The 144,179-nt window shown below is 45.3% G+C and overlaps 2 protein-coding genes across 2 annotated transcripts in view; one reads left to right on the plus strand and one right to left on the minus strand.

Annotated features, from left to right (window-relative positions):
• Window positions 1-7,349: 7,349 nt before the first annotated feature.
• On the plus strand, window positions 7,350-86,622 carry LRRK1 (leucine rich repeat kinase 1; the record flags this gene model as incomplete). Its single annotated transcript, XM_082488681.1, has 33 exons — window positions 7,350-7,416; window positions 25,629-25,792; window positions 26,685-26,856; window positions 30,395-30,574; window positions 31,201-31,349; window positions 40,999-41,225; window positions 41,750-41,877; window positions 42,142-42,305; window positions 43,013-43,150; window positions 47,040-47,152; window positions 48,291-48,367; window positions 51,711-51,840; window positions 52,374-52,486; window positions 53,352-53,566; window positions 55,619-55,783; window positions 57,493-57,665; window positions 59,670-59,790; window positions 60,044-60,203; window positions 60,850-61,126; window positions 64,128-64,299; window positions 65,736-65,899; window positions 67,216-67,355; window positions 69,358-69,607; window positions 71,057-71,223; window positions 72,333-72,530; window positions 73,205-73,482; window positions 73,672-73,866; window positions 74,690-74,841; window positions 76,445-76,562; window positions 77,861-77,977; window positions 83,017-83,852; window positions 84,433-84,534; window positions 86,445-86,622. The coding sequence occupies 33 exons, from the start codon at window positions 7,350-7,352 to the stop codon at window positions 86,620-86,622; spliced, it is 6,000 nt and encodes a 1,999-aa protein (XP_082344807.1).
• Window positions 86,623-98,773: 12,151 nt separating this feature from the next.
• The window catches only part of CHSY1 (chondroitin sulfate synthase 1), a gene marked incomplete at its 5' end in the record, with an annotated part of 76,247 nt that continues 30,841 nt past the window's right edge, over window positions 98,774-144,179 (minus strand). Inside the window, one exon of the mRNA XM_082488556.1 lies at window positions 98,774-100,399. Coding sequence (XP_082344682.1) covers window positions 98,807-100,399 — 1,593 coding nt within the window. The 3' untranslated portion in view covers window positions 98,774-98,806. The remainder of the gene's footprint in view (window positions 100,400-144,179) is intronic.

Below are 144,179 nucleotides of genomic sequence, written 5' to 3' on the forward strand. Positions count from 1 at the left end.
GTAAGTAAGGAAAAAGTTTGCATGGGCCTAAACTTCCTTATTAGTTTGTGAATGTTGAAATTGCACTTCAACACTGCTTAACTTCTTAAATGACATACCTCCAACAGTTGTTAATAAGTAGGTGCCTGTCTTCCCATGGATAGGTGAGACAGGTAAATCTCCCCGTCCAGTGAAGAAAAAGTCCTCCCTTCCCCATGAAAGGCCAAATGGGAACATTGTAAATAAGTTTCTATTTTTGTAAAACACTCAGAGTGCAAACATCTTCTCAGACAAACATTTTACTTTTGCCTACTTGACGGTTTTCTAGGGCTGCAGTCAGACAGTAGGGAGGTAAGGCAAACAGTAAAAGGCTGGTTATTTTGATGTATCTCTGCATTAATTTTTGATAAACTGGTTGAAACTGAAATAATCTGAAATTCTTAAAATCCTAGCATTCTGGCTTTATATGTATGATATATATTTCACCTCTTTTTTTCCCTTATCAAGTTTTTAAAAAGTCAATGTATCTCTTATTGTATAAATCAGGGTTTGACTCTACACACTGAATTTTCTAAGTTATATAACACTAGACACTAACTTTAAAATAACCCCTTAGAGGGTATATATTCTTTCATTGCACAGTAAGGCTTTCATATGAAATACTACTTTTTTTTTTTAAAAAAAAAGAACTATATTTATAAATTAGGATACAGTTAATCTAATGTATTTTTATAGCTAAAGGTACATGAAAATGCTATGTTTAAACCTCATGTATATATTTAGACTATGGGTATCTTTTTGTAATAGTTCTTGTTCCTAATAAATGTTTAACTTTGTGAAATGGTTTCTAAATGCTACATATTGATATTACTCAGAAAGGAAGGTGGGGGAACAGAAAACTTCTACTGACTTTACTCATTTTAACAGAGGGGTAATTTGAATGCTTTTTTATTTACACTGATTAGCGCTCTAAGATAATTCCAACCCCTCTAATGCATATGTTAAGACCCCTTCTATCAGCAACCAACTTCCACTCAACTCAATCCTTCTGTCGCTGTTTTTTATTTCACTCTGAATTTGGCCCATTGTCTCAATAAATGTAAACACTGGAAAGGGTTATGTTTTCATACTTCTAAAACAAAATGGCCCTGTATTGCTGTAGTTACAGGGGGCTCTTCCAAGAACAGCCTTGTGTCTGTTCCCCTTGATTCAGTGACCCAGCGGTAGTCCCCAAGCGGAAACGTGCACTGGGCTCACAAGAGACATCATTTCATGGTACCTTTTCCACATGGCAGAACTGCACACAGGGTGTGTGTTTGCATGTGTGTATCTGGGGATTCAGTATCTCACGGGGGGACTGTGAAGGAATCTGAACTTGGATTCACTTCTGCAATTTGTGAAGAATAGCCTATTTTAAAAAAGTGCTGAAGTGTGGTCAATGCTCTACACGTAAAAGCTGGAGTGTGTGTCTGTTAGCTTACCCCTTAAACAATCGCTTTTATAAGTTGTGCCATTTACAGTAAGCGGAGGGGGAAGCAGACCAGAGCTGCAGCTGGCAGGGGCAAGCACAGCTTCCTACAGTTCAAAGTGGGATGGATCCTTTTTGCCTTCTGAGGTGACCCTCAAAATGGAGAATTTGAAGAGACCGTGGACCAACCTGCCAGATGGGGCTTCCTGCCGTGCTCTGGCTGCTTCCTAAACCCCTTTGAGACACATCCATCGCTGGTATGACTGCTAAATGTGTTCCCGTTCCTGTCTTATTTCCCTCATCTGCAATGTAGACAGAGAACAAGAACAGACTGATACCATTGCCTTTTAACTCTTCCCATCTAATACACAGGTGAGAAATACCTGTCGTCTCCCCACACAGGCCAAGCCAAACTCCTTGAATTTTCCAATTCTGCTCAGAAGCTTTGAGACTTCAGAAGGGGGGAGGCTGGAGATACAAAGGAGTTACTGTGAGTGACATAATCAGTGGAGACGTAAGCCAGGAAGAGTGGGATGAGATTTGAGGGGAAAAAAGAAGGAAAAAAAATTTAGCTTGAATGGGCGGAGAAATTCTTGCTAGGGGAAGTCTCTATCAAAATAAAGGAAAAAAGTAATTTCAGTGGGTTTTCAAACAATTGTGCTAAAAAAGCTGTAAGAAAGGTCTGGGTAAGAGCCAGGTTGTGAGGCATAAGAGACAGGAGGCTGGGTAGGAGGTGGGAAGGGTGCTAAACAGTAACACTACTGAGGCTGCAGCTAAAAGTAGATTAATTAATTTTACCTGAAGACAGGTAAAAGCACTGATGAAGACCCAGCTTCTCCATGTCTCCGTGATCATGTCAAAGAAACACACTCGGCAAATCTGCTGTAGGTGCCCCTGCTCTGGCAGGGGGTTAGACTAGATGATCTCCAGAGGTCCCTTCCAACCCCGACCATTCCGTGATTCTGTGATCTCAGACTGCAGCAGCCGTTGAGTGAATGGATATGGCTTTTTCCATCCTCAAGCAATCATCAGTGACTCATTTCTCAGTACAGGCCAGGCAAGAAAAAAAACCCAACCAAACCAAAACTGCGTTATGTAATTTACAGAATCATCATGAATAACAAAACAAAAGGCATGCAGAAATTATCTTCTAGGACAGGTCTGATGGGTGGGGAAAATAGAGCAGTACCAGGCTTGTGAGGGGTTCCCGGGACCTGGAGATGAAGGGGTTTGTGATGGGGACGAGGTGTGCACCAGCAGCGGGCCAGCTGGAGCCCAGCACGGCCAGCATCTTCGGGGAACAGGGGCAATCTCGCTGGGCTTTCCCGAAGACGAGCAAACTCATTCCACAATCTGGGGAAGGAGCGAGTTTCAGAGAGAGAAATCTCGGAACTGCTCCGTTCTGGGTAAGGCCAAGCCTCCGCGGAGAAGCGACGCAGAGGGGAGATGGGGTCAGCTCCCACCCGGTGCCCGTGCCTGGGCAGCGACATGGCGGCTGGTTGTGAGGGCGAAGCCCTCCAGACAACCCGCTGGAGCTGAGGGGGTCCCGATTCAGCCCCCGCAACTCCCACAGTCCGATTTTCCTATTAAAAAAAAAAAAAACCAAACAAAAAAAAAACACCCCAAAGTCAAAGAGCCGAAGCCCGCGTCGGGTCAGCCCTGGGAGAGGGCGGACACCGCTCGCAGACAGACGAGCGCGGCCCGGCCGGGGAAGGAGCCCCGCAGGGGGGCCGCCCTGCGCCCTTCCCCGCTCCGGCTCCCCCTCAGCCGGGCGGGCTCCGTGCCCAGGTGCCTCGGGGGGACGGCGAGGGGCTGTGCGAGGCCTGCGGCCCACGGCCCGTCACTCTCAGCCGCCGCCGGCGAGGCGCAGCCCCTCACCGTGCCCGGGGCCCGCCAGCAGCCGGGCGGGCCCTCAGCGGGGCCGGTGGCGGAGGAGGCGCCGCGCCGCTGCCCCGCTCCTTTTCCTTCCTCCCTCCCTCCGCCTCCCGCGCCGCAGAGCCAGGCGGGCGGGCGGCCGGCGCCGGAGGAGGAGGAGGAGGAGGCGGCGGAGGCGGCGGCACCGCCGCAGGGACCCCGCCAGCCCCGGGACGCTGGAGGTACCGTGGCTTTACTGCCGCTTCGGCCTTGCCGCCCCGCGGGCACCTGCCCCGCCGTGAGGGGAGGTGGGGGGTGGGGGGGCTGCCGGGGCACGTCGGGGCTTTTCATGTGGAGAGAGGAAGGCGGAGGGCGGGGGGCCAGCGGGGGGCGGTTGGAGAAAGTTTGGATATGTTTTTGTTTTAAATAAAAGTTCGGAGGGAACTTGGCGGGACAGCGGGCGCAGGGGCGGCGGCGGGCGCTGCCCTCCCCGGGCCGGGCAGGCGGGAGAGCGGCTGCTCCGGCCCGGCGGGGAAAGGAAACACTCCAGATTCCCCCCTAAGGAATAACTCGGGTTTATGTAAGCGGGACGACGGGCTGGGCTGAACTGGGCGCGGGGCGAGCGGTCCCGGCCGGAGTCCGCGCCCGACCCCGGCGGGGGCGGCTCCCTCGGGCCCGGCCCTCAGCCCCTGAGCCGAGCTGACAGACCGGCGGCAACCGAAAAGTGACTAAAAAGGCTTATGAGACAGCCCGAGTCGGGGTGTAACGCCTTGTTTCCCCTCAGCCGGCGGCTGCCGTGTGGGGAGAAGGGGGCTGGTTGGCCCCTCTCTGCGCAGAGCTCAGCAAAGGACGAAGGATGCACATCCCTCCGAGCTGGGGTGTCCCCGGGCATCGGGCATCGGGCAGGCCATCTGGGTGCCAGGTCTGGCTTCACCCTGCCTTCCGCAGTGGCAGGCGGATAAACCCGCAGCACATTTCCACCCCGATGGTGTCGTGGGCCTCTCTAGACCCGTGGTGATACCCATCACAGCGCCCGGCCCCAGATGGGCTTCTCAGAAACAGCAGGTGGTTTGAGCAAAGGACTGAAGGGTTGGGTTTTTTTTGCAAGTTTCTTGTGAATCTGGAAGCGACCGCGGGCAAACCGTGGTGTTTCTGGGTGTCTTGCTGCACTTAGACACGATGACGGGATGAGGCTGAATGGGCTGGCGGGGTGGAGAGGAGGTGCTCGGGATGTTACAGGCATGGTTGGATGCGCTGGGACACTGTGTGGAAGCTGGCAGTGGCAGGTCTTGGGAGAGGAACTGGGAATGTGTGAAATGGGATGTAAATCAGCATTAGGTGTACTCTTCATGGTCCTACTCCTTCTGAATGAGATTCCGCATAGCCCATAGGATCTCTCTCCCTAAATCAAATTAAAAGGTGGTGTTTGCACATGTTACAGTTGAGTGCATCTTGCTTAAGGTAAAAGCACTGTAGGGGTGGTTTTATTATATACGCAAAGGTCCTACAGTGTGGAAATACTGCTTACATGGGTGCTGCGTGGCAGTAACACACGTGGCTATAGATTTTAGTGCCCTTCTTGCAGTTAAAGGGAGCTGATTATCTAAACCACACTATTATTTTTTCCTGAAAGATTTTTACATTTACTGTTATGAGGAAAGTTTAAGCCTGGGGACTAAGCTGGGTAGAAACCTAAAAATTGTGAGTGGGATGGTTTTCAAGCCTCCGTGGTTCATACTGACCCCCGTTTAGTGTTTCTTCTACAGTTGCTGTGAGTGCACATGGTGTGCCCCTATCGAACAGCAAGGAAACGCCTCAGAAACCAGCATCTGCTAGAAGGAGCTGTTCTGTTGGTCTTTGCATGGGAAAATGTTTGTTCTTACTGTAGCTGCTCAGTGCATTTATAGCAAGGGTGCAGGGGAGGCAGCTGCTGGGAGCATCACATCCCCTCCATTTGCAGAGTTAACAACCTGGACAGCTTTTGGGAGGCGCGAGAGCCTCCCTGACACCTCTGTCTGGGGTATCACACTCGTGGCACGGCACAGATGTGGGGTCCTGGCGCAGCAGCCATGCCTGCCAGCGTGGTCAAGGCAAGCTCAGCCTAGGAGCCAAGCTGACTCTAGTGGGAACTTGGCATTTTCCAGGGCAGAATCTGGTCCTCCACCAACATGGCCCAGTTCACCTGTTTGTGGACTGGACCTGGGCTTACGGACCACTTCCATCTCGGCCTCCTGCAGCAGCCCATGGCTTCCCCTCCTCCTGTGGGTGAAAGCTGCCAAATTCAGCCTCTTACCTGTGCCCAACTGCTGCTGCATTGGGTGTGAGATCTGCCAGGGCCTGACCTGGGAAACAAACTGCTGCTGCTGTCTGTGATGGGAGGGAGGGATGGATGGATGCTCAGCAGCTCGGGCATCTGCATCCATCTGGAGTTGTAGCCATCCTGCTGCAAAGGAGGTTTTTAGTTATGGGGGGGTTGTGTGTGTGTGAAAGTGCCTATAGCTCGGCCCGGGTCTCTCAGTGCTTATTATTATTTGTTGTATGGCACCCAAATCAATTTTCCCACCTCTGAAAAACACCAAAGAACCAAACTGCAGTCTGTGGCAGCACCTAACACCCTGATTGCCGGACATAGGGGCATGCGCAGCGCTTGGGGTGTGAGTTTTGGTTCCTGCTACCAGACAGCACAAAGTAGGAGTCATCAGAAGCTGAGTTTTGTTGTAAGTGCGCCTAAAACTCAAACATTTGCTTAGAAACAACTGATGTATCATGCAGTGATTTTTAACATTGTTGGCTGGTGGTTAAAACCTTATGTAATGAGGGAGGAACAAAAAGCTTCCTGGAGAGTGGTGATGGGTCATTGTATTTTCATACTTTACTTGGTCTTTGATCCCAACTCAGGAAGCCAACTCTGCTCAGGGAGAGGTATCAATATTCTTGGGTCTTGCTGGCCAAAGTGGGAGATGGGTTACATGCTTTGCCAAATTAGAGCCTCCGGTCAAAACTTCAGCATCACGCACCAGAAAAACTAATAAGAGTCAAAGATGAGGGGCATCACGTTACATCTGAGAGGTGTTTACTGACTGAAACTGAAAGCAGCAAATGAAGGAGTGCTGATGCTGGTTTGGCACACCCTGCTAATTCACCCGTAGTTTTAACCCCTGTGGAAGATACATTAAAAGGGAGAAAATTACAGGTGTGCAGCTCTGAAGAGGTAAGGAGTCGGAAATGCCCTGCGAGACTGAGCTGTGCAGTTTTCTGCTGGCTGTTGTGCAAGACACTTCAGAAGAAGCCAACCTTTAAGAGCTCCTAAGGGCCTGATCTGCCCCCCCGAACACGTTTGAAGAAGCCTGCCTGCTTGCAGGGTGGTAGAGCTCTCTAAAAGGACCGGGCAAAGGGGAAAGGAGCTGGTGTGTTTTTCTTAGCCCTGTTTTCTACAGAGGATTGTCTCAGTAACCACATCAGTATTTTTCAGTTTCTCACAGTGGAGGCTTACAAGAGCCACAGTCGTCTTTGTGGATGGGAAAGGTTTTGAGGTTGCATTTAGGATTTTTCCAGCTGCGTTGCGTGGTTTCATTGCTCTGCCTTTACACTAGCTTGTGGAGAATCTGAAACTGCAGCTGTGACCCCTGCTCCCCCCCCCCCCGCCCAAAGACTGAGCAGCTTTGGTGGAGAAAAATTGGGAACATTATCTTTTCTATAGTGGAGACGTTGTTAGTCTCCTCTGTCAATTCATGTTATGCTCTTAACAAAGCTATTATGAAAATAATTGTATTTATAGCATGGTGAGTGCGTTTTTGCAAAGTAATACTTAAACAACTGTGTTAGAGTGCAGAGGAATAAGCATCTTGCAATTTCTGTACTAGAACAATCAATTTGGTTTACTATTTATTTTTAAACAGGGTAAATGATGGTTCTTCGAGATGGTGCTTACTAACAGTCGCTCTGCTCCTGCATTTACTTGACGAAGATCATTCAGCTTTGACAACACTATTCAATTTTAAGTGCTGCAGAAAGTTTGCTTGTGGGATCTTCACAACTGCAACCCAGAATGTACTGGTGTGTGGGAACTGAGGAATCCGCTATTTGCAGAGAGAGCAACATGGATCCACAAAATGGTAAATAGGACGATTTCTTTTCTTTCCTGTTCAGATTGGGAGTGACAGGTTTTAAGAGAACTCAGTTGACAGCTGCCACTGAGTTTCGATGAAATTTAAATATATGAAAGATCTTCCAGTGATTTGAGCCCTAATCTTTGCAAATCTACAGTAGAGAACAAGGAATTTTACTTGCAAGGAGAACGATGTTGAACTACTCAGGTGATAAGAATAGCATTCCTCTGAAGACCAATTTTCTCCAAAGGCCTACGGAATTAGTCAATATATGTATCACGTCTCACCAGTTCCTAAATATGTTTTACAAGATCTGTGCTTTTTCAGCGTGTGAATGCAAATATGTTCCCAGCCACTGATGCAGTGTATATTCCGGGTATGAAAGCTGCTAAAATCAGAGCATCGTTTCTCAGGCTGAACAGATATTAACCTGCTCCAGTTTTACTGTCAGTTTTGATTCAGTGGCTTGCAGTGATTTATTGTTGGGCTAGATTAGAAGGTCTGCATTTATATAATGTAATAAATCCATAGGTGAAAATTTCTCTTTCAGAAGAGACATATGCTTCAGGTTGCTTCCTGCTATTTTTTTTTCTGAACAGCCACGTTATTTTTGGATGATTTTTATCGCTGAGACCCTCAGCTCCTAGGCATTGCTGCATTTCTCCGAGTCAAAACCCAGTTATGTTTCTGCATCAAGAAATAGCCTTCTGCTTATTGTGTAACGGTATTCCCCCCCCTTGCAACAAGCAGTTCATTAGGAGGCAGCATCTGCGTTTTAAGTGTGGGATGAAGGTGTGTTTGACGCTTTGTAGTGAGTAAGCAGGCTTCAGTGGAAGCTAATGTTTTTGCAGCCTTATTTTGGATTTTATCAGCAACTATGAAGCAAAACCTGATACTTTATTCAGAGACCGCCTTATCTTATTTGAAGACGTTTCTCACCAGCGTCACAGGGAGCTCTGGGAACTCTTTCCTTTCTCCGTATGTATTTTGCTTATTCTGTGTTACCGATTTTTCTGTTTGTTTTTTGCTTTTATTAATTAGCATTGCATCTTTCTATAATAATCAGGAGTATTTGGTTATTGAATATTCTTAAAATTCTTAAATTCTATGTTCTGAGTTTCTGTCTGGAAGAAATTATCTCCACTTGAATACTAAGCTATAAACCATGAGAAGAATTTTAAACTGCGTTAATTGTTCTCAAGTGTTAAGAATTGCTAAATTTTTCTTCTGCAATAGTGATTTGACAAGTTTTTCTCACTGTTTAGAGATACAGTAAGTAAACAAATTCATTTATGAGTGAATAATGAAGTGAAAAGTTAAAAAGGTATTTTCTACATTGTGAGTTCAGTTTTTCTTCTGAGAACTTTATTACGTGTTTCTGTTATGTAAGTATATTTAATTAAACTGGTTAACTGGAAGCATACAAATCTTACTGGTATAAGTCTTCTATACTTACTTGTCTGAGTTATTTTATTAGATAAACAGTGTTGGAAGACTGACAAGAGGAAAGCTTAAAATCCAGTACTGCCTTGGTGGATTTGCTCTTTATAAGCATACTGTACATGTTTAAACTAATTTTTATTTCAGGATTGTTTGAGTCCTGCCAAGAATAATTGTCATTAGCTAGCTGGTCCACTCCCTAAGTTAGCTGGTCCTTGTTCTGCATTTGGATCCTGTTACACAGCTTGAATGCAGGAACGCGGTGACTCATTCAGCCTCCACATTTAAACCTATTGTTTACGCGCATTTATGAACAATCTAGATGCAGCCTCCTGCTTCCATTCAGTGGGACCCACTGGGAAGTGGAGTGAGATCACAGATAATGTCTTTAATGCCGATGACCTCATTAGTGCTCAAAAAGCTTGTAGCCTTTTGGGGGGGGGTAGGAAGGACAGGCATGTGGATGTGAGGGGTTTAACAAACAGCACTGTGGTGCCTGTGGCTCTGTGGTGGGTCAGTTGGAACAGCGTGGTGTTACGGCTGGCACAGTGCTAGAGGCACCTTCCAGCAGGTACCATGTGCACCCAGTGCCTTGGTCATCTGAGAGCCTTAAAATTTTTAGGGCTTACTTTTCCTGACAGCTCTATATTTGGCCAGGTCTTTATGTGGAGAATATGTTCACAACATCATTGACTCTACTTAGCAAATGTAACGAATGATGCAAGGGCTCACCTTACTGCTCGTCTCTCCTCTGCTATTCCTCTTGGCTGCGGCAGTGATCTTGCCTGCATCCCAGCAGGATGCCCACGTACCCTGAGAGCAGGCAAGCTGTGTTTCAGAACTGGACCTTGTATACCCTCCAGGGACAGTGCTGGGCTTGACTCGATGATGCTGGTTGAGCACTCGCTGGTCCACAGAGAGGATTTGTCACTGGAGTACAGAATAATGCTCCATTTCGGGTTCAGTCAGCATCTCCCTTGCCACCTCAAATGCTGCTTCCCCTCTCCTAGACTTGTTCATCTTGTCCTAATTAAAAGAAAAAAAATGAGCAGAGATATGGGGGCGGCTGCAGTCTCTTAGGAAGCACGGGTTTTGTTTTTTTTTTTTAAACTTGGTTAAAGAGCTCTGTATAGTATAATGGAGGTGATAGAATATGAAACTTGTACAAATGCAATGGAAGCCCAAAGATATCGCTGCATGAATGCCTAGAACGGAATAGAGGTTCATCTCCTTTCTACGGGCTGATTAGTTTCTCTGAATCCTATGAAATTTTACAGCTACGATTTGATTCTCATACAAGTTTCTAGGAGGCAGTTCAGCAAAGATGTAGAAAAGTAATCATTGTCTTCTGAAATGTAAGGGTACTTTTGTTAAAGAGCTTATTGCTGTCTTATTGAGAGTTTTATTCAGTCGTAGAGCATTCATATGCCACTTGTGTGTGTCTCAGAGGTGGAATTGGATTATCTTTCAAACACACCAGAGAGTGTCTCTTCTCCCCTGCTAAATCTAGAAATGAGCATTGAGAAGGGGTGTTATGTTGTAATGTATATAATATGACATAATTAGGGACGATGCCAATGATAATTGTTTGAAATTTTATAGTATTATAGATATTAACTAAATTAACCTTCACAACTTCTTTTGAGGCAAATCTAGTGTAAGCTGGTGACTTTCAACTGCCCAGGGAAGCACAGATAAATGTGTGCAGTATGCCTGGAAAAGAGACCTAAATATTAAAACGAGGGAGCAAACAAGTAACCAGAATATAATGACCAGAGCTGGCATTTGAAGTGGACCAGAGGCTTTTAAAGCTGTGCTTTTGAAGTGTCGTGGTGACCCTGCAGCCCCACAGGGCCTTTACATTCTATCAGAAAGAAGCTACCCACGATGGTGGTGACCTTTGCAACCCCGTCTTGGCCATGGCTCAGCTCAGTACTGACTCAGAGGGAAAACTGCTGCCTGCTCCGCCGCTTCCTGAATCGTAGAAAAGTCTCCAGTGCAAGTAAGAAGAGTTTAACTGGAAGAGTAAAAGGGTCATTTTAAGAAGAGGGACTGATCAGGAGCTAGTGCAATTTTATATGGAAAGTTTCACAATGGATTGAATAGTGACACCTTGGGGTTTGCTAATAGCAAATGAAACGGCTTATTCTCCTGGGACGTCGCTTTGTGCATCCAGCACCGCTCCCCTGTTTGCATGAGGGCAGGACATTTGCAAATGTGGCTGAGGTCCTCATTGTAGGGTGTCAGTTTGAGGAGGTGATGGGACTGTAGGTGGAGGGATGGAAACTTTCACAGACTTTGCCCTTGCTCTACGTTTTGTACTTAATTGGGTAACTGGAACCTTCCAGGCTGTCAGTCTAGCAGTGTGAAATCCACTTAACAAATAAGTCTGTAGGAAGAACCTAACTTCTTTACAGCAATAAAAGCAGGCAGAGCTCACCCGCTCCTGTGTGTGTGCGTGTACATGGCCTCCAGATGAGATCTTTGCTGTTGTTTCCTCATAGTTCTGCACAGTTGATTTGGTTGCCTTAAATGCGAAGGGCAGGAACTTGCATTTGGTAGTGTGAATGTCTTTGCTTATAAATCTTTCCTGCTGAGTAGAGAAGGAAGGGAAAATCGGTGTTGACAGCAGCAGAGATATCACTTTGTTCCTCATGAAATCACCATGTAAACCTTAAAATCTTTACATCAGCTGTGACCTAGGGCCAGCAGCTAGGTCTTGGGGCACGTTGACTTAGCCATGGCTGTGGCACGGTGTGCTGTATAACAGGGAAAAAGTACTCGCGCCCTCTGTCCTGCTTTTTCTGTTCCATGCAGAGCACTAGAGACCTGCAAAGTGTGTTGGTTGCTTGAAGTTCTGTATAATCAGACTAAATGAGCCTTGAAAGTTTTCTGGTTTTCTTCCTGCTTATTAAGCTGTGAGTTGAGTCCAAACAGCAAACGGAAAGTATTCCTACCAGAAAAAAAAAAAAAAAAAAAAAAAAGGCCAAAAATAAAACACACATCTTAAGTGAGTTAGTCTGCATAATACCTTGCAGAAGGAGAAGTAGGAAATGCTAGGCAGGAATAGGAAGTACACTAGTGAAGCAATAATAGGCTTGTATTTTTAAACATATTTAAATACACACTTCATACAGAAGTGGTGCAATCTCACATGGGGCCAAAAGCTAATGCGGAAGGTTGGTGTGCAGCAGAAAATGCATGTGGTTAAGCCTGCTCTCCCGTGCAGACTGTAGCAGAGCTGTGTATTGCACCTTCTCGCTAAACTGAGCCTGGATTTCCAAAATGGGCGATGAATGCTGGGGCATTTACAATTAGGTGCCCAATTTAAGACACTCTGAACTGATTTTCAGAGTCTAGATAGTAAGCACTGTTCTTGAGACATACCCGTAGGAGATGTCCCTTGTACTTTGAAATAGAGGCATCCGGAAAAGCCGTTTGCCTTTGAAAACGTGTTCTTGTGCATGTGGAAGGTGGGAGTTTGGCTTGTGGGTGCTGCATCCCTCTGGAATCAAGGAGATATAAAGGAGCACTTAGGTCTTAGTAGTGGCAGGACCAGCTTTTTCCCCTATAAAGACCATCAAAGTCAGCCTGTGCTTGAACTTGAGGGGTGTAGCAAGGAGGGCAGAGCTGCTGGGAGTGCCAGCAGTGCAGCACAGACCTTGGGGAGCTAATTGAGCAGAGTCCAACCTGAGAGCCGGTTTGATATGCAGACAGTAGTAAAACATTCATCTTTATCTGAGCTGTATCTGGTGTTACCTGCTGCTATACAGCTTTATTTTTGCACCTTTCAGTTAAAATGTGTTTGTGGTGTATTACATTAAATTGTAACTTATGGCATCTCTGTCAAGAAGACTAGAAGCAAAGATAAGGTGATAAGGTAGTAATGAAATTCCTTTGCCCTTAGAACCTGTACACAGGGACTCCTTAACGATGTTATTAATGTGTGATTATAAGGTGGCTCTCAGGTGGGGGTTGACACTGTGGTCATAGAACTCTTGTCCTCTGTTTCAGTGGGAAAAAGCAATTGATAGTGTTCACACCAACTTGGTCTTTACCAGGCCTGTAATCAATGTATTGTTTTGGCACTGATGTTGCAGGCAATTTTAAACTTGCATCAAAGAAAGTGCAATGAATTTATTTTTTTTTTATCCTCTCCAAAGCCTATGTGGGCCTTACTAAAACCCATTAAAGTCTTTGCACTGACATAACAGGCTTGGGATCAAATCTTCAGGGATCCTTACAGCATTAAGTCTGCGGTTTGTTTGTTTTTCATTTCTCTGATCAATAAAGGGGCTGCCAGGGCTCTGCTTGGCAGAAAGCAGCGACCCGGGAGGAAGTGTTTGCATTGCAGATGAGGGATGGATTTTATACCATTCAGCTCCCAGTCTGCTGTATAGATGAAGTCTGTCCCTTAATAGGTTCCATTTCAGATTTTACTTCCAGTTAGGCTGATATTTAATTCCTTTCCTTAATCCAAGTCTATGTGCTCATTAGTGGGTCAGCAGTTGCTTATTTGCATGATTATGTATCACCACAGCGGCAGCCCTTTTATGTAACCTGCTGATAGTTTCACAACAAAAGTGAGTCGATGCTTTGAATTTGTGACTTGCTCTTGCTTAGCGGGAGGACTTATAAAAGAAGTCTTTAAGTATTAGGGAAGGCCCTCAACCTTCAAAAAACCCTTCTGCAGTCAGGGGCTCTGGGGATCGGCAGTTTCTGGTTACAATCTGCCCTTAAAACAGGTACAGCTGCATGCAGGCACTCGGTGAGTCTGATCGTGAATCTGAAATGAAGTCAGCAAGGACATATTCAGACCATGTTAAAATATGATGGTTGAAAAAGTTTCCCATTGAACAATAGCAAAGTCGAAGTAGTAAAACCTCAGGGGTTATGCTGCAGTTTTTGCAAGTACTCAGCCCCTCTCAGCAGGATAGTTGGCCACCCTGTGTGTGTTGGAAGAGAGGGTGAAAAACAGCGATGTCTTTGGATTTTTTGCAGGGACATGTGTACCTGCTGGTGAAGGTGCCTAGACAGCCTTCCCTAGCCTGAGCTCTCCTGGCACAGGTGGTGGGACGTGTTGTTCTGTACAGGAGCTCCACACAGCAGTGGGAAATCTGGTGCGGGTCTTCTCTTTTTTGGCTGGCCCTCTCTCATTGGGGAGGGTGGCAGGTCTGTGGTGAGCTTGGGAACTTCTCGGCTGCAAAAACAAGCCCGTTGTTGTGTCACCCAAGGGTGAGGGAAAGGGTCAGTCTGCTACAGGAAGGACGGGAGGAAGGTGAAAGGTGAAAGGAGCAGGGACCTGGGGTTGGGAGCTGGAAGAGCAGCTTAATTTTGTTTCTAAAAGTCAATAAGCAGCTCCCAAATGTAAAGGTTGGAATTTTGGATACTGCTGGGGAAAGCTCAGTCCCGGGGTGTCCACTGCTCCTTTTCTGTGCGTAGTTGAAAAATCATGGAAAAACAACGAACCAAAGCAGTGATTCAAACAAGAAGTCTGGATAAATTTAGCTCAAATATTCTTGGTATGTTTGTGGTCGCTGTGGAAATTACATCACTGCTTGTTTTAATGATCAGATTATCGCTTGGAAAACTGGCGTGGCTACCCAAGAAGAGCTCAAAATGAAATCTGTTAAAAGCATGTATGTCTCTGAAATTGCTTCACCTGCAGTTAGTCAGGTTTGGGGTTATTTGTTTTATTCCCATCTTGGTTAAGGAGTATTTTGACTAGAGGTTATTGCTGCTTAATTGAAAAGCCACAAGGTTTAGAGCTGATACACTGCAATGTGATTATCTACTTCACATAAAAATTATGTCTGGGGAGTAAGATTTGAAAAGAGTGCTGGTAATTGCTGAAGACAAGACCTCCTCCTCCTCCAGAATCTGCCAGCATGTCTGTCTTGCACATCAAAGAGCCTTTGAAAATGCTTTTATTTTTGCATCAAAAAGGAACATTTTTTTTTTTTTTTTAACACTAATGGACAAGATCCCTTTTCAGATCTCAAATGTAGCTTAAAAACAAAAAAAGTCCAGCTCCTTAAGTGGGCTTGTAATCATAGTCACAATTCTCCAATGTTTTGCACCTTGGACCTTTCACATGATGGCAGGGTAGGAATAAAAGCTGTCAAATTTGTCATTTGCATGGATTGGACTAGGTTCTCAGGTGCAATGTATGAGAGTTCATCGTAGGTTGGTGGGAAGGAGATGAAACGTGCCGTGCCTAATTTTGGCATCTCCACCTTGGAGCAACCATCTAAAAGTGCTGTGGGCTGCAGCAGGTTCACAGCATGTGCCTTGGTTTGAACATATCATCCTCCCAGGCGGAGTCCTCGTCCTCCCTTCACTGAAGTGAATGCTGTTATTCCCAGACATCAGGAAGACAAAAGGGAAATATCTCCCCATTCTCCCTGTCTGCAAATGCAGTCACTTCTGCTGCTTGTCACAAGAGAGGGAAGATTTTTTTTTTTTTTTTTTTTTTTTGTCGCCCCCATTAAAGCTTTGGCAGCACATCGCTACGCAGCCTGATTCAGGACCAACCCTGTCTTGGCTAGCAGCAGAGGTCTTTTCATCAGGCTTTCTCTTCTGCTCCAGACACAGCTGTTAAGGTAATCTTCCCTCTGAGATATTCCGTCATGGAAATCAGCATCTCGGAGGGTCTGCTCCTACTCGCATGGAAGCTGGCGGAACTGCTCACATTGAGTTCAACAGAAGCTGGAGTGGAGCCTCACCTTCTCCACTGTTTTGTTTTGTTTTTTTTCTTTTTCAGACTATCACATTCATCTCTTCCCTCTGATGCTCTTCCCAGCTCTGCATTTCTCTTGCCTCTGCTGCTGCGAAACCGCCCCTTCAACTCTCTTGATGCCAACCATATCTGATATCTTCATTGCATTTTCTTTTCTTCTGCATATAGCTGTCAGTGTCCTGGTGTCACACTCCTAAACCTTATACAAGGCCTGTTTTAAGTGAGTTGACTTCTCTGATGCTTCTGCTTTTTCTAGAAGACTGTTTCAAAGCCTCATGTCTCCAATATTTTAGATTTTCTTCTAATTGGCAGCCAAAATCTATTCATACCCTGTACATAAATATCTCTTTTCCTTCCCTGGTGTCTCCCTCTGGATGTATTTATAGACAGTACTCCCCATACAGCCTTCATTTTTCCAGGCTCAACAAGCCAAGCTCTTTTCATCTGTAGTCTTGTAATTAGACTGTCTGTTTTTTCTATTTGTCTTCTCCATCTCTTCCAGATTCTCTTAATCTTCCTTGAACATGATAAACTGGAGTTGTGTGAGGTATTTTACATACCTTTTTAACGTTGCTTTCCCTTTTTAGCTTCTCTCTGGCCAGCCTTTGTAAAATCTTCATATGTCCAGGTTCTGTAAGAGAGCTGCTGTGCTCTTTGGGCAAGGGAGGAGGGACACTGGTGGCAGCGCAGGTGACAGCAGCTACCCAGGACCCCTGCCATGTGATGGAGGGATGGAGAACTGGGCTTGCTGCTGCAGCCCAAGGGGACCTGATGGAGCAGCTATGAGCTTCATCCTACCACTTTCAGCAGCTTTCTCTGCAAGCCCCACAGGGGCTTGTCTTTCCCCATAGCATCCATGGAGTTTCATGGGGCTGGAGAGACAGATGTTGGCTGCTTCTGTGCTATTTTTGACCAGCAGTTGGATTGGAGTGTCATAAATGGGTTTTCCATTTAGGAGGCTGTTTACATGTGTTATTGAAGTGAAACATAAGCTTAGGAGTTGCTTTTCTCAACTCGGACAAGCTGTAGAATCACTCCATGTGTCTTTGGTGGAGCCAGTAGAGGACTCGAACTCAGGAGGGACCTGGGCAGAGACCTTGGGCCCATCCTCCCCTCACACGCACACCAGGGGTCCTTCCCTGAACTCTTCCAGATGTAGCCTCTCACAGCTGGGGCTAAAAGCTTTGCTTCTTTCTAAAGGTACCTTTAAGTATATGTCTAAGGAGGACAGCAGAAGAGGGCTAGCCATGACTTGGTGCTTCCCCAATGTGAATAATTTATTACTTTTTTTTTTTTTTTAGAAGAATGTTGACCAAATTATTTCTTTGAAAGAGATAAAACATTGATGCTTGGAATTTTTTCCCTTCTGATGAAAGTTTGAACGTTAGGGGAAAGGAAAAGTTTCAAAAGAAATAAAAGTTAGCCATGACATTTTATTTTATGAAGTTTCAAATGAAATCCAATCTTGGTTTGGTTTCATGGCTATATTATTTGATTCGGTTGAACAGGAATGGTCTCACTAGAGACACCTTTCATCATTTAATAATCCTCTTTCCAGCCATGCCTGGAAATGAACACAAAGAAAATCCAAAAGCATAGTCATACTTCTGCATGCTTGATGTATATCTTTCAATTTAAAATTTGGAAAGCAAGAGTGGCATAGCTGGCCTTTCATGCAAAAGCATATTTCTGAATGATTCAAGCTGTAGGATTGGAACCAAATCACTGAGGCCAAAAGACAAAAATAGAAACTTTCACTTAGAGCTGAGTCATTTGTATTTTCAATACAGTAATTGGCTCTCTGGCCATTTGGAGCTCTTTTGGTTCCCTCAATCTCTTTCACTTGGGGGTGGAAATTAACACCATCAGTGTTCTCTGTGGTCTTTGCGGATGCTTTGCACCCCGAAGAGGGCATTATGGGAGGGATACGGGGCATTCCTCTTCACTGAGAGAGCCAACCTTTGCCCTGTGTTTGCCGGAGGTCATCCCCGTCCCATTCCTTCCCTGCCCAAAGGCTGATGCTTGTACTCAGGGGAAAGGGCAACACTGTCACTGTCATCGACAGTGGCCCAGTTTGCCGTGCTGGTAAGATGGGGATGGCAGGGTTAGTGAGGAGCCGCCTGCTTGTGTTCAGTACCTGGCCACTTGGTGAAGAGTTGGAAGGAGAAGAGAGAGGAAGAGGCAGCAGCCCTGCGTTTGCTGTTGGCTGCTGCCATTCCTTCACGATGTGGAGGTTGTCTATTGCAGCTAAGAAAGATTTATAAACAGAGAGGGTGAAACTAGATGTGGGGTGTGGAGCAATGGGAGTCTTGTGTGCTGGTACGCATGGCCGGATGGGGATTTGTGTAGGGTTTATCAGTACACGCGAGGCTGGCTGCAGCCCCTGGCGTCCTGGTGGGAGGAGGAGGTGCCCCATCACAGTGCCAGTGAGCCGCCTCCGCTCTGACTCTGCAGTGAGGATGGCAGTCCTGCTGCCTCTCTTCAACCAGGCATAGCCCAGGGCAGTGGAAGTGGCGCGTGTGCTTTTAAAACAACCTGTGGGGAGCATTGTGTCTAAGGTAGAGCTGTCTTCCTGCAGAGCGCAAGAGAAGAGGCACGTCCCAGGCCATCACATGTAGTAGCCCTTTTTCCTTTTCCCTGGATTGCTGCAGGTATTACTAGTGACCCCGAAGCTACCTTGCGCTTTCTGACGTGATTTGCCTGCTGGCATGGTGCGTTTGCTCTGATGGTCATATTCCAGTGTGTATTTCTTTGTGCTCTCTCTAAGCTCATTGCCTTATAATAGCTTTATGTAGCCTCTTTTGTACTTCAGTAAAATAGGAATAACCAGCTCAGATCTGGTAGAGCTTTTCAGCTCCAGCTTCATGCTGGCTCTGACAGACAGACAGACAGATTCACGCAGCCGTTCAGGCATCTACGATACTGCCCACTAAAGACTGCTGAGTCTCAGTGTTACTAGTATTTGAGGCTTTTCTGTCCCCTCTTCCCTGATTATCCTGGATGATGGAGGAACAATTGTGTAAGCTAAAGCTTTCGAAGGCATCTGTTTTTTTGCAAGTCAGTTCTGGAGCCCCTTAAAAAGGCAGGAGTCCAGAGCATTTTTCCATCCAGGACTTAATATTTTCCTTTCAGGTTTGCGTTAGCAAATGTTTTTTCCTTGCAGGTTAGGAGTGTTTCTAAATAGAAAATTTCCAATGGCTCTGGTGATAATCGGTCACTTTTCGTTGCTGGACCTAAAATTGTCAGCATGCCCTTTACAAGATCCTGTATGCTTGTTGAAAAATGTTTAATGCAGATCAGCACTTTGCATGCATGGTACTGGCACGTAAACAATTTAAAAATAATTCCAGATTATGCAATAATAGTGAAAGAGATCCCTTCAGTCCTGGATTTTTGTCTTTGAAGCATTCTTTTGTGTTTCAGGTCTGGTCTTTTGTAGGGTTATAAGTTTCCTTTTGGGGCAGAGAGCATTGATTATAAGCTATGTTGTAGATGCGGGTTTCTTCTGTACTCAATACGTCATCTTTTCCACTGCCTTGGCAGGCAGATCTTAGTGTAAAGCCACTCCTTTAATTAGCTGAAATAATGGACGTTTGGGTGAAATGGAACCACAAAAAACAGGCATAAAAACTGTGTGGAGGGTTCCCTCTCTGTCCTGAGAAGCTGGCATGTCTTGCACGTTGTTAAGAGGTATTAATCAGGGTCAGAAGACATTCTGGCATGGTCTTTCCAGTGGGGATGCTGAATTTCCCAGATAAACCATCCTGTTATCTCTCAGGTGGATTTACCATAACTTTCACTCCTTATCTTCTTACAGGGGGATTTATAAGTGGTTCTGACTATTTTTGAATCCTGCTGGGAATGTTTTATAGCAGAATTGATTGGGCCATATGTATTTCACCTAAATTGGAGACCAAGGTGAAATAGATCATAGGGTTCTTGCTGCAGGACCCTCCGTTGCATGGTTCTGATTCAGGTCCTGGCTATGGGGCCACCTGGACCGAGTATATGTGGGCCAGCGGGGGGAGCAACTTCCCTCTTGGGAACAGGCCTTGGTCCATGACTGTATCTTTTAAGAAATTAATGATTGAAATAAATTAATGAAACCTTTTAACTTTTTTAAACAAGAAATGAAACCCTGTTTTGAAGTGTCAGCTAATTAGAGAAGGAACACAAAAGCTATCTTTATTTCATAAAGTGTTTTTACTGACTTGGGATGATTTAATTTTTTAAATTTTTTTATTAAAGAACCCAGGGGATCGTTTTTTCTTTCTGGTTTGGGGTGGGTGGAATTATTTTTCAGTATCTCAAAGATTTCCAGAGGATTGAAATATTCTTCTTGCCCATCTAAGTGGAAAGCGCAATGTAGGATAGATCCATCATCCTTTGAAATCACTGGAGGCTCCCTGTTGGCTGTTGTTCAGTTTATTAGTCTGAAGCTTTTCAAAGCAACAGAAGATACGTGAGTCTGTTACAGAGACTCAGAAATAATGTGGCTTTCCATTAATTTTGCAAACCAGCCTGCCAAAGCTTCTGTAGAGTAGTATTGAAAAATGTTCAGCGACACTTGTGAGTTTTTAAGAGTTTGGGAGGGTTGGCTTTAAATATTCAGCACATCTTAAACATCAACTCTGTCCCGTTTTTTATTTGCTCAGTGGCAGCGTTCAGAAGTCAAAATGTCAAAAGATTAAGCTGGCAAAGGTTAGCTGTAGCCATCTGGCGCTGTTGAGGAATTAATGTCTGAGCTCAGCCCGGAGAGGTGGCCTCCCTGCCCACCCCCATCACCAGATCCCCTCTGAAACAGAGGCTTGGATTTCACCGTAATGGGACGTGGAGGTGAAAATAAGTGTCAAGGCTAAAATGTAGTAGTTAATTCAGACAAAGAAACAACCAGCAAGCCAAAAGATGTTACATCCAGTGGATGCTGTAAGAGCTGCTTGTGCTGAAGCAGAGGTGGGTGGCTAGCAGTCCAAAGAATTAATAGCTTAATAGAGCATTGCTGAATGGGATGCTGTGTTAAAGTCATCATCTTGATTTGTTCCCGTCTCTGGAAATAACTGCACACATTATGACAAGGTCAGTAGCAGTTTTAAAGTTCTTTTATTATTGTTATTCTGGTTTGGAGTAAGTTAGCTTCCCACCCTATTTTATCCTGTGTTAAGCATCTCGTTTATATCTTTCTCTGATAAACAGAAATATCCTAGTTAGTTGCCAAAGAACTCCTACCTTATCAAAGGGACTAATGTAGCACTTAAAAACTCTGTGAGGTTATGTGTCAGAAACAGGAATGCAGTGATTTGGGATATAAAGATAATAATAATCTATACAGTGTGCCCTTTTGTTATGCAGCCATTTGCTGATTCACAGCATTGACCTGCAAACCCGCAGCTTTTTACTGAAAATGCCGTACTATCAATTTAGAAAGTTTAGATTTTTTTTTTTAACCTGCTCTAATTACAAGGCCTGAGACTGGGTATAACTACGTATATCTCTGAAATTCTCATGGTACCCTTTATTATTAATAAGACCTATTTTTGTTTTGTTTCTCTGAGCTGGAATAGCAGTCAGTTGCACTTTAAAATTGATACTACTGTAACCTTTGAATGGCAATAAAATAACACTGCTTTTTTATTGATAACTGCTGTTTCCATTGGAATATTTTCTTAGAGAAAATTAGTCTTGCCCTTAGCTTTTGTAAAAGGCTGTTACTGCAAAGCCAAGCTTAAAGGCTACTTCTGAAGTATAAAACATTGAAATAAAGAGTGGGAAATATTTCCAAAGTTAGTTGTTTTGATACAAGCTGTTAAGCATTGTGAGGAATAGATGAAGGATGCGTTTTTAACATTGGCAAATGCCTCCCATTTTCCCCTTACAAACAGCATTTGGTTTGCTTACAGTCATTAGAAAGCAAGCAAAGAAGCGAAGCTGTGGGTCTACAGAGAAGTTAAATAAAGACAATGCAGAGATGATCTGAATGATAGGGAGTAAACCCCATGACCTTATTTTCATTGATATTGAACTGTGTTCAAGAAATAAACCCACACCATACCACCTCAGTTCAAATAGGCTTCATTTATCTGCTTTCCTGCTGAAAGCTCAGAAAAGGGGTGCTGATTTGGGGCAATGGTTTTAGAGGAATCTGTGCCAACACAGGGACTCTGTCCCAGATCTCTGTGCAATAAAGCAAAAGGAAATCAAAACAGGTGTGTGTAAGGATGTCTGGAGTTTCTAGTAGCATTTTATTACAGGAATATCCAAGAAGTACTGATAGAATATCATAATTTATTGTGCTGTATTGCATATAGTAATATGCATTGTCAAACAGTAATGCAGACCCTGTTGTGCAAAGTGCAGAAGACAGTTCCTAAATCCATGCAATCTAAGAATTAAAAGGACTGTGTTACATCCAGACTTAAATGCTCAGCACGTTGCATGATCAAGTCCAAAACCAGAGGTTCAATATTATCCAACTTCAGTATTGCTCTTACATCTTGTTGTTCGAGTCTATCTGCAAGTGGGGTGACCCTATTATGAAAGCCGCGAAGAGCTCAGGTAAGGAACGTGAGATTTGTAGGGTTAAAACCATAGGCAGAATTTCTTTGGATTTCGGCCCGGATTTTTGCTAAAAATGGCTGATGCACGTATTGGCAAAACTTTATTCCCAGCCTACATGAATGCCAGTACTGATGATAGTTCAGTCATGCGTCTTGTAGAAATAAAACAGTCTTTAGTCAGTAGAATGTAATTTTCCTATTTTTTTTTCCTACTGGTGAGTAGAAATTAAGCTTATAAAACATGCTGCTTCTTATTTTCCATTTGTATTTCAGAAGTCAGTATATCATTTCTTAAGTCACCAGGAAGTCATCTGTGAATTGGGTAATTTAGTTGGCAAGATGCTTAGCTTTGCAATGGATGGCTTCTGTGTTTTTTGGGAACTTAGGAATGGATGGCCCACCTTCTCTCATTTAACCTTTGAAAGCTCAAGTTAACTTTGACAGAATCATGTGAGTACAGCTGTTGGCTGAGGACAAGTTTTTTTTTTATCAGTCTAGATCTCACCAGTTTTGCTCTTTTCAGGTTTGTAATTAGTTCAATTGCAAGGTCTTTTTTTGCTGAAGACTTTTGGAAGCTTTTTTCCTCAGGTCTTAGGCAGGAGGTCAATTTACTTGGCAGAATGCAATCACAGAAAGAAGTTTTGATGACAGTTACAGAAGAAACTTGAATGATGAGTAGCATTACCTTTCTGCAAAGAATATTTAAATATAAATATATTGGTTTCAAACAGTAGAATTGCCCAGATTTCTTACATTCAATTAAGTGTTTATTGACTTCTACTTGATGGATGTTCAAATGTTCAAAACTGGGCAGTTTTATTTAGATCAATAAAAAATTCTGATTTGCCTAAGGCAAGACTAAGATTGAGTTTAGGGGCTAAAATTAATATCCCAAAGACTCTGATTAAACTGCCAGATAACTCTGGGAGCATGTAAACTCCACGGAGCAAGCCATTTATGACATTCCTGTTCCTGGAGTGCCCAGAAGTCTACACCTAACGTACATGAGCAGACCACAATGGTTGACGGCCAGCCCATGTTCTCCAAACAGCGGTGGTTGTAACTAAGCCATTACACTACAAAGGACTTAAGAAATTTTGAGGGGGGCAAAAATGTAAGAGGAAGCATGACACATTTAGCCAAGCAGTTTCATGAAATAGTCATTTGGTAAAACACAGAAGCGATCTTGGGATTAGGGTCTAGCTTGCGGAGTTCCTCCTTCCCTCAGTTACAACATTGTGGTCCTTCTTGTGCTTCCTGGCCAATGGATTTGGTAGTCCTCCCTGCACAGTGGGGCAGTTCCAATAGGAGAGGTGGGAAACGCTCCTGTAAGAAGAGCTCTCGTGTGCAGGATGCTTGAGAGGTTGGCTGGAGACCTCTCTAATAGATGAGGAAGTGACACTCGGATCTCCCAGATCCCGAATGAATCTCTGACCATGAGATACTCCTACCTCCACCTTCCCTGGACATGATTTAAAAAGAAAGAAAAATGGCCCTGCTCTATTCTTTGGCAGAAAGGATGTGTTTTTACATGTGGAATGGCTGCAGTTGTGGGTCTTGAGTGATAGTCCCCCAAATCAGGATTGAGCCTGGAAGGAAGTAAAATTTGTCCCTCCTTTCAGCATTTTTTTAGGAACCAGATTAAAGTTGCTGTGCTCTGTCAGCCCTGATTTGCAGGGCTTCTTCCTCAGCTTTCCAGCTGTTTTGTATCTCTGATGTGAGGCATTTTTTCCTCCAAGGGGAATTCCAGTGCTTCTCTCCAGGTTCAGGATTTCATCACAGGGCGCCGAGCGTGGGGAGGCCGCATGTTCCAGTAACTGCAGTGTTTGCTTGGATCTGTACTTCTTCATTTTACTTAGACCAGTTCTGAGCTGCTTAGACTGGAGAACTATTTTGCTTTAAAGTTCTGTCTTCTGTTACCCTTTTAACAGTTACTTGCCTAAGAATCATTGCATTTCCTACCTTTGGTGTCCATTACAAAGAGAATTAGATCATATGCAGTATTCTTAAGAGATCCCTTACAGGTGGGTGGTCTGCTTTAAAAGACTGGACCATATGCTGGATGAATTTCTTTTCCCACGTACCCACTAAAACTGCAGAATTACGAAGGCACTGCACCTATTAACATGAACTCTGAGATGCTGTTTATTATGCTGTAATTTAAGACCATGTTCGTCTGCCTTGATTTCTGCTGCTTGTCCTTCACACGTTCTGCATCATCTGAGAGAGGTTATTGATGTGGGCTCATTTTTAATGGCACGAATCTCTGGAGCCGTCTCCGATGTCTGAGTGATTTGAGCTTCATTTAAATAATTGATGAGAAGTGTTAGTCAGAATCTATTGGTGATTCAGACTGCATTATTCAAAGATACTTACTGACAGTTATAGACTGATCCAAATTTACTTCTTTTTCCAGCCTGCATTAAACTAGGCCCTGCATGACATATATGCCAGTTTAAAGAAAAAAAAATCCTTGTTAACGTATGTGAAAATCTGTGGGCTTAAGGGCTTTACTTCACCAGTTGCAAATAAGCAATAATGATGACTAATGTTTTAGCAGGAAGAAGTGAGTATGAAATGGTCTCTTTTCAAGTGAAAAGTGCTTCTTTTCTCTGTCTTACGTGTTGTTCAGGAGTGGACCTGAACATCTTAATTCAGTGACTTTCCTGCAGCTTTCCCTGTCCTGGTAGCTGGGGGGTGGTGGGGGTGAGACTTCATGGCTGCCTCTTCATTAGCCACCCACCGCAAGCATCTTCTCTAATGGTTTGCAGCTTTTAATCTTTGACATGTAAAAACTCTTCTGGCTCCAAACGGTATTTAAAAAAAAAAAAAAAGTCTAGCCTAGGAGACTCTCCAGGATTGATCAGGATGACACTGGGCATCTTGCACAATCTCCTTTTACTCTGTTTTCCCAGAGTAAAAATATTCCCAATTTCTTTTCTTTCACGTTCATTGAGGTGTATGAAGCTGTGGTTCAAAGTACTGGAGAAGTACAGTGGGGTTTTATTTGGCTGTTGTCAGGAGGTGAATGAAGTGTGACTGAAGCAAAGCTAAGAATACCAGAATGGCTTTGTGGGTCTTGCAGACACCTCACTTCTTCAGAAGTACTGCAGGTGCCAGTCTCACGTAAGCCCTTCCCTTCCCTGGTTCCTGCAGCAGGAGGTGGAGTGCGGCAAGCTGTTGCAGAGCATATGTGTCTGTGTATGTGCGAGCTTTCACACCATCCTTTGGAAACCACCTCTGGTAGCAATTGGGGAACTCACTGTCTCTTGTAGTTTCATGTCCCTGTTGGAAAGTACTTTACCATGTTATCACTTTCTTTTATCTGGCAACCGAGCATTGAGGTTTTTTCCTCTTTTTTTTAATTGTGTGCGGTAAATAATTCACCCCCTTTTTTTTGTTGCCGGGATGCATTGACATTGCAGCTGTGCATGATTAATAAACAGGTACTTCTTCCTGACCCCTCTTTTCTGTTTTTGCTGCAGGAACTGTGGACATGGGTGGCAAACAGTCCACAGTCGGCGAAGTCTCCATAATTCAGACACCTGTGACAGAAAGCATTCAAGATGCTTACAAAGCTGGAGACACCAGTAAGGCCCAAGAGTTGATTAAGTTGTCATGTGAGGAGACTGCACTGCAAGTGGAAAAGGTGGGATTAGGTTACTATTCTTCCTCAAATTTTATTGGAAGAGAAACCAAAATGCCAAGCTGCTGCCATCTGTCGTTTTTCGTGCAGAAAATCCATTCAGTTATGTATGTTATGCTGGTGCTGCAGGGTCTCAGACATGGCTGGTTGTGCGGGGCACTCCAGGAACATATGCTCTGGGACAGTGTGAGCCTTTGAAAGCACTGGTCAGAAAGATGAGGCAGACCACAGCAGCGGCGTGTGTAGCAACAGGAGGCTGGGCGAGGAGGGGTGCTCGTGCTGTGGTCACTAAAAGAGGGAAATAGATTTTTCTCCATAAAAAGGAAGCAGTTTATAGACTTAGCAAAAAAAAAAAACATGTATTCCCCCATCAGTACAAAGATGGTTAATGGTCCCCTGGGAAGATTTTGCTGCTTGTGTTTGGACCCCTATCCTCTGCACCAGCTTCTACACTGCTCTGCCTTCAGAGCCCTCATTTTGAGCCTGCTCTTTGCACAGAGCTTATCTTAGTGTTTTGCAAGAGTACCTGCGTGTCAATTCCAGGCATATTGGCCATCTCCGAAACAGGAAATACTACACCTCATAGCAGAGCTGTGCAAATGCTTTTCTGTCAGTCCATGAAAAATGGATTTACACTCGCCATTCTGTGCCTTGGGTACTTTTGTGGTAAAACCATACAAAAAACTATAAATCAAAAAACCAAGGAATTAATATAATTAATATATCAACACCAATTATTATAATGGCTGCTAGTATTTATGACATTTTCAGTTAACCACAGTGACATTGAGCATGCATTTGCATGGGCACAAATAAATACATAGCTCTAGACATGCTCTCTTTCTTTGCCCGCTCCCTTTACAGCGAGTTTATTTTGCTATATTTTCTTTACCAGTGTCAGCTTTTAGGTATTGCAGCAGCATATGGAGATCTGCAGGCGGTGAGGTATTTACTGAAGGAAGCATTAGTGGTGTTACCAACAGAACCTAACGATGACAATGCAGCAGTGGTGGCTGCATATTTTGGACATAAGGACATTGTGAAAGAGCTGCTGGATTCCTTGCATGGTAAGCCTATTGGGTTGCCTCTGCCTTTCCTCAAGCTTTTCAGTAAATGTGTGCTATAGCTTTAAGCAGACGTTTATTTATTTTTTTAATATCCCTTGAAAGGGGAGGGACTTAGTCATGGGAAAGTGCGTGGAGGCATCTAATCTCTGCTGTGTTTGAATAAAACTTCCCCCATGGGGGAAAACACATGCATAAAAATATTCCGTGTTTGCAAATTGGAAGTGGAAGAAGATGCCATTTAGACAATTCATTCCTATCAGCCCTCACAGCTGGGTGACGTCCCAGACGCCACATAGAAATTAGGTGATTTTCAGGAAACAGGATCATCCCACTCTGCTGATCCAGCAGACACAGTGGTGCTGGGGGTGAGAGTGCAGCATGGCTGTCTGGTGGGTAATAGTTTGGGTGCGCAGCTGGCGACATGCTCTATGCTCTCTTGCTGGCATTTTGCTTTGACTTTCAGGAGAATTCCTTCTTTGGAATCATCATTATATTGTAGTTATGTTTTATTTTTAAAATTATTTTATAGAAGAATAGAGACATTTTTAGACCCAGACGCATTTCTTAAGGCAGCTGTGAGGATGGGAGGAAGAGCATTACTCTGAGTTGGGACCAGGACCTGTGTTTGGGTCACCTGTTGCTCTCTTAGTGTGCTGCAGGCATGGCAGCTGCTTCTTACCCGGACCCTCTGCGGAGTAGGGTCCAGCAGTCCTGCACGGCAGCCAGGACGAATCGCTGTCTTAGAATCATAGAGTCATAGAATGGTTTAGGTTGGAAAGGACCTTGAAGATCATCGAGTTCCAACCCCCCTGTCATAGACAGGGACACCTCCCACTAGACCAGGTTGCCCAAGGCCACGTCCAGCCTGGCCTTGAACACCTCCAGGGATGGGGCCTCAACAACCTCTCTGGGCAACCTGTTCCAGTGCCTCACCACCCTCAGAGTGAAAAATTTCTTCCGAATATCTAATCTAAATCTACCCTCTTCCAGTTTAAAGCCATTTCCCCTTGTCCTGTCACTACATGCCCTAGTAAAAAGTCCTTCCCCAGCTCTCCTGTAGGCCCCCTTTAGGTACGGGAAGGCCGCAATAAGATCTCCCCGGAGCCTTCTCTTCTCCAGGCTGAACAGCCCCAACTCTTTCAGCCTGTCCTCATAGGGGAGGTGCTCCAGCCCTCGGATCATCCTCATGGCTCTCCCCTGGACACGCTGCAGCAGGTCCATGTCCTTCTTATGTTGGGGACTCCAGAGCTGGATGCAGTATTCCAGGTGGGGTCTCACGAGAGTGGAGTAGAGGGGCAGAATCACCTCCTTTGACCTGCTGGCCACACTTCTGTTGCAGCCCAGGGTACAGTTGGCCTTCTGGGCTGCGATCGCACATTGCTGGCTCATGTTGAGCTTCTCGTCAATCAGCACCCCCAGGTCCTTCTCCTCAGGGCTGGTCTCCAGCCATTCCCCGACAAGCCTGTATTTGTGCTTGGGATTGCCCCGACCCAGATGTAGGACCTTGCACGTGGCCTTGTTGAACTGCATGAGGCTGGCTTGGGCCCATCTCTCCAGCCTGTCCAGGTCCCTCTGGATGGCATCCCTCTCCTCCAGTGTGTCTACTTCGCCAAAGAGCTTGGTATCATCGGCAAACTTGCTGAGGGTGCACTCGACCCCACTGTCCATGTCGCCAGCAAAGATGTTGAATAGTACAGGTCCTGTACCCACCCCTGAGGAACACCACTCATCACTGCTCTCCACTTGGATATTGAGCCGTTGACCGCAACTCTTTGAGTGCGACCATCCAGCCAGTTCTTTATCCACCGAGTGATCCATTTGTCGAATCCATGTCTCTTCAATTTAGAGACCAGGATATCGTGTGGGACAGTGTCAAATGCTTTGCACAAGTCCAGGTAGATGATGTCTTGACCTCAGACACTGCAGTAACTGCAACAGCTAGGCGAGGTCTCTGCAATATTTCACCTGAACATTGCTCTAGCTCCTCACTGGAGCTATATACTTGCCAGTGACCTCGAGGAGTACAGGAATAACCTGTTGGGAAGCCTGCTTATTTGATGTTCTTAAACTGTAAGAGCACTAATAAGCAAAAGAAACTTGGGGGATGCAATTAAACGTAGTATTTTTTTCGGCCAGAAAGGAGGCTGACAATGCTGGTTTTGCTACATAGTAGCAAAAATTAAATTATAGTAATATAATACTCTTAGTAATGAAAAGTGACTTAAGTAGTTTCTGGAAACTTAGCTCAGTTTAGAACTGAACGAATTTCCTTAAACCCTTGCTTCGGGGGATCAGGGGAGGTGCTCTATACAAACAGCGGCTTTCAGAAGTTTTTATGTGGGACTTTCCATTTGTTTCCCTGAGAAGTTACACAGAAACAAATCACAGGGCGTAGGAATAAATTGCATGAATTTGCAATTTGGCTAATGCACTGCAGTGATTCTCTCTGGCTCAGTGTGAACTTCTCGTGGCTTACAGCTGAAGCAGAGCCTGCATTTTGCAGCATGAGGGTGAGTGATATAGTCAAGTTGTTAAGAATGCAGAGTGCGATGCAATTTCCACATGGAGAAGCTGCAAAAAAAAAATGTTGACCTGTAAACTTGGGCTTGCAGACATTTTTGTAAGCATTTCAAAGGGGATGTGAATTTGTAAAGTAAATGGAGGTAATACTGTGAGTCAGGGAAGATTTGAAGACTGCTTAGTGTTAGCAGAAATAATCCTGTCATGGACATTTACGTACATGGGCAGAATTATGCACACCTAGAGGAAAGCAGTGTTCTACAGGCAAAACGTTATTTCAGAAAAAAAAGCAGTTTGGGGATGACTAAAACATTAGCAAATTCATGCAGATCTCAGAACGTGGTATTTTAGCTTTAGCCTTAAAAGACATTTGTCTAACCGTATTATGAATTGACAGTAAAGAATTCACCCAAAATGAAATATCTCAAGGGGAAATGAAATTTTTTGTGGGAGACTTCAGGTTGTAGTGAAAACAAACTGAAACAATTATTTTTGTGTTGTCTGAAACATTTATTTTCGTTTTATTCATCCAGTAGCATGAAAAGTCGGCTGGTTTTCCCCATTCTTTGTATCCCCTCTCATGAACTTGGACGAAGTGGCCTATCTTGGATGTTTGGATCTAGTGTCTGTTGGATTAGGCCCGTTGTCTCTGGATGCAAGGAAAGTGCTGGTCATCCCTTGCCACCTCTGCTTGGGATTAGATGTTTGATTTTTCTGATGGTACCCTAGCAGGCATCCTCAGAACCTTCCACTGTTGATAGCTTATGCATGCCTAGATCAGGGACAGTCAAAAAAGTTCGCCCATTAGCTGTGTAGGTAATGAAAAACGGTTAAGCAAAGCTTAAAACTTTAGGCCTGAGCAGCTTAGGGCTCTTCTGTAACACCCTTGCAGTGCAGTCTGCTCCTTTGTCCTTGGGAGCTTCACCCGATACCTTTTGCATTGCCATTATTTGTGGATGACTCTTGCACATCACAGCCCGGTGGCATCAGCTAAGTCAAATGCCATATCTTTTTGTAGGTCCTAGTACTTGCCAACAACTCCTGAACTGGATGCTGGCCATAGCCTGCCAGCAGGGACATTTGGACATAGTAAAACTCCTAATTCGTGCATACAGTGCTGACCCAGAGAGCTGTGCAGTCAGGAAGAATGAGTTTCCAGTTCTTATACGGTTACCCCTGTACGCTGCTATAAAGGCGGGTATGTATTTGCATGCTTCGAAACTTTGCCCCTTTTCTGCAATGTCGTTTAAAGAATGGGCTGAGTTGTTCCCATCTAGGAAGGTGTCACTGTTGGACTGGATTGCCTGGAATTGTTCTGGATTTCCAGTGGAATAAATTAAAATAAAATTGGCTCTGAATCTTTTGACTTAGCCAAATTTAAGTCAGGGCCTCCGTAAGTTAGATTACTGTAAATGCTGAGAGACTGAACTTTCCTCTTTAAACTCCTGGGGAAAAGACCCTTCAAAAATGGAAACCTTGCAAATAAAAGCATTATTGTTATGGACACTCTGGCACACATGCTTGATTTAGGCTGAATAATTTACACTTCAAAGCACAGCTGTGTGTATGGTTTAACAAGACAGGGAAAAAAAGAGAAAAAAGAAAGAGCCTGGGCCTGTGCTTTTACATAGTGTCTTTGCTGTCTCAGTTTGACCAACCTAAATACTGTTACTGGAGGAAACCCTCTTTATACAGTTCAGTTCCCTTTTTGCACACCCCCATGTTTTTTTTCAGAAGTGGTTATTTCCCAGGATTTCTGTTCAGCTCCTTGTTGGTTCGTGTACCTGAGAAGAAGAGAACAGACAATCTCTCTTTTCTCTAAAGGGAATGAAGATGTAGCTGTGTTTTTATTACGGAATGGAGCTTTCTTTTGTTCCTACATCCTCATGGACAGTCCTGAATCCAGCAAACACCTTCTGAGGAAGTATTTCATTGAGACGAGCCCACTACCAGGTAGTGCTCCAGCAAAAACAGTAAGTAGCCATTTATCTGTCTGAAGAGATGTTCTTTTAAAGGGGCATCCCGTTAATAATTGATATTTGTCTTTGTGCACTGTGTCGCTGGTGATTCTTCTTCTCAACTAAGAGCCTTGTGGTTTGCTACCTATTTAGAGAACAAGCTGTGAAAGTGGCTTTCGTGCCAGTGCTGAATCGCAAGGTGTAAAAGATTTGGCCTTTAAATGGCATCGTTGTGCAAGACGCCGTGTGTGGCAGCTTCCGCTTGGCAATTTTAACATTAGCGTGTGAACCAGGCATATGCTGTGGAAGGGAAACATTGACTTTGTGCTCAGAGTCTTCCAGAGAAAGAAGCACTAGCACAGGCTGCCTTGGTGACCCCAGGATAATCACTTCGTTTAGGTTCCTATTGTGCGTTCTAGTTGAAGGTAACGGCACAAGCTCTGTGCTGTCTCAGAGTGTTAGCGTGGTACAGACCTAAGCATGTAAACGCTTCTCTTCCCCTGCGTGTGTTCAGATACAGCACATACAAATAGGCTCATGTGCTTCTTGTTAACATGGAGCATGGGTAGAGCAAGCTGACGTCTGCTCAAAATATATTCTTACCTACTTCAGATCCTCGTCTGTAAAATATGGCTGATAGCCTTTACTACTCGCGCAGGACAGATGTGGCTTTCTGGAGCAGCATGGAGAGGGTCGTGTGTGATCAGATCGTATTAGTTGAGCTGCACTTGTCCCACAGAAATCATTTTTTGATGGGACACACACCTGCCAACAAAAAGCAATTGAAGCCTTTTTCAGTTGGCAAGAACTCTGTTCACTACTTAGCCACTGACAGCCTTTTGACAATTTTCATAATTCATTTGTGTCTATTTCTTCCTCTGTAAAATTGAGAGATTTAAACTCCTCATATCTCACAGCTGTTGGAAAGCTTAATACATAGCGATGATGCTTTGAGATCTACAGATGAGAGGCATTATTTTCATGCAGAGTATTATTGCATTTAATGACTATCCCATATCTTTGTATAACTAGTCTATATTCTCCATTCTCTCAATCTCTATTATCTGTCTCCTTTATTTAGAACTGAAAAATGTCTCACAGCGCACACTGTTACTGCTTTATAGGGAAGTGTGTAGTATTTCCTATTATTTCTGCTGTCATCCAGCAATTTAGTTATCAGGCATTTTTCGTTTTTCCCCTCAGTATGTACATTAACCAACATTAAACAGGAGCATCAGAGCCCTGAGCTTTCGATAGCTACAGTTTTCATCAGGTAATAAAAATTTTGCAGTGAAAAATTGTGAAGGAGATTTTTCTATCAAGGCTCTGTCTGTGTTAATCCCGTTGCTGGTTGAATACCTGTTTGCTCAGCTCGTAACATTGCGGGGTGTTGATTCTGCTTTGGTGTTAAGTAAAAATAAGCAGAGGGGGTTTCATAGTGTTACGAACTTCTCCATTCTCTGTTTTCCTGCCAAAACCCTGTCTCGCTGGTTTCCTGATGATACTGCAAACATTACGGACTACAGTCCACATATGTCAGCTTGATTTCATTAGGTTCAAGCAGCAGATTCAGAGTCCTCCTTGTGGGACTCGTAGTTTCATTGACAGGTAAGCAAAAGGAAGCTAAATCCTAGCTGTTTCTGCATAAGAGTTGATAAAACTACATGCCTTTCAGAAGAAACTGGGTAATTCAGCTTGAATAAACTTGGAATGAATGTTTGAATTGCAGGGAAGAGGTCTGTTTTCCATGTGAACTTGCTGGCAATATTTAACTTAGCTGCTGTAAAAATGACTCAGCTTTGCTGTTGTCACACCCTGAACGAAGAAGAGAACAGTCTTAAAACATCAGCTAATTGCCAGAAGGGCCTGGTTTATAAAAAAAAAAAAAGAAAGAAAAATTAAAAAACAAAGAAACAGACCTAGAAACTTGACCTTGATTCTTCTAGTAGCTGTTTATTTTTAATATGTTTGCTTATTTAATGCTTTCTCTTTGAATTCTTTGAATTCATTTTGGCAGACTGTGCCAAATTCAGGAAGATTTGTCCTAATTTGTCTGCAGAGCTCAGGTCTCTGGGAAGTGATAGTCACACATCCTGGTAATTTTTTAAAACACGACTTCATGGCAGCTGCAAACAAGCTGCCTCTGTGCTTTCTTCATATCTCTTAAGGTTCACAAACGTAAGTCTTCTTGTATAAGTGCTGTGATGCATTTTGCACTGGGAGGAAGCAAAAAAAGATTGTGTGGAGACTGCTACATGTATGGCAGCCAGCTGGATGTCAAAAAATCTCCTCTTGGACAGGGCAGTCTGAGCACCAATCTTTCAGAATGAGCCCAGAACTTCAAAAGGGTTTGTCCCATCTGTGCTCTCTCTAAGTGAAAACACTGCACAGTTGACCTCCAATTGATTTCACAGTAGTGAATGCTACCAGCTATGCATAAAATGTGGCTGGAGAGCTCGAAGTAGCTGCCACAACTTCCAGGCAGCCATCACACTGTGCATAGTGCTGCCCTTTCTGACACAAGAGGAGTTACATCTCATTTTTGCTAATATCTGTTTCTCCTTTTTTTTTTTTTTTCTGGCATAAATTTATCCCCACAGCAAACCACTGTCTTGCTAAAGAGAGGAAGTGCTCCATTTTTACAGGAACAGGTAACAAATGCCGAAAAAAAACCGTGCAGTAAAGTGGCTGGGGAGAGATTCCAGACTTTGATAGCTGTAGTTGGCATGAAGATACATGTAACTTTGGAGTGTGCAGTGTGAGATACAGGGTTTTTTTTCTGTTACAGACCAGAAAAAGAGCTTGAACTGCTTCATTTTCCCTAGGAAATGTTTTGCCAAGAATTTTATACACAAGCATACAAATGTATGTGTGTGTATATGCATGTGAACATCCTCTGATTTCTTTACTCACTGCCTGGCTAATCTGTTACTTCACCATTGGTAAAGAAATCTGCAGCAGTTCCACTCAAGATTCACAGCAGCATTACTGATGGAGAAATTAGATCCCCATCCTCAGAATATCCTGTCTACGGCAAGAGTGAGGTTCTGTTGGGGCATGTCACGTCAGTTAGGAGGAATGCACAACAGCCTTTTTTTGTCTATGTAGTTTGTTGTTTGCTGAGGAGCCATGAGGTTTCTTGCTTCTGCACATTTCCCAGTCCCTTGCCTTCCTCAGTGCATCCCTTGCCTTCCTCAGTGCATCCCTTGCCATCGCTGCAGTAGACGATTTCCATTTAGTTTTCAGGACTCATATTAAGAAATTCTTTCCTTGGCAGGAGAGGAGAGTCTACAGAGGTTTTCAGTGCCCTTCTGAAGAGCAGTAAGCTGCCCAAGTCAGGCTGTGCCCAGGATCTAACAGCCTTTGAACACCATCCCTCTCTTGTTTGGGCACAGGACTCACCAGCCAGTGCCAAATGGAGAAGGGTTGAGCTGGTCACCGGGCTCCTTGAGTTCAGCATCGCAGACCTTTGGCATTGAAGAAATGGGCTTTTCTAGGAAGACAGTGGAGATGATTAAGTATGAGTGGGGGAGGAAATCCCCTTTCTTTGTGGCCTTGCTGTCAGGCTTTCTTTCATTTAATTATATTTTCACCTCAGAGTGCTGAGCTGAGTAAATCTCTAATGTAACTCCACTGAGGTTGCTAGCACCAAAGTGAATTTGGTCCACTATCTCTAAGTTAGATGACGGGGCTTGGCTGATCCTCTATTCTGTGGCAGTCAGGAAGAAGAAATACTGTCAGTCCTGGACTCTGGATGGGGAGGAGGACTGAGTGCAAGTAGATTCAAAAAGCTGCCTAGGGGACACCTGTCCCACAGCATTCATAGCAGGTATTGGATTTCACAATCTGACCTGTGGTTTTAGAGGTCACTTTCTGAATTCTGCAGGTATCTTTCTATCACATTAAATACCCTGAGGCCATGGCTCTGCATTTTTGAGGTAAATGATACACAGCAATCATAGGATGCTTAGAGTTGGAACAGACCTTAAAGATCATCTAGTTCCAAACCCCCTGCCGTGGGCAGGGACACCTTCCCCTAGACCGGGTTGCTCAAAGCCCCATCCAACCTGACCTTGAACACTTTCAGGGATGGGGCATCCGCGACTTCTCTGGGCAACCTGTTCCAGTGCCTCACCACCCTCAGAGTAAAGAATTTCTTCCTAATATCTAATCTAAATCTACCTTTTTTTTTTTTTTTTTTTTTCAGTTTAAAACCATTACCCTTCATCCTGTCACTACACTCCCTGATAAAGAGTCCCTCCCCATCTTTCCTGTAGGTCCCCTTGAAGTACTGAAAAGCCGCAATGAGGTCTCCTTGGAGCCTTCTCTTCTCCAGGCTGAACAAGCTGAACTCTCTCTGCCTGTCTTCATAGGACATGTGCTCCAGCCCTCTGATCATCTTAGTGACCCTCCTCGTGACTCGCTCCAACAGGTCCATGACCTTCTTATGTTAGGGGCTCCAGAGCTGGATGCAGTCCTCCAGGTGGGATCTCACAGGAAAGGAATAGAGGAGGAGAACCACCTCCCTCAACCTGCAGGCCATGCTGGTGATGCAGCCCAGGATGCGCTTGCCTTTCTGGGCTGCCAGTGCGCATTGCTGGCTCATGTTGAGCTTCTCATCAACCAACACCCCCAGGTCCTTCTCCTCAGGGCTGCTCTCAATCCATTCCCTGCCCAGCCTGGATTTGTGCTTGGGATTGCCCCGACCCGGATGTAGGACCTTGCACTTGGCCTTGTGGAACTTCATGAGTGTCCTGGTTCCGGCAAGGATGGGGTTAATTTCCCCAAGGAGCCGGCAGGGGAGGCAAGTATTCCATCCCACGTGACCCATGCCCGGCTATAAGAGGCGCTAGCCGGGGAGAGGGAGTCAGTCGCCACTCGGGGTGGGCTGCGGCCGCGCGGGTCTGGTCGGTGCGCTGCGCGGCGGTACTGTAATCGCGTTCTTATATTCCTTTATCGGTGTTATTGTTTTTCTTTCTTCTTCCCTTTGTCTGTTCTGTTAAATTATAATATTTCAACCCACGAGTTTTGCCCTTTTCTGCTGATTTTTTCCCACGGCTGTGGGAGTCGAGCGAGTGGCTGCGTGGTTCTCTGTTGCTGGCTGAGGCCAAACCACGACAATGAGGTTAATCTAAATGCAAAATAGAGATGAGTATCAGTCTGAAATGAGAAGTATCAGAAACGTATGGTCCTGCTTGCACTTGCTAAAAGCAGGCTATAGATCATATTGCTGCATTGGTCGGTGTACAATTACTTTTTTGTACTGAGGTAAGAGCCTGAGCCCACTGTAAAGAGCATCATCTTGAAACAGACCAGCAACTGAGTTGAGGAGAAGCATAATCAGATCTTTTTTCTGAATTTTTTTTTTTTTTTAGTACAGCTTTGTTGGACGCAATTTAATTAGGCAGGAAGAGAAAAGAGGGAGTTGGAGTCTGTAGTGCATTTTTACTACTGGTTCCCCTGGGAGAAGAGGACATGTTGCTGTTCCATTATATGGGCTGGCAAACAGAGCCTGGGTAACCTGAAACAATGACTGGTGTCACACAGGAAATCTGGGTCTCTGGAGTCTGAATTCAGAACCTCAACCACAAGACCCTGCTTTCTCCTGTGAGGAGGAAACCAAATGAGCAAGCCAGCTCTCCAGGCCGTTGTTTCCATTATGGCCAGAATTTCAAAGCCCTGTATGGTTATATGCATTCTCTGTGTGACTGAAGAACCTTTTGCGTGGAATATTTGCTCAGATTTTTGGCTAAATTTTCCTGCTTCTGTCTGTTTAGATAAAATATATGAATAGTTCAAGTGATTGGATACTCTGATCATGGATGCATATCTTAGGAGAGGTGCTATGGAGCATCCCACTTTATATCGAATGCTAAAAGATGTTAAAAAAAAAAAAAAAGCCAGGAAAATTTTCCTTCCCTGTTTTCTTTTTGGACCATGGTGTGGGTCCTATGCATCCACAACCATTGTGGCAATACCATTGGAGAAAGTGCCATGATGCCACCACTTCCATCTCAGTGTACGGTTGAAAGTTGTCCTGAACTTCCAGGGTATGTCTCCTCTGGACAACATCTTTGTTATGTGTCCTGACCGATGCTGTGGTAGTCTTTGGTTATCATAATATACATGGGATAATAATTAACAGCTTCTGTGCTGTGGCCAACTTTGATTGTAATTTCACTGGTTTCCTTGTTGCAGGGTGAAAAGTAACTTTAGTCCCACTGCCAGATCTTCATCCCAGATTGCTCTACCACCTTAGTCCAGCCGCGTGGAGTCAGTAAAAAGGGGCTTCAGCCTTCACTGCCTGGGATCTCCATGAAAGGCATTGCTGTTCCCCTTGTTGGCCAACAGCAAGCTGTAAAGGGAAGTAGAGGAAAGAGCATGGCAGATCTTCATGCCTTCATTTTTGAGGTTTAGTCTTCCTCTGAGCAAGGGCTTTGTGATGGGTACAGGAGCTAACTGATGGGTCTGATAGGCAGGCTGAAATGAATCCACCTTTCTGTAACCCTCAGTGCAGTGTTAGTATTTCCATACCCCATGTCTTGACAACAGTGCAGGTAAGTGGGAAGCCTCTTCCTTACTAGCAGTTAATTTTTAGGCCATAGACATGTTGTCTGGAACTGCTGCCTAAAAGCTTGGATTTTCCCCTATTCGTTCTGGTTTACCCCCTCCACCCCCATTTTAGCTTTTGAAAAAAATTGGCATTACTGGAAAGAAAGTATCAGGACGGAGCATGCATTGCCAGCCAAGGTTAGTTGTTAAAATGGCTAATTCCTTGTTAAAACGTTTCTCACATATCTAGGCAAAGTGTGCTTGTATTATACTTTCAGTAGCTGGATTTTTGTTACACCATTCTCTTCTAGCCTGAAAAGGCCACTCCTATTAAAAGTCTGCATGAATCACATGTAGTTGAGGACCAGGCCTTTTCTTAACTCTTTTCTAAGACAAGGGGTTTGTTTTTGCTAATGCAGAGTATGTGATTTCATCCAGCACTGTTAGGTAGGATACTGATGGGGTTTTTTCTGTATGAGCAAAAGTCACGATGTAGATTTAATTGCCCTGGCATAAAAAGGCTTTTGTTGGCAACACTAAACCGCAATATGGTATAAACGACATCAGTAAGAGAATTTCCTTGCTGATTAAGCAGCAAGGGACAATTTTAGCTGGTCTAGGATGGAGCTACAGTGATGCTGCCCTTCTCCCAGCCCCAACCGGACGCTTCTGCTTCCTCCTGCATCAGTACCCTTGTAAGTTGTTTTTTGGTGACCTCGGCTGAGAGCTAAACCAGCTGGAAATTCTCTCTTTAAAATAAAGAGCATGGTATTATAAGATAGGGTAGAGCCCCGCATGTGCATGATAGTAGCCAAACAGATATCAGTACTACTTGAGGATTTTATTTGTTGTGTAGAACTGGTTTCCGGCATTATCTGGATTTAGGGATCTGGCTCCTGTTAGGACCTCTTGAGGCAATTCAAGGAACCAGGAAAAACTAGTTAAGCGTCTCAGCACGAATGGGGTTGAACTAGATGATCTCCAGAGGTCCTTTCCAACCCTGACCTGACCGTTCTGTGAATGTGCTCATTTCCAGCAAGGTTTCCTCGTGCTGGGAAGGTCTTCCCGTCCTTTAGCATCAGTACCACATCCCTGCATCTCTCGTGAAGTGTGGGTAGCTAGGGATGGAAAAGGGAATCCGACGTGTTTTTATACTCTCTATTACCATAGATCACACGGTCCAGTGTTGTAAACAAGCTCAATCTTGGGCTGTTGCAGGTGAAGAAAAAATTACAGAGAACTACATACAGAATTTTAAACAGGAGTTTGTAAGCAGGCATCTGTTAAATCTACCAACTTGGAAAAGCTAACAGTAAAGCAGAATATGTTTAGTGCCAGTGTGAAAGCTTTGCAGTGTAACTCCCATTAAGTACTGTATATTTTGCAGTAGCGGTGGATACTGTGCTTAATTTGGTTTCTTGTTGCTACTGGCTTCCTGTGTTTTCTGTGGATGCCTTGTGGCATGTTAGCGAATGTAGCTTTAGACAAACAGCTTGGACTCTGCCTTGGTTTCCCCAGTGATACAATGGGCATATTTCCTCTCATGTTAGTAGGGCTGTCCTGAGGCTTCACGAGTGAACATTTGAAAAGCAGTATGCCTACACTAAGTACGACTTCTGTAAATTTTTTAAAAGTGCAACTGTTTGTGCTTACCCTTTACTCCATTCTCCTAGACATTTGAACCATGTGATCTACATTACTTGGAGTTTTGACTCTCAAATAAGCATTTCAGATAGATCTTTGTTTCTTTTTTCTCTCCCTTCCCAAAATATATTCCTTTTAATTTTAAATTTGGAGTTAAAAGTCTTGAGACCTAAATACTGGGAATTGGAAAGCAAATGAGATTTGCTGTTGGGTCCTTGCTGCCTCCTGGTGGAGAATTAATGATCACTTCATTGAGGCTATCTTTGGGATGAGTTAAGTCAAAAACACTGAGCTTATGAAAGCGTTTTGGGACTAACATTTTAAAAACCTGTATTTTGGAACATAGGTCCCATTGGAAATGAAGCCTAAGGGTGTTTGCTTACATTGATGACTGTTATGTGTCCATGTTTTTTTTCTGTCTAAGCTGGACCCTGAAATAAGTAGTTATGCCTTTCACAACAACTTCTATTTTTTTTTCCAAAAGAAGATAAAACAACTTTCTCGTCTTACTGTCAAAAGCAGCAGAACTTTATCTAGAAAGGAGGCAACTGCCAAAATCACATCTCTCAGATGCTAAAATACTTTCCTAAATTACACTGAGCAAACTTCTGGTGTTTAGAAATGCTTTATGAGAAGGTGTTTGCCTTTCCTTGCCTTTCCCAGATGTTCCTTTGCAAAACCTAAAACTTGCCCAGAACAGTTTGGGTGCTTGTTGTTGGAAAGCTTAAGATGGAAGAGCAGTGCCTGGGCATATATTAATTATTCCAGCAACAGGCCTCCTCATAAGAAGTTGTTCCCACTCACAGCAGATCTGTGCCTGTCCTCTCTACAGATGCACAAGCAATGATCCACAAGCTTTTTGGACGCAGACTGCTCCACAGGGGTTCCTCTGGACCTGCCTGGCCTTTGTTGGTGTTCAGAGTCCCTTGGAGATCTGAGCAGCGATGCAGGCCACGTCCAAGAGGCAGAGTGGGGTTTGGGCGGCAAAGTCTGGATTTAAGATGGGTTTCCGTGATCTGTCTGTGCCATGCCGCTAACATAGGGTGTGAATGCATCTTGCGGGGCAGGGAGCCCAGCCCCATGGAAACTCACTGCGCATTTTTGGATGAACAAATGTTGCAGTCAGTCCAGCTCCCACATGAGAGTGCTGGTGTCAGACAAGGGCAGCTCACCCTTTGTGGGGCACACTGGAGCCGGTGTGTGGATTGGCAAAGAAGTCCAGGTCCCCTGCTTGCGCTTTCTCGTGGTCTTCGGAGTGAGATCATGGAGCAGTTATATGGTGGGGGCTGCTGATATCCAGGCATGATTTAATCTCTGAGTCAGTTTAATTCCTAGAAGCAGATTGGAAAGTGCGCAAAACATTTATGGTCTGAGCGCTGATGTGCCAGATTCCCGGTGGTGTAACACAGGCCGAGAGCAACTGGGATTTTACAAATGTGGTTTCCTCTTCTTTCTTTGACATATGCAGGCTTTATGTGTGAACTGGTCAAACCTCAAATTACCCTGGGTGGATCTGGACTGGCTGATTGATATCTCCTGTCAGATAACTGAGCTCGATCTCTCTGCCAACTGCCTGGTCTCCCTTCCATCCGTGATCCCATGGGGCCTGATAAACCTCAGGAAGCTCAGCCTGGCTGACAATCAGCTGACGGAGTTACCCAGCATACAGTCATCTGACGAAATTATATGTACAAGGTGTGTGCGCTGGATGCCTACAGCAAACTGAGCCCATATGGAGAGCAGGTGCAAACGAGTCAGTTATGCTTGTGTGAAACTGCATAAGTGAAGAGCACATGCAGGAGCTCCTTGGTTTATTTTCTGTCTGCTGCAAGGTTTAACTTAAGATGTGCCCTTTTGCATTCTCAGTGTTTCCAAGTTAGTTGTCAGGACAATTGTATTCCTGTATTGTCTCATGTTGCTTCTGCTTTTCTCCAGTTCTGGTGAGCCCCGCTCCTCTAAGTCTAAGCCCTGAGATGACTCAGGTTGACATTTACTGGCTCATATCGATTATCTGATCTGCTGTCAATCCAGAGCACTTCTGCTTGCTCCCTGGAAGGGTTAATTTTCTAAACAGTTTTTTTTTGCTTTGCCTTGTGAGAGCGCATTCCAGCTGCTTTCATTCAGATCTAAAGCTGTCCTGGTGAAATAGATGTCTATGGCAACAAGAGTCTTTGCTAGCATTTTATTGATGCCTGACTGAGTATCTTCTGTACTCACAGGTTACTCGAGGTCGACGTATCCAGCAACAGGCTCTCTACTCTCCCTTCTGGATTCCTACATCTTAAAAACCTTAAAAAACTCATTGCTTCCAAAAACTATATGGAGAAGTTATTTGACGAGGAAAACAGTACGTACTGTCCAGTGTTATGCTTACATTTCAAGGCCTGATTTATAAGGCAGAACCCCAAACTGTTATAATAATGACTTAAAGACAGTATTAACTGGAGATGCTTGACATCTCTCAATCCTTTGTCCAAAGTACATGAAAAGGCCTGGTTGTTTTTTAGCACTCATGAAAGCCTTTGGCTCTTATCTAGCAAGTATGCCGTATCTTGCTGTGTCAGACTGCTGTCATGCTTGTACCAAGTCCGCAATGTTTTGTATTTTCTAGCAACTAACTGGATTGGTTTAAGGAAGCTGCAGGAGTTTGACGTCTCTGACAACAGGTTGGTGGAACTTCCAACGGTTTTTCTATACTGCTTCAAGTCCCTAAACATACTGAATGTTTCCAGAAATCAGCTGAAAGTGTTTCCAGATCCCTGGGCCTGCCCCTTGGTAAGTTGAATTGCTCTGACAGAGTCAGAGGCTGAAAAAGCTGTTGAAACAATGCAAAACATGTACTGTGATGCTTAAAAAGCTGTCACATGTCTTAGGCTAAAAGGCTGTTGTGTTTCTGTAGGAGTTCCCCTGCCTGATTTGGTTGATTGGTCTCAGATCAAGTCTTTCTGAGGTTCTGCCCTGTTCTCACCATGTTGATGGCATTGGTGGAAAACTTGTAGAAATTGTCTTGTGTGGCTGTATTCATTTCCTCTGTAGTTTATATGAGCACAAGTATTGTTAGGATCATTTTACAGAACACTCAGCCTTCATTCAAAGTTAACTTTGCCCAAACCCGTGGCTAACTACGGCATCTATATCCACCCGTCACTGTGACTTTATTCCTCATTATTACAGGGATAGCTGGAGAACAGTATACTTTGGTGAGGTGTTTGTTTATGGTTGAAAAGCAAATAGGGATAATTTTCAAAATAACTTTTGAAATACTTTTCACCCACGAAATATTTTGCCCATCAGTTAAGTGAATACATCTCCTCAGCAAATCCCATGTGTCTGCATGCACAATAATTTATCTGGATCAAAATATATAGAGAGATCACCTAGAATGAATTTCTTAATGCCTTAAGCATGTGACAGCTCATCTACCTCATTATTTAAAGAGATAATTACTACTCTGTGGGTGGTTTTGCTTTTATGTTTTCCAGAAATGTTGTAAAGCATCTAGAAACTCACTGGAATTCTTACCTGACACATTGACTGTTTTCTGGAAAAATCACCTCAGAGAAATGGATTTTTCTGAGAACTCACTAAAAGAAGTTCCACCGGGACTCTTCCAGCTTGAAGTAAGTGTCATTTTTTCCTACTTCACAGTACTCCTCTTAATATTTATTCAGTCCTCAAAGTCATAGCAGTGGCTGCCCGATTAAGGTAGGAAACTACCTGCTGTTTTGAGTTGATGAACACAGCAATTGCACAGTCTCTGAGCAGCCCTTACTCTCCTGAATGACTACATTCAGGCCCTTGTCCAGTGTGATATGGTATCTAGCTTTTGACACAGGTCTTCTGAGAACTCTTTGGGTATCTGTGGTTTTCAGATTTTAGGAGTGCAGTTTGGAAGACAACCACTGCATTGTAGCTGCGAGCTCCAACCATTGAAATATAGATGTACTCAAGTGCACTCACAAATAGTTGTGTTTTTTCTTAATCTGTCACACCAGTCTTGTGTAATTAAGGATTAGTCTTTCTGTGCTGAAAATAGCATCTTTGCATGCCCTAAACAGTGCTAGTTGGCATCTCTCTTGTCTTTAAATTTATGCAGATTAAATAATTCTTGCCAGTGGACATCAGTGATCCATAGTTTTACTTCAAAATTCTTCAGAATTTGTGGCTTCGCATGGTTTCAACATGAAACCAAGCAGAACTTGGGGGTTTCCTCCAAGCTTCCCTTCCAGATTGTGAAACTCGGGGTCATGGAGATAGAAACAGAGGTAAATTGTTGTGCAGAAGTTTCATGATTTTCACCACTGGCCTGTGTGGGAAGGTTGCAGAAGTGGCGGTTCATATGTGTGTCTAATTTGGACCTTGGGAGTCTACTGCAAAGGTGCCTCTTGCTCCTGCCTGGAAGAAGAGTGCTGAGATCATTTGCTCCCTCAGTTGTTTTTAATGATCGCTGCAGATTTTGCTTTGCTTTCTGGTAACCATTTGTTTTCAATTGGCATTTCTCCTGAAACAGAATGAATCCTATGGACTATTGTCTCCGAAACTTGTTTTTTCTGAATACATTAAAAATTATCCCAGTGGGTGGGAGCTACCATAGCAGATATTAAACGCTAGATGGTGCTTCAAGGGCACATTTCTTCGGGTGCCACAGCTCAGAGGCAGCAGAGGGATGTGAAGGCACCATCAGAGAAGACCTCAGTGCAATCTCTCCTGATGGTCTGTCTTCAAAGTTAGCGAGCTTTGGCTGCCTTATATAGTGCCAGTTTTTATCCATATGTCTTCAGCCTTACTTTCGTAAAAGAAATAAATAGCAAGTATTTTCCAGTCCCCCAAGGGCTAGAGTGTGGTGAGCAAATAGAAGGTGAAAGCCTATGCCTAGATCAGCCCTGGCTTGGGCTACTCCTTGCTTGTAGAGTTTGTGTTGGTAGATAGGGCTACACACACACTCCGGCCCTCCTAGCCCTCTCCAGAAGTAGATGTGGAAAGGGGGGTAAATGGGCAGTAACATTTTCCTACGTATATGTTCCTACATTATTATGTAGGAACAGCAGTGAACTGTTTTCTCCCTGGGAAAAGCTGAAAGCAGAGGAGACCTGTGACTTGAAAGCATGTCTCTGACCTAGGCTGGTGGGACATGTAGTTTATCACTGGCCTTTGCTTGGTTTGTGGAGCCCTCTTGCAACTAGGACCCGCTCACAGTTGCTCATGTGATGTATATACTAGAAACATGGTGTTAAGAGAAGCAGAGGCCTTCTCAGCTTTCACAGAATCACAGAATGGTCAGGGTTGGAAGGGACTTCTGGAGATCATCTAGCCCAACCCCTGTGCCAGAGCAGGGTCACCTACAGCAGGTTGCACAGGGTGGCGTCCCGGCTGGTTTTGAACGTCTCCAGTGTGGGAGACTCCACAACAGACTTCCTGTCTGTTGCCTTCTAAAAGAACCAACTGTATACATGCTCCAAGCCGTGCCTTAGTTCTCTAGACTAGTTTGCGTCTCTTGAAGAGACCTGACCCTCTCTGGGTGGAAGTATTCAGTACTCTGGTCAGCTTTTCCACATCACGAGCTGATCGAGGCAGTCTAATCTGGATGCTGCAGTTCCTTCCTTCTGGTATAATCTAACACACCAGCGCTCTTTTTGCATGCGGCAGTAGGTTTGAAGGAAGTTGTCTGCTGCTGGCATTGTCTCACTTCTGGAGGCACCCGTTCTCTTCCTGAAAGGCAGCAAAAATGGAGAAGTTGGAGATGAGAAAGAAGAGGCAATTGCAAAACGAAGGACTAGTGATCTCAAGAATTACAGTCATGAAGAGCCACAACCAGTTGAAAGTCACTAATTTTCCCTCCATGGAGCAGGCACATAAGCATTGCATATAATCTCACCAGGCTCTCAGCTCTCCTGGAGAGTGGCCTTTGTCAGCGTTTGTGGGGGGCATGTAACATGGATACAGTTGACTGAAAATGAAGCACTGCAGCTAGACCACACAGAACAAAGTTTGTGCTAATTCTGGAACGTGTAGCCTCCCTTTCCTCCCATCCCCTGCTCAGGGATATTTCGGGAGAGAAGTTTGAAGCATTGTCATTGAACAGCCCCATGCTGATACTTGGAAAGAGCTGGACACCAGGCACCGAGGGAGGACTGGGCCTTCCTTCCAACGGGAAGTTTAAGCCAGATGATGATAAAAGCATTGGCTGTCAAAACACGAGTGGCGGGGGGGGGGTTATAGTTTGCACAGTTTTCCAGCCCTTTCCTCTAGTGGTTCACTCCGCGTATCTGCACTTCTGTAGTTTCCTGTTACCTTCCCCAAGTCCCACCAAGGCCCAGTGCTGCCGCTCTCTTATCACTAGAGGGAGCGTTTTGCATGGTAATTGCCGTTCCAGCGGCTGCTGGTTGTCCATCGTTTATGTCACATGGATACTTCATATTTTTCCAATCTGAGAAAAGGGGAGGAAGGCCAACAGACTGGCTTCATGAGACATTGTTAATCCTGCTTGATGAAAAGGGGCATAAACCTTTTATATTATGCGGAGCACATAAAACATTTAACATACTTGAAGCTGAAGTCTCTGCTGGTAGAACATGATTTCCATGAGGTATAATTAATACTGCTGTACTTATGGCATGAGATACTTCAGCTGACATTCTGCTTGTCTCGCTTTTCACGGGGGGACTTGAAGAATAAAACTGGTTGGAAACTCTAGATAGAAGACTGTTTTTCAGTGGAAAGTTGGGTTTTCAACCAAATGCAAATGATCACTTGAGCCTCGACATTATTTTTAAAGGCAGATAGAAGAGCAGAAACTTTACAGATCTGAATGTGAACTGCATTTTTTCTTTTATGTTTCTGTTAAGTTTAAAGGAGAGTTGTGTTTAACCTTATTCACAGTATCTGCAGCTGAATCCTGTCTGTATGGTATTAACTGTACAAATCAGCTTCACTTCTTGTTTTTAAAATTTCTGCCTCTGGTGTGAGGAATAAAAAAGTAGATAGGTAACTTGTATAAATCTTAGACAGTTAATATAAACCCTTTCCATTTTAATAGACATGTAATAACAAAGCAACTAAAAATTTTCCGTGTGTGAAATAGTTCACATTTTGCACGTTGATTTTATGCGTACAGAACAGGTGTAAGCCCACTCTGGCACTGGCTTGCACACACGTATAAGACTTCGCATCGCTATGTGGCATACTGTGTAGGTAAATCGTACTGTTCTTTTCCATTTGGAAAGGTTTCCTCACTAAAAGGAAAATGGCCTCTTGAATGGGTTGTTTCCAATTGAATCTGTCAGCAAGTAGACTAATAATCTCCCAGAACTAATAGTGGTGTTGCTTCGTGCAGGAAATATACTTGCTGGAGACAAGAAGGAAATGTTTGCATGCTAGGCAGCACGGACAGGATGTTCTGATGAATAAGATGTACTTTCTTCGTGTTTCTGTTATTTAATAGCCACGCTAAAAAACTTTCTGTGTGTTTGATGGACTCTGTCTTCTAACTATGGGCTATTCCTCTTTTAGGCTCTGGTGTCCCTGAAGCTGCTGGGAAATCAGTTAGTTACATTGCCTTCACAAGATAAGTGGAATTGCAAACAACTTAAATCACTGGATCTTTCAAAAAACCAACTTGGGAAGTAAGTGTTTCTTTCAAATTTTAACTGAGAAAACAAAAGCTGAAGAAATAATAGCAAACCCGATCCCTTGTGTAATACAAAGGGTGTCAGTAGTGAATTAATTACCTGCATAGAAGGCATTGATATCCACATGCCATGTCTCTAAGTATATTGTGTATCTGTGACAGTGATGAATTATCCTTTACTGATTCTTTGGGCATTCAGCACACTATCATTTATTAAGCGGATAGATTACTGATAATGGCAGTTTCATTTCAGAGCATGTAGAAATTTCTTTAACCCAGTGTGTGGTTCATCACTACGAATACTGGTTTGTGGGGAGCATATCTTAACCATAAACCATCTGGATGGGCTGCAGTTTGTAGTTACCGTGGGAGTATTGTTTTGGAAAAAAATGAAAAATCTTTGTTTTTTAAATGGAAGTGTAACCAGCTGCAAGTTCATAGAGAAGACTGACGTTAGTAAGGTAATCCAATGAAAGAGTGATGTTCTTCTATTTAGAAATTACAATAGGGATGTTTAACGTAGAGAGTTAAAGGTCCCTTATCTTCTCCAGAACTGCACTGAATTGTGTCATACTTCTATCTTCTCATTTGGGTGCCCGTCCTGCAAATTTTCTGGTGTCCTTACGGGTTGCTGTGTCGATTGCAAAAGACAAATGATTGTTTTTTGAATCTCTCAGTGCATTTCCAGAGTCATGTTGTTGGGTCATCCTGTCAGAGACTCTCTGGTGAGAGCAGGGAATGGCAGCAGGTTGGTTCTCCAGCGCTTCTCGTGAAGCTTGTTCAATTTGGTGTTTGACAGCCTACTTAACCTTGACACCCATAAAGCTGGGGGTCAAGTGCTCTCGCCCTGGGAGCTGAAAGCGCAGCGTTGCAGAGGTCTGTTAATTTGCCAGAAGAAAACCACTGGGCCTGGACAAGTGTTGGTGGAGTCTAGCTCTGTGATTGCACAGCAGGTTTCAGTCCCATCTCTCGAAACCAGACAGGAACCTGTAAGAGCTGTGCTGTGAATCCCACAGCCTTGAGTGGAGCCAGACCACACCGCATAGTGTCCTGAGCACGCAGCTGCAACACCGGTCTCAACTGCCATGGCCAAGCTCTTTTCTCTACATGTCACCATTTTGTTTTGCCTGCAGGAGTGACGAGGGATTTAAAACAAAGCGGATTCCCTTTTTCACCACGAAGAGCAGGGTGCGCTGTGGCCCAGAGGCAGGTAAGGTACATGGCAGTGCAAATGCAGGGAAGTAAGTGCTGAGAATTCCAGGTGAGCTGGGAAGCAGCAGGAGTCTGTGGAGTTTGGCTGGAGGGAAATCAGTGTAAATTCATCTGCAATTTTAAGTGCAACGGCATTTAAATTAAGAGGAAATATGTTTAGATAAAATATTTCTAAAGAAATGGTGCAGCTGACTGGTACCATCAACATATAGAAAGATGAAAAATGAGTGAAACCTGTTTCTTTCACTGAGCTTTTGTTCTTTTCATGAAGGTTATTCTTTTCAGCCAGAGTACTAACTGGTATGTTGAAGGGAAATTAACCCATGATAAGTCTTATTACTCTTAGGATTGTTTTGGTTGCTGAATTTGTAAATTGCCTGTTTCCCTCGTCTCTGTGATGTGTCCTTGCAGTTTGGGGCAGAGCAGAAGAGAGATTCTGGATTAGTGCACGTGAAATCCCAGAGAGAACAAAGGAATATCTGCAGATATTTGCACTGCTTCCTGCTCTCTGTGGGATTCATCTGCATTTCTCTTTGTTTGTTTTATTTTAAAGCACTTGGAGAGCTTTTTCATTCTCGGCTGCCTGAAGAATGGCTTGCTCTAAAGCATTCTTTGCAAATCGGAGAGTGGAATAGAGCTGGCGTCTTCATGACGCACATCTGAGCAGCCCTCAGCTGCTGGGGGGAGGGAGAGGCACTCCTGCAGCAAATGCTTTCCTCAGTTCCCCTGAAAGTTGTGCATGATCTCAGGTCAACATGAATAGGTAAAACCGGTAAATGCACCAAGTACAGCCATAGCTATAGGACCTTCAGTCCTAACCTCCAGTCTGCTCCTCTGGGAGGCAGAGGCTTTACCTGGATCTCCAGGCAAGGCTAATCCTACCTCATTTTTCTGTCCGTGGAAGTAGAGGCTGCTGTGCAGCAAGTCTTGTATGTGCACCCTGAGGAGAGGAAAGGGTTGGTCTGCATCGTTTTGCAAGTAGGAAATGGAAGTAGAAATGCTGTGACATCAGTGAAATCCTGAACATGGAAGAATTGGAAAAGGAGTCTGAATCTTGCGAGTCCGTGGAGTCTGACATATCCTCAGAGCTTCTCTGTGAAGTGCTGCAGCAGCATGTCCCAATGGGGAGAGAGGGGCAGGAGCAGCGGGCAAAGGCGGCTAAAACCAGCTATAAAAGGGAATTGCTGTCCTAATGGAAATTTCTACATGCTGCAAACCCAGCATAACCCCTCCACATAAAGGGGGAGAGGACGAGCTCTGCGTTAATACCATTTGAAAAGCCTTGGCACATAATAGCCTGGTGCGACTTCGAGCTGCCTGAGGTTGCTTCAGCTTGCAGGAGGGCTCAGAGTAGCCCACCTGGCTGGTGCCACGGTTGAGTAGCCACAGAGACGGAGTAAAGCCAGCTCATCTTTTTCTCTCTGTTCCTCTGCCAAGTATAGCTTGGTGAGACTAGAGGATGTGGCCAAGAATTTAAAGAACATCAAGAGAAAACAGAAGCTGGAGTACATCAGCTGCTCACAGAAGTCTCCTAGCGAGGTGGGGGGTGGGTTTTCATATGATTTTACCAACAAAGCTATTTACTTAAGTCTAGATTATTTAAAGAGAATAATTTATGGATGCTCACTATACTTGATTGATAAATCTCAGAATAACTTCTTGCACACGCATGTGGTGTTGGTGTCGTTTACTCATCCAAAAATACATTTTCAAGATGGGATTTGTTTTAATTTTTCTACAGTTCTTTAAAAGAAAATTTGAGCTCAAGCCAGAGAAATCATAAATAACTCATGAATAAATAATTACAATTCATAAACACCTCGCGCTTGCTTCCAATATAGTACACTCCTTTCCACCTGGGACTCTCTGGTGAATTGAGAGTATTGCTACTATTTTAGGTGTTTGCTCCTACGTGTCCAAGAGGGACTAAATCTGTCTGTGCCTAGGTGTGTACTGAAGAGGAACAATGAAAAGTTTAAGTCCAGCGATGATCCAGAAAGGAAGTGAATTGAATCCATGAATAAGACTGCTGTTCTCCTAAAATAATCCCAAAGATTATTTTTTTATTGGAAAACTCAAAGGCAGACTGTGACACCCTGCCCACAGCAGACAGTCCTGTCACGTATATAAAACACCCCTGCAGACAGTGGGACTCTATCTTACTCCTTTTCTGATCAGCTTGAAATGCTGTTAATATTAGAACTGGGGAATTTTCTCCTGAGAAATCCTCTTCCATTTTCTTTTTTTTTTTTTTTTCTTTTTCGACTAAGTCTAGTTACAGTTCCTCAAGTCTTCTCTGTAAGGGAAGAAGATCTTGGTGGAAGTGCAACTGTCCTGTCCTTGAGGAAGGATGTGTCTTGCATGTCAGGGAATTGCTTGTATTGACCATGGAGGCAGCAGATGGTGCTGGTTGTACTTTCCTAATCAGAGACTATGAATCTGCTTGTCCCTGTGTGGCCTAGTTTTCCTTGACTTCAGGATGCTTCTTGGTAGATACATGTGACACTCTCAAGACAGCAACACAATTCATGGCAGCTTTTCATGCTGCTGTCCCGGGAGTAATTTGTGGAGTGAAATGATGCTCTTTGGAACCAGCTGAATTTCCCTTTGTTTGAACCTCTCCAGCAGCAGCAACTCAGCCATGCAGTTGTTGCTATTATTGCTTGGGTTGCTCCCAAAATACGCTAGTTACTGCTCAGTCATGTAGGAAGTCTGAAGTGCCCTGAGACCTTGCAGTCTAGAACAGAACGGAGGGGCAAATGCAAACAGTGTTTTAGAGGCAACATAGGTTAGTAGCCTGTCAGCTGCAGTTTGGGTTTTTCTCTGTTGTTATTGACTTTGCTTCACCATAAATTGCTCCAGGATGCAACGTGGGGGCCTGAACATAAATTCTGACTGGCTTCTGGCTCTTCCCAGACAACATGGAAAAAACATGTTGAGAACCACTTGTGCCCTCAGTATGCCCTTTGACTGCCAGCTGTTAGGCTGAATAGGGGCAATTCACAAGGTAGTACCAGCTATTCGAGAGCAAGAAATCCAATGCCACTCATCCTCTGATATGTAGTCATCTTGGCAGGTCTGGAGTTCCTCCCTCAGCACCCCAGAAGTGCTGGAGACTGTCACCTTCAAACACATGCATCACCGTGATTTTAAAAAATTGAGATGTGAGCGTTTATCTTTGATTGCCATTGAAGGCTGTTTGCTTGTCTGCTGTTGCTTCATGGTGGTTCCTGCCAAGGAACCTCATGTCCTGCCTACAAAGTTAAGGTGAAGGCTCTTGATCCAGAGCCTTGGGGCTTGTTATGTTTTAGAGGTGCAATTTGTTTCCTTTCTTGTTCCAGGTCCTTTTTTGGAGTTTCCAGCGTTTCTGAGTGACTCTCTGGAAGTCCTTTATCTGAACGACAATCAGCTGGACTCTGTCCCACAGTCCGTTTGTCTTCTGAAAGGTTTAACAGAACTTTATTTGGGAAAGTAAGTCCGTGTCCTGGAAAAGCTATGCAGTATTATTTCCATGTTGTTTTAGTGACCAGTCTTCTGTAGAGCCCCACCCGAGATGTCCAATGCTTTTGAATCAAAAAGCTGGTAATAGTCAGCCCCTTCTTAGAGCTGTGCCCATCGTTTGCTTTAGATAAGGGGGAGGCTGGCCTTTTGAATCAGGGAAGATGATCTAATGCTTTGAACACAGGCCTGGGAATCTAATGTGTTTCTAGTTCATTCTGGCTTTTTGCTCTCAGCTTCTATAGCATTAGAGTCAATAGCTCATCGCTTTTGCCTTTATTTCCTCAACTATCCAGTAAAGATGATTATGCTTGTCTACCCCAGAGGATAAATTGAGGTTATACATCACTTTTAGGATGGAAATTACTATTAAAGTGCTGAGTAGTCTTATTAAAATGTTAATGGAAGATTTCTGCAAGGAGAGAATAGTGTAATCTGAGAGTCCGTGAGAGCAGCTACTTACACACAAAGCCTGGTTGTTGGTAGATTTATTTGTTTTTGTACAGTAACCCTGGTATCCGAGAGCTTCCTCCAGAACTTGGACAGCTGGCTAATCTCTGGCAGCTGGATATCGAGGAACTAAATATCAGTAACATTCCTGCAGAGATCAGAAAAGAGGGTAAGGCTGATCCTGTATGTTCTTTATTAAATTGACTGAACATATAATGAAAATCACTTCCTTTTAATGGTCCTGAACAGGAACAGAAAGTGTGTGCCCAAGCCCTTGTTGCAGTTAACTAGAATTGCATAGGGAAACGTCCTACGCATATTTGCAGGTTTGATACTCAGTGCTAAGCTCTGGCTATATGATGAATTTAAGATAGATCACATGTTAAAATGATGACTTATAAATGCAACATTTCATTTGCAGTATGCATGCCGGATAAATTCCGTGGCTTGCTTCCTGAATGCGTATATTTCAGGGTATTTAGATGGTCTTTCTAAGGACTCAAGTGTTTAGGATCAGCAGTCACAGTCACATAGAAGTGACTTTATTGTAAGCTGCTAGGGGTTTGGATCTATTACAATACTGTCTTCTTTTTTGTGTGTTTTAATAAGAAAATCCTGTGGGAACAAAGTTATTAGGAATTATTCCTTCTCCAGCACACTGTTGAAGCCTAAATCTAATTTTAACTAGAAACATAAAAGTAGAAGGAAAAACTGAGTATTTTCCAATACTAAATTTGTATTTTATGTTTCCTTTGAGCTTCTGAAGCATACGAGTCACAGCATTTGTTTCTTCTTACAGTGCTCCATTGTAGAATCTCAGAGCAGTGACCTTTTTCTGGGGTCTCTGTCTCAGGTTTGTCCACTAGAGGTTTCTTTGTTTATTCTCTGGATTGTCTCAGCCCACAGCGAAACTGTAGGGAAAATATTAATTCAGCTGATGTGTCTGCAGGAGCAGGTTTTGTGCAGTCCTGCTGTACATATGTATATTTGTAACTGCTAACCACAGATCAAGCCTGTTCACTTCCCCCCCGTAGGCCCTAAAACAGTGCTGGCGTACTTAAGAGCGCAGCTGCGCAAAGCAGAAAAGTGTAAGCTAATGAAGATGATCATCATTGGTCCTCCACGACAGGGAAAGTCGACGCTGATTGAGATCCTACAGACAGGAAAAGTCCCTCAGATGATGCACAGTGATGCCACCATACGTACAACAAAATGGGAGCTCCCCAAGCCAGTAGGACACAAGGCAAAGGTGAAAAACAATCGAAGATCCTTAGCCCCAGTGTGATGTTTGGGCCCCACAGTGGACTGAAATTGTCTGTCCTTTTACAAAGAACAGTTTCCATTACCTGTGAGACAGACCTCGCAAGTGACATGTCTTTAGACCCATCACAGTTCCTCTGTTTCACTTCCAGTTGGTATTAGAGGACAGTTCTGTTTTCCTGAGCACTCAAGTTTGTATCCTAAAGAGAGCGAGCCATGTGTAAACTGCCAAAATTCTGGCTCTCCCAGCTTGGGTGGGTTTTGGACACTGATTCTGAGAGAATGTTTTAAAACAGCTTCTCTAAAGCAGATTGTCCTTATATTTGGGGCCAGAAAATGGGACATCAGTACCTAAAGCTGGACTCCCTTGATATGATATCCCACTGAACTGTCCTAGGTGGGGAAGGTGGGTGGAAGGTAGGATGCCCGACCTCTGGTATGATCTAGGGATGTAAGGCATAACTTAAACACCCGAATCTCAGATGGTTCATTCAGGGAGTGTGTCAACCCATACTGAACTCGTTTGGACAGCATTGAATTCATTCAAGCATTTGTAGGTGGCCCTGTCCACTGCCTGGGTAGTAACACAGGGATTAGAGTATGCAGAATTGGTCCTGAGGTCTTGTCAGAGCTGATGGTATGCAAACGCGTGGCTCTCCCTTCCCGGATGAGAGCCATGACCACCAGACTGTTTTGGAAGGGGTGGAGTAGCCTGCTGAGTTCAGCTATTCTGCAACGAAGAGTGCCAGGCCAGAGACAGAAAAAGAGCAAGCGCAGCCTGACTCTTTAAAGACAAGACTTTGGTGGGAGAAGCGATTTGTGCATTTTGTGCTGAAGAGCAACCGAATAAAATAAAAACTTAGACTGCATCAGAGATCTGGAGTGGGAACAAGATGCTGAACAGGTTTTTGTCCCTACCTCTGAGTCTCTGTCTGTGCATGCGAGCACCCACAGCTGAAGGTCTTTTGGATGAACAAAGCAGTCCTGGTGCTAGTTAGGGCTTGGTTTAAACAATATGGAAGTTCTTCCAGCTGTTTCTGGGAGGCTTCAAACTGAGACTATGCTAGGAGATCAGAGGCCTACTGAGATACTTAGCTCCTTGCTGAAATCTCATAGGGTAACTTGTCATGTAGGATCAGTCAGTACTTGGACCTGGACCAGTAAACAGAGCCCACTCAGTGTTACATGATGCTCTGAGGATAGCGGCTGGAGCAGGGTTTGGTTTTCTGCTCCCTCACAGGCTTCTTGCCTCCCCAGGGCCAAGCGATTTAGGGTCAGAGCCTACAAAGGATGTAGGTGCTTCCTACTGCAACTGGGAGCCTGTATACCATTTAAGTGGAGAGCCACGCTCCCTCTTAGTGCTGTTGTGGGGCTGCACGAAGGAATGGATGCTGGATAGTTGGAAGACAGCCAAAGCTAGAGAGAACTCCATTCACACATTTCCCCGAAAATCAGTGAGTCCGATTTACAGTGGCTGTAATTCTGGCCCATCTCTGATGTGACACACATGTCAGAAGCCTCTGAGCAACATGCAGGAGGTGTTTATGAAAGGCTTGAGAAGTTTCCCATCTCCTGAGCATCTATATTCTGTTTGGCTCGGTTAAGGACTGAGCTCAGTGGAAGTGATTTCAGCAGGGGGTTTCCTGTTCCCCATAGCAGTGGCAGATAAGTAGCTTCAGCGGTCCTGTCAAGCATGGCACAGACAAGGATGAAACAGTTTCTATTCAAGATGCAGTGAAATACAGGGCTCAGAATGAGACCCTTGTTTGTACTGGAGAATCCACAGCATTAACTGGAGATTTACCAGCATCAAGGGCACCTCTATCGTTTTAGCAGCAAGTAATTAGTCTTGATTTCCTGTGGGGAAGTGGTAGCCATGCTTAACAATTGCTTGTTGATTTTTCTTTCCTGGAGGCACAATTAGGACATTGAAACCCTTCTTGTGTCATACATTATGCAGGCGTAGGTTTATACTTCAGCTATTATCTCCCTGTGATTTACTGCAACCGTTTGATTTGAACACTTCTCTTTGTCTAAGTAGGTTGATTCAGTGGAGTTCAATGTCTGGGATATTGGAGGCCCAGCAAGCATGTCTACAGTCAATCAGTGTTTCTTCACAGACAAAGCATTGTACATCGTGGTATGGAACTTGGCACTGGGGGAAGAAGCTGTGGCAAACTTACAGTTCTGGTTGCTGAACATTGAGGTAAGAAGTCAGTGGTGGACTCTGGGGAATCTATTTATCAAGTAGCAGCTCAGCACACAGATATGTGATATTACAGATTCTTTTTGGTCTGCTTTTAAAAACTCTGCGAGCTATGAATTTTGCATAGCTTTTGGAATTATTTTTCCATTACACTGTAGGCGTATCGCTATATTTAATGGTTTAAATTTATCATTTGCTTTGTTCTCCCTCACACACATCAGAGAATGAAACAAAAGCTGATTTATAAACCCTTGGTAAGTAAGGCTGAACTTACTTAATTTGGAATTAGTGTTTGACCACACTGTTCTCCAAGGGGGGGTTGAAGTATTTTCTGTCTTATGTGGGTTAGACACATGTTAGTCTTGAGGTTATATTTTTAACACTTTAGATTTAAGTAAGCTAGAGAGTATCTCCCTAGACAGTTCTCGGAGACTCAGCTGCAGTGAATTCATTGGTGTTGATTGATTTTTATAATAGCATGTTCATAATTTTTTGTAAATGTTTATTATTTTATATCTGTCTTAACATCACATACACAGAAATGGGCTCTAAGCTAGTGCCTCTCAAAAAAGAAATACCTTGACATTACAGAAATATTAGCTTAATGGTCAGCAGCAATCAAAAACCCAAACTAGGTAACATAGCCGAAAGCATAATTATGATATTTCAAAAATGTATGATGTGCCTGTGTCTTTAATACATCCCAGCAAGCACGTAGTAGCATCAGAAAAGATACAGAGAAAGATTAACATGATGGTTAAAAGTATGGAAAAGTTTCTGTGTGCAGAGCAATTAAATAGATTAGGCCTTTTCAGCTTGGGAAAGAGGCAAATGAGGGCGGCTGCATGTAGACTTACCAGGAGTAAGGAGAAAACCACAAGGGAATCTTTGTTCATGATCTTGTACAACAGAAGAATTAGGCGAGATCAAATGAAATAGTGAGATGGTGGCTTTGAAACAAACAATAGGAAGTATCCTAAACATATTCTAAGCATATATTTCTGCATCTGAATTGTCTTCTGTGGTCGAAGTCATTTGGATCGGCAGGCTGATCCCTGCTTAACCCTGTGCAATCCCATTGTGTTTGGCAGCGTGTTCCCTGAAATCTGGATACGTTCCAGTCCTGTAATAGAATCATGGAAGGGTTGGATGAAACCACGAGATCATCTAATCCATTCCTTTCCACTGATTCAGGCTTAAGTGGATTTAGACATTTCTAGCAATTTATCTCACCTCTCCACATACCTCCAGTGAAAAAGTTTGCATAACTTCCCCAGGTGTCCATTCTGGAGTGTAACTAGCCTTTTTCAGGATATTAAAGTTATATCTTCTAGCTAGAGGTTAAGCTAACTTCTTTTCCTTTGTCTGGGTGGACATAGTTCCCATCATTTAGCTGACTCGTAGCAATTTAATACTACAAGGCAACTCCCTTTATGTTAAGCCCTGATGTAATACACCTAAACTGTCAGTTTCCTGCTCTTCAGTAGCAGCAGATGATTAAGCCATATTCTTCAGGAGAACTTCTGTAATACCCAGATCACTTGTTGCTGTTGTCAAGCTGCCACGACAGGTTACCTCTATCTTATATATATTCCATTTTATTAATATACATGGCTACCCCCTCTTAAATACTATATTTTTCACATGTTCTCACTGAATTTACCACGACGTAATCTGGATGAGATCACTGTCGGTGTTTTCTCTTACAGGCTAAAGCTCCGAATTCAGCGGTGTTAGTGGTAGGAACACACCTTGATTTAATTGAAACTAAATTCCGCGTTGAGAGGATAGCGACTCTGAGGGCATATGTCTTGGCTCTCTGTCGGTCTCCCTCTGGATCCAGAGCAACCGGGTTCCCAGATATCACGTTCAAGCACCTACAGTAAGTACTTGTGCCTTTATGAAGCTCAGTCACTTTATTCTATGTCACTTTAAACAATTTTGTAATACTTGATCTCCTTGGCAACGGAACTGATTTAAAGACTCGTCAGCATTGCATTTCATCTATTTTTGACTGAGATAAAGTAGTATAATCAGAGAGAAGTTCAGTGTTGCTGAGGGGTCTGATCATGGGTCTGAGAGCTGGAAGCTCCAAAGTCATGACCTTGGCCAGCCTGTTTTAGTGCTCCTACTCCACTCCGGTTTCTCACCATTAAATGGTGATACAGTTTATTAGTCACAAGGAGAGAAGGTACAGGTTGAGTAATTAATGCTGCAAAGCTTGAGAGCATGACCGCTACAGGGTGGGTGCTGTGGGGTTTGTTAAGAGGAGGCCATGTGGGAGCCTCTTGCTACCTGGCCTGAGAACACAGCTCATCACGTGGCAGTGTTGGCAGGGTGAGGAGTGGGCCAACCCTGTGAGCCCCCGGCAGCCCAAACCTGTGCCATTTGACTTCTCCAGGTGTGGTAACGGAGGTGCTGTCTGGAAGATCAGTGTCAGTCAGGCGGTGGAGTCTGATGCTGATCCCTCCCTTTGGCTGACAGAGAATGCCCCTGGGGAGAGGAGGCTTCTCTGTCTGGGAACGGTGCGAGTCTGTCAGCCAAGGGAGCGCACAGCACCGGGGGAGCGTGGATGCAGCAGGCTGGCACCAAACAGTGTGAAATTGCCAATGCCTGGGGCAAGAGCAGGTGGCGGCTGGCAAGTAAAAAGGGCGCTGCAATGTCCCAAGCACTTTGCATCTGCTGCCTGGCAAAGTCATCAGGAGACCTCCCACGCTCTGCTGTGCAGACGCAAGCATTGCTTTGGGCATCCCAGCTGGCTCTTTCCCGTTAGGAGGAGTACCAGGGACCTAGTGGGAGGCGCAGAGACTCATAGTGAGAAAGAGAAAGCTTTGTGGTTGAGTCTCCTCAAACCTCTTTTCCCATCACCACAGAGCATCCTAACATGATCTCAATCATTCTTTCTCAAGAGGACTTTTCTTTCATGCTGCCACACATCCTGCATGTTCACTGTCTTCACCTTCCTTTCACCCTACATTTCCTTCCAGGCAGAGTTGGGCCTGATTTCCTACCTCCTCCCTCCTGTGCCTCTCCTTCACACCCCATCGTCCACCTGGATGGGGCTCCTCTGAGCAGTGCTCCAGGCAGCCAGAGGAGTGTGAGGAGTGTGTGTTGTGAAAGCCTCGTGTGGGTGAGCCCAGCTGGTCCTCCAGCATCCCAGTGAGTGCATGCTCCCCAGTGCCACCGATAGCTGAGGTTTAAGATAAAGCATATTGCTTTAGAACAGGATTTTCTTTCTGCCTCGGGAACACATGTAGGATCAGTTAGAAAGACTCTTTGTTGGGGAAAGTGAAAGAGAACTGTTCTTACCCAGCCCACAAAAGGCCAAAAATAGTAGGAGCTGGAGAGAGCAGGTTTTTAGCTGTTAAAGAGATGATGAAGGCCAGCTTTTAGGATCTAAGCATCAATTCCCAGATCACAGGATCCAGCTGAGCGAGGGCTGGAATGAGGGTGGGAAAAGGTGTCTGGTACTCATCATCATGCCTCTTTGATCTGAGGCGGGGAGAACTGGACTCGTCTCCAGTGACTGCCGGAGCACAGTGTTTTTCCTCCTTCCTGCAGTCCCTTCCAGGGTGCGTATAGCACTGAAGGGAAGAAGGGTGCTGACTTTGGTCAGTGTGCCAGGGAAGTCCCCAGAGGTTGCGATGCGTAGGGGGCAGAAGAGCAATGCACAGCAAAAGAAGCAGGCAGAGCAGAGGTTGGCCTAATATATCTTTTCCAGGCTCCTCAGTATTTTTCTGCAAAGCTAAAAATGCTCACTGACAGCCTTCCTCCCATTCATCTGACACAGGAAATTTAAAGTCACTGATAAGAGAAAGTGAGCCTGGAAAGGAAGCTAGTATGCTGATAAGGTTCGATAATCCTCACCCTTGTATGACTTTTGCAGTGAGCTTTCATGTAAGACTCTGGAAGGCCTCGATGGACTCCGACAGCTGATTTTTCATGTCACTTGCAACATGAAGGATGTCGGCAGCTCAATTTGCTCACAGAAACTTGCAGGGAGATTGGTGAGAACTGCGCTTTCTAGTGGTGATCCTTACTAAAGGGGGGCTTTGGGGGGGCTTGGTTTTGGATTGGGAGATGAACTTTCGGAGCTATTGCTGATGCAGGAGGCATGTGAACTATATAACACAGCTTTCTGGCTTTGGGAAAAGACAGCACTATGAGATCCCTGTAAAGGGGAGATGGCTTAGCCAGTTCATCTCCAGCAGTGATTGCTGTCTGATATTGATCCTGCTATTTTTCTTGTGTGGCTTGCAGATACCAAGAAGTTACCTTAGTCTTCAAGAAGCTGTCCTCGCAGAACAGCATAGAAGAAGTCAGAATGATGATGTACAGTATTTAACAGACAGACAAATAGAACTGATGATTGAGCAAACCCCTGGAAATGATATCAAAGACTATGAAGATTTGCAAACTGGTAGGTCAGAGCAGACCAGTAGTTTCTTGGAAATCAATATGGGTGACCTGTTGAAATGTTCCACAAATAATAAAAACGAGGGGAAAAACCCCCACCAGATAATCACTGTGCAAACAGTTACAGAGTGCTCTACACCTGTGTAGAGCTCACTTTGGAAGTTGGTGAGATAAAAAATTAGTAATGGGACATTGAGGAGAGGGCTGGGAAGCTTCTAGGATGGGCTGAGGATACTGAATTTATTATTTTTTTTTAAACAAGCTTTGTCTGATTTTATTTCTGCTCTGTGAAGAATGAGGGTTGCCATAGTTTCAAGGCTGTCTTCTCCATAGGGCCCCAGTCCCGTGATCTTTTCGGAGGCCTCGCTCTGCAGGAGCCAGGGAGAGCCCTTCCCTGTGAGGGTGGCAGGAGGAGGGTAAAAGGGAGGTGTGATGGGAACATAAATACTGACTGTAAAGCGGCGAGATGTTGGTTTTACAAGCGGAGTGCCAGATAGCACTCAGATAAATGTTATTCTCTTGGCTTGGCTATGTACTGGTTGTATCTGGTATGCATAAAACTGCACAGACTGCCTCATAATCTTATTCATCTGCACTGTGGTTTCCTAATGCTGGACTATTGCTAATCTGCAATTCTTTATTTTTTGTAGCAATTAATTTTCTCATAGAAACGGGTACACTACTACACTTCCCAGACACAAGCCATGGCCTGAGAAACCTCTACTTCCTCGACCCCGTCTGGCTCTCGGAGTGTCTACAGAGGATTTTCAACATCAAGAGCTCCAAGTCTGTAGCTAAGAATGGAGTCATCAGAGCAGAGGATCTCAGGATGCTGCTGGTTGGGACGGGCTTCACTGAGCAAACCGAAGAGCAGTACTTCCAGTTCTTGGCAAAGTTTGAAATTGCGCTGCCTGTGGCAAATAACAGGTATGTTGATAATGAGAGAGGCTTAGCCAGGCTGGAGAAAAACAGCCGTTTAATCAGCGGATATTAACAGGCTTTGTCACTATAAGCGGTTGTCTTGACAAGGATCTTGCTGTGAGAAAATATTTGAGTGCATTAAACAGTGTAATGGAAGGCACCCATCCATTTGGGCTGTATTTCCTGGCATGAGCATCCTTTGGTCCAAACAAGCTAGTTTGAAAACTTTCCAAAGCAGGTCTTTGTCCACTCGGTGCATGAGGCTGGTGACCGGCTCAGCCACCAGCACGGAGGGGCAGTGACACCGCCAGGGATGTGGCGATGAGCAGGTGGAAGCTGTAAGCACTTAGCCGGCACAGCTGCAGCTGAGAGAGGATGTGAGGGTTGTGGCTGCTGGGCCTGAAATATAGATGGGCTGGAGTCATCTGTTTCCAGTGAAAGATCCTCACTCCAGAGTATGGCAGAAAACTTTGGGTAATCAAGAATTATGTCAGCCCTGAAAGGAGTGGTATTTTATTTCTAGTGAAATCAGGAAAGCGTACCTTCAGTAGCAATGTGATTTTCTTAATTTTTAGCCTCAATAGGTGTTGATCAATAGTTTTTCTAGAAATGGTCTCGGAAACCTCACTCTCTTTAAATGTTAATGAGTCGTCCTCCTCCCCCCTGCCCCCCGATCTTTTTTCCTCCGGGCAGTGTTCCCTGCTATTTTTCTCTCTCCCATCTGCTTGGCGACAGCCTGTTGTTGCATTAACGGTGAAACCATAGTTGTATTGCACTTTTAATGTGGCATTTGCATTTCACTTCCTTGCCCTTCCAGGACAGCACGGCTGCATCGCCCTGAGCCTCTCGGGAGCTCTGAATGCCAGCACAAGTGCAGCATTCTCTGTGCTGTCATTATGCCTGTCACTTATCCAGTCCCGGATGCCAACAAATTTTCTCAGGCTTAACACAGATAAAGCAGCAATGTTTCTGCTTAGTCCAAAATGCCTTTTGGACTCCTTGTCACTATCTGCCATTTTTCTCCAAGGCAATTACATTGTCTGTGCCTCGGGAACAAGGAAACTGCTTTTTCATGGCCTGCCCAATCTTTTTTAGAGCGATCCAAGCCACATTAGCAGAATATTCCTCCCACTGATGGACTGTAGCTATAGCAGGTTGGATTAATTTAATGTACTAGCCAGACACAGAGCAGTTATTTGTTACTGTGCTTCTGCAATTATTGTCTAGATTGCCAGATAGGGTTTCTGTGCAGTCAGTAGAGAAAGCAGCTGCCAGTTTCTGTTCTGAAAGGGTGGATGGGGGCATGTTTCACATATTTTCAAAATTTGCATTGGCTGTTGTTCAAGAGCATCGAATCACCATCTGTATTATAATCCACTATATAGTTGTGGTCCAGAAGGGCCTCACTGGCCTTCTTACACTCCTAGATCCTTTCTTGGATGTGCTGGGGAAAATTTATCAGCTGTCATGCAACGCATTCACTACCTTTATAGAGCAAGAACTTTTGGTTTGATGCGCTCCACTTTTCTGCATGTAGTTTAGCTGTGTACTGCTTCTTCAAATAGGGTTGAAAGTATGACCATTCTTATTGTAATGTATAAGTGAGGAGAAATTTTTGTCAGTTTTACATTCCAAAGAAGTTTCACGGAACGGATAATTCGATCATGTAAAATGTCATCAGATGTTATGGACTGTGACATATGGAGAGAGCTGTTGTCTAGTGATAGCTGGTTTTTCTAAGCTGATATATCAGGATTTACAGAATACTGCAGCTGCTAGAGAGAAAACACGGTGGGCTTAAAGCATTGGATTTGGACCCAGCATTAGTTCTAGTTGTGCGTCTAGTCCCTGTCACTGTTATTTTGGTCAAGTCCCTTGGCCGTTTGCCTCATTGCTGTCATTATGCCCGTCAATGATGTGCCCCAGATGCCGACACATTTTCTCAGGCTCAATGCTGATAAAACAGCAGTGTTTCTGCTTATAAGCAAATAAAGGGTTTGATCGTATAGGCATCTTCGAATGTATTTGGTACAGAAGAGTGTCACTGCATAGGGATTTATTGGCAAGTATTGAAAGCCATAAGCTCATAGTTTTCAAACAGTTCTATTGTTCCAAAAGGTTTTAGCTTCCCAAATACGGAACATCAGGACAAATGAATATTCTGGCTTACTGAGAGATCTGAAAATAATTTGAAAACTGCTGGTCCTCTACACCAGCATGGCTCTGTTACTTCTGGCGGGTCAGACTGAGATAGCACTGAGTCTCCCCCGCACTTGGGCAAAGAACCTAATAACCCGATTGCAGGAGGAGACTGAGCAGGACAAGTGATATCTCTGCTGGCATCAGTGTGGCAGAGTGAGCTTTTACCTGAGGAGTTTGTCAGGAACGTGGTAAGGAGTCCACCTGCAGTATGGTGCAGCAGGAAACCTTGTCTTGTCGACCCATAAGATTGTCTCGTTCTGGGACTGAGATGAGGGCCAAAGCAGTCCAGTCCCTGCAGCCTGTAAATGCCTCATTGCCACCTCCCATGACACCTCCTCTCCCCACCTTCTGGGCTTACTGAAGCTGGGCTAGCATAGGTTGGTTTTGCATTTATCTTCTGTTCCACATAAAAGCACAGCTGTAATTCTCTGCTTGCTACCAGGGCAGAGTAGTAAAGTTACCAAAAAATGAGTCCCAACATCACAGTTGTTCTAATGACTCTTAAATTTTAATGCATTTAATTTGTGATTACTCAAATGTCAGGCTCATTACATCAATTTTAGCCCTGTCCAATAGCCCTAGCTGAATTATGTAATGTCTGTTTTGCTTCTGCTTGCTTCCATAGTGTAAATGAATTTCTCCATGTATTGCTGCAGCGCCTTTAGTCTAAAAGCTTTTTTATATGCAGTAGACTGTGCCATTAAAAATCTCTTTGGAGACTGAATCGCCTTATTATCCAGTAACAATGTACTCACTGTTACAAGCTGTAGCTAAAATTTGAGCTGTTGAATTTGATGTGTTTCAGCTACCTCCTTCCTCATCTGCTTCCTACCAAGCCAGCATTAGATATCCACGGGCTCTGCCACCAGACAACAAACACAGTCCAAAGAGTCTTCAAGATGAGTTTTGTCCCAGTTGGCTTTTGGCAAAGATTCATTGCCCGAATGTTAATTAGCCTGGCAGAGATGGACCTCCAGGTAGGTTACTGTATCTCTCTGCAAGCAAAAGACAGCTAAAGTTGTTGTTCAATGTAAGTGTAAGTGGGTGTCTCTTCACATCCAGTTTGTTTCAGTCACAGACTTCAATAACATTATTTGACTAAATGGGGAGAGATGGGACTCTGCAATCAAAATGTGATTCTGCTTTCACAGTAGGTGCCATTTAGAACAACAAATTGGCACTGGGGAAGAGAGTCTGCGTTCTCCACAGCCTCTTTATAACATGATGCCCTGGAAGGTCTCAGTACCTCAAGCATCTTCCAATTACAAGTAATTGGAATTCTGCCTGCGGCTCTTGTCCATGACTGTTCCACTGGGCCAGACTCTGCTCATGTCTTTTGCCAGTGGAGGTCTGGAGTAGCTCCACCAAAGTCAGCTATCTCAATCTGTATGGGTTTAAATGAGAAGAAAATTACAGGACTGTTGCCTTAAGGGGAGAATGAGTGCAAGCAGGCACCCCATTAGTGCAAGTGGTATGCATATCATTAAAGTAGTGTTTGTAAGGTTCTGAAAGCGAAGTGAATTTTGGTGTTGTTAAAGACGTGTTTTTGCAGCAACTTATATCTGAAAACGTAGCCCTGCTGGAAACCATAATAAATACCTGCAAAATATTTTTAGTACTACTGTGGTATCTTCTTAACAGCTATCCATTTAAACTGTGTTCTGTCATTGATGTACGGAACATGGAAAACATGATGCCTGTTTTTGGAAGGTCGTCTGTGTTCCAGGCTTCTCAAACCATGTAATAACTTTACCTGTTTTAATGGGCTGTCTTGGCAACCCTTTGCTTACATCCTCATGGGCACTACATAACCCTAGCGCACCTTTGCTGGGGACCTCATCCAGTCCTTACTGAGGTGAAGGGAACGGATCCCAGGCGTCAGACCTGTCTGCAGACAAATAAATGTTAGAGCAATGAGTACAGTGGAGTTCTGCAGATTAAGTCTTTGCTTTTAAAACAAAAATACATTTTGCTCTAAGTGCTGGCTTGAAGTGTCTTGGAGAAAAGCCATCTTCCTCCCACTGAAACAGGTGGAAAAGTTAACTCTACATTGAGGGCAGACCTAATAATTCACTAGAGTATTTATCTCTTCTTTAGGTTTATAAGACTTTCGCAAATGCAGAATGCATATAACAAATGTCACAGTTATAGAATTAACTTTGTTCACTGATATGGAACTGTTCCTTTTTGAGTGGCATGAAAATTATTTCCATTGCTGCAAAGCCAACCTTTAGTGCGTGTATTTTCATTCCATCACAAAACTTTTATGAGCACAAGTCGCTCTTTAATGGAAAAGGTCTGACAGCACCTGTGAGGGCCAAAAAAAGAAGTCCCTTTATTGTTCAATTCAAACAACATCCTTATGAGAAATTCCATTAATTTAATGATTTTCATGCTTTTCTGCTTGTTTCAGCTTTTTGAAAACAAGAAGAACACCAAGACAAGAAACAAAAAGGTGACCATCTACAGCTTTACAGGCACCCAAAGGAACCGCTGCAGCACGTTCCGAGTCAAAAGGACTCACACTGTTTACTGGCAGGAAGGTCTGTTCGTTACCTTTGATGGAGGCTATCTTAGGTAATTTGTGTTCGTAATGCAGCATGCGTGACAGGGGACTAATATAGTGTATGAAACACATCCTCTGAATGGAGATGAATGTGCCTGACTCATGCTATATGCTCACTCATCAGTCGAAGAGGAGGCTTTTCTAATATACGTAACTCATCTGGTAACAACTGGTGACAACAATGATGAATAACTGATTGTGTGGCAGTTCTGAATATATCAATCTTATGTGTTATTGCAGCCACAGATTTAAAGAGGCCTGACAACAGAAAGCAATATTCAGAGCATAAACCTTTGTCAGGGTAGAATCATGCGCCTTCACGTGCTAAGATTTCCTTACGTCAATGAATTTTCCACTGAATCCTAAAACTTCACCACTGTGTGGCAGCAGTCCAGATCAATGGAGGTGGAGCTTTGCTATCAGACTGCTTATAACAGGGACTATGGAGAACTGGTTTAAGCTGGCCAAGGCAGAGTGCCTGCTGGCTGCAAGCCTGGAGAAAACCCTCCGTCCATGTTCTTTCACAAAAGCAGAGAGTAGGGAGCCACTTAAAGACTTTCATCTCTGTAGTATCTGCAGTTGCATTTATTATTCCAGTCCCTGGCAAGGTAGGGAGGAACCATTGGTGCTGTTGGGTGGTTGGAGACCAGAAGGGCGCAGTGACATCCCTGAGTTCGTCTAGGCAGTCTGCGGCTGAGTAGAGACTTGGACCCAGACATTGCAAATCACAGGCTGGAATCCTTAATTCTGGACCATCCAGGTGGTCATACTCTTACCTCCACATGTACTTCAGGGAGTTGCACAGCTCAGCTCTTTGTATTAAAGCTTTTTTTTGTTTGGATTGGGGTTTTTTTGGTGGGAATTGCACAAAAATTGTTATGTCCATAAACTTTTCCAAACAGTTTTTGAAAGTTTTACTATTGTTGTTATTGTTATTATTATCATTGTTATTATTATTATTAGGCCACTGGAGTTTTGTTACTGATTTTTAAAACTCCTAACCCTCCGTCGTTCTCTATGAGGCATTTTTGTCAAAACTCTCCATCATACTCAGTTCACTTAGGCCAGAGTTTTCTCTGGGTCTGACCTTCTGTAGCATTTACCCATTGTGAGCAACTGGCGTTTCTGTGCAAGGATTCTCTTCTGAAAGTCATTTGTAGAACAGGCTGAATTGAAAATTATCCTCAAGGCTAGATTGCTTTTTATTTTGATTACTTATGAACTACATGTTATTATGTAACTCAGGTTTCCTGAGAGAAAGAAAGTTTGTTGACACTGGTACTTCAAAAAAAGCTTCATGTGGCTGTCTTTTGGATTTCTTACACAGCGTCGAGTCTTCTGATGTGAACTGGAAAAAGAAAAAAAGTGGTGGAATTAAAATCATTTGCCAGTCAGACGTGAGAGACTTTTCAGCAATGGCATTCATCACAGATCATGTCAACTCTTTGATAGACCAGTGGTTTCCTGGTGAGAGAACTACTGTAATTTTCTGTGCAGTATTACGTCTTTTTAACAGAAGGTTCTTTGACAGAGCACTCCAGGTGCACTGTATTGTTTGTTAATTGAAGATCCCTCAGGCTTTGACAGTCTCCGGCCTATAAAGTTTGAGAAAAGCTGATAACCTGCAGACAGATCAAGATTATTTGCCAGCACACCTTGGTCTAGGCATTGTGTCTTTCAGTCCGTCTGTCACAGCGAGCACAGGTGAAACATTACAGTTCAAACAGGACCTGTTTCCGTAGGTGTTCAGGAGACTCTTCAGTGCTCATAGCAGGGACAGGATTTGGCCCAAACTACTTGGCACTGTCCCTTGATGGCAGAACTCATTTTGGCATTGGCTGGGATCGGCATTTGCCCACCATTTCTAACACCCTATAATTTATAAAATTGTGATGTGAGAGGCATGAGTGAATATGATACCAAGGACTCTGTGCCAAGGTAACTTCCTTGACTCCAGCAGTTGTTTTTCCTCTGATCAGCACAGATCCTGCTGTTACTCAGCGGGCTGTTTGCAACCCCAATACACTTTGTTTAAAACCAAAACAAAATCTAAAGTGTTCTTTGTTGTCCCACACTGGTCTAGAAAGCAGTGCCAAAATCTCTTAATTGGAGGCTCTCTGGAGGAAAGAGTTGTGCGCTCTCACATATTCACGTTCTGCGTGTTATGAAGATAAAAGAAGATTTTATTTGCCTTTGGATTAAAATAATGATAACATTAATCACTGAAGCTTGAGAAGAGTCATGACTTCAAAGGCTACGGCCTGTATTCACCCTGCCTAATTGTGGGCATTTAACGGAGCTTTTCACCACAAAATCCCTCTACAGTTAGTGTAAGAGGTGTGAACCTCCTAAGGGTTTACCCTTGGTAGAATCCCCGTTTCCCCCAGAGGGGCTGGAAACCTTGCCTGTGAGGGAGCCCACAGTAAGTGTGTTTCTAACCTGGGTGCTGCAGGTGAGTGCTCACTGCTAGCCTACACCTGAAGTGCTCAGCCTGAGCGCAGCGTGCCGTGTCTCCCAATCCGCTCCCATGCCCATTCCCACGCCTGCTCTCCGCCTGAAGCCATCTGGCAGCTTGCGAAGCCGACGTGGCTGGGGTTCCTGGGCAGCCTCACAGCTGCCATCCTTCTACTGCACGGTCATGCCCTTCAGGATCCGCAGTGACCCTGATACTGCACAGAGACACCCAGCAAGTAGGAGGTTCTCTCCAATGCTTTATTCATATGCTTGTAATCTCTGCTGGTCTGAATATATTTTCTTTGCAAGCCTGTGCGTTACCTGTGACTAAAGCAGAGTAGCTGTTATGTTATGTCAACAGTCCTGTCTCCTCAGTGCATTCCCTGCTATCTGTGTATACTTTGCAAAAAGCTATTTTCTTATTCCAGTCAATACACTGGAATAAAGGGCTACCAAGATGATTAGGGGACTGGAACACCTCTCTTATGAAGAAAGACTGAGGGAATTGGGTCTCTTTAGTCTGGAAAAAAGACGGTTGAGGGGGGACCTGATCAATGCTTAAAAATACTTAAAGGGGTGGGGGCCAGGAGGATGGGGCCAGGCTCTTTTCGGTGGTGCCCAGTGACAGGACAAGAGGTAACGGGCACAAACTTGAGTATAGAAAGTTCCACCTAAACATGAGGAGGAACTTCTTTACCTTGAGGGTGGCAGAGCACTGGAACAGGCTGCCCAGGGAGGTGGTGGAGTCTCCATCTCTGGAGACATTCAAAACCCGCCTGGACGCGTTCCTGTGCAACCTGCTCTAAGGTGGCCCTGCTCTGGCAGGGGGGTTGGACTAGATGATCTCCAGAGGTCCCTTCCAACCCTATGATTCTATGATGAACAGCTGCTTTCATGAGTGTGACCGTTTTCAGCCAGTGGATCCAGGTAGTGACTGTAGACATTTGAATGTGCTGTTGTTCTTTCCCAGTTTGTGTGGGTTATGTTGTTTTCTGTTTGCTTGCTTGCTTTGAAGCGCTCACAGCCACGGAGAGTGATGGCACGTTGCTGATGGAGCAGTACGTGCCCTGCCACATCTGTGCAGCTTCCAAGCCGGAGGAGAATGAGTGTGGCGAGAAGGCGGAGGACGCGCAGTACTTTAACATGGAGGACTGTGTTCTGACTGCCATTGAATTGGACTACATCACATGTCCTAACCACCCGGACATCCCTGTTTCTCTTCAAGAGCTGGTCCCAGAGCTTTTCATGACCGATTTTCCTGCCAGGTAATGCTATTTGATAGCCTTTGGTTAAGTTTCAGTGTACCTGTGTAATTCGGTTGGATTTTTTTCCTAAGTTCCTGCTAGATGACCATACTGACCACAGGAAACAAATTAATCTGCTCTCAATCCCTGCTCTGGCAGTTCTTCCTAAACTGCGCTCCTGGTGGTCAGCGCACTTGTTTAGATAATCACTGTGTGCTGACCCCCGTCATCACTTGGAGGAGTCCTTTGAGATCATTATAGTACAATGTGAAAGTCCCATTTTAAGGCCACAGCTGTCCTGCATTGCTCAGTAATCTGTCCAGAGTTTTCTATAATTGGAGTCTTTCCGGAGTTCCAGAAAGGAGATTTTAATATGGCAAAACCAAAAGCAAGTGCTGCTGCATCACAAGATTGCCAGTGAAATCGCCTTTAGTTTTGAAGAGGCTGTAGGTGAATGAATTTATATAGATAAGACTGGAGAATTCACCTTGAGTTGAGGCTTAAGCTTGCCTGAGGGCTGTTAGATGTGTTGTAGTAGTGTGGCAGTCCTGAACAGCTGAAACAGCTCTTCCCTACCCGTAGCAGCACCGCCAAATCTTTAAGCTGCCTAACTTCATTCCCAGATGGGTTGAGTCGTATACCCCTTATTGCTTAGTGCGTGGAGCAAGAGACCTCCTGACAGCAGGCAGGACAGGAGACCAGTGTCTTTTTCAGTTCACACTCTCTCGGACCTTTCTGTGCCCGATGCAGAGCCATGAGACCTCTAGACCAATCTGGGTCCTGTTGGCTGCTGTTGGAGCTTTCTGTGCTCCCACCGGCCCCTGTTCCTTTCTTGGGGCCATTTTACAGGGTATTCCGGGCAAACACCCCATTGGCCCGTCATGACGGCCCTCCTTGCAGTGCTATCTCCTGGAGATTTATTTGACGGGTGTGAGGCGAGTGAGGATGTTTGAAGTGTGAACAGCTGTAAAAGTAGTCTCTGGAAGAGTGGGGAAATGATGAATTGCAGCCTGGGAACAGTAAGCTGATTTGAATAATCGGGTTTCGGTGTGTGGGGCTGTTCATAAACATCCTGTCCTGCCTCAGTGGAGAAAAGAGGAACAGGAGGTAAATGAAGCAAAAAAATCATTAATACAGGTAAATGGTACAAATAGCTGTTCTGAGTCATCTGCTTGGAAAAGGAGATTATGTGCTTTCCAGATCTGTTCGATTCTTGCAGGATAAATTGCTGCAGCAAAAAGCTCTTTTTGCTTATTTGCCCAATTTACTTTTTTTTCTGCGAGAAATCTGTTGTACATGAGCCAGCATAGAGTACATTGAGATGACCAAGGTAGTTTAGGTGGTCTGGTCCTCTCAGTAGATAAGACAATAACCTATTACGGATTTGAGAAAATGGAAATGACATTAAAAACATGAATTTACAGTGTCTTTGAAACTTTTAATTAAAAAGCCCCAATCTCTTTTTGGCAGACTGTTCCTGGAAAATAGCAAACTGGAATGCAGTGAAAATGAAAACAACGTTCTTGGCCAGGGTGGAAGTGGGACCGTTATATATCGGGCACGATACCAAGGAAAACCAGTGGCTGTGAAGAGATTTCAGATTAAAAAATGCAAGGGTTCTCCCACTTCAGCTGCAGGTACAGTACACGGAATCAGTGTCGGGAATCGGCTCTTGCAGCCTGTGATCCCAAGCTAAGACCAAAGAGCCTTCGCTCTCCAAAGTGCTGGCAGGACCTGTTTAAATACAGCTTTGAAATATAGAGCAAAATTGGTGTGTTTCCATGGAGGAGGAGGATGCATCTTAGAGTCCTTCACGAAAGCACTTGTAGTGATGAAGGTCATCGGCACCACAGGGAACTTCTCTCCTGCAGGTCAGTGGGTGGACTCGCAGGGTGCCAAGGCAGAGCTCTTGATTGGGGTGGGAGGCAAGATTTCATCTCCTGTTCCCAAGCTATTTGGAAATGAGAAGTGTAGATTTACATGGGTTTGCACTAAGGACTTGTGGGTCTCTGCTTTTGAATAGATCTTTTACTCCATCTGTGCCAGCAGCTACAGAAAACAAATTGGAAATCCTTCTCAGCCTGCCAGCTCCTCCGGGCAGGGACGGGCTCTCATACTCCACGTGCTGGCTGTCGAGCATGGGTTTCCAGCAGAGCCTCATTCCACAGGTGAAGGAAAGGGGAAAGTTCCTCATTCTTGTCAGGGAAGGATGCAGTGAACCCCTGAGCTGTGGAGGAGGCCAGCTACTGTCCCAGTAACAGACAAATAACCTTTGTAAAGACCGGACTTGGCTGAGCAGCCTGTGGTGTCCCATGGCAGAAGGACAATTACTCTGAAGGGTCCTTCTTCTGGCAGGGCAGCCAGGAAAGGGTAGGGAAGACTCCTTCTACCAAAGGGTCTGCGATGTGATGTCCACACCCAGAGAGTCTCTGCTTTAAAAAGCACAGCTTGAGTTTTCCAAAATCCTCCAGGTGATATATGAGAATGATGTGCGCCAGACACACTCGAGGTTGGTGTTAAAGGACCAAGGGAGCACTTGCTTCCTGAGGCAGCCGTATAGATCCTGCTTATAGCCAATGTCTGTTACTGGCTCATGCATCAACATGAGGATGCAATGTAAAGCCTTGCTGTTGGCGTAAGCCCACAAGCTGCCTTCCTCCTGCAACACTTGCTCAGTGATTAGTACCTTCCAACTGACTTGGTTTCTCAGCTGGGGAGTGAGAAAGGGGTTTGTGTGTCTTGCCAGATACCATGCTGAAACACCTGAGAGCCATGGATGCCATGAAGAACTTCTCCGAGTTTCGCCAGGAGGCCAGCATGCTCCACTCGCTGCAACACCCCTGCATCGTCTCCCTCATTGGCATCAGCATCCATCCTCTCTGCTTCGCCCTAGAGCTGGCCCCTCTGGGCAGCCTCACCACTGTATTGTCTGAAAACTCCAAAGGTAAAAACAGGGTCTCTCTCCTGGAAGAGCTCACTCTCTGCATCACGGTAGTGACAAATGGTCAACAACATTTAGATTACTGCTTGATTTACTGAGGGGGATTTTTTTCCAGACTAGGGGAAGTGGGAGGGATGGAGTTGCTCTTAAACCGTGCCTTTGGGAACCTAGTGAAAATTGATGCTTAGGATTTTCAAAACTACTTTGGAGACCTGGATTTTCAATTTCTCTGCAAATTAATAAGTGCATCTTACTTCAGTGCTGCATGAGTAATGCTGTGTTCGTCACCCTGCAGATGGGTGTCTGGCACTCTAAATTTTCTCATAATTATCTGTATTTCTGTCACTGTCAAATGAATGACATCATTAATTCCAAGATAGGTTGAGGCCATCTGACCCTCTTGGCACCTTGGCTTTGTGTCAACTTTCAGTCAAACACTAATTTTCACCAGAAGATTTAGGGGTCTAGAAGTGAAAGGGTTTAAAATAAGAATCTAATAGAACTGTCACACATGTATAGTAACACGAACAGTGTCATTTCAAATCATGGCATTGAGTGATGTTTTAAAAGCTTGTTAGTTGTTATTCTGGAGTTTAAAAAAGAAAAAGATAAAGGGAAAAAAAAAAAGCAGTTATTGCAATTACAAAAACTGAAGACAGGCTGTTCCTTTGTGTCAGGGTCTTCCTTTGTGCCGTTGGGACACATGCTGACACACAAAATAGCGTATCAGATCGTAACAGGCCTTGCCTACCTGCACAAGAAGAACATAATCTTCTGTGACCTGAAGTCAGACAATATTTTGGTGTGGTCCCTGGATGTCAAAGAGCACATCAATATCAAACTCTCTGACTACGGAATCTCCCGGCAGTCATTCCACGAAGGCGCGCTTGGCGTGGAGGGCACACCAGGCTACCAAGCTCCTGAGATCAGGCCTCGCATAGTCTACGATGAGAAGGTAACTGTGGTGTATCTGTGGGCACAGCCCCTGCGTGACAGCAGTGGGTGGCTGGCTTCATGCATGGTGCTGAATTCCCTTATACGTGCACGGTGTGCAGCCCTAGCTTTCCCACCATGGCCTTCCTTGCTCTCCTCTCCACCCACCAAGAGAGGTTTGCCCTGTTTTTTTTTCTGTTTCTGGTTCCAGGTTGACATGTTCTCCTATGGGATGGTCCTGTATGAGCTGCTGTCTGGTCAGCGGCCTGTGCTAGGACAACACCAGCTCCAGATTGCAAAGAAGCTGTCTAAAGGGATCCGTCCTGTTCTTGGGCAGCCAGAAGAGGTGCAGCTATATAGGATGCAGGCACTCATGATGGAGTGTTGGGACACTAAGCCAGAAAAGGTACAAGACAACCCTCATGACCAGTGTTTTCTGATCATGTAGCTACAGGAATCTGGCAGCCCTCTTCACGCAGGAGAGCTACGCTCGTGCTCGGTATAGCAGAACAGCTCAGTTGCCCATTTACCCTTACTGCTGATATGGCCCGGAACTTCTATTGACTTAAATGATAGTTTTATGAATTTATGGCAGATTGGTGGCCTTAGACATCTGCGGTGACATGAAGGTCCCTAGACGTCAATGGCAGTTAAGCTATTGATTTCATTACGACAAGACGTTACCCATAATTTCTAGAAACAGCTACAGTGTCATGCTGTGAGTGTAACTACAAAGACTTCAAAAACCCCGAGATTACAAAAGGCAGTATGAGGAAGAAAAGGGTTCAAAGTACAAGAAAAGGATTATGATGCATTATGTTTTTCATTAATTACAAGTTGGCATTTCAGAGCTGCTGTCCTTCAGAGAAAGGTCAGCTTGACTCACAAACAGCTAGACACTGCCATGACAGTGGGTCATCTTCCAAAATTCATAAATCTGAAAAAATGAATCAATAAAATGTGTAAGAGAAACACAGACCAAACTATGGAAGTATAGGAGAGGTTTGGCTTCAGTGTCTGGGGTATGGAGGATGCTAAGAAACAATCAGGTGGGATTTGTAAGGAGAATTTGGTGTAGATTTGAGAAAATAGCAGAAATGTTTATTAGAGAAGTCCTACTTCTTGGCTCTCTAGCTTTAATAAATAATGATTATTATGATTCTTTTCTTTCATCTCGACCTCCAGCTGTCTTGTGTGACATGTGTCTTTCTCTTTTCCTTTCCCCACAGCGTCCACTGGCCGTTTCTGTGGTAGGACAGATGAAAGATCCTACCTTTGCAACATTTATGTACCTGCTATCCTGTGGGAAGCAGTCTTCCTTCTTCTGCTCCCAAGGACAGGAGTACACTGTGGTGTTCTGGGATGGAAAGGAAGACACCAGGTGAGATGGCTCGTATTAGCAACTTCTTTCGTTCGTTCTTTTTTCTTTTTAAGTAAAAATCCTTCAGTGTCTTCACTTATGCCTCTGGGAGGGAGGTAAAGAAGGTGAAAGTGAATTTGGGTGAATGCCAAGGATACGGTGAACACTGTTTTCCCAAACTCTTTTAATTGGGAACAGTGGTTGCTTTATAAAGGATATTTAATGAGCTTAACTCTGCTTCAGTTAATATGAGGAGAAGATTAGGGCAGTGTAATGATTCACACACACAGGATGAAGCATTTGCACATGAGAACAGACGTGTTCTGCCTTTCCTAATGAGGCCATTTAACACTAAACCTTTCCTAATTGAGGCTGCAGTTCCATCTCTGTTCTGCAAAGCAATTAAGCACATGCTTAAATCCTATTGAAATCATCAGGAGTTAACCACATGCCTGAAGCTGTGTGTGCATCCAAGTGTATACTGCCAGTAAAATGTGTGCTATACTGAATAGGCATGTGCTTTAAATGTTATTAAATTGTGACTGAGATGATGGTATTTTGCTCAGCTGCATGTGACCCATGGCTAGTTAGGTTTATTTTTATGGATGTTACCGATTTTTATAGCTGCAATCTTCTTTGGAAACATTCACAAACTGATCTGTAATTTATATTAATGTGTTCATTATTTGTTACCATCAACGTAATGGAAAAGGTACGTGATTTGTTCATGACGAATTTGCTTTGCTCTTTGTGGTGCCTGGTCAGTCGTTCAGTGCAGACAGTATAACTATTCCTGCTAAAACCGGTGAAACACATGGGACTCACAGATGTATTTTGAATACATGGATGTTGTCCAAATATTCACAGCAATGTATCTCAGTGAATCTGCTTCCTGACTGGACAATCCACTTGCTGGAGACTGCTGAATAACAAATTACTTATATGTGACAGATTTCAGGATGTGTAATTGCTTGTGCCACAGTTGGTGAAACATCTGGGGCTCACAGATGTGGTTGTGAATATCCAGTTATTGTTCAAACACCCAAACCCAATAAACTTCCCCAAACCCTAAACAAACAAAATCCTTTTAGTTATAAAAATATTAATTAGTCATATTTATAAATTATTTTATCAGGTTACAGATCTTTGCTCTTATTTGGAAGAATCATGCTTCTCTGTTTATGTACTAGAATAAGTAATGAAGCCAGATAATACTGCAGCACTGAACTTGGAGAACGAGCACATATTCTCTTGAGAACCTAATGGGCAAGATGGGCTAAGACCTCCCAGATATTAATTACTGCTATTCAGCTGGAGCTGTTTGTCTCACAGCTGAATTATAGTAACAGACCACGTAAGTTCTCCTAATCCATTTCCGCGCAAAGTCAGATAGCTGAGTTTAAATCCTCAGAGAAGCAATTGCATATCTGCCCCATGAGGAAGAGACACGGCACGTCTGTATTTCTCTTTCTTTACAAAGACCATTTGGAGGGGTGAAGAGCCTTGCAGCATCGTCCACATCTGGACAGTCGTGTTACGACTTGGCCAAAAGTGCCAAGTACTATCCTGTAGCAGTTTGCAGGCTGAATATTGGCTATAGGAAATTGTTATTTGCTCCTTTCAGAAACTACACGGTGGTGAATCCAGAGAAAGGAGTCATAGAAGTGGAGAGAATGAGCTGCCCAGGAATGAAGCTGTGCTGCCAACTAAAGTTTCAGAATGCCCTCTGGGCTGCCACAGAGGTGAGCGTTTTCTGCACTTCAGTGCCCTTCTCAAGAGGGGCCTCGTTAGAAGAGGCACAACTGAAGAGAAAGAGCCTATTAAATTAGTAAAGCTAAGAGTGTTTGAGACAATGGGCATCTCGGATGAGCAGCGGGACTTTGCTGTCTCCTGGTGTATTGTTTCTGCTTGTTACTTAGCTGATACCTAGATCAAAATCATACCTCCTGGTGTTCAAAGCGATCGTGGGAACCTCGGCTTTCCGAGGCGAAACTCTCCAGATTGTAGCATATCTGTACCCAGGGTTTCATCTGGGAAATGTCCTTATCTGTAAGTGATAAAGGGAAGCAGTGAAAGAAACCATGCGTTTAAGGGTGGGGTTTTGAAAGAGGCCCGAGGGATTTGAAAGCTGGTGGGAAATGGGTACCCAAGTTTTGTGTTCACCGTGGAAAACTGCAGCTATAAAGATAAGAGTGAGAGACCATGGCTGACTTATCCTTCAGAGCCCCTCTCCGCCTGTCAGAAAAGGCTGTGTTAAGTGTCAGCCAGTTCTGACACAATCGTTTGACACAAAACAAAGAAAAAATAGCTGAAACAAATTGAAATGTTCCTGAAGTTCAGTATTTCCAGGAGGGGGAAAAAGGCCGTACTTGCTGAATAAATAATTTGTGTTGGTTAATTCACTCCGCCCTAGCGTGGATGCTATAACTGAGTGAGAATAAGATATTTTTACTTTTTCTGTTCCCAAAGAGAGGCAAAGTTCAAATTTTCCTATTTTTTTTAATAACAAGAAGTATAGAAAAATAAAATTCAGAAATCTTAAAGCATTTTATTTCTACCTTTTTGATCATCATGAAATGTGTTGCTATTCCCTGAACTGGGTGCTCTATGTCAGTATAGTAGATTTACGAGGTGTAGAGCAGGTGTAATTCCAGATCCAATGCAATGCTAGCTTTCCTTGAATTGGCAAGCTTAATACAACACGTTTCAATTGTCCTGACACGTTTGGGATTTGTGCAGAGTCAGGGTTGTCCAATGCTACTTTTAGATGTGGTGATAAAACACCTATAGTGGTGATTTTGGTGGCTTTTGGATAGTGCATATGCTGCCCATGGCTCATTCTGGGGAAGGCAGTACCTGCTTTCTACCAGCAGACAAAGCAAATGCTCTCCAGGGAAAACAAAGAGAAATCCAGGCTTTGGATATTGAAAGATACAAGTAAAAACTGGGTTTAGAACCAATTTGATCTCGTTCGGGTATCAAAATATGAAAAGCATGGAAGAGGCTAGAAATTTATAGAATTTTATGTGCTCTTTCGCAGGACCAGAAGATTTCTGTGTACGGGTTGCAGGGCATGTGTCCTCTAAAGACTCCACAGAAGGGTTTAGACACTCCTGCTACTGTGAGCTGCTTTCTAGTAATGCCTGTTGTCAAAAAGGTAAGGAGGAACCTAAAGGAAAAGGGGCATTAGTGAGACTAAGCCGTCTGCTGCCCGGCCGAGCTGCCAGAGTTTGCGCAGCTTGTCACTAGCTAGCGTTGAAGGACTTTGCAATGCCCAGGAATATTTTGGCAGTGCAAGGAGAAGGTTTCCAGGTCTTTTGTGCCTCTGCCAGAAGACAGAGGTGTGGGCAAGAACCTGAGTCAGGGGACCAAAGCTGGCGCTTCCAAGCCTGCTGGGAAAATAGTCAAAATAGATCAAAATCCTCTGCAAGGAAGTTTTCCAGCTGTGTTTCCACATCGCTGGAAGACAGGGTTTAGACTGATCAAGCAAAGTAGAAGGGACATGAAACAATAATTAGAATAGAGATTTGTTAACTGCTAATGCAGGACTTGGGTATATCCTTGCTCTTGAACCCATTCTTTTCCTGGGGTGTGTGCATGCTGTCATTTGTGTGTACAATCATCTTTAAATACTATCTAGGCTCAGCCACACTTCTTTTTGGTTTTGAATGAGAACACTTAGATAATGCAGGCAGACCAAGAACTGCCTCTTATGGGTAATAACAAAAGTTATATTCTATCTGTCTAGTTCTGGAATTGCCAACATCCAGTTACTGGCAGGAGAAATCTGACATGACTCCCTATTGCGGGCAAGTCTTGAGAGATGTATAAAAACTGTTTTCGGGCTAAATTACCTCCGGTTTGCTTACAGCCACCTCAAGTAAAAACATATAATTATGTTCAACATTATTGGTAGCTGTGGAGTTTTTGCAAATGCCAGCAGACTGGTATGTGTCTGAAAGCTCAATATGGAGCAGCTCTCAGAGCGACAGTGGGCCTGTTTTATACCAAATGCCCGTTCTGCGTTATTATCCATTTCTGGCTCGTTTGCTCAGACTGCTGCATTGCTGCAAACTGAATCCAAGGCAGATGGTTAGTGTAAGGTGTACTGCTTCAATTCCAAACATGGTGTAAGCAGGACTAAAGTAGGGCATAGATCTAAAGTTGGCACAGGGATGTATTTTACCCGCCGGGAGGCTGCATCTGTCCGCTTTCTTTGGCGCCCAGACATGCAGCCTTTCTCCGCCGTGGAGTTTCATTTCTGATGCGTAGGGCAAATTTCTTTTTCATGCTGCCTGAGGTTTTGTCCAGGACAGTCGAACGAGTCTTTCACTTTCAGCTTTTCCACTGTCATACAGCTTGCAAAGCCATTCCTTAGGGGTTACGAGTGGCTTTATGTCTCCTGGTTTCTATTTCCAGTTTGTGGCTTGCCTAGAAAATGTCATAAATAATGCCAGGCCCTACAATAGTAATATTGAGTCTAGACACCTCCCTTCCTCCCCCGACCCTACCCAACCTTCCAGAAATCCACATCCCTTCGGCGCACTCCTTCTTAGTTTATTGCACTTACTTTTTCCTCTCTCCTTTCTATGAATGAGTTTGGCAGTGAACTAGCCAGAGCAGCAGCCATAGGGATGTGCAGACCAGGTTGGCAAGAAATAAACCGTTTTTCGAAACAGCCAGTTCTTCCAGCAAAGCTAAGTGGAAAGCTTAAGCTTGTCAAACTCGCTGTACAGCGAGCGAGCTGTATCAGAGTTATCACATAGTCATTGTTGTCCAGTGGGGAAGAGAATTGCTCACATTTCCCTGGGAAGAAAGCCTTTAACTGCTGAGATGTGAGGTAACTAGCAGTCAGAGAATTGCCGAGGGATGTTGCTGGGAAGGGGAATTCTTTACGACTGCCTTGGGAAGACTGATCCAAAAGAAATAGTTTCCAAAACTTGGTTTCTCATCCAAAGGAAGCATCATGGAAATTTAAAAGCAGCAGAGAGGGGGCCCAGAATCCAAAACTCACCCGCCAAGGAAAAGTCTTGTACAGTTTAAGCTTTTTTGTTGCATGCTTTCTGTCACCAGTATCATTGGTTTTGGCAAACAATAAAATTTTCAGTAAATTTCCTTTCAGAAAAAAAAAAAAACAAAACCAAAACAGGTTAAAAAGAGCAAAACAAGATGCTCTCTGAATTGGTTTGCAACATTCTTATAAAGAGATTTTGAGGAAGAGAGAAATCTGAATGGGTGCGAGCCTCTGGCCTCTCGCTAAAACCTGGAACACGCGAAAACAAAAGCTGCATTTAAAGGCTGCAGCCTGCTGTGGCGCTCGGTGCCAGCAGTGCCAGACCCTGCGGGGAAGAGAGGAGGAGGCGACCGAGGCCCTGGTGTCGGGGGCTGTATTTTATTTTTTTTTTTTAACCTGCTCGCAGCAGCCGTCCTGAGCCTTGTGCCGTCCTTAGCTGTGAGGACAGGACGTCTGGAGCCAGCTCATCTCCTGCACATCACATACCGTCACAGCCCCGCTCAGAGGCCTTCCTCCCTGGCACAGTGGGACTTCTGGCAGGACGGAGACTTCAAATGCAGTTTTGTTGCTGTGTGTTTTTGTTGGCTCTTTGTGGAGCCCAAATGTTGAAAATGAATTCTGAGAAAGTTACTTAAGGTTTCTGGAGGCTGCTGCCCTGCCTGCCTTTGGTCACTGTTGTAATACTCTGATTGGAGAGTTTTGCCTCGCTACCCAGCCGCACCAGCACCTCATAAAGTCTGGTGAATCGGTGGCACCCAGGGGTGGGTTGTCTTTGCCATGTTCTTCTGTGAAATGGGTCACTCCCTCGTCTCAGGGCTGGCAGGTTGAGGGCACTTCTCAGCATTTGAGTTCCTACTCTTTGTTTCTTAAGCAGAGAGATAAGAACAGTGGCTGGATAGAAGCAGGTCCTGATAGCCAAGGCAGTGAGTAATAAGTGCCCCGAAGCATAAAATATCTTCCAGATTTGCTTTCACCATTGTGCTATTCCAGACAGGCTAGAATTTGGCACAGTCGGTATGGCCGGTAAAGCTGGGTGGGGATTACTGACGCAGCTCTGTCCCGCTATGGTGCCGGTTGCCCAGTGCCAGGGAAATTTGGCCTATGGAACACAAAAGGGAATCAGGATCCTGTTCTGCAGTAGCTGACACTAATCAAAGAAATGAATTTATTTTTTTATGGAGACTATGCTTGGGTAATTCAGCATTTTCAAATGAAATGAGACAAAATTAGAGAGATCTCAGAAGACTTTAATAGTGTCCTGTGTCACGCTAGAAGCAGTTCAGGTTGACATACCCACATTATGGTTAATTTCAGATGTTCCCATTTCAATTTAAATTTTCCATTTTTAGTAAGAAATACCTATTGTGCAGGGTTCTTTGGACTGAAAAAATTGGACCATTCTCACCAGAGAAATGTGGGCTGTTCTGCTCTGTTTTTTTCTGTTTCAAATAATTGAACTCCTTTCCACAGAAAAACTAACCCAAAACTCAGCTTGTGCAAAGCATCGTACCATGTTCCAACCTATTGATGCAACTCCCTGGCAAACCCATATCCAGGAGCCTTTGCACCAGATCCACATGGCAGCGGGGACATGCACCGAACGCTGCAGGCCATTTGGGTTTCTCTTAATTAGCGGTTAGAGAATTGGGACTGGACTGAATTAAAGTCCAAGTCCCATTTCACAACTTTCCACTTGCTTCCCTAGTTTTTCCCATTACAGTAAAATTCTGCTGTGATTTGGATTAGTCATACAGGCTCAGCACACTCATGGTTTTACTCATACTTTGTATGCAGATAGTGTCTTTTTGTCCAAGACTCTTAATGAACCTTGCAAACAGTGCTATCAATTAAACTAATACTTACCCCTATGCTATCTGCCCTGTGATATCTGAGAGCAATTCAAGCTACTGATTTTGGCCTCTATGGGTTTAAGCAGCCTGGGAGCTATCTTTCACAGCTGGCACAGCCAAGATCCCTGGAAGGGCACGGGCTTCTCCTTAATTTATGAGCGGTGAGGGGTGATGCCGAGTCCCTGTCCTGTCTCGCAGAGGCAGGCAGTGTCGCTGGCATCTCGGGCATGCCAGGAGGTAGGGCTTTCCACCACGGCGGGGCTGCTGAGGGGTGAGGTTGTGTCCGTTCAGCTGGCGGTGCTCTGTCTGGTTCTGCTCATTTTGCTTTGCTTTAGTCCGGCCAAATTGTAACGACAGCAAAAAAGCCCTGGGCAAAGGGTCTTTTTTTAGAATTTATTTCTCCACGGGGAGGAAATAGAAAGGCCTGTGAGGTAGGTATTGTTTTATCTGCTTCACAGATGAGGGAGTTTCTGGTACAGACCCAAGGTCATGGGGAGTGTTGTTCCCAAGAGATCCATATCCCAGGCTAATGGCGTTTTGCACTGCTGTGATGAGCTGGAGGAGTCGGAGAACCGGTGAGCCGTGCCCTTCTCACCGGCTCCCGTCCATGGGAAGTGACGGTATCCATCGCAGCAGTGCCACAGAGCACTGCACTGGAGCTTGACGCTGGCCATGGCTCCTGCAGCCAACACATCTGTACATTTAGGGGCAGGTTCTTAACTACCTGCAGAATTGTTCATGGCGCTTGGCAGCCAGTTTGCTGAACTGCTGCTGCTTCTGTGCCCTCCGCTGGGATGTCTCTGAGCTGCCATGGATGCCGGACCCAGAGCACATCCCTGGGAGGAGCGCTGCTGTCAAAGCAGCAGATATCAGATTTAGAGCAATCACTGCTCTTGTTTGTGAGAGGATTGTCTCCCTCTCTTTCCGTTTTTATTGCATTTCTTCCATTCCTCTGCTACCTACACTGATAGCAATAGCTTTACTCCTTTTTGGAAATGAGCCAGGTTTCTACAGCTGGATTCCTAGGATCATGATGGCTGTCTGTGAACATACTCCAGCTTGAATTTGTTAACCTTCGGGGCAGGCTGCCAGGTCTGTCTGTCCTCCCTTGCCAATAAAGAGAAAGGTAATACTGGGTGAGAGGAGTATGCCTCTGCAGCAGCTTCTATGTAATGACTTCTTTTTATGTTGCTGTTATCTTGGAGTGATTTGGGGTAAGTTACTAGTGTACTTGCAGGATTGTGAGAGGTAGCCAGAGCCTCTGGGATTGAAAGCTCTTGTATTGCAGAGAAGTAAAGAATCCGGATGGAGATTCTGCTGTCTTTCTTGCAGAACTCGTATGTGGTGCTGGCTGGCTTGTCGGATGGACTTGTAGCAGTGTTTTCAGTGTCCCAGGGCATCCCAGGGGACAGCTGCTCCTACCTGTGCTCCCACACGGCAAACAGATCCAAATTCAACATTTCTGATGATGACCCCCGGCAGAACCCGTACCCGGTGAAGGCCATGGAGATCACCAACAGCGGAGCAGAGGTCTGGTACAGCAACGGCCCTGGCATTCTCATCATTGACTGCGCCACGATGGAGATCAGCAGGAGACTGGAGCCCTTCAGCCCACCATCGGTGATCACATCCATCGCCTGCAACTCGGAGTGTCACGGGGAGGAGGTGGTGTGGTGTCTGGACGATAAAAGCAATTTCCTGGTGATGTACCACGTTACCACCTACCAGCTCTGCGCGCGCTACTTCTGCGGAGACTGCAGCCCTCTCAGAGACATGTTTACAATCCAGCAGCCTTCGGCAGCCATCCCAGCTACAGCGCCTATAAACCACAAAGCAATGGAGAGTAACCCGCTGGTGGACATGAGCATTATCTACAGCCCAGAGGTTGGCACCCAGATACTAAGCCACCAGGACTCGCTCACAGATTATTGCTCTGTGTCTTCCTACTCCTCCTCGCCTCCTAACAGGATAACCCGATGCCCCTCCAGCCTACCCAGCTCACCCATGAGCTCTTCTAGTGCACCACTCTCCACAGATTTTGAGGAGTCTGACAAATTTCATGAGCTGAAGCCTTCCCTGGATCATGATGCTATGTCTGCAGGTGACCACACGCAGCATCTCCAAGCTGTCAAGATTATTCCAGTGAAAGACCTCATATGGATCCCCAGGTAAGTGGGTCACTTAGTAAAGGAACTTCAGAATTCCTCCTGGGCTGAATGTGAGGTTAGCTCAGGCTAATTCAGGAACTTCTGCATCCCTACTATGATTCCTTTGCTCAGAAGTTACAATTAAGAAATTTTATTCCCAGTACAACAGTACATCGATTTTTCTACCCTTTTTGAAAGATATCTATTGTTGGGCAGAATGGCCACATCTAAGGTCTTGCCAGATTGATTACAGCAGATTGAGAAGGTGGTGGTAAGACTCGAAGCCCCGTTTCCCCAGCTACTGAGGAAACAAAGAACAGCAGGCAGCTTCCTTGCTCAGACACAACCCTGGCAAGTCCTGTTGCCTCCTGTTAGCTAATGGAAACCACTGGAAATCTGATTTTGCCTGTCACAGGGGCTCTTATTGTAGTGGATTCAGGATGCACCTCGGTGGCACCGCAGTGCCCCCTTCCCTGCAGAAGGTCATGTAACGGCAGGAGGGATTGCAGCAGAAAGGATGGATATCCAGCATGGATCTTCCTTGGCTGTCACCGGTCTCCACTGTAGAGCACATGTGATGTCTCCCTCGTTTCTCTTCTAGGAGAGGAGGGGATATCATCGTTATCGGACTGGAGAAGGAATCCGGCACCCAGCGGGGCAGAGTGATCGCTGTGCTGAAGGCCGGGGAACTGGCTCCCTACGGGTGAGGCTGACTTGGGCAGCACAGGTCATACCACGGGGGGCACAGGGGCACTGGGCGGCAGAGACTGGCTCTGCAGGCTCTGGGGGCTGTCAGAAGCAGGGGGCTGTCTTGGCTCCCAGCAGCATCTGAGGAGGTCCCAGCCTGAGGGGACACGGTTGCTGGTTGCACATCGGGGCATGTGTGTGCTCTGAGATGGCGAGGGGACGGCACTGCGACCACAGTTTGGTCTCCAAAAGCCACAGAGACCAAGTACCCCTGGAATGAGACAGGCAGGACCGTCTTGCACAATGCCATAAATGTGGGTCTGATCCTGCCTGGTGCTGACTCCTGGTGCTCTGAGGGCACCTGGCAGAAGATCGCTTGCGCTTGGCAGACTCAGGCCCTGCGTTAAGAACAAGAGGTGTATTTATGCAGAGCGCGGTGCTTGTCTGTGGCTGCATTCACGTGGATCAGGTTGACGTTCTGGCTCTAAATGAGCACCTTTGTGCTGTTGGCAGTGACGGGCCGGGGGAAGGCTCCTGCAGCACAGGGGAGAGCAGTTATATACATTAATTTAAAATGTTTCATACAGTGAACAAGAGTTCAAGTAAATAAATAGCTGGTAGAGAGGTGGGGGTGTTCTGCTGATCACTTAAATACCAGTCTGGGATTGTACTGTTTATGTCCAAACAAATGGAGGTTAAGCTAAGGATTATAAATGATCATTCATTATCACTAGGCAAACACAACAAGAGATCAAAGTGCTCCTGCCATTCCCTCTACTTGCTAACTGAGCGTCCTTATCGGTTAGTCGGGAGTGCCGTATTCTCTTTGTTGCTCACAGGTACTGTTAGGTTGATTTTGCTTTACCCAAACAAAGCGTGGAGTTAAGGCGAGGTGACACTGCGAGGTGACACTGCCGTCTCAGACTTGTCCTGCTTTGCTGCCTTTTAGCCTTCCGGCTTCAGGCACGGTGGCTGTTGACTCGCCCTGTTTTACCAGCAGGATAAAGACCGGCAGATAGTGCCTGCCTCCTCCGAGCCCCTCCAAGCGCAGAGGGGGGCAGGGAGGGGAGGGAAGGGAGGGGGCTTCTTAGTAGGGGTGGTTTGTGATTAAAAACCAGCTGCCAAGGAGAGCCCTTGTTGCTGGTGCTCCCCACATAGGGGCCTTTCTGGGGAAACAGTTTGGGGCCAATCTTCCCCCATCTGCTATCAGATCGGTAGAAAGAGCCCGGCGAGGGCTGAACTCCTGTCCCTTGAACCCTGCAAGGACAAAAGTGTCATCTTCTGCCTGGCCACCTCCCTCTGGGGTATCTGCAGGGCCAGCTTCAACTCGTGTTGTTTGATCGGGTAACACGCTCAGAGACCATGAAGGGAAGCACCTCCAACACAATGCTGTCATGAAGGACTCCTACACACACTTGCGGGTCCCTGGGCTGTTGTCGTAGCCATGCCTGCTGGTCCGGACTGGGGGCTTGTACCCTGAGCAGGCAGAGCTGGGCTCCATCCCGCTTCCACGCTTCATTTCAGGCTGCGGAGGCTCTCAGCAGCCTGCTAGCTGTGGCATGATGTTTTGAAAATGCCCAGTGGCAGCAGGCCAACGAGCCTGTGGATTTAGCAAATCGGGAGATTAACAGCGACTTCAAAATGTCACAGCAGACATAAGCACCCACCTGCATGTTTAGGCACCTGAATCCCTTTAAAAATCTTTTCCCGTGTCACTGAGACGCTTGCTTTTGCCACGACGTAGTTTCTGATCCCTCTCTTTGTTACGTTCGCCTTTCTCAAGGATTTGCAGCTTATAAAAAGAGATTCGGTAGCTGGAAAGGAAAGCTTTGGAGTCAGTGCCTCCCAGATGAGCGGCAGCGTGCTATGTTAGCAGAGCTGCTCTCCGCTGTAATGCTCTTCTCTGCTCTGCTCTTCCTTTCCCAGGACGCTGGTGGATGCTGCTCTCGTAGCAAAGGACACAGTTGTGTGCTGCTTTGAGAACGAAAACATGGAGTGGTGCCTGGCTGTCTGGAGGGGCTGGAGCGCCAGAGACTTTGACGTTTTCTACCAGGCCTACGAAGAGCTGGGAAGGCTTGAAACCTGCATGAGAAAAAGAAGGTAGTGCTTGTGGCACTGGGAACCGAGGCTCCACGGAAGAACGGAAGCATCCTGCTCTGAGCACGCCTGGACTCCGAAAGACAGCTCCAGAGAGGGAGGGGACAAGGGGTGCGTGGGGGGAGCGTGGGTCTGGTTTGCTGCTAATGAGCACTGCGGGGTTCCCATGTCTGGAGCCCCGTCAGGGCTCTCAGGGACTGAAGAAACCGGTGTGAGCGGGGCCACCTCTCCGCTCTCTTGCTCCATCACACGCTCCCCTGCAGTAGGTGAGAGCAGAAGGCGGAGGTGGCTGCAGTTCTGCTCATGCCTCTCTTTCCAGTTTCTTCTTCCCTGTTTTAAATTCCTTCCTCACCTTCAGCATGCCCTGGCTGCTGCTGCTGCTTTTATAGTGTATATCGTCAGCCAGGAGAGCTCCGTTCTCCTCAGCGGGCTCTTCCCTGGGAGCCTGAGCACGTTAGGGTCCCCGCTGCCCGCTGGCTGGCGGTGCGGTTCACGGCGCGCTGATTCTCCGCGCTCCCGAGGGAAATGCGCCTGCGCTGCGGGGCTGCTACCCACCTCCCCGCGGGTCTGTTAGAGGCTACTTCAGGTGTAGCCCCTGCTGTGACTGCTGTGTAGAGACATCCAGGTGTGAGAACCAGCAATAAGCTTTGGCTGGCCACTGCGTTTCTGGTTCCTAAAAGCTATTGTGGTACAGTGTGGCTGTGAGAGAGCCTAAAATAATCTGCCAATAATACTGCACAGGCTCAGTAAGTGAGTTGAGCTATTTAATTGCACTGCTGCAAAGTCAGTTGTAAATAGAGCTGATACAAAGCAAAGCCGCTTGGTTTGACAGATGCATCCTGGTGTAAGAGACGGGAGCCCTGAGACCAGGAAGGCTTATGAACTGTCTTTGCTCCTCTCCTCTTTCTCTTGGTAAATACACTCTGGGGTATCCCAAACACAATAAGCTTAATTTGCCTGTGTATCTCTGCAGCTTCTGCTCACCACAGCTTTTATTTTATCTTCATTAGTGGCCTGGGATGATGTATTGGCTCTGAATACAATTGCACTTAGTTATCCCAAGCATGTACAGCAGTGTAAAAAGTGAGCCTGGCTAAGCACCCTGTAAAAAAGTGTACAGTTTGAATTTTGGACCTTTTTTTTTTTTTTTTTTTTTCTTTCTATCCCAAGAAACTTGTGTGAGCATCGGCAAGGCTGGCCAAGGCCGAGCGGGCAGGTTAACCCTCTGGTTCACATTTCTGTTGCGGGCTGCTAAAATATCCTTCTTCAGAAACCGAGCGTATCTTAAAATAAACAGATTTCTCCCTGCAACGACGCTGCGTTGGTGGCACTTTTTATAGGCGGCCCATGCCTGCATCAGCTGCAGGGTGTTGGGGCTTTGCAGTGTCTGATTAAAAAGCCCATCCTCCCGATGAGCGTGGCTGGAATCGCGTTTACAAGTGCAGTCTGTTTCCTTACCTGCCTCCGTCCCCTGCGGCTCCTCCGGCGGCTGATGGAGCGGCACAGCGGCAGGACAACCTCTCCTGCCGGTTGTCTCGGGGACGGGGAAGAGATGGCTCAGCCTGGCACTGCCGCTGCGGTTTGACAGGCATTTTCACAGCTGCCCCGAGAGCTTATCCTGACTCCAGCTTAGCCGTGAGATAGCTGTATCTGTGTCAGAGCTAATTAATTGCATTTCCCTGAAACTGTGTCACCTACCTCCCATCCTGCAGCACAGCCCCAAGCCTGCACGTGCCGCACACCCCCTCACCTGCGCCGGGGTTTAACCATCCCACGGTCGCCTTCTCCGCGTCCCAGACCCCTTTTTTACACACGTACTGTTTCACGATCCTTGAAGCCCCAGCAGAGGCTATAAAACAGCTTGTACTTTCATTCAGCCTTGCAGGTTTTCCTTGAGAAAAAGCGATCTGGAATAGCCACAGCAGTTCCTTATCATCCGACTTGAGCCAAACATCATGGGCACCATGCTGCTTCCAAAGCCGGCGCGGGGCCGTGCCCCCACGGGCTCCCCAGGGCCCACAGGGGGCTGTTGGAGCCTCTCCCAACCTTTCGCTGGGCACCGGCTGAGGCCCCGCCACAAAAGGGGCTTTGTTCTGCTCCTGCCACACGCTCCGGAGCTGTTACTGCCCACAGCCATTGCGCACACCCTCCCCAGACACACCGGGACATCCCCGCTCCGAACACTCCGCTGCCACCATCACCAGCCAGGTGGGGACAGTCGGGGAAGGGGGGGTGGGAAGGTGCTGTATGGTGGCGTGAGAGGTCGCTGCTGCAGGGACGGGAGTGAGCGTGTCCCAAAACCTCCTGGGAACAGGGATCGGTTCCCGAAATCGACTGAGACCCCAGAGTCAGGACCTGAAACCTCATTAGCACAAGGCTCCATTACGTAAGCAACGCACGCGCTGCGGGAACAAATCCCCGGGGGCAAGAATAAACAGAAACTAAAAACAAAATTTAAAAAAAAAAACCTCAGCAACCAACCATCATTTCAGACAGTCTAATTGAGATTTCGGTGCTCACTCGCAGCCCTCCCAACCAGCCGAGCCTGCTCTGCTCCTGCGGGACTGACGGCAGCTACGGGTGAGGGGCATCATCCATCCCCTGTGTCCATCCCTGGGGAGAGGGATGGGGTCAAGGCCAAAGGGAGGAAAAACACCCAAAAAACCTGGAGAAAGGGGCTGCCTGAGCCCAAAGACGCTGGTGATCAAAGTCCCCGTTACCGGGGTAGCTGTGCATACCGCAGTCCTTGCTATTTTCTTTCAGCTTCTAAAAATAAGCCCGAGCAGGGGCCTGGCGGGGAGCGGGGGGGGGGTGTTATTCCTCCAGCTGACCGGAGAGACGAGAAAACAGCTTAGTTTTATTTTGTCAACGTCAGGTTCCCCCCAGCCCGTCTCGGAGCAGCGGGAGCACACGGAAATGCCTCGGCGCTGGGAGGGAAACGGATGCTCTCAGATGAGATTAACCCCCCGCACCGGCAGCAGGAGGGAGGCGGGTGCGGGGGGCCGTTAATTACTCACTGAGGAATTACTGAGACACACAGGACCTGCCACCACCAGGATTAATTGAGCCGTCAGTGCCGGAGCCCCGGCTCAGCCGTGGCTGCCCAAAACCCCCCCGGCTTCGTCCCCTCGCCCGGGAGCCACACGCATCCCCGCGGGTTCTGCCCTAAAGTGGGCGGCTGTCCTTCGCCTGCTTTAAAAGAAATAAAAATAATAACCGTCCGGACACTGCCTCTGCGTCCGGGTTTTGGCTGTTCCTTTGGGGGCGTCGGTGCGGTGAGCGGGATGCGGGGTCACTCCCTGCGATGGAGAACACATTCAGCGCCCAACGCCCGCTGGGGCTCGGGGCAAACCGCTGGTTGCACCCCCGTCCCCGAGACCCCATATCCTGGAGCTCACTGAGGCCGTTTTGGGGACCCGGCACTTGTGGGGGCACCGACCCCGCCAGCCCGGGGCTGTCCAGAACCAACCGGCTCCTCCGTGTGCAGGAAAACGGGGAAACATTGAAGCTCATTCTCTCAGAAAAGGGGCGGAGGGGCGGCTGTCGGCCCCGTTGCTCGCCCTGCCCTGGGCAGCGGTGCAGGATTGGGCCCAACCGCCCGTGCCAGCTGCCGGGGCAGCGCGGTCCCACTCTCCCACCCCACTGCTGATGGGGTTACACCCTGCGGGGCTCATCACCGGGCACATCCCGCCGGCTAACCCAGGCGGTGCCTGCAAAGAAAGCCACGGAAAGGGCAATTTAACGGTATTAAAAGTTTCTCCAGTCCCGGCCAGATAAAATAACCTCGGCAGAAAATAGGTGCTGCACACGGTGCTGCCCCAATCGCACCGACCGGTCGCAGCTTCCCGGGGGCTGCAGCTCCCAAAAGCTCTCCAGGAGTTGGGACGATGCGGGGAGCGGGAGCGGCGGCAGAGCATCGGGCAGCGGGATAGGAAGGACAGCAAATCCGACGAGATTTTCTGACCTTGCAGCGTGACTAGAAGCCAACAGCAGGACTTTATTCCCCGCGCCTTGAACAGACCGGTTCTTCTGCAGCGCCTCTGCGGGGGCTCCCGCGGTCGGTGTCCGGCGGCGCCTGAGCCGGCCGGATGGGCGAAGGCACAGCGGCTGCTGCCCAGGCCCCTTCCCGCTGCCCTTCGCTCTCGCCCTAACACCGCGCTGCCGCCGAAAACCACCACGAGCATTAAAACACCCTGTGATCCCCTGCGCTCCCCCCTGCCTGACCGCCCGGCAGCTCTTTGAGCCTTAAAAACTCAATTTCCAGCTTTTTTTCCAAGAGCGGGGTGACTCAAATGTTTTTTTCCCTTCCTCTGTTACATTCGACGTGCAGAAAAAAAAGAATCATAATTTATTAGAGCAAAACCCACCTCTCCTGCCCCAGTGGCAATCATGGGGGTGGGGGGGGGGGGGGGGATTTACACGCCGACTGGGTGCTCCCCACATCCCGCACTGCACCGAGAGCTCAGCTCCGGCGTAAGGAAAAAAATAAGGTGATTTTTTTTAAGGGACGTGGGGAAAGGGGCGGCGCTGGCTGCTTTGTATTCTGCTACCGAAAGGATAGAGGAAATTAGTTTTCTTTAAGCAAACTTTAAAGGACAGGAAATATTGTGGCTCTTTGGGGCTGCCAGCCTGTCCTCGGCTCACCCCGGTACTGCGGCGGTGGGGTGGGGGCACCGTCGGGCTTCGGTGGCTTCACCCGCACTGGGGTCCGGCTTTCGTTTTACCGTAGGCAGGAGACGGCTGCTGCTCTGCCAGGGCGGGTGGCTACTCCTCATCACCAACGCCCAACAAAACGACACTAAGGTTTTCAAAAAACCCACAAAACCCCTGGGAAAGACCCATTCCCAAAGAGCTCAGCCGGCTTTACACAACCTGGTCCCGCTCCCTCCCAGCCCAGCACTGGTGTCCCTGGGAAGTCGCTTCCCTCTTCCCATGCTGAGCCTATCCCTGATTTGTTTTTATTTATTCCCCGTCCCTCTTTGTGCTTTTGCGTTTACAGCAGCGCCACGTCAGGCTCCTCCGAGCTGCGGGTCCTGCTTACTTATCCTTTGTGCCAAACCGTGACCATGCTGCTCCTTCCCCTGCCAGCACCAGCTGAGCCCCAGCATGGCGCCGGCTCGCGCGGTGCCACCAGCGCGGTGCCGCAGAGCTAAGGGATGGCTCTGGGGCTGACCCTTCCCTAGAGACATGCGGTGCCCACAGCCCATGGACCGGGCGAGTCCTCCTCCACCCTGCGAGCGCTTGGGGATGGATGAATGCACGGAGGGATGGTGGTTTGGAGGGATGGTGGTTTGGAGGGATGCAGAGATGGCAGCTTGTAGGGATGGAGGGATAGAAGTTTGGAGGGACAGAAGTGGCTTTGGTGGCACACAGACACAGGGAAGTGGCCACTGTGTGCCCAGGGAGCTGGGGGGGGGCAGCACAGGGCCTGGACCCCATGAAGGCTCTGTCCCCATCCACCACCTCTTCCCTGTGCGATCGCACGAGTACATCCCTCCAACTGCTGCGTTTTGGCGGGGCGTGAGAGCGCCCTTTGGTGTACGCGGCTGTTTCTATCCAAAACGGGCTGCCCGCCCCCACCTGCTATGTGCTTTGTGGGGCGCAGGAGGAGCTCAGCACCCCACGGACCTGCAGGAGCCGCAGACTAACCTGTAGCACGCAATTGCCCCTTCCTTCTCCATTTTCCCTCTTAAAAATTATAAAGCACCATCCTATTCAAAGGATTGGATGAGAAGAACCAGCCCCCCAGATAGCGTCCCTTGGCTGCGGTGGCCTGGCCGCGCTCGGCAGAGGACAAATGGCTCTGGCCACTGTCGGGGGACACCCGACACCGCCGCCGCTCCCAGCCAAACCTGCTGTCCCCGACCCTCCCAGTGCGGCCACAGGTCCCCAGTCACCCCCAGGGCCCTAAACTGGGGCTTTATGGGACGTGCTGGCTGAAAGGAGCACTAAGGCGGCAGCATCCTGCCACGGGGCTGCGCTCCCTATGGAAAATATTAGACATTGGAGGCCCCTCTATACCCTAAGCCCCAGTGCCAGAAGGAGGAGTGGGTTTTCAGAGAGATGAGGGGTTTTTTTTTGCAGATTTGGGCTCTGAGGAGCAGCGCGGCAAACAGAAGGACCCCCCGGGTTTGCAGAGATGTCGCTGAGGCTGTTGGGGACCAGCTGAAGCCGTCACCCACGTCTGGGTTTGCTCCTGCTTCTGCTGCAGGGGCTGCCCTGGATGGGGCCAGGGCAAGGATGTGGTCAGGGATGGGGCGGGGATGGGGATGGGGATGGGAATGGGAATGGGGATGGGGATGGGGCGGGATGGGGCAGAGATGGGGATAGGGATTGGGGCAGGGATGGGGATGGGGATGGGGTCAGGGACAGGGATGGGGATGGGGATGGGGCAGGGATGGGGATGGAGGCTGAGCTTGCCCCGGGCAGGTGCTCAGCACCAGGGGAATCACAGAAGAGTAATTTTGGCAGCAGACAGCCGGCCAGGGCACGTACCCAGCCTGCGAGGGTGCACGTCTGCGGCAATTCATGTTCTCCAGGTCGAAACCACTGTGGCAGAGCCAACACCGGCAAAGCAAACAGCCTTTATCTGCCCCGTATCGCAGCGCGTTTGCTTTGGAAGTTTGTTTTATCACAGAATTACTTTAAACTGCCCTTTGTATGAGCCCTCTTATTGAAAAGTCAATAAAGCACAAAGGTGTCGTCATTTTTTATTTTTTTTTTATCTTCTTTTCTAAAGAAACAGTTGGTGAGAGGCGTAGCAGCACCCGGGCAAAGTCCTCCCGGCACCCCCGGCCCTGCGGTGGGGACCCCCGATTTCCAAGACACTCCAGCCCAGCACGCTGGAGATGTTGGAGCCGATTCAGGTCAATTAAAGTTGAGGTTTTTATTGAATTAAAGTGTGAAAGTAAATAGAGCCAGCCCAGTATTTGGGTCTGGGGTTGGGGTGTTTTTTTTTGATGTTAATTCAATTTTTTTTCACCCCGCTCATAAATGTGATTTAAAAGGTGGTAGAGATTCCTGGGCTGGAGGAGAGGCGGGAGATGGGTGTTGGAGCTTGGAAGGGACGTGGACGGGTTTCTTGCACCTGGGAAAGCGTCGGCAGCAGTTTGGACATGAGGAATAAAAGCGCTTCTGGCAGCAGCAGCCGGGTGAAATCCCGTAAAAGACCGGGGGAAGGAAACCCCATGGGATGCGGCTGTACTACAGCCCAACATGCCTTGGCTGGCGAGTCCAGCATGTCTCCAAGGCTGCCCATGCCCACGGAGGAGACAGCCTTTGAGCTCCAAGTTTGGACCAAAAACCCCCGAATTTGCTCCAGTAACTCACTTTGAGAGACCGCTGCGCTGGGTACAAACGCATTTGTTTTAAACAGGTCCCAACGTGGGCAGCGTCCCACCAGCCCAGAATCCACCACGTCCCCAAGCAGAGCAGAGGAGGAGGAACCTGGTGGGACCTGGAAGCATCCGCCCCCGGCAAGGCAATAACCTGCTCTCCGGCTTTAATGCCTCTGCAAGATTTTCTTTCCAAACAGCTCTCGAGCGAGGCCGGCTGGGCAAGCGGAGTATTTTTAGCAAGTATTCACGCGAAACGATGTCGGCTCATAATTTTGCAATGTAAAGTTCGAGCTTCAACGAAAACTCAGCCGCAGCAGATTTGGGGTCAGCGGGACGTTCTCGCCGCTGTTGCTGGAAGGCGCCGCGGGGCCGGGTCCCGGGCAGCCGCGGGGAGGCTGGCGCTGGTCACTGGTTTTTTCAGGGCAATAAAACCCTCAAGGTCCAAATCTTGAAACCCTTCCACAGACTGTGACTCTGCAACGTTGCATATAAATATTTAACCCGTAAATAGTCGCACCGAGCACGACGCTTACTGCAAAGTACCTCGCCGCCTTTCCCTGACCCACACTTTCCCCGTGTCCTTTGCCTCTCTTCGCCATCGTTGATCCTTGAGCAACGAAACGAGCTGCTGGGAGCGAAGCGCTTTTAGAAAACGGCAGTAATAAATCCAGCGCTCTCCCCCTCCCGTTGCCTCTCCTTGAAGTTTCACATGCAATTTAACTCCAGCGACTGATGATGAACGTTCATGAACAAAGAGCCAAGCACAGCCTCAGACCGCCCCAGCTCAAGGCTCACAGTGGATTTTGGCCGTTCCCTCCGACAGCCCACGGGACACCCAGGCTCTCCTCTCCACCCCACAAACGTACCTACCAGAAGGAAGGACCAAGGCTGCGTTTAGCTCCTTTGCAGGTCCCCCCCGATGTTCTCCTCGGCCCCTCCTGTTCATCAGCTCCATCTTCTGCAGGTGATAACCCACCCCAGAGTTGAACAGCTCTCAGGCTGCCAGAGGACAACCCCTGCCAGAGATCAGACCCTGGGGAGCAGCGGGGTGGGGACATCAAGCCCCCAACAAGCAACGTGGGGCCGGGGAGCAAAGATACCTGAAGGGCGAGGATGGTGCTGGGTCATCCCACCTGTGCTTCGAAACACGGTCCCTCACCAGTCACTGGTGGGAGATGGCCACTCCTGTGTCTGCTCAGCAGAAAAAGCCCTCCAGAGCCATCAACCTGCCAACCACGAGCCATGGGCCAGAGCAAGTGGAGCCAACGTGGGCGAGAAACCCCCATGTGACCCCTTCTCTCAGTGTAACTCCCGGGAAGATGGGAATGGCAAAGTGTTTCTGAGCTTTGGCTCATGAGTTCAAGCTCGGCGGGGGTGCGTGGGACAGAGCCCACACCCACCGGTGTCCAGAAAAGGTGGAAGGGTTTAAAGCCGAGTGTTGAAGGGCTGCAAAGCTCTGCTTGGGCGGGAGTTTAATTGCAGTGAGCACACCCGCGACCAGCGCAGCATCTGCCACGGGTTACATCCACTGGAAGAACGAAGGAAAGAAGTGTCTCGCATTTTTAATTGCTTTAATGAAGAAGAGAGGCATCTCATTATATAGCAACCCTCAGGAAACGACTCTCAGTCACCACGTTCTAGTTTCAGGATGACAGCATCTCATTTTCTCAGACCTTGTTTTTCTTAATGGACTGGAGGCAAACACCCCTGGGTTTTCCAGCACCAACTGGCTTCTCGGCATGAAGTAAACTTCCCTCCGAACCAAACAACCAAAGTAAACTGCAAATGAAATGTTCCAGCCCCAGAAGGGATTTTTGTCAGAGGCTGGGTTAGCACTCGCCAGCCGATGACTTCCACCTGGTCAAGCTCCTTACAACTTGTGGCAGCAAATACAGCTTATTTTAGTATAAAATGGGGGTTTATAAGGTTAGACTTTATCATAGACGGCTATAATTCACAATTTAACTTTCAAATGGATTACTTTAAAGCTGCAAGTCTATAAAATATGTGGTCAATTAAGATGTGGGGCCTCAAGAATTGACTCCAAGCTCGGTGTAAAACTCGTGTTTAACGCTGCGCGGACAGATTTGGTAACTGAGTGAGAGCTGCAGCAACTGAGCAAAAAAACCCAACCCAAGACCAGATGGGTGCTTTTCATTAAACGGCTTTTTCCATGCACATGCATTCTTACTTTTACCGCCTGTTACGGGCTAAAACAAGTCCTACATAATCACAAACATTAATACAGTGATAAGTACAGGGCTTTTCCGCCCCCCGTCTTTTGGTACAGTTCTTTAGGGTTCATATTCTTCAAGCTCTTCTCTGCAGCCACAAATACTAGTTGCCTTTTTTTTTTTCTTACCCTAGTGTAAAGAAACACTTCTGTAATCCCTAAGATTCTCACTTTGGGACTTAATTTTTACATAAAAAAGCCTCACACTAATATTGAATAACCGTGATAAAACTGGCAGAGCGATTAAAACTAAGTGCTTGACACACTTAATAATTATCTTTGCCGTATTTTGAATGCACAAAACATTACTCAATTATTCAGCCTTGTCATCGTATGCATTTTAAATGTATAGTTATGGGTGTTTTCAGACAGCAAAACCACTTTTAACCTTTTCACGAGGAAAAAGTCAAACACCTCTGTTAGAGATGACCGGCTGCCCCAGGGCATCGCGCGGCTCGCCAGGGCGGGCAGCAGCGGGAGTGTACACCAGAGCCCCACGGGCGGATGTTTGCCTTTGCCCAGAGCCAAGGGATGCGGCATTAAGTTTATTCCAGGCCAAAACACAACACAGAGGTCAAATTCCTTTGTAAGAGGGAGATCCTTCTACCTGGACTTACTTCCCAAAACTGCTTAATCTTTGCGGCTGCGCCTACGCTGTATGAACAGATATGGACTGAGGCAGACGACATGAGGAGCTCCGATTGCAAATAAAAAATCTTTATTGCATCTTAGAAGCAAGTCTTAAAAAAAAAAAACAAAAAAAAACAACCAAAAAAAAAGATTTTCCATGCACTGAATCCATCCAAGTACCGACATCCTTGGGACTGTCACCAAAAAACGATGAACATTATAAAACATCAACTCTACACTAGTTGCAGTTCATATTCCATACACGTGTAAACAACAGGTTATTTCTTCTACTGGAATAGCAATTACTCCGTAAGATCCCTTCAAACGTGGCAACAACCTAAGCACTGGTTTTTCTCTGTTCCTTCACTGGTCTCCGCTTCCCAAAAAGCAGGCAAAGTGGAACTGAGAGCAATGAGACGAAATGGTGCTGGAGGATACGATAGAAAAATATATTGTTCGCTGGTTTTTATTTTTTGTTTCTGCTGAGGAAGATATTTACAGGTAGGTAGGTCCCAACAGATCATCTGCTTCAATGACAATGTCCATTCGCTGTCTAAGTCTCAGTGTAAAGGGTTCCCTTTCTGGCTTTAAGGCACTTTATTTTGTATATTTTTCTCTTACCTTGCTAGGTGTTAATTCACAGGGATCACACTTTCCTTGTATTCGGCCTCCCCGTCCCCAGTTCCTCTTAGAACACCGAACAAAAAAAATTTCCTAAGCTTACTGAAGTCATTCCAAAAATGTTAAAGAAATTTGGGAAAAAGATTCATGAAAAAATATTTTAGAAAGTAATCTTTGGAGATCATTTACTGCAAGTATGATGTATACTACCTTATCAGTGAGAAGATGCAATACATTCCTAATATATATATATATATTTACACACACATATATATATATATAAAATATTAAAATGACTAACAGATATTCAAGGAAAGGTCAAGAACCTAAAACAATGGATATTAAATAAATTAACGGTCTATCAGATACAGAAAAAAATAATCCCAAAACAAAACTAGTAATCAAATGTAGTAATTGTTCCCATTAACATCACGTAACCGACTGAACAAAATCAACGCAATTAGGTGCAGTACACTCGGTATAGGAGATTTTTCAAAGTTCTCGTTCGGGATCTCTAATTGTTCGTTGTGCACTGTCGCTTTGCTGCAAGAGATTCGCATTTCCCATCATCCTCTTCCCCTCCCTCATTACGCTTCGGCATTTCTTGATCACAGCGTCTCACCTCTAGACAGGACAGCGGTTGAGGGTAATACACAGAACCCACCACGGATTCTTAAAAGGTTACGTCCATATATATGGACCAAATACAAAAGGCAAAAAGTTGTACAAGGACTAATCAGACAGCAGGTTGTGCTTACTTTCTGCCCTCCCTTGAAGCTGCCTGGCCATAATAAGTGGAAGTGTATTTTTAAACTGAAATAATAAGCCATTCCGAAAAAAAACCCACCTCCTGCGACTGATACCCTTATCACCACCACTTGGATTCGTTTTGTTCTAATGCAATCTTAAAAATAATGGCTATCCTTAACAAAAGAAGCAGAATCTTTGCACGGTAGCAGTCACAACAAAACATTTAGATACAGCGTTTTGTCACTTGGCTTGCACGCTCAGGTCCCAATTTACAGAATCCCAGCAACGAAGACAGCAACAGAAAAGGTAGGAAACAATCTTTTGTTCATAAGGAAATTCTAATTCAAGTCAGATTTCCGCTGATTGGTCAGATAACTCTTAAACAATTTTTTTTTGTTTGTTTGAAGGCAAATATTGATCACAGTTTTGTTCAAACCCAAAAACACAACAACAAAAAAACCAACAGCCTTGTTCTTCTCAAAACGAGCGCTTTGTAAGAAAAGAATGATGATTTCTAAAATATATCCTGTGTGGTCTTTTAAAAGTGAATTATCAAAAAACATTTTCCCAAAAATAAATTAGATAATTAAAAAAAAAGTCTTTTCCAGCATAGCTGGACATTAGGCTGTCCTCACCGAGCCATTAGTATTGCTGCTTTTCCCAAAATTCGGGTCATTTTTTTCAAACCATATTTCGGCCAGCTGTTGTGTGGACCCATAAGTTGAAGCTTTGGACCCCAAGCACATTTTATATTGTTTTGGATCAAGATTAGGGTCACAAAAGACAGGGTGATGCACATGGACTACTCCAATTTCTTGGCTTCGGAAAGTTTTTAAGCCAGCTTGAATGACTTTGTTAAATAGGTCTACGTCTTCAAGGCCCCAACCTTGGATGGAGACGTCAAAGCCACCTGCTCGAAGAAGATCACCTTTGTAAATACAGGTAATACCAAAGCCATAGTTCCTCCAGAAACCTGTTTTCTGGGTGAAGGCAAAATGATTGTCACTAGGAACTTTTCCACTATAAACAATCTTTGGATCATACTGGCTAAAAATGATGGGAAAGTATACTTGTTGACCCAAAACTGTATTGGCTCTACACCGCTGGAGGAATTCTGTGGTAAACACTAAGTCAACATCACAGAAGAAAAGTAAAGACTCGTTCTGGAACTGAGAAGATCCGACTTCCAGAGCCAGTGCCCTCGAGAACTCCCCCGACACCGGTAAAACCTGCATGTCAGCTTTGGGGTATTTGGAGCGGTAATCTCTCATCAGCTCAATCTGCTTCGCTTTGTCAGGGTTGGAGTTGGAATTGAAAAGCAGGACAACCAGCTTGACGTTCTGGTTTGGGATGAGGCACGTCTTTTCAAAATTCCCCATGAACCTTGCGAACATGTCAAAACGTCCGGAGAGAGGAATCAGGATGTTGATCTTCTTGTCTTTGAGTTCCTTCCTCTCTACTTTTGATCGGCTCAGCTGGAAGGGAACAAACATCTTCAGCGAGTTGGAGAGGAAAGACAAAGATCCAGAATCCTGGTTGATTTTGCTGGCCAGCTCTTTGGAGTCCATTTCTTCGTGCTCCATAAACTGGATCTTGCTGAATGTCTGCTGCAAGTACGCGTGCCTCCTGACGGGGACGGTCATCTTCTTCCCCTTATGCTTTTTGTACAGAAGCAGTAAGTCAAGAACGTACTCTGCTCCGTACATCGGATTTACTCTGCGATAGCCATACTGTATTTCCTTGAAATCTATGATCCTCCCCCGGGTCTTAGCGTTGGCGTTGATCATTTCCATGACCTGCATAACAATGTCATCCAACGCTTCACGCTGAGAAGAGTCCATTCCCCTCCGCGGGGGCTGCCCATCGGCACCCGAATACAAATACTTTCCCGTAAGAAACTCCCACTCCAAGATTTCTTCCCGGTGGCGGGGCTGGAATCGCATGAAGGATGGTGGCATCCCCAGCTGCAGGTCATCTTTGTGGACTTCTGTATTGCTGTATTTGCTCATCAGGACAATTTCCCGGTGCAGCTGTACAGTCCGGTGGCGCAGCTCTGCTATCTTGCGGCTCAACATGTAGCTGTGAAGTCTGTACTGGTACGGGGGGTTCTTATTGGGGTGCAGTGTTATAGCTCTGTGTATTTTGCTGTTTCTCAGGTCTCGGATATAACCTTTTTTGTTCTGCTCATAATTTTCGTAAAAGAGCTGCTGCATCTAGAAGAGAGAAAGAAGAAGTTAGTGTCTCGGCAGCACTGTACTTGTGAAAGTTAGCCCACGCGGCCCCTGCTGGGAGAAAATTCCTCCTTGCTCGCAGGGCCAGGCGGCTTTCTGAATAAGCTGTTCTTGGTTTTAGGCACAGGTTGTAGCAATACCAGCTGCTATTCAAGGAAATTAAGAGGATTATTCATTGTAAACTGGTAAAAGAAACATCTACTATGGATTTGGGATTACTACAGCCCATTCTAGAGATACCACCGTCGGCCAAACAACTGAGCAGTAAGTAGATTGTAAGCTCATTTTTTCACAATACAGCATCACCAAGAAAAAAATACCATGAAGCCTTCACAACAAAACTCTTACTATTCTTCTGCCTCCCATGGGCTTTAACAACAATAATAATAACAAACAGCAATAAAAAAGGATGCCATATACATAGTACGCAAGTATGATGGCACCTTTTCCCTTACACCCAAACGCTGTTCAAGCATTAAAAATCCAGTTTGCTGAATGTTTTAGTCAAGATGCCAAACATGTTATCTCAAGTGCTGCACTGCAAAGCTGCAGTTCCCCGTCACTTCGAAATGTCAACAGAAAGCGAAATGCACCTGAGATTCCTAGCAATGGTTCCAGAAGGCAGGTAATACAGGACGCATACGTACGCTAGAATAAAAGCATCCTTAAAGGGGAAATTGCTATTTCAAAACAAGAAGACAGTGAGCTAAGATTACATTCAGAAGCCTTACGGAAAGCCCCAGCTTAAGAAAAGCAGGGAAACCAGCTTCCCAGTTTTCAGTAGGTCAGGCAGTAGCTGATATAAGGAAAGGCATGTGGAAAGCAAGATGATAATGTGGAAAATAAGCTGGGAAAAAAACTCCAAAAGAAAAAAAAACTCTCAAGGCCAAAGTTCTATACCAGCCTAGACAATGGACATTTAAGGAGATCACGGGCTGATTCTATGTCGTATCACAAATGTCATCAACCTGCCAGAGGAGCTGACGTGACAGCTTCATTCAATAGAAGATCCAATCTATGTTACTGGCAGCTGAACTTGCTATAGGTAATACAGTCAATAAAGCACAAGTAAAAAGGCTTTAAAGATCAGCAAAGAGCTAAAATTCAAAAGACGGACAGAAGAGAGAATGACTCAAATATGAGGGCAATTAAAGGGAGCGCTAAAAGGAAAATCACAGGCACAGAAAGCCTCCCTTTAACAGACAGCACGAGTGATGCTTCTACCAGCTGTTCAGACCCAGCAGAAGTCCTGTTTTATTAGGCCTTCAGTTGCATTTTTCCCATTATTGTGGACAGACATTGAATCTAAGGGATAAACTTACACCTGGATTTAACTGCCGCTATCTTAACAAACCAGATGTGCGCGTACTGAAACCTGAAATTCAGCGTATCACTGTGGACAGCACAGGAGTAAGCTGGGTATACTCCAAACAGCTCACGGGGATTTTAATCTGAACAAATGTAATTGATTTCAAAGGAGGGAGGGAGGAATTTCAGCCCGACTGAGAAAGAAAGGACATTTTTTTCACGGGTCATCACCAGCCCCCCACCCCTTCTCCACTGCTGCTCAAGTTGACCTTCCTGCCCACTCTCCCCCAAGTGATTCCTGCTGCTTTCATGCTCTTTGTGAGCAACTCAGGCCAGAGGCTGCCTCTTACCACATAGATCCCATACGGCAACGCAGCCAAAGGAGAACATCTTGGCAATGGCCTCTTGGCAAGTCACAGATGAGCCCCCTGTCAAGATGTATATCCCTGTAGAAGTCACACAAGATTTAAAGAGAGTCCTACGGGCAGAGGTTAGCTGGGCTAATCCCGTGTTCAGCAGAGTTATCCAAATTGAATGAGCCTCATGCTTTCCTGAAAAGTATGTTTTTCCACTCACCCGAAGACGGTTCTTCAGTTGTATCCCTGTATTGATTGTTTCCTCTACTAATAACACACTATTTTTTGTCCACTTTGAACCTCGCTGCTTCTGTAAAGGGCTCTAGGAGACCTCAAATCACACCCACTTATGGTCAGTCCTGTAAGCGCAATTTATTACAATGGAGATCTCACACAGCAAGAACAAGACCAATCCAACATTTGCAGCAGGATCCACATGTATATTTTACTAACCTCACTGATCTATCCTCTCTAACACAACTGTTTTACATATATATATATAACTAGAAGCATTAAATGCATATGGTAACAGGCTGGAGATTTCACTGACATTTTAACTACAATACAACTATAAGCACAGGCTTTCCCAAGAGTATTGTGACATTAGATAAAAATTCTTAAATCATGTCATTAGGCAACTATTATTTAAAGGAAAATTGACAATAGGACTTAATTTCAAATCTTGTTTTCAATTTATAAGAAAACAAAATCAAGACCATGCGGCCTGAATGCATTTATTCCAAAATTGCCATCTAGGGCATTCTGAGTTAGCTACGAGAGGAAACCATGAGAAGCAGAAAGGCTTTTAGATTACACAACAAAGTTTTAATAGGATACCGATGGGTAGGAAAATGTTATGAAACTTCCCAGTGGAAGTAAAGATATGAACCCCTAGCAAATGGCCTTAAATAGAATTAACAAGCGTATTTTAAAGCTCTGGTTTCCACGCAAGAGTAACCTCTGAGCTAGGCTGGTTACCTTCTGAACTTTTAGTACTACTTCTTGCCTCTTCCAAAAACCAGCTAACTTCGAAAGCTGAACTGAAAAGAAAACCTATCTCAGCAAGACGTTACTGGTGCTTCAACTCAAAGCAATTTACAACTGAAACATCTATTAACGGCCACCTTGCTCCAGCCAAAAAGGTGACAACTATAACAAACCCTGTGCTCCGGCCAACCCCACAGTGCAACTAATGAGAAGCACCACAGGAGCCAGGCTTTTATATAATCCTATTTTTCAAAAGAACGCCTTGCAAGGCTGGCACTTCCCTTGTTTTTCCTGTGAAGTCTCCCCCTCTCCTACTCCAGCATCCCTCTCGTCTCCTTATTCAGCAAGCGGCAACGGGCACAGGACGGGCCAGCGTCCTGCAGCCCCGACCCCCAGTCTAGGAACCAAGGTACCCCCCCCACTGGTAGGAAACACACAGAAGGGTATTGGAAGGGGTTAATCAATTCCCTACAGAGAGTATAATGACTTACAAAGTATTTTTGCACAGTGGCATGAAGTGCTGTAAATGAAGTCCAAGTGGCCAGCAGCCAAGAGAGCAATTTAACCCTTCCGGGGCCGAGGTGCCTGCGGACACTGACCCAACGTTGCAGAAGCGCTGCGATGCCCATGGGCTTTCCTTCACAATAAGGAGCCCCACATGGATCACGTTTTCTCACCCACATCTACAAAACTTGAAAGAAATGAGCAGTTCCCTCCATGCAGTTTCACAGCTCCACCAACATTAATTGGCTTAAATCATTAAGGCAGTGCTGGTCCTGGGCACTGGGTTCAATCACTATCACCCAACACTGCTAACATAGTTTCTACCTCATTTGGGTCCAAAACACTTTGCTAAATATTATGTATTAGCACACATGCACTTTCAACTCCACACAATACTGGAAAGCCATAAGGAAGATTAAAAATCACAATTACCTCTTGTGTACGTCATTACTAGGTGGGTGGGAGAAAGTAATACCTGCAATTTATTTGTTCCTCCCACGTAAGAGCCATTAAACACGCACATGGGGAGCAACACAAGCCCAGAATGTGCGCATCTCGTAACAGACGTTACGTACAAACTTCCCCGTGCCCATTACCAGACTCTTGCAGAGTTGAACTCTTGCAAACTCTTCTTTTAGTTAAACACATTTCTCTATGACTCTTTTGACAAAAAGAACCTTTCATGGATATTAATTTTGCAATGATTATATTCTAAGCATGCTTTATTCTAGTGCAGAGCACCGAGAGCGTAAGGATACAAAGAAGAGCTACTCTTTATTGACCACTATTTACTCTAGACCTGTTGAAGCCTTAAAAACCCTAATGTTCCCCAAACCATTAGAGACTGAATGTTTAAACTGTGGTACAGCTGTTGTGGGCACTACTGGCTCACGTCCAAAAGACCAACTGAAAGGAGAGAGTGTTACGTTCTTCGTTTTAAATGAAGAAGTCTTTTGCAGGCCAAAAAAAGTGTACTGGAGAAAATGGACTTTAAAAATAAGACCAGTTTATGCAGAAACTGGCCCGCAGCCACAGATTAGCCCCCGAGGGCTTTCTCTCACAGCTCCAGATTGTACTGCCACAGCCCAGAAAACGCAGCCCCACAAGCCTCATGAAAAGCAATCGTGGACAAGACCTGTTGTATGGCAGGCTTCGAAATGCCCAAGATGTGCTTTAAATACAAAGCCAAACTAATTAAAAGCTCGAAAGATGGCTAACGTCACCTAGCGCGTGAGCACCCCAGTTGGGAGGAGATGAGCACGCAGGTCCCTCTCTGCAGCTGGCACAGAGCTGTTCTACCGGAGTAACGCGGGTGCCGGGACAGCCCTTACCTTGTCCTGCAGCTCTGCTGACAAAATTACGCTCACCCCCATCTCCTCCTCGCTGCTCCTTCCAGAGATGCAGCTGTAGTGGTGCAGGGGGGAAGTTCCTGTCGGTTGCTTGAAGTGCAACGAAAGATGTTTTGCACTCACATCCCAAGCAACTGTATGACACAATTGTAGCTGCGCCAACACAGCTTTGTCACTTTGGAGTGATTAACCAAAACTGATCCCTAGTTTTCTGTTTTTTAAATCACCAATGTGGCTAAATTGATAAAATATTTTGCATGTAGACCCAACGTAAAGGAGCAGCCGGTCTTCATTTACTGCTGACTTGCCTACAGCGGAGGGGGAGACCGTAGTGACCTCCCTGGATACAACTCTGTGTATTCAGGGTTCTTATTAACGATGATCTTTCCATGCTGAATCCCAGTGCTTTATGTGCGATCCCACAGCTAACCACTGACATGACTGAAGTCAGTCCTGGGCAGACTTATTATGGTGGAGACAAACACGGGGAAGTAATGGATAAACACTCATTTCCAGTGAACTTGGCCACTCTTTCATCCCTGTAACCTCCCCAGTTGCCACTACAGGAAAGGATGCAGGAAACGCCACTCGGCGCTGGGAGATCAGACTTCCCTCTCAGCTGACAAGTGAAGCCCCGAGCTCTGGAGCACGATTAAACGTGATTTCTCAGACGAGTTACCTCTCACACAAATTTCAGCATGTACTGCCGGTTCGCATTTGCTTTGTTTCATAAATTAAAGAGGGGCAAGAAAATCAGCTGGACATCCCGGACAGCCAGTACTCAAGATTTCCATAGCAGACTGCTAGAGAAGCAGCTGCCGATCCAGCTGTGATGTACTGCGACCTCTGAGCGCAGTAACTCCAGGCATGCTCTGAAGCAAGAAGTTTATTTTGTACAACACAACTGCCTCTTCTTACATGACACTAAGGGAAACAGCGTCTGTCTCACTCAAGAGCCTCGCAATGCCTTCTGCACCGCTCTCCTCTCCAAAGTATTTGCGAAAGAAAGCCAAGTATCTAAGGCAAGTTTCAGGCACAGCAAACTCAAGGTCATTGAATTCCCAAGGAATCTGTGAATTAGGAGAGTTACTGCTGGAGTTCAATCGTTTGTTAACAATACCAAGTAGCTGTTTAATTAAACAACTGTCCTCCTCCCAGCCCTTTCTTGTTTAAGCAAGTAGAAGATTTTAAGAATTACTTATTCGTTTACAGTTTCTCAAACCAAGTAGCCTTTAAAGTATTCCCAGCTTGGCAACAGACAGAAGAAAACCCACAAAAATGAATGCGTCTTCAAAACTGGCATCATGTACTTCACCTCTGACCTTGAGCTTGACGATCTCATGACCCAAAACCTACACGTGGGAGCAATCCACACCACTTGGGAACTGAGATCCTCTAGCTACGAAGCAGAGGAGAACTTCCCTCCTCCTGGCCCTGCATTAAACTGAGCTTCATCCACCCGGTCTAAATGAGATACAGGATCCTGGTCATGAAGCGAGGATTCCTTCCTCAGATCTCCCCTACTTTGGATAAGGGGCAGAACTTGATTCAGACCTGGTGTGTGAAGAAAAGAAAGACTAGTGCAATCATACAACACTCTCAAAAGAAGACAGTTGCCCGTTCAGTGAAACGTTCTTCCCCTTGGGTGCATCGGACACACAAACCACACAGGTGCCATTGCGCACTCCATAAAGCCTGGAACTGCTTCTCCAGAGACACAGATTTCTGTTTTTAAAGCATAAACCAGAATATAATCTGAAAGCATTTTATACCTTAGGAGTAACCAGATAAAACAGAATGTGCCGTTTTAGGATATTTAGATTCCACAGCGCAAACCTTAAGAGAGCTGGACGCAACTGCAGGGTTTTCCTCCAAAAGGTTCTGATTTAACAGAAACAAACCCAAATAAAATACCACTAAATATTAACAAATGTTCTATCCTACGGCTATTAAAGAAGCAGAACGTCATAGGTGCTAATGACTAATTATCATTGCTATTGCTTGAGAAAGTGCGCTCAAAATTTGTTTCGAGCATAATTTCCAAATTATGAGTCCTGGTGCAACTGCTGTTCTGCACATGACCCTCCCTTGCTCAAGTCAAGGCTTTCACCCATGGGGCAAATGATTCAGCTCTCCCTCTCCAGCAGAGAGGGACTGCCTCTGTCCCAGATCCAAACAAAACCAGGAATACATTGACTTGCCACTGATTTGCTCATTTAAAGGCCAGACTCGGGGATGATGCCAAATCACTTGTCCACCAAATATACTGTGTCTTGGGATTTCTTTTCCTTGTTGTCAACTCCACGCTTTTAGCTTCTGCAGTACAGGCAGAGTACAAGAAAAACTTGGTTTTCATTATGACTTTCAACAGGCCCATGAAAGAAAGAGCCGCAGCCTTGGAAGTCTGTATCTGCTCTTTCTCATGCAAAGCGTTAAGATTTCAGAGGAGCAGCACATGACCCTTGGAGGGCAGTTTCTTGGAGATGATGAGCAAAAAGCTTCTGACAACCCTGGCAAATATTTTTTGGAATGCTGGAAACAGAGTTAGAAGGATGCAGTCTCCTCTGAGCAGAGATTACAGAAGAGAAGACCTCTTCTGGACTGCTGTGTGATTTTCCACCATGTGTTTTCAAGAGGCAGTAATGTAATCATTTAGAAATACTTTTGTCCATGGAATTCAAAGATTCCTATTTGGGAGCTACTTTCCACATCCAGTGGTTTTGTAGGACTTGCAAGCCATGATGGATGATGAGCCTTTTTGGTCCAAAAACACTTGGCAAAGCTACCACAAGCTGCTGTTACAGGGGGCACGAGATGAAATCCTCTGCTTGGAGAAACTTCAGCTGCAGCCTGGGCATTCATGCATCATCTCGACATCAGTCCAACATCAGAAATAAAGCCGGAGCAGCATAGCCTCTCTGCCAGACTGGCTGAGGACAGCAGTGATTTTGTAGGACACAGCAGACCAGGGCCCCAGGTCCCTGACAATACCAAATTCTGCAAGAACCCTGGAGGAAGGATCGGCCCCAGTGGATCCAGCTGCAGAACCCAGCACCTTCAGCCTTGACCACATCACCACCACGGCTTTCTTTCGATGCAAGATGTTTCAGGAACCCTCACCCCCGATTAGGTACACGGTGCCCTACATGGAGACAGTGCCACGGTAACAGGTCTGGGCTGAAGGACAGTACTGAAGCAGTCACATCAGCGCAAAGCTCTAAATCTCTCTGAGCCTTCACAGGAGATTACTGTGAATTTAATTAGGCAAAGATTTGGCCTCACAATAGCTACTGCTGCAGTTCTTCCCTGGGTGTAAAAAGGTGGGGGTGTATTTTAAAAAACAGATTCAGTTTCAAGACTTTTGGCAGTTCCAGCTGAAGCAGCACCATTTTAGATGGGGAAGGACACAGCTCCCTTTTTTTATGGCAACAGGCCATGCTTGCTGTTTCTGATCCCTTGTGAAGACTTGGGGCAGGAATACATGTTGTGGAAAGGGGCAAGAGGGGAGCTGGGAACGCTGAATAAAATCGCCAAGACGAGGCCAACTGCTGAACTGCCTGTGTCAAAGCTGCAGCCCTTTGAACCTGCAGTGCCAGTAACAGCCTCGAAGTGACAGAGCATCTTTCATAACTGCATTTAGAAATCCGTCTGCTTTACGCTTTCCTAACAACCGATGACAAAACCACTTCCCTGCCAGCAGCATCAATATTGGCTAATGAAAATCGACAGAAAACCAGGAAAAAATCAGATTTCTGATTTCTCTGCTAGCAGGCCCTCCTCCCAGCTGCCACAACAGCCTTTCTCATGGGTGCTGCTGTGCTGCACCTCTGCCAGGTGAGTAGCTGGAAAAAGGGACATGTCCCTAGGAGGTGGCAGCTGCACACAGAGCAAGTCACATTTAAATAAACTCTGAGAGTGAACTTATTCCGTCCACTTGGCCTTGCTGGATCCACGTGGATGCGCTGGATCAATGCTCAGCTCCGCCCGCGACTCACCAGTGTCGCCTGGTTTGCAACAGCACAAAGGACAAGGTGATGTCTGATCTGCTGTTGTGTTAACCAGGTGGCACAGCCATCTCTCCTCCAGGCCTGGATTTTAACGAGTGCTCCAACACGGGGCTCACTAACGGCTTTTTCCAGTGTCATGCTGAAGACACCCAATACTTAAGGTGATTTAATACCCACAGCCCTTTAGCAAAAAGGGCACACAGCAGCTCTGAGCTTGCAGGTGATGGGGAGCTCCATGGGAACTCAGCTGGCTTCTTTCACATTAAAAGTTCCCCCCATCTGACAGCCAGCCCAGCTAGTAATTCAGCACAGTTTGAAGGCCACTGGCCACCCCAAGTGTCCCCATTACCCCTCCAGCTCCAGCTTCGGAAGAGCCACTCCGCCATCCTCTGGCTGCTTCTCCTAAATGAAGCTGGATTTAAAACATCATCTTTTTTTCCCATTGGTGGCAAATAAGAAGGAGTTATACAGCTCCTTACAAACTCCCGCAGTACCAGAGCCCAATAGAGACGTAACATTAGTGACACGGGCGTATGGTTTCACTGCTCCTCCTTTACCAGCCTGTGAGCTCAGATCAGTTCTTCATCTTCAATCTGTTTTTTCAGCCAGAGCCACCATTTCTGGAGCTGGTTTGAAGACCGTCTACAAGAGCCTGGACTCAATCACTAGTTTGTTTCACACGGGGAACAGCGTAGGATGACAGCTTCCAGGGTTCACTAAAGCTGCACAGCATTGTTCCGAAGTGTGCGTTTTAAACGCATGCACATTATTTTGTTTTTTGCCAAAAGAATTGTTTAATAATTGCTCAGAGGAGGGGAGGGAAATAGAGCCACAAACCCTTGTTTTATGTGGAGAAGCCACATGTTTCAGTCAGCCCATGAGGATCCTACAGCTGAGCCCTGGCCGTGGGATAACGCAGCTTTAGAAGGCTGCCGTGGCAAAGAGCATCGTGTGGTAACACTGCTGCTGCAGACAGAATTTCCACAGTGAGATGCCATGATTGCGAAAGTGTTTTTCTTGTGCTTGTATCATTACCACGCAGGACTTAAAGCCTGCCCACTATTCTGTGCTGAGTTTAAAAGCAAAATCTGCCCTTTGTCTCCTCACTGGAAAACATATGTACACCATCCAGCATAGACGTGGCACTGCCAAAACCATAAGATGACAAGGTACGTGCAACACACAGTAGCTTGGTTATAAAAGATACAGCTCCTTGATCAACGGGGGGATCAGCAGAGGAAATTTGCCCATTCAGAGGGCTCATGATCTCTCAAGAATTTGACTTTCATGCCCTGTACATCAAAAGCCCAATAAATTGTGCATTAATAGCTCTAACTAAAAAGGTTACCTATTTTTATTACTTGCTTCGCTGAAGCTAAAGGGGTAACATATTCACAGTAAGGCAAGTTTTAGGACAAAGTAGCGATTTACTAATGCAAACTGAAGCCTCGTTTTGATAGGGTTCACAGGTCGGGTGTAGAGTCAACACCCCAGAAAGAAGGGAAGAACAGTGAAAGAAGGGAAAAGCACAGCTGCACATGCACAGTTTTGGGACCAGCCCATTCCTCTGCAGTTTCATGTATGCTCTGAACTAGAAGAAAGGCAACATCTTTCTCTGCAGCCACAGCTTTATTGTCCTCCTGTCAGTGGAACAACTTTCTCATTATTAAAACGAGCTGTCAGGCAGACTGGCATTTCCCTCTTCGCGGTGTCCAAGTTAGCCCGTTCGTTCAAATATGGTTAAAGATTTTGCATAGTGTTGCTGGCTAACTGTATATGGTCTGAGGTTTTCTGGAAGTTTGCTGTCTGGCACAGTTTGGAAAAGCAACAAGCAGTGTTACTCTGCAGCGCTCTGTAACCAAGTGCCTCTTGCATTACACAGGGTCTGTCAAACCAAGGGGCTCACCTCCGAGCGGGTGCGTTTAAGCTTTGCTGATGTACGCCATCCATCAGCTAGCTTTGAGAAGAATATTCAACTGCTGCTTTTGTAATGCCCCTAATTAAAGCAGATGATGTGGATACTGATAAATGCAGTTATGCTGAATGTAAATGCATTAGCCACCATTAGAAATGGAAAGAAAAAAAATAAATTAAACACTGTCTCAAATATTCCCAAGCTTGGTGAAGGATTTGCTATTCAGACAACACGCTGAACTGTCTTTTGAACATTAGCCACACACACATAAAGAGTTCCTTGGTCCCTTTGTAGGGTTTTCTTTGATCCTCTGCTCCTGACCCAGAGGACACTTCGTTTTGCTGGTTGCGACCAAGCTGCCACAGGTTCATTTTGGGAGAACGGTCTCAGCTCTAAAACTTGTCCCTGTTACCTGCAGCCACTGCTCCTTGGTCCCTCCATCCCTCCAGCAGCCAGCATGCAAGTCTCCGCTTGCACCCAGCCAGTGTTTTCTTTCCCTCTCCCTCGAACACTGCAGCCCTTCTAGATTTGGAAACCAGGCAGCTTGGAGGAATTTTAACACTTTCATTAGTGACTTTCCCTTACCTCACCGACACTTTTCACTCATCTGGGAGACAGGGGCAATGGGAGGAGCAGGGAAACATGGAGATCTTCTGGGTGGGTTTGCCTGCTGGGTCAAAGTCCCATCGCTTCAGGAAACCTTGTGGATGCTCGACGCTGCTGAGCACAACGGAGAAAGGCAGGGAGGGAGGAAAAGCCATTGCTGAGAAAGCAAAAGCAGCTTTAGCCAACAGATGGAGAAGGCCGGTGGAGTTAGCAGCTTTGTTCACCAAACAGCGATGCCTTGTCTTCTTATGATCCATTTTTAATTGTTGATCGAGGACGTTTCAGGGATTTGACTCATGAATAGCAAATGACTTATGCTCGGTTTGCCAAAAAGCCTTCTCCTTGCTGCAGGAAGGCAGGGCTGCTTTGAAGTTGCTCCCAAACCAAGACAATTTACAGCCTGACAGCTTAAAGCTGCATTGAAATGGGTACTCGTTTCCTCGGGGCGTTATAAATTGCCGCGGTTCAGACGCAGGCGGGCCACCGGCCCAGGAGGGCAGGGTGCATGGATGGGGACTGTGTTCTTCTGCTGTCCCACGAAGGCACATCCATGAGGGAGCCAGAGCCCTTCAATGGGGCTTTCAGAGGGACACACAGGACTACTTTCTGCTGCATTTTCCTTAGTACTCTTCTGAGATATACTTGTATCATCTGAACTGCAGGTTGTTCCCGAGTTCAGTGCGGTTTTGAGCTGGAGCTAATAAGGGCTCTGACGTGAACCCAATGAGCAAATAGGTGCGCTCCCAACTCACGGCCGACAGCAGGCTTTAAAACCGCTACAGAGAGCAAGTTTTTGCAAAGAGGCTCAGCTGGCGGCAGAGGGACATGTTCCCCATTGCTGACTCAGCCCTGAGGGTAGCACCTTGTCTCAGAAAGCAAAGTGGGCACTGACACACTATTTGCATCTTAAAATAGCAGCACCGTTCAACACAGCTCACCTGGCAGGGCCTGGAGGGACCCAGAGAGCTCAGGGTGGGAGGAAGGCTCTAGCTCCACTCAAGGATATCTGTCAAGGTCATCCTCTATGGCAACAACCTGATTTGGGATGCCAAATCCAGCATGATCAGTATTTTTCTCTAAAGCCTACAAAAAAAGGATTCTCACCCGTCATTTCATGGCTGTTTTGCCCATCACCTTGGTTTTTTTTTAAATCACAGAGCCGGCGGGTCAGCGTGCGGGGCGCTGGACCATGCTTTTCATCAAGCCGTACTTTGCCTCGCCTCGATGCTGCCTTTGCCTCGCCTTGATGCGAACGCCAAAGTCAAATACAATCCACCCACCCGAAACAGATGTTAGAAACCTGTCTCTCTCTCTTCAGCTGTCCTCTGAGGTCTGGCCGGCTGTCAAACGCCCAAGGGGATAGTTTTCTTTTTTATTTTTAAGGCAGTGATAATATGTTCAAAGGCTTTTTTTCTGTTTGGAGAAGGCAAATCTACACCTGGTCCAGAACTGCTTCAATACGCACCAGCAAATAACAGCCTCTGTCTGAGGGAAGTTTGACCTCTTGACTTGCAAAATAGTTGTTTTCTACCTTCACAGAAATTTTAACAGCTAATTCAGTAGTGCCACAGGAATACAGGTGGCAAATTGAGTCCAATCTATTCAGTGTACCATCTTTTTATTCAGCAAACTACCAAAAGAGAACTTGTATTTTTCCCCTCTAGTACGACATTTGTTTCTACAAGTCTTTAAGCCAGAAGAATTACAGAGAGGATCTCCTGGGCATTTTGCTCTCCATGGAAACAGTGCACCACTACAGTATTTCCCTCAGATAATAAAAGGGATGGGCAAAGAGAAAGGGAGAAAGCAGAAGGGAGAAGGCACAATGGCACAGCAGAAGAGGTAAGCTTGCAGTACTATTGTGTCGTCTTATAGAACTTTTTAAGCAAGATGCTCCTTTCGAGTACTTTATGTCCTAAAAAAACCCCAAAACATAACAGCAGCCTGTGTTGCGCAAAGATGAAAGATGGAAAGCATTATGCTAACCTTAAAATGTAGCTTGGGGGCCTGGTGCATCACAGACTGTTTAGTATTAGCGTTATCCAGAAAAGCACTGAAAAAATGCATTGCAGGATATTGAAGAAATCTATATCCGGATATTAAAACTAGTATTCAGTAAACTGGTAGGAGTGACTATCACAATATGGTCAGACCACAAGCTTAATGAAGCCTAGGAAATAAAGCACCCTGACTAATTTGAAGCACATTAAAAGAAATCGCATACAAACTCCACTAAATCCATCAACTCAGAAAGGATACTTCTTCGCCTTACTTAGGATGGGTGAGGAGACAGACACGTGATTTACACAACATGTTGCATTGCTCATTGCTTTATGTTGATTTTGAACAAAAGTACTGCCTGTTCTTGAGGTCTGGGATTTCACATACACAGGATTTCTAAGAAAAAGGTTTTATGGCTGGAACCAAAGTGACGTGGCCCAAACCAGAAGACCCGGCACACTCAGTGCCCGCGTGCTGCCACCTTCCCGTTACACAAAGCACTGTTCTCTTTGCCAGCAAGGATGAGTGTCCAAGTTTTGTAACCCACCAGCAGAGTAACAACATCATCTCAGTAGATGTAGTGTCTTATTTGCAATGAATCAAGAAGTAGGTCAAAGCAAGTCTTCCTGGCCCTGAAAGCCCAGCTTCGTGGGCTCCTCATAGGGTTAGGTTTTTTTCTGTGGTGTAGCCCTCCTGTCCCATTTGAATGGGAAAGAAACCACCCAACTCATTAAATGTCAGCTTCTCCATTTTGTAAAAGGGCTAAAATACAGTGGGAAAGTAAACCAACCCCACAACATCAAAAAGCACACATCAAACCCCAACTCTATCCAAAATACCCTTCTCATCTTCATCCTTCAGACAACTCCCACTCAGTACTGAGACTGGAAACGGTCCTGGAAGGACATTTACCTGTGTTGGTCTGCTCTGCTCTGGCTTTGCTTTATGTTCCATACCAGAGCAACTAGAGAGGCATCAGTTGGAGCTTCATGAGCTGCAGGGGATCACAGAATGGATCATACAGCAGTTCTGCGCAGATATCACGTTAGATAGGAAGTTGTGTGATAAATGCCAGCCTGGAAATTTCCTTACAGGAAAAGAGATATACTGAAGACTTGAAAAGAGCAGAAGACAGTAAGGATTCATAGCTTATGAGAGTAGTTGGAACTACTGCTAATAATTTGTGCCCCGAGTGCTGAAAAATGACAGGAAGAGTGAACTGTGTGAGCTCACCGAGATGCAGGTTTATCAGAGATGCACCAATTCATGTCATTGATGAATGATGTCAAATCCAATCCACTGGTGAGTTAGGCTGCTTTATATTAGGTTTACTTCTTCACTTGCAAGTTACAGAAAGCATTACCCTGACATAATGGTTAGGGTTTTAATAGCATGAATCTTTTGGTCATAACCACGACGAAAAAAAAAAATAAAAATAATAATCTGTAGGCCTCAGTGGCAAACAAAAGAATGTAACCTTTACTCTCTTGCCTACTAAATAATTATGCTTACATCACGCTAAAATAAAAGTCTAGGTTGTGCTTCCTGGTATTAAAAAACAAGAGATCAAACTGTCCATATATATGGAATTATAAATCTAAGGCATATATAATCCAGACCAAAGTATGTAATCAGGACACAACAAATGGAGTTTAATACTCAAAGGAAACCACAGCTCTGGAAGACATTGAAAGGAATATTTCCATTTTCTTAGGTACTATATCAGGTTCTTGGCCAGACATTTTTGATTGCACTGTACTAAAAATATAGTCATAGTTTCAGAAGACAAAAATTTTAGAAGCATGACGAAATGTGAAAGGTAATTGCAGTGCACCGCTGAGCTATTTTATTACATTATCTAACATCTTTAAAGAGTAGATTAGCTCACAGTGCAAACATTCTGGTTTCCCTGATGTTTAAGTCCTGGCATCGACACAAGCAGCAGAAACAACTGTGCCCAAAGACAGGGGAGTGGTGCTAGCGAGCTTCTGGAGCAAGTTTCCTCGGGAGAACCAGCAACGCTTTCCATCCAAGAACCACGTGGAAGAGCTACAGCCTCTTTGTAAATGCAGTCTGGGAAGATGGCTGGGAGTGGCGTGTGATCACTTGCCAAGCTCTCCTTAGCAAAACTGAAATAGCCAAACAGTTATCGGCATTGTGAGGGTCCCACTGCAGACATAAAACCAGGGGCAGCCGATATGAAAAGCTGTTGGAGGGCCAGCAGGAACCCACAGCCCCACAGAGCACACTCACCGGTGGTCGAGAACTGCCTCCCCCCCTTATCTTCTTTTATTTAATCCTAACTTCTTATCTTCCCAGAGAGGGCAGAGTATTAATGAGATAATATCTTAAGAACTAAGGTTGCCCCAAATTAGAGATATTTAACTCTTAAGAAAAGGTAAAAGCAACTGCGGATATAACAGAAGAGACTCCCTACACCTGCAACAAGTAACACACTTCAGTGGATGAGATTCGCACTACCCAAATCCCTGTTCACCTAGGAAAACCCTATTTACAACGGCTGTGGTTATGTTTTCCCCTCTTTGCCCTCCCACCTGTTACAAGAAGCAGTGAAAGGTCTCCTGTAGCCACTCCATTATTCACAACTGCTTTTCCTTCCTCTTCACTCTCTGGCTGGTCAGTCCAAGGAATGGACCTAGTTATCGGACAAAAAGCTGGGAGATAGACATTAGTCTCCGTTGAGGGGAAGAATAATGACTAAACAGACTTCTGTTTCCTTTGTGCAGCCAGGCTCAAAAATCAAATAATTGCTCCCCTCCTTAAGCAGAGGGTCAACCTTTAGGGAACCTGCATGCAGGTGGATCCAGCCTGGCATGGGGTGCAGGGAATAAGCAAACATCTCTCAAGAAAGGAAAATGGAGGAGAAACATCAAGCTCTTTAGTTAAAAGTACACAGTAGCTATATGTTGCTACCGTCTAGTTTATGACATCGCACTTTATTGCTCTATAAAAGCCAGTTTTAATCCAGAAAGCTGCCTTCAAGCAGTAATTTAAATGTAGGGTTTCAAACGTGCTATCACAAAACTGGAGTCTCATTTTAGACAAGATTGAGTTAATTGTATTTTGAATGTTATTTTTTCTCAAAATGCTGTAAAACCTAGTCAGAGAAACTACATCCAGAATACGAGGTGTCAATGGTCAAGCATATCCTCATTAGAAGGTGGCCAAGTGATATTTATTTAAAGTTTTATGCACTATGAATTAAACATTTATTTTGTATCACCCAGTAAAATATCTGAACCTCATTTTGGCAGCTGTGCAAATTCTACCCCAACTGCACTGACGACCGACTGTAATTCCTTTGACTTTCATACAGTATCTCTTCTCGTTTTAAGAGAAAAACCTAAAAATTGAGAATGCAAAAAATGCGAACACTCGTGTATCAGCCCACAGTATGCAAAAGGAGGGCGAAAGCAGATCACCCCTCAAGACATCATCTTTATTAAGGTCGCAGATGGAATTACAGCGTGATAATTAAAGTCTTGGAAGACTTGGCAACCTCATCGCGCAAGAGTGACTCTTCTAAAAGATCTGGAAACACAGACTTTCCGCTCCTGGATCAGTGGCTTAAACAGGGACCATATTAAACATGATCTTGGAGATCTGACCATTGGTTCATTTTCCCCTAAGGAGAGCAGGAGCCTCACAGATTTTGGCCAGATACCTCCTGCAGATCCTCATGCCCAAGGCGGCTAAAGCTAGAGATGACAGCCTGCAAGAAACTCATGTGAGCCTGCTATTAATATTTACCCAGTCTGAAAAGTGTTTTGGCATGGTTTTAACAGGATTGTGAGACTTACTCCATTTCAAATGCTCCTTGGACCATAAAGCAGAGCAGTGCTGCTGCATGTCACTGTTTCGTTGAATCAGCAGTAGAAATGTGCCACTTTTTCTACCTCAGAACAGGGCTAGAGGGCAGAATTAGCCTCTGCTACCCGAGGGACCATGACAGCAGATGCCATAGTCACATACATACATAGAAACCCCCTAACAATGAGAAACTGGAATAGGAGCTGTTGACACCTACTTCTCTTGGGCAAAGCAAATTCAAAAGGCACGTTTTGACAGACGAACACTACTGCAGTGCCTGGCGCACAAAAGAATTGTCACCACACGTGCTGCCCATTGTAGGGTGGTTTATGATGAAGTAGGAGTAACAGGGAGGGATGTTCTTAAAAAGCACTGGAATGGGAAAGAGAGGGTTGCAAGCAAGACTGCTGGGATTTGCTTCGTTTTCTTTAATTGAATGGGCATTATTAGCTCAAGAAGAAAAGGCACGTACAAAAGCCAAGCACAATTTGAATGCTAGGTGTAGGTAGTAACTATCTGACAATATGGAGATGGCATTTCATTATTGATTTAAAGGTGTAACGAGATACAAGAGCTGAGAACAGGGGCACCTTACTATCAAAGTGGCTAAACTTTTGAACAGCTTCACCAAAATGGACACAGTGGGCAAGATAGTACACTACTGCCCAACTACTCAGACTTCGAAATAAGATTAAAAGGCTTTGGGGCTTTTTTTAACATGCCTTAAATAAAGTTTCTGGGAGGTGTTGCACGGCCTCTGTGCACAGAGCATCCTAGCTGCTTAGATGTGACCATCCTGTCTGGACCAGAACCCACAAATTCTCCATTTAGCTCATTACTTTATGCAATTATCTCACTCAGCATGTTCCTACCACTCACAGCTCTGTGTATTTAAACCCTTATTACTAGATCTGATGTTTCAGAGCTTCAGCAGTTGTCTGCCACGATCAGGAAAGATTTGGTGTTCTTAAATGTATTTGTGGTAGCAAAAGATATTGGTGGATCGGAGGGGCACAGGTGCTTTGCTCTGAAAAGTTGCTGAGTATCTCATACCAGACCAAGTCTGATGTAATATATCTATTCTATGAGATCTGGCTAGTTAGCCATGCTGAAGGTCACTGTTGGTCACCGAAGCTGGTGTCGGGAATAACTCCTATCCCAGGACAAATGTGAGAATAAATCCTTCCCCAAGTGCTCTCCCACTGCAAGGTGGGATCCACCTCTCTCTTGGGACCACTTAAGTACCTCTTACCTCATCAATCAACTGTCTGTGGAGAAGCTCAAGAATTAAGCCCTCTCTTGTCTCTCCTGAGCAAAATTGGATTAGGCTGAAATTCCTGAGTTAATACGGAGACACCTGGGTGAAACTTAACAGCCTGTGATGCACGCAAGATCAAATAAGCGAGGACCAGGAGGGTACATGACTAAGTGCTCTACAAGCTAGGGCTCTTGAGTGCAAGCACCGCCTGCTTTTCCAACTGCTTGTGCTCCATGCAGAAAAAGCAGATTTAGAGCTGTGGCTCCAAGGCTGCAGCATGGTGGATCTGTATCAGCCGCAGTATTGCTCTGCCTCCCTCCCCGCTGCAGGGAGCACGGCGCAGCAGTGCCAACCACAAGCATCCAATTTCATAACTCGTAACGGCCCAACAGCAGCCAGCTCTGGGCACTGCCGTATGCCGCACCTCGTGGAAAAACCATTGTCAAAAGCTGTGCAAAGCCAGTTAGTTAAACGCTGCCAAAAATCAGCTGAAAGCAGCCGCAGTTTCCCCATCAACGTGGATGGGCGACTCCCATGAACCTGCAAGGACACAATATTCCTCCAGACACCAGCAAGTCCAGTTGCACATTTTATGCCATTCGGTAATGACACCGGTTTGAAGCGATCCAAGCCTCAGCCCCAAAGGATAAGTACTTGAGAGCAGGAACTCCAAGTTAAGCTGTGGGCACAAAAAGTGACTTGGGATTAAGCAGCATTTTGCTTTGCTTAGACTATTACCCTGGGTGGAGTACAGCAGCTGGTCCAGATATCCCTGAAAGGCACTTTGCTGCGCAGTACAGCTGTATCCTCCAGGTTTTGTCAGCGCTGGAGACCAAAAAAAAAAAATCCTAGTTTGATTTTGAAAGAGCAGTGGATAGGGAATGCTGACTCAGGATTTTAGCTTTCCCCCCCCAATGCCCCCCCCATCCCAGTAGTGCTAGAAAGGTGCTGTGTTCCCACACCCAAAGCAAGAGGATAAGGAAAAAATACTTCTTTGGGCTCTTCCAACAGATAATGGAAGACACTCAGGGAGAATCTGTATCAGTGCAATGCACCAAAACTCAGCAAACTGTCATTAAAATACAGCCTGATTTGCGTCCAGAGAAAAAAACAGCATTCTCTACAATTTTTTCCCCTCTCGCAAGACCCGCCAGCAGCGCATGATGCCTCAGCTGCACTGCGATGTGGGGAAGCTCGGCAGACAGCGGGATGAGAAGCAGCAGATTCAGAACAGGGGGGAAGGGAAGGGATGAGAGAAGGAAGCAGATTACTGGCTGTGGCCAAGGATATACTCATTATATAGAAAGGAGATGAAAGGCTTTAAGTAAAGTGCCAACGTCAGTTCAATGTATTTATAAGGATTCAAACAAGTCCCACCGGTGCAGAACAGCCCAAAGGAGCTTTGCATTCGTGTCATTTAACAGCTCTTTGTTCATGGAAGTCAAAAAGCGGTGGCAGATTTCAGTAAGTCTCCGGCCAGGCCCTGCGTGGCTTCCAGGACTATAACAGACATCACTGGAGAGTGCACGTAACTATGGTGGGGCAGCTTGAATTAAAAGGCTGTTGTAAAATAAATCCTCTAATAAGAGCAATTAATGCTATCCTAATTATATCTTTTCTCATACTCGCCGCCATTTTTGCTGGCTGCTGACTTGTGCAGCCACGAAGGCACTCCTCCCAGGCAAAAATAAGAAACTACAAGCAAGGTGGGGACTTTAAAAATATACTTTTGCTGATTTCTTTTCAATCCAGTGTACTGAACACAAGATATAAAAAAACCCTCTGCAGCCTTTTGTTCTGTGATGTATTTTTATTACTGGCAAAACCATTAAGCTTGAGGTTTTCTTATTTTATCTTTGCATTCAGTTTTTTGGGGTGGGTTTTTTTTTTTTTGGTAATCAAAATGGCAATAGTTTATTACATGCTTTGAGGTTTCCTGCACACAAAAAGAAAAAAAGGCTGTGCTACTATTCCTGTCTCTAATTCATCCCTTTTGCTTGCTCCGCTGTGGGAAAGACATAAAATCATAACCAGCAATTTCATCTGCCTCCTAGTTACCAAAAATTACTGCTGTACCCACTGGTGATTCACAGACCAAGTGCGACACACATGCACACACGTTTGGTACCAGGACATCCATCTGAACTAGCAGATGCCCGGCAGCTATATTTTTCATTCATTAAAATATGAAAAGCAAGCCAGCCTAAAAAGTCCCCCTGATAAACTAGTGGAAAACACACTTGCACTTTCAAAGGGGGTTTAGGCTGATTAGTTGGAATAATATTTTCAAGGCAAAAGGATGATACCGGAGCATTACACATCCTTGAGATACATTATCTGGAATGTACCATTCATTGTCAAAATGGTATCTGTCCAAAGGCAAAAAAAAAAATCAAGGCACTTCTGTGAGAAATATATCTGCCAGAATATCTGGTTATTTCTAAGAAAGACAAGGAAAGGGAGAGAAACCCCTCCCAGCACCAGCGTATTTAAACAAAACTCCAGCTCTAGTCAGCCAGGATGTCCCTCAACCTATCTGGAAGATAAACCCTTCAGTAAGGCACGGCTCAGCATCCCCCTCAAATACACTGCGAAATATTGCCTAACGCCAAACTGTATCACACCATCTTCCATACAGTATTTGCAGAAGAACACGCTCATTTGCACCCCCAGAACAATAGAGAAATTAATGGAGATGACTGCAATTCATACAGCCTTGTGTCTGCAGCAGTGGAAAGGTCAAACAAATTAAGGCTCTGAATTCTGGGCAGAGATTTCAAGCTGGCTCTCTAACATTTGCAACACAAGGGAATAATTAGAAAACATCCATCAGCTCCATTTCCGTTAGAAAGCCCGTTTCTGTTAACATGGTGATGAGCTGTCCTCTGCAAAGCTAGATCTGCTGTCAGATTATGGTCAATTATTTCTCCTCAAGTATTTCAACTCGCAAACACAGACTTGACTTCCTTCAGCTCTCAGATCTCAGACGTGCCGACCACACACAATAACCCCCGCAGAAAGAGCACCGAAACCCTGCGGAGCCAGCGGACAGGCTGAGCCCCTGCAAAAAAACACCCCAGAAATGGCCCCTGCATTAAAAAAAATCTCTAGGTACTTTTAAAAAATAATAATAATAATAAATAAATAAATCACGGCTTTCTGTCTGAATGCACCTCCCTCCTATGAAGCCTTATGCAAGCGCTCAGTCCTCTTTTACAAGGCAGCATCCTGCTGAGCCCATAGGACGTTTTTAGATTGGGGAACAGGAGAAATACAGGACATTGCAGCTTAAAAAGTACATTTTATACGAACTGTTCCACATGAGAGCTTGCACACCCAGACATTTCACTCCCCACAGAGCTGGCACGACCTTACTTTTAACAGACCAAACCAACCTGCCCCCCCGGGACACAGAAGGCTGCTCAGAAGAGAGCTGCTCTTTTGGCACTGCCTTGGGACTCCAGGCTTTGTATCTCACAGCCAAGAAGGAGACTGCCAGTTTCTGGAAACCTGGATAGGGATCCATAAACCTGAGCAATGTCCAATGTCCCCCCAGCTACACTGCAAGGAAGGTGCCAGGAAAGATTCAATGCAGGAGCTTCAGCAGTGTGACCGAATGGAGACAAAATCCCTCACCAGCCACCCTGGCACAGAGAAAAACACGATCTGAAGTGATGATTTAATATCAAAGCCTCTTCTGCCCCTGGAGAGCTCGTGGAGAGCAATCATGGGGGAAAAAAGGAGACAGGAGCAGCAATGTGAATGATTTCCCCACTGTGCTGCTGCCATGCAGGCAGTGATGGGACACGTGTACCCGCTCATTACACGCCAGATCTGGGTGAGGAACGGAGCTGCCTTCTGCGGGGTCTCTGTGTCGATGGTGAGCTCTCGCTGAACCAGCATCTCCTGTGATGCCCCTTATTCCTCCAGCGCTTGAGAGACACTGGGATCAGCAGCATTTCCCTTCCCTGCTGGCTCCTCAGGTCCCACCTGGCGCACAGAACAATGCTCAGGCCCACATCTCCTTGGATCTGGGATTGCCAAGAATGGGAACTTCCATTCAGCATCAACCCTATGCTGAAAGAGTCACTCTTAAGCCCACTTACTCATTAACTTATTCTCTGGCCCAGGAAAGCTCACAACCAATGCGTGTTGGCTGCCAAGCCTAATAGTGCTATCTGGCCATAATCCTTCCTAACCCCATGGCAGGCTTTGGCAGATCAGCATGTCGGAACAACAAGGTTTAGGGGTTAATGGGAGCTACATAAAACGCAAGCCCTTGGAAGTTTTAAAACGCGTTTCTTCTCAAGTGTTATGATGACACCTCCCACGGTGCCCTTTCTGCGCCGTCCGGCCGAGCAGCCAGCTGCGGCGCTGCCCTTGTCCCGCTTTCCGAGTTTGCATTTGTGTCCCTTCCCCCACCCCCCTCTTTTTTTTTTTTTCTTAAATTTAATTTAAAATATTTGTCAGTGCTGGGTTAGCTGAAGCTCCATTACCTAGAAATGGCACCAAAAGAAAAAAAAAAAAAAAACAACAGACTTTTCTGCCTTTGGAAATAAAAATGTTTTGGCTGCCAAAGAAAAGGAAGAGTTACACCCATGTAAAGCTTTCACTTAGGAAGAATTAATACAGCCAACTGTTTTTGGATGGACTGCCAGCTAACTACAGTATTAAAAAAAAAAAAAGAAAAGAAAAGAAGAGGCCCAAGCCCTGTCCTCTCCCATTAGACTTACTCCAGTTTCTAGCTTCTGCTGGGTTCCTGTTCAGAGGGAAATCCTCCGTCACCTCTGTCTAGACGACTCACCTGACTTTTTACTGGAAGAAGTAGTGCTGAAGATTTACGCTCTCAAGAAGCCGAGATGCAGCTTCCAGGACCATAAGCCTTTCAAAGCACACATGCTAGAACACACATACAAGCTATTTTTTACACACTTACAATACTTCATATACATGTCTCTGTAGCATCAACCCTAGTGAAATTTTCTGCTATGCTATTTCCTTGCTGACCATCCGCTCAAACATTCCCATCCACAAAATGCTTCAGAAAAAGCCCCTTTAAAATAGTTAGAAGTTGCATGTGCAATCCCTAGCATGACTTACTCTACATACTACAGGATTCCAGCTTGACCCCAGTGCTTCCCACAGAGCCAGTTAAGCTAAAGATCTGTCCAGGAGGACACATAATCTTGCATATAATCACTGCTGAATACATAGCCATACTATCACAGCTAAATTCCCAGCCTGGATAATTAGAGATTTTATTCCTCTATTGTCCAACTGCAGGTTTCATTACAGTCTCTATGAACGTCTCTCCTTTAACTTCCCTGACAATCATTAGCAATAATTAAGCAATGATGACAGAAATAAAAGGTTAATCAGAAGGGAGATGTTTAAAAGGAAGGAAGAAAAAAAAACTAAGCTCAGTGCCAGTGTTCATACTCATGAGCTGTATTTTCACAACTGCCCAGCAAAAACACGGGGGAGAAGAAAAGGAACCCTGGAGAAATGAGGCTTTGTTGTCCCCCTTGGCGTTAACGCTGAGAAGTGATGCTGAGCGCACATCTCATTAGCTTGCTTTAGCCTGTGCTACGTAAGAGGATCTGCTTCAACACCTCTCCTTCTGTCAACTCACAGTGCAAGAGGGACACTCTGTTTTGCTGCCTCGACATAAATGATTTTTATTACAGCACGGCGCTGGACTGGTTGTCAGAGGGGCTGACAGCGGCTGGACTCCATTACTCATTTCACGTACTCACTTTCCTGCAGCACTGAGCGTCCCTCGTCTCAGCACTGCAAAGGATCTCACCGCGGCGCTCTCATCATTCTGTGCTTTCTGCTGTCCACCTGCCCCCCAGAAAGAGAGCTAAGGGATTTTAACATGAACTAAAACCGCTACTCAATCCTTTCTGCTGGACAAAGTGGTAAAGTAAAGAGGATTCTCCGTATTGGACATAATTCTCTTCAGCATTATAAGTTGAAGGAAACACATTAAAATGCATCACCTGCAATTATAAGCATGCCGACTAGAATTTTTCCTCTTAAAAATAATAAATTCAGCTCCTCAGTACATTTCCTTTCCTTCCTCCCTGATTTGGAAGTTTCAAATTCAGAATAATCATTATTCTGAATAATTTGCCCACAGGCACAGCCCTGAAACTCCTCACGAACTGGGACATCTCAACTATATTCAAAATTCCCGAGTGCTGCTCTAACTTGCTTATCAAATGTCTGATTAAGAAGGCGGTTGAGACAATCAGTCTATGCACTGGCGGCTCAAGTATCGCACACTGTTGCTCAATTTTGTCCTGTTTTTTTTCTAGTTTCCTTCAAAAAAAAGGGCAAGCAGCTGTTCCAGCAGACAGCTCCCGGATTTCCCTCGATGTGCGTCAGTGGTATGATGCATGCTACTTCTCAATCTGGCGGCCATCCTTCAGACAGAAGGCAGTAAGACCATGGTCATATCTAAGCTACCGAAAATCTTGGACATAATCTCTAAAGTAAGCCAGACAGACAGCTTTCCGTGCTTGCACTTTCTAAAAATGAATCACAAAAAGCCACGACAGTAGATGGAATAATTTAAGCTCACCAGTCGAAAATAAAGCCAAAGCAGAACAGCACTGCCAACGTTGCTCCACTGTGTCATTTCACATTTAGAAAGGTCTTAGAAGCATTTGCAGAGTCTTAAATTAAGCCATCAGTACCAAACGGGACAGCATGTAGACATTCACCAACACTGCTCAGTGAAGCAGTGTGGCAAGTCTCCAAGCTTTGCTTTCCTACAGCCATTTTCTCCTCAGTGTCTTTTAATAGTGTATTTGCAAGCGCAGCTTCACCTTTAATTAACACAAGATGTACCAACTGCACAATAATTCTGCATCCTCTTCCCTCCCCAAAAATATTCAGCCAGAAGGTCATCTTATCGGTTTCATATTGAAAACCCAAGACACAGCCAAGAGTCCAAGATGCAGCGGAGCTCAGTCTTCCTACGTAAGGGAATCGGGCTTTTCAGCCACGCGGTGACATGGCTAAGGCCACAGCAGATAGTGGAAATGCTACAAAATAGATTTACGCATATTTGCTGGAAAATCTCAAGAGGAGCAGTATCTGTTCTGGGCCCACTTCTTCCCACCGGGTGTGACTTCAGCGTGAGTTTGTCAATGAAAAGTTGTCATATCCTGCGAGGGAAGAATTTACCCCACGAGCCAAAAGGGGAGAAGTCGCTGTTGGTCTGCCCTGACAAGGTGCAGCTGACCCAGCAAAGACGCCAGACCCCATATATCCTGACATCAGCTGATAAACCCGAAAGGAAACTATTTTGCCCCAAGTGTTATTCTGACAGGGCAAAAAACACGTGCTTAGCAGAAACTTTCTTTACCACACGCGTTGCTGGTGTGCCGAGAAACGTGCATGGGTGTTAACCTGACACACACAAGAGTTTCTGCCTAGTAGTAATACAGAGGGTCAAATTAAATATCACTCATGAGGCAGAAATTTTTGCCAGGACTGCAATGGAGTATCTACATCACACGTGAAAAGATCTGTTTCACTTCCTCACCACCTCCTGCCTAAAAATTCAACCCAGATAACAACATCCTAAAGCTGTCCTCATTGCAGGCAAGCCCAGAGAACGTGTCTCGCTTTAATCCCTCATGCACTGGTTCCTGCCTGATGTTCTTTCAGAACAGGATTAAAACATCCTCCTGCCCACCTACAGAAGGCTCCTCACAACTTAAATGTCAATAAAATGCAACATTAAACCCACCACAACCAGAGTCACGTTAAATAGATGCAAGCGGCCAAACAGAACACTGAAGCTTTAGGCGATTTGGCCATGGAGTTACAACCCCAGATGTTCCCGGTCCGTGCCTGCCTCCCACCTCCTCACGGCATTAGTCACTCAGAAGACAACAGAACAAAGCCACATTCAGGCTCGCCAGATCAGGTTTTGTCTGCTTCAAGACCACAGTGGTAGACAGCTGTTGCACATTTTACCCTAAAGTTTCAGTGAGATCTTCGCAAGATTACAGAAGCTTTGATTATGAAGGACGTCTGAAGGGCTTGAGCCAAACCTTCTGCTTGAAGCAGAGCTATTGGCTTGGAACCACATGAGCTGTGTTACGGGGCCATTGCTCCGTGTACCATCAGGCACTACCAAAGAGTTTGGTTCCATCATCTTCACAACTACCCTTTCAAACAGTTGTAGGCAGCTGTTAGATGACCCTGTAGCTTCTTCCTCACCAGAGGAAACAGCTCCCTCAGCTTCCCTTTGGAGGACATCTGTGACTCCTGGGTCTCTGGCCACCTTAGCGGCCTTCTGCTAAACCCTCTTCTGTTATTCATTGACCTTTTGGAGCTGAGAGGATAATATTTCAGATGCATCTCACCGGTGTCAAGCAGAGGGGGATAAGAATTTCCCTCACCTTGTTGGCCAAGCTCCCAAGGTAGATAATAAACACTTCGCTTCACTCATGATAATTGCGCTCTGGGCCTGTACTCAGCACAGTGCCCACCACAACCTTTGCAGCCAGTACTGACACAGGCGTTATTCCACTTCACGTGCAGAACTGGACATTTTTTCCTCCTAAACTCCACAGCATTTCTGCCAGCCCAGCCTTGGGCTGCCTGAAGGCCCTACACACCCTCTAGGCAAAATGAGAACAGTTTGCTTCAAAATATATGTCTGATCCCCCCTCTATCCTTCCTTGGCCTGAAAGGATCCACCCCCCCCCCCCCCCAAATCCCCTAGAGATATCCTATGACACGGGATTGAAGAGTTTCTCCTCTGTGATTCACTTTGCCCATTTAAAAAGAGACACACACCCCAATACATGCATAAAAATCTGGGAAACACAGCACTTCCCTGCCTTGAAGGTGCAGGTAATGTTAAGTTTATCGGTAGGCAGCCAAAAGTAACATGACAATATCAACATGTGTGCCTTCCCCTGAACCTGTGTTGTTTCCTGCTTAAGACAAACTGTAAAGGTATTAAATATATTTAAAGTATAAGGGTTACAAACAGGTCAATTTGGAACATTTTGACTTACAGATGATATACAAATCAGCCTTTATGTAAACAGAGAAAAACAGGGCAGTTTAGTCCATAATGTTCTTCTCCCCTGTAAACAGTCACTTAATCAAGAGAGGGCAAAACACAGCATTCTGGAAAACCACTTAAATGATCAGATTTGGCGAGCAAAGAGGAAAGAGGCACTGGACTTCTTTTTGAGAACAGCTGTTCACCTTAAGGGGGACGCACAGAGCCACTGTTCACATCACACCCTCTTTTGTATGGTCGCTGGAGGGCTTCACACTCAGGAGTACAGCCAGGACACGGGTAACACCTCAGCCCCTTTGCTCTCATGGGCTACTTCATCTGCTGAGAAAACCCGAAACTACAACATGGAAGGGTTGTGAGTTCCCTCTGCACCCCACCACGCAATTGCAACCATATGCCACATCTTGCGTTTTTAGCTTGACACTTTCAGTTGACATCCTACAAAGGGCTATCAAGGAGAGGAGCAGAACCCAGATGTATATGTGGATCAGCTCCTCCAAAACCAGGAGAGCCCACAGCAGCAGAGGAAAGATTAAAGAAGGGACAGAGGTAGGGAGAACATATTTTTTCCTTCCTCCACCGTGCAGATACGTCTGTACGTTTTTCTCTGCAGCTTCTCCTACACTCTTCAAAGCGAGCTCATTTCTGAGTCATACAGACTGTGCTGGGTGCTGGAAGCTGGTGGCCCTTGAGATCTATAGCCCTGTTGCCCCAGCACGCATCCTGCCTTCCAGGGAGGGGACACTGCGCTGGGGAGGCTCAAGCCACAACACCACAGAAGTCAAAATCCCCACGTCAGCACTGCACCACCCACCCCAGCACAGGAACACCTCCCCGGGCGGTACAGTACACGTGGTGCTGCATGTGTGCCCCAAAGGGACGTGTTTTGAACTCAAATCTCACCCCAGTGCCCTCAAGACGTCAACTCTGAGGGCTCCCATGCACCGGGCCCAGGCACTAACCGCCATGTCTCACTGCCAGTGCTTTGTTCTCATTTATGACCTCTTGGACTGACAGCTGTTTAAAAGTTCTTTTTTTCCCTTTTGTTTAAAAAAAAAAAAAAAAAAAAAAAAGATGCTGACACTGCAATTGACCACCCAGGCTTTCAAAGCACTGCAGGAGGCCAAAAAGGAAAGTCACCCATTAAGTTGCTTGTTATCCTCATGTGTCTTTGCAGGAAAGGCAGTTCCCACAATCAGTCCTACTTACTGCAGGCTGTAATTTTGCCTGGATGGCAGGATGAAATCCTCGGGTACCGCTCTAGTTGTGTATAAATGCATTTAAGTCAATATTTAAATTAATGAAGACAGCTTTTGGGTCTCCCCCCTGCAAAAATGTTCAATGTCCATGTGCTGACTATCAGTTTTAATGGACTCACATGACACTTGTCAGTGCAGAACGTGCAAATACTCAGCCTGACGGGGAAAAATTGCGTGTGTAACGGTGCTAAGAGTGACAGACCTGTAACTTTTAATGCCTCAGCCTTTATCTCAAGCCCACAAGTCCCAAGAACAAAGGCAATTTTACTTGGCACATACAAGGGTGACTGAGCAAGACGACACATACAAGGAAGCTGAAGGTTTCAATCTCTTTGGAAAATCTCTGCTGTAATAAGCCAATGACAGGGAACACATGGCTCGCAGCCATATTATTTGTTTTAGTTTATTATGCATAGCACAATACACACAGTAACAAGTGTGTGTCAAGATGTGGCCTGTCAAACATGTTGAAAACATTTACTGGGCCATTAGCAATGAAAAGGTTCCCTGCCCTTGTATTACACAGATAGAGGCTTACCGCATGCAACCCATATTTGAATGCATTGCCCAATTTGCAGCCAACAGCCCCAAGACTCAAATGTTTTATGAGCAAGCAACTTGGACAACTCCTCTTAGATACATGTGAGCAATTTCAACTGGAGTTGCGCTCGCACATCCAACAGGCAACCGCCGATCGCAAAAGGATTGCAAAAGGGTTGCATTTTCCAGTGGTTTACCAAATGCTAAACCCCACTTCAAAGGCCATTAAAGGATCTTCAGTAACGGTAACAGAATGAATGAGGCAGGGAGGGACCTCTAGAAATTGTCTAGTCCCACCACAGAATCAGAGAATAGTCAGGTTTGGAAAGGACCTCTGGAGATCATCTAGTCCAACCCCCTGCCAGAGCAGGGTCACCTACAACAGGTTGCACAGGACGGCGTCCAGGCAAAGTAAGCGTCCGTCCCGCTCAAAGGAGGGCAACTAGAGCCGGTTGCTCAGGACCCTCCCCAGTCGGGTGTTGACTGTTCCCCAAGGATGGAGACTCCACAGCCTCTCTGGGCACCTGGTTCCTGTGTCTGACTGTCATCATAGTAATGAAGTTTTATCTTACATTTACATGTAATTTCCTGTATGCCAGTTTGGACCCACTGCCTCTCATCCAGTCATTGAGCACCAGTGAGCAGAGGCTGGCTCCATCTTCCTTACCCCTCCACCAGGTATACGTTGATGAGATCCCCCCAAGCCTCCTTTCTCCAGGCTGAACAGCCCCAGCTCTCTCCACCTCACCCTGTACACCAGATGCTCCAGTCCTCAAACCCTTCTCAAGGCCTGTTATCGGACGCACTCCAGTATGTCTATGTCTCACCTGTACTGGGGAACCCAACACTGGACCCAGCACTCCCAATATGCCCCACCAGGGCTGAGCAGAGAAGAAGGACCACCCCTTCAGATCTGCTGGCAATGCTCTGCCCAGTGCACCCCAGGATGCTGTTGGCCATCTTTGCCGCAGAGACGCATTGATGTCTCATGTCCAACTCACTGCCCACCAGGATCCCACGCCCCTTGTCTGCAATGCTGCTTGCCAGTCGGTCCCCAAACTATTACCTGTCTAAACTCAGTAAGCAACTAGGTTTCTTTCAGGTCAAACCCCCTGTCCTGGTCCTTATTTGTGCTCACATAGCCAGAAAATCCAAACGCAAACAGCTGACTCACCAGACGCACATGGCAAAACCCCAAGTCTACCCAGAGCCTCACCCATTGCATTGAGTTGTTCGAAAAGGCCACCAGCGCAGACATCTGAGAGGTCCTGTTCTTGGTGTGAGGAACTCAGATCAGATATGGATCAGAAAAGAAGCCTAATGTCGTAATCAGTGTAATTAAATGGGCCTTGGACCATTGAAGGAAGAGCACATGAGGAAATAACACTGTAAAACAACACGTAATGACAGTGTTAGCACAGCAATTACTGTTTTCAGACGTAAAAGGAAACAGCAAGGTAAAGAGCGGACCTGTCAAATCAAAGCTTGAGATAGCATATTAAAAAAACCCCAAACAACCTTAAAATTGTCTCACTTCAAATTTGCATTCTCTCTCTCTCTCGGAGATGGTGATTGCAATCTTTTGATCTCCGCAAACAAGACAAATTATATTATTGTGATTAAAAATTCAGGTCCTTCTGTTATACCAGTAAGTAGGACGCACGTGGTATGGCACTGTGCTGGCCCCTGCAACAAAGGTGCCGGAGAGAACAACAGAGCAGCATTTCCTCCCTGAGGTATCTCAGCTTCTGGACACAAAAGAGTTAAAGTCATAAGCTGCTACGACTTAAGTCAGCTCCTTCACCCAGAGTGCAGAGCACCAGGCTGACCAACATAGGAAATCCAGAATACACTCTCCCAGAGGTAAAACTGAATTGCACATGCCCCTTATTTGATTTCTAGCTGCGTGTGTAACAAAATTAAAAGGGGAGGGGGGAAATCAAGTTAATTTTACCAAAACCTAATTGGGAAGGGAAGCCAAACAAGCTACCACGTCCCTCCTTTTCCTTTCAATAAAAGCTCCCTCTGTCAAAGCCTTAACATCTTGTAAGTGCATGCCAGCAAATCCACTTAAAGCTCAAACACAGAATTTTATTCTTCTGTGCCTGCACAGCAAAAGAGATCATTCTTCCTTTGTCGTGCTGGAAGGATTTGGGCTGAAAACTGGCAAGAGCCAAATTTTTAAAGCTGGGTCACTACTTCCCCCCATCTTTTCATCCTGGTAGGGTCTTGGTAGCAACCTTCAGTTTCAGTCAAAGGAGATTAGGGAGAGGTTCAGGAGCAGCACAGTGAGAAAACCAGAAGTGTTACCTTTAATAATTACCAAGAAAGACTTTCATGGTGTTACCATAGGAATTAATCCTTATATTAATATTTAAAGCATGAACAAAGCAAGGACTCTGGAAGAAATGATGGGAGGAAAAGTGCTAGCAGTTTGCCACTGCAATGCACTAATTGTAACTTAAAAACAAAAAATAAGATAGAGACCCCTAAGGAAATTGTGCTTTCTGGATTACAGGGTGAGCTCAAAACCAGAACCACTTTACTCCCCTAGACATCTTCTCAAGTGAGCAGCAAAGCCTACCTAGATTTTTACAAGTCTCCAGAACGGTACTCCCTTCTATACAGCTTTTTGGAAATACATGCCAACAACACAAAGCACTTAAGCAAACCATATAGATTATGAAGCAATGAGATGCGAAGAAAAAAGTTCCTTTCCAAATTCCGCAGGGTTGTTCTGAGTAAAGACAAAGTTTGGCACCATACCAAGTCCTAAAAAAGCAGACCAAATTTTAAACTGTATCTTAAAAAGATTAGAGATATCAGACATCCCCTTCGGATCATTGCTTCATAGCAAGTCTGAACAACACCTTTTAAAAAAGAAGTTGGGTAAACCTCAAACAGCCACAGAAACCAGACCTTAAAGGGACACTGTTCTCTCTGCAGCGAGGATGACGAAACACAGCCCAGTGTGCGTGCAGAAAGAGCTGTACCACCGCTGCAGAGGGCTGCCTGCACATGGTTTCAGTCAGCTCTCTATTTCCCTTAGCTCCCTTTTAAACCAAGAGGCAGGCAAGAGCAAGCAAGCGATTTTGCTTGTTGCGGTGTTATGTGAATCTGACTGCTTTCAGCAGAACAAAATCCTACGTAAGTGCTGTGAAATGGCAAGTGTACTAAAAATACAGATCATGCAAGATGCACAACCGTCAGAAAGGTGGGGGTCTAGAGGAAGTCTCTCTTTAAAACCCATTATTTCAAGAGAGCTTGCCGATTTCAACACCACTCCATGCAGGAACTGTGATCTTCAGTCTCCTTTTCCCTGCCAATTTTCCTGTCTTTTATGTTGGTTTTTTTTTTCTTTTTAAAAAAAGAGAACTGTACACCAAATGCTGCATTTCTAAATATTGCACATTTATTCCCTGCTCTACCACTCTGCTATAAGGCTCCTTCTAGATTAATTGTCAAACCATTTTAAACATTTGGAATACCTCCCATGTGGGGGAAGAGCACAGAGCTCCTGGTCCCTTCACAAACTGCTCAGAATTGGAAAAAAACCCTTTAAGCAGCCATTTGGATATTAAAGAACAGGCCAGGGAGCAGAATACCTTATTCCCTTCAACTCAAATCAGAAGGTGAATGTTTCTTTTTCCTTGGCATCTTTGAAACAACCTGAATTTTGGAATTTGTGTGGTGGCTTTGAGAAGTGAAAGCAGCTTGCTCAAGGAAGAGAATAAGATTTTTAGCTCTTATGGAGGTAAGTGCACTTAGATCAGTTACTGCAGTTAAAGTGAATAAGCTTCAAAACTTCATGTTACAGAATATTGCAAAGGAGTTTGGGGGAGCATGCATAGAAAGGACAGGAAGACTAATAGCTAATCAGAGAGCTCTCCAGTTCCAATTTCCTAAAGCTGATGTCCTGAGTACTGCTACAACAGCAGAAATAACAAACACACCCACCCCCCCTTTTTATTTGCCCTTTCCCTGTTAACAGCAGCTATAAATGTCATCAACAGTACCAGCAGGAAACCTCCACAGAGGGTAGGATGTGAAGAAATAAGATGCTTGCTTGTTTTAGAAACCATTAAATTTGCCATTTCCACTGAACTCCTACAGTCACTTCTTCCTGAGAAGTTCAGGGACTCAAAAAATAAAAAAAAAAAGCCATCCTAGCAAAAAGAGAAACTGCTTCTGTGGGTAAGGAGCAAGCAGTGACAGTCTTACCCATCTCCTGTGGAGCCTTCCCAGTCTGATGGGATCACCACGACTGGCCACTGCGGGCAGTGGAAGAGGCCAAATTCCTCTGGGTCAAGAGGTTCAGAAACTGAAGACTAAGCCCTCTGTCCTCACCAAAAAAATACAAGATGATTTCACAGGAAAGACCTCACAGTCCGAAGGATCTTGGTCTCAAATTCCCATAAAAATCTCCCTACTCTGTCTAGATGCCTAAAAGGAAAGAGCACCTTTTTGGAAATCTGCTATTTTCTACCTTCAGATACTCAGAACCACCGAATTCAGTCTACTAGCTTCCTTTTTCTCAGAGAGACTGGATAAAGTTTACAAAACCCTTTATATTTAACTTGCAAGCTTGTGTGGAACTGGAAGTCAATGGGACACAGAAGCCAAGCAATGGAAGTGCCTGTGATCATTTTAAGTGTGCTTCTTTAGGGTTTGGAGACTGAACAAATCAACTAAGTAGAGAAGTGCAATTAAAACCAATTCTAGCAAATGCCTTTTCAAGGCCAAACCTACTGCTGGAAACCAGCAGCACCCAAAAGAGGCCTGTACAAGCAGCACGAGAAAAATCCGATGCCTCCAGCTTCTTCAAATACAAACCCTTTTGTATTGCAACTTGCTGCAGTCGTGTGGTATTTTTCCCTGATGGCGGGATACAAATCTAAGCCACACAGAAGGAGCAGGGGTATTTACAGCCTAGCACAGCTTGACTTGAAATGCCTTAGCTCAGGGAAGAAAGCTTACTGCAAACTGCCACTGCCCATTCGGTTCTCGTACCTTCCTACGAGCCCGCACTACAGATGCGCCCACAGGAGCCATTATTTGTGAGCCTGTAACTACCCACATTTTGAAAAAAAAAAATCAGATCTGTCAATGGGCTGCCAAAGTATCAACATAATTTTCACGGACTACTGAAAAACAGACCACCACATGCTTGAAAGACTGATCTTTACAAATGCTAGGTACCCTGAGCCAGCTATACATGCCTTCATTCAGCAGCTTAAAAAAAAAAAAAAAAAAAGAGGAGATCAGTTGAGCTGTCTCTCACACCACAGATTCTGGTACACTGTCACTTTGACAAAGATTGCTTGTTAATACAAAAAGCAGTGCAGCAAAAGCAAGAACCAGCTCCTTGCAGGGTGTTTAGTTCTCCTGCAGCGCATTTATGGAAGGGAACAAACCCAGAGCTGCACTAACCTTCCCATGTTCTTCCTTCCCTGCATGTTGTGAATGTGACCAAATGCATTTTGGTTTAAAGGTCAGAATTTGACACAAGAATGTTAGTGGCTTCACGATCCTTGAAGTAGCACTCCTAGGCTCACCTGCAGAAAGTATCTGAGCTGAGAAATCATATTCTTGACAACCGCTTCTAATGCTAAAACCCAACAGCCAATAACCTGAACACTTCACGGTATCCATGTGGTTGGAAGGAGGGGATCCCCTCCCCACTATGACACCTCGGCACAGCCCTTCTCCCCACCAGCGACAGAGCCAGAGCAGCCCCAGGCCTGGTGCAGGCTGGACTCACATCCCTTGCGACATGTCCACGCTATTTGGGGAGCTACTTTATTGATGTGTCTGTTCTGGCGGGATTATCAAGTCTGCTGGCAGCAAATGCTAATTAGGGCACACCACCTCATAAAGCAGGTGAGTGACTGGTGCTCCGTTACGTTGGGAGCTGCTGGCTAAAACCATGTTTCAGTGCTTCCAAAAGAAAGGAATGCACAGCTATCTAGAGGAAAATAAAGGAGTTTGGTCAGTTCAGTGGACAACAGCACTAAATAAAGCAAGTATTTCTGCAGAAATGCATAAGGAGAGCTGCAGGTACATTAGATGATGATGCAGCAGAGGCTCCAGTAACTGAAAATCCCAGCTGCACTGAAAGGGAGAAATGCAAAGCAAGCATCTGCTGCAGGAGTACTGTTTAAATAGATGCTACCTAGACTTCAAAATGAGAGAATTTCTCAATAACAAACATTAAAGGCCTCTGTATTGTCCATACTGCTTTACCAGCCACTTAAAAAAAGTTGGATAGCGTTTCCAAATCCATCTTCATGATTTAAAGGCTGTTCAGGAGTGTTATGGAAACCTGCCTAATTCGCCTAGACAGTTTTGACAAATCCAAACCAGTGCGTTTAAATGTTTAGTGAGGAAACATTTTTCAGGAGATGTAATACATTTATTAGACCAACAGATACAAACAAGGAGCCTGAGGGGCTGGGAGGGCAAAGAGACTGACAAGCTTTCGGCATCTAAGTCTTCTTTTCCACTCTGAAGAAGGGCTGTTGGCTTGAAAACCTTTCTGCTCTAACTAAATAATATTAAAAAAAAAAAAAAATTAAAAAAAAGAAAACTTTGCTCCTGGTCTAAACTTCACTTCATTTGTACCTGTAAATTGTCAAGGCTTCAACATAACTTCAATAAGTGATGAATACACCTTTGGATGGTGTATTTGAATACACCAAAAGGTTTGCAAATCCTTTTATACAATGAGAAAACTTAAATCCACATATAGGAAGAGTACATGTCAACTCCCACCAACCTTTACTTCCCTGTCCCACAACATAATGTCAGCCCTAATGTCCTTCACCAGCATATATTATCACTAGATGTGTCCCAAGCCTCAAGCTGTTAATGTGCTGGACTGCCAAACACTGCTCAGCTAAGTAGCTGTTGAACACCGAGAAGATGCATATTCCTCCAGACTTTCTCTTTGAAAGCTTCACAGAAAAGAGCCTTTTTTTGTTGCCTTGTAGCTAGCTTGGGTTGGAGGGAAGCAGCACTTACAAAAGCTTGTCACCACATGCATGACATACTGGGCCATGTGTTCCTAAAGCTGATGTCCTGAGTACTGCTATCACAGCAAAAATGCACAAAATGTCACTTTGGAGTTGTGTTGGGAGAAACATGACCTCAGTGTAACATACCTCTGGAATTTCCTTGCTGCACCCAGGAAGTACAGTGTGCAGGAGCAGATGCTGGCCACGTGCCCTTCCAGTAGCAAATGCTGCAGGAGACGAGGTGTGCTCAAGGCAGCGAACATCTCACCTGGCTCATTCGGAAAGCCAGATAGCCATTCTGTACACATAGCACAGCCTTTTAAAGAGATAGTTGTCTTGTCATCAGAGACATTTGGTGTAATCTAATCACCACCAAGGACAGCTAGTGGCCGTTTTACGAGCTGTACTAAAGATATTGCTGGATATGAGAAGCTCACACGGATCTTCACCAAAGGTCACTCTTAATGGTTTGATACATTCTGGGAGGGCTTCACATTACAGCCGCCACCACCAAAGACATGCTCTACTGGCAGGAATACAGATACACCCTCCTGGCAAACTACTCCTAGAATTTGGTCACGTTATCCAACTAAAGCAAATTATGGTACTGTCAGGAGATCCTCTCCAACAATTAGGCATGGTCAGATAGCTCGAGCAGCAAGAAGAGAAAACAACTTCAGCACTGTGACAACTGGCTTCTGTGATTTCTCAGACGAAGGAGCAGAGACCACAGCAAGCCACGGCCGAGGGACAGAGAAGGAAACCCAGAACTGTGCCCATCCTTGTGTCTGGTCTCACACCCATGCAGTTCTCAGAAGGCAGTTTGATCTCCCTGCCAAGCAGACGCTTCTGCTTCCAAGCCTGGACGCAGAGAGGCTGCCCAGCGTTACGCAGGCGGTTAGGCACTCAGCCTGACGGCGTGCCACACAAAGCTAGCAAGGAGGACCGCAGCACTCCAGTCCTTGTAAGAAGGCAAGGCTGCAGCAGACGTAACTCTAAGAAAAACCTGAGGGTCCTCACCAGTACAGTCACATGCACCCTTCAGAAGGGCCTGAAGAGCGAGAGCTAGCGACACTGGAAATCTGTGCCAGGTAAAGATAACCCGCAGTAAGATTTACCACTGTTAAGTGCCTGGAAGACAACCATGATTAAACTGGGATATTTTAAACACCAGCTTCACCCACTCCTCCCTTAAAAATTATGAGCCAAAACCAAGTCCAAATTATGAGGACCTACAGCCTAATCTAGTACATAAAATAAGAGAGGTCAATTTTGCATTTAGTGTTTTAATATTGTATTAAATTATATTATATATAGTTTTTGCTGTACCCCTTAGTAAAAAAAGCCTTAAATAGATGCCTGAGGTCTTTTGGGCTGTTATTAACAGCAGAGACAGGAGTCTTTGAAACACACACCCTGCAGGGATCTCTGCGCACATATCCAATTACGTACATTTCTATTTCCAAAGTTTTTTCCTGATAAGTGTCTGGAATAATCTGAAATTTCTGCAGCATGCAACACTTCTGGCATGAATATAAATGAGCATCTTCAGCATTTTATGCAAAATCCCTCACAAAGAGAAAAACTAAAAGACAAGATCCATTGTCCAAAACAGGTTGTAGGCAAGGTTTTGCCATAAGATTTCTGTATGACTTTTGGGAAATGTCCATTCCATAGAATGGAAATTTGAAATGGAAATTGGACAGGTATAAGAAACTGCTCTCCCATGCATCTAATAAACCAGATGAAAGACTGTCTAAGCGGTATTACAGATTGGGCACAGCCATTTCTAACCAGGCACGGTCTCGCTGCCCATGGGAAAGCAGGAGGATTTGGGGAGCAGTCAGAAATGCCCACTATCAGAAAGAAAAAGCCTAGTTTATTGTCATGTAGACAGGACCTAAGATCACGTGCTGGAGTCAGAGAAGGATGAAATAAAAAAATTAAAAAGGAAAGAAAAAAAAAAGAACCATGAATTATGAGCCAACTGTACAACAAGGACGTGCAGGAGGCAGATAGCTCTGCCAGACAGCTGTGAGAACTTCACACTCATCAGACAGCCAACCTCGGCTGTAATCACCACCTCCAATGCTACTCCAAGAAAGATTTGCTCAAAATCTGCAAGTTAAACACAATTCTGTTTATAGTTTATAGTCTTGAGATGGCCAAAAGCTCTCTCTTACCCCAGATTAGAACCCATCAGGATTGGCAACGATATGAAAAGAAAAAAAAAAAAAAAAAAAAGAAAAACCACCACCCCAAGAAAACACAAACACACACACACAAAAAAAAACCCAACACACCACCACCAAACCCCCCAACCTCTCTCTGACCTCCAAACTTAACAAAGCAAAAATAAGGTGACACACAACAGGCAAGTACAGGCAGAGCAGAGAGCACAAGGCAAAAGGTGGGGTAATACCTCAGCATCACAGGGCAGTGGTGCCAATAAAACAAACACATACATCTGGAAGGGACACACAGAGGAAATAGGGCTACACACTGATAATAAACAGATGAAATCTAATCAAGGAAATACAGATCCTTCCATCATACTTTATTCTTTGATGTGGTGGTCTTGCAGACTGAAAAAGTTAAGCACACACCCTATGCACAACACTGCCGTTCACAAATGTAGAGTCCAGGTAAAGAACAAGTGATTTTCCTAAGCTTGACCCTACAGAGACAGATATCACACTTTATTGCCCCAAGCTTTGCATTTCAGCTTTGGCAAAAATTAAGGACAGAAGAAGGACACCAGCTCACATGGGTGCATATTCTAAGAGAGTTTTGTATGCTAACAATTTAGCAATCCTACCAATTTTAATCACAACTGTGGTGAAAAGTAATGTATTTGCCCATTAGGGCATACAACTGGGAAATATTTATGGAATGAGCAGCATGTTAGTGTGTCTTTATTTCCAGCAGTTAAATGAGGCTTCTGAGAATCCTCCCTAGCATTGTGGACATTTGTTTCATTGCATGAGACTTCGTGCTCCAGTTTAGGATTAAACTATCATAGGGGGATTTACTGATTTAACTGAATACTTGCTTTCTGAGAGAGAAATTCCAGTTGTCTGCTTCTCAGCTCTATCTAGCCATCAATACAAGCCAATTTCAATTTCAGGTTTTCTGATTGCCTGGATTAAAAGAAAAAGAGGTGAAAATAAAAATCCATTTTTTCACTTAAAATAATCAGTCGAGACAACAACAACAAAACCAACCAAATAATCAAATCAACATTAAAAAAGAAAGCATATAAGTCTTCCTAAAGATATTGAGAAGTCTCTTCTGCTCAGCCTTTATTACTTCCAGCTTCCTCAAACACACAAACTTGTCAAGGTCTGACATGCAGAAGGGACTATTGCAGGCCTGCCTTTTGTCTGCTGTCCAAACTTGTTCGATCCTCTGAGAAGCTGCAGAATGGAAATGAGGCAGAAGCTTTAGCAGCGCACTGCCCCGGGCAGATGAACACCCATAAAGCACAGGAAGGCGAGCTCCGTCTCAATAGAGCTAATCAGATCAACAATTACTTTCCATAGTGTCGTCATGTTCAAGCATAAACATGCTTATCTTTGTGCTTAAGATACAGAAAAGGCAAAGCACTGCTGCAAAAAATCCCCTTTTCATGTCTGATTCTGTTGCGGGAGCTATAATCCGGAATAGAAAAAAGGATTAAGAACAAGGAGTAACTTCGTTCTGTCCCTAAAACTCCAGCATTTTGAAAGTCTATGGCATTGCATGTATTAGTAAAATTGGGGGGGGTGGGGTATTGCTAATTACCTTTTCATAAGGCAAAGGAATACTACCATTATACAGGTTGCAGGCAAAGGAAAAAGGACATTATCAAATCAATACTATAAAAATATCACGTTCCAACTACAAAAATCATTATTAAAACCAAATTTTTAGGAAAAAATTCTTAAGCTGTTCACTTTTCAAAACTGTTCTTCACCAGAAAAAGCCTTCAATTTAAATATTCACTTCCGTGACACCAATTTAACCGATATGATGAACTACCAAATCCTCCCCTTATTCCACACAAGAATCGGAAAAAAACCCACAATACAAAGAGAAAGAGCAGTGCACAGTTGGAATGAACATCAGCCTAACTTCCTCAGAAACGCCTATAGCTCTAAAGCCAAGATAAGATGATTTGAATGATATCAGAGGTAGAAAGGACTCCACACAGATATACTCTATACCTTCTGAACTAAGTGACATCCAAGTGTCTACAAAATTCTTGGAAAATTAACTAACTACTACAGGAGTGCTCAAATCACAAAATCCTATGCCTCTGTCAAATGCCTGATTAAATTTAAGCTGTTGGTTTAAAACTAAATACTGACAGACTCTGAGGCACTGGCCCAGGCTGCCCAGAAAACTTGTGGCTGCCCCATCCCTGGAGGTGTTCAAGGTCAGGTTGGAGAGGGCTTTGAGCAACCTGGGCCGGTGGGAGGTGTCACTGCCCATGGCAGAGGCTTGGAACTAGATGATTTTTAAGGTTGCTTCCGACTCAAACCATTCTACGATTCTATGAACAAACAAAAAGTTCAGGGAGTCAGGGTGAAAGTGCCCTACTTTCCTGGCCGTGCCAGCACTTATGGGGCATCTAGTTTTTAATGAGCCAAAATAGATTGGTTCAGCAGGTCAGGTCCATCACTGCTTTGAGATAAGTGCAGCAGCGGGGAAAGGCCACTCAGTCAGGTTCAAGAGCAGCCTGAGCCTATTTAAGACACAGCTGATGCTGCTGGAAGGGGCCCATCTTCCTTCTCCTAGCGCTGGCACACGAAGCTGTGGGACCAACCAGCTCAGAAAGCTGATCTGGCTGAAAACTAATCACTTGGTGTGATAACTACCAAGCATTTTCTCTGAGAGTCTAGATCTTCATTGCACTCCTTGCATGCGTCTGCTATTTCAGAAGTGCCTTAATCTGCTGCTTATCATCACCCTTACACAAAAGGGAGGCTAATTTGTACACAAGCAGGTTTCCAAGGGGTGACGGGAACAAGAAGGTGGCTCTTCCCCTGGCGGGGCCAAGCCAGCAAGTGGGACATGCCATCCTCCCACACCCACCTTGCCCGTGCTGACACCAGCTGGGGTTTTTTGACTAATCACAAGGGTCAAAAACCAGTGCTGTAGGTTAGGCACAGTTTAACCAGCCGCGTGACTCCATTCAAAACATGGAAAGATTTCATACAGGAGGGAGAAGAAACACAGATCTGACAAAAACTAAGAGCCAGAAATTCTGATTCATCACTATTACTGATCACCAGAAAAATGAACAAACTAGGCACCCTTCTTAAACCATTAGACATCAGTAGTAAAAGCAGATGTGTCTTTCCCTCTTTCCCACCTGCACACATCTAGCCCCAGGCCAAATTTCTTCAAGAAAGGATATTAACTCAAACTTAAAAAGCTCTTGGCTTCACGTTGCATTGTTCAGGTGTTCCCTTTTTGTCGCAGCGCCCTTTGGAGTGCTGTAAAGGACAGGGCAGATTTAAAGAGAGGGAAGAGGAGAGAAACAAGACAAGGCATTCTAATTAAAAGCAACTCAGCCCCATATATAAATTCAAAGTTCAACTGACAACAAGATTTAGCATCGTAGCCTGGTCAAGGAAGTTTTCCACTGAACACTTCCTGTTCCCAGAACATAGAGGCGGGGAAGGAAAGTGTCAAATCTGTTGGTGAAAACCAGGAGACAGCAGGCACTCAAATAAGTTGGTACTGGGTTTGGTCAATCATGCCGAATACTGCTTTCAAAGTCTGATGAAGTCCGGCGAGCAGGTAAGAACTGAAGCCACGGACTCAGCATTTCTTAGTATTTCCTAATATAGGAGGGTGCCTTTGGTCTATTGTCTCCAGGTAATCTTTTCGCTCAAAGCAAACGGAAGACACAACCACTGTTATCTCAGAAGTGCTTGCATAAGCTTAAGATTGATATTACTGGAATACACACATTCGTATGCCCACTTCTTTTCCTAGCACCAAAAATAAACCTATACCATGAACCTTCATTAATCATCACCTTCAAATACAAAGCACTAACCTTTATTAAAGTGTTTTCACGTACCAGCAGGAAAGGCAATACTTGAACCTGCATTGAAGCAAAGGGAAAGGAAACACTACAGATATAACCCTCTCCCACCAGCAATTAAAGAGACTCTTCATAGAAAAGCTGCCCTTTACAATGTTTGCCCTACTTAGCATTAGCTCTCAATTAATAAGAGGCAATGCTCCAGAGGATGGTAGGAATCCAAAGAAAAATATTAACAGGTAGAGAGTAGAGGTTGAAGGCTGTTAAATGAGTTCACAACAGCCTCCAGGTGGCAATAAGAGGAGGAAAATGGGTTGAAGTAAACGGAATGCCACTTCTCAGGGCAAAGCACTGAGGTGAAGCAGTGCAAATCCACTACAACTAAAAAGAAAAATAGCACACAAGTCATATGTTGCAGGAAAAAACTGAAAAGCACCAGAAATTAAAACCTCTGGAGAAATGGGTACATGGGAGAAGATGACCTCAGGATGCAGAGTAGCAGCACAATTTTTAAAAAGCAATGCTCCTTAAGACGCCAAGATCACAAACAGTTTAAAACAGCAGCAGTGACATGAACCCATCAAGGGGAAGGAAAGCTCTGGAGTTCAGCCTATCACTTAAATATGGAGGAAGAAACCAAAAGGCGACACTGAGCTGGTAAAAGCTTTCACTCGCATTTCTTATGAAGTAGCGAAGCTCACAGTGCTGGAAAAAAAGGGTCAGAGGAACAGTTAATGTATTTCATCTCGTTTCATCCCGTTGACGCAGTGAAACCAGATGACGAGCATCCAGAGTTTACAGGCCAGCTGGCGAACAATTTGGACAACTCGGTAAGACAGAGGCGGCACCATTCTTAAGGAACTTAAGAATATAAACACTGCACCGGATTAAAGGCCCACCTGGCTAACGTCTTGTCTGACAGTGGGCAGTTGCGAATTCCTCCGGGAAGTGTCCATGCAGCAGGGCAGATTCAGGATGGTCCTTGCCCTCGTACTGCTTTCCAGCTTGCAGCAGACAGCAGTCAAAGAGTTTCCTGAGCTGGAGATTGCATTTGGACCATTATGTTTAATAGCCCCTGACAGACCTTCACACAAAAGGAGAGCAGTAATGTTTTTACATCTTACAGTGTGAGCTAGAAAGCAATTTAATCACCAGCACAGCAAAAAGGCTATTGCTTTGGGATATATTAATGGTATCCCCACGTTCAGGGCTGGGGAGCTAAAATCATACATTTACTCCAATACTGCACCTTCTGCAAATATTCTTGCCAGAAAGCTGGCTGCGAAACTAGAAGAGTTAGGGGAAAACCCAACACGGCAACAAACTACACAAGCATATGGCAGACCATGGACGGATGGACAAAGGAAAGAATAATGTCACTAGTCTCAAAGGAGCCAAGGTATGATCTATTAAAGTGTTTACAAATATTTGTAAAGCAATAAATCTAAGTGTGAAGGGACTGGTCAACAGTGTAAATAAGGTATTCTTCTCTGTTTGTAAGACAAGACACTATTTGGTTATAACTTAAAGGGAAAGAACAGATGTCCCAAGCGATTAACAAAAACACTGAAAAAGTGGTTGAGATGCACAGAAACATCTAAAACTTACAAGACAGGCAAGGAGGAAGTGTTGGATTCTCCTCTGAGATTTCAAGGGAGAGGAAAAGTAAAGTTTACAGACATCATCTCAAGTCCCATTACTCTTTTCTATTACAAAAACACCCTGCCCTGTTCCAT

Source organism: Vanellus vanellus, assembly GCF_965231255.1.
Source record: "Vanellus vanellus genome assembly, chromosome: 11".
Classification (NCBI taxonomy): Eukaryota; Metazoa; Chordata; class Aves; order Charadriiformes; family Charadriidae; genus Vanellus; species Vanellus vanellus.